The sequence below is a fragment of the Phacochoerus africanus genome, chromosome 7 (assembly GCF_016906955.1).
Source record: "Phacochoerus africanus isolate WHEZ1 chromosome 7, ROS_Pafr_v1, whole genome shotgun sequence".
NCBI classification, from domain to species: Eukaryota; Metazoa; Chordata; class Mammalia; order Artiodactyla; family Suidae; genus Phacochoerus; species Phacochoerus africanus.
Genome location: NC_062550.1, coordinates 38,874,624 through 39,018,802, shown reverse-complemented (window position 1 = coordinate 39,018,802; position 144,179 = coordinate 38,874,624). Strand labels below are relative to the sequence as shown.

General features: G+C 38.4%; 2 protein-coding genes across 2 annotated transcripts; one reads left to right on the top strand and one right to left on the bottom strand.

Moving 5' to 3' along the window:
• The first annotated feature begins 74,911 nt into the window (after nt 1-74,911).
• On the top strand, nt 74,912-129,918 carry TSPAN8 (tetraspanin 8). Its single transcript, XM_047788531.1, has 13 exons — nt 74,912-75,043; nt 84,649-84,711; nt 89,749-89,886; nt 92,147-92,221; nt 92,320-92,427; nt 96,743-96,877; nt 99,123-99,206; nt 103,471-104,117; nt 106,621-106,671; nt 118,410-118,542; nt 120,164-120,270; nt 124,475-124,542; nt 129,774-129,918. Exons 1-8 carry the CDS (start codon nt 74,990-74,992, stop codon nt 103,522-103,524), a joined length of 711 nt encoding a protein of 236 aa, XP_047644487.1. The 5' UTR covers nt 74,912-74,989; the 3' UTR covers nt 103,525-104,117; nt 106,621-106,671; nt 118,410-118,542; nt 120,164-120,270; nt 124,475-124,542; nt 129,774-129,918.
• On the bottom strand, nt 114,219-114,494 carry LOC125131762 (60S ribosomal protein L36a-like). Its single transcript, XM_047788532.1, has one exon. It carries the CDS (start codon nt 114,492-114,494, stop codon nt 114,219-114,221), a length of 276 nt encoding a protein of 91 aa, XP_047644488.1.
• Nucleotides 129,919-144,179: the final 14,261 nt, after the last annotated feature.

Here is a 144,179-nt window from a genome sequence, read left to right as displayed (position 1 = left end):
TGAAGTTTCTAAGTCTGTGTTTGCACTCAAACAAATATCTTCCCTACCTTTGTGTGTATGATTTCATAATCTCATGAGCTGTAAATACTGTGGAAAGGGATCTTTTTGCGCCTAAGGTAGTTTACATTGGGAACAGGCATGTTGTTGAGAAACACAAGCTTGAAATGATTGTGCATCTAAGAACTTACTAACAAAAGATAGGCAAGACAGTAATTCTTTTATTAATGAACACTAACCAAAATTCTGAGAAAAGACCTTTGGGGTATGTGAAGAAGGACAAAAATATTTCTTTTCTATTTTTGGATTAGCAAAACAACTTGAAATTTAATTTTGAAATTACCTCCTTATCTTGCTTTCTGTAGTTCTTTCCTGTCATTTAGCCTCAATCCTTAGAACTTCTATGTTACCCTCAATGTACCACTGCAGCATGAGATTAATATCTGATCCCCCCACACCACCAATAGCTCTATATACCATCCATGGTTATCTGCCTCCCTTAACGTAGTCCAAACTCCCAATCCTGAGTGCAATTCATTCAATCCATCATTAAGAGGAAAGCAATATGGTTAAGCAAATGAGGCTAAAATGTATTGGAAAATAGTCACACGACCTTCAAATTGGTATTCACATTTTAAAGAGAAGATGCTTTTCTAACCTAAATGAATCTAGGATTAATGTAATTCTGATGAGGAAAACAGGGTCAGCTCCTCTAAGCTGGTTTTATTTATTCTTTTCCACCTTTTGCCTATAAGCTATTTAAAAGTCATTGATTTCTTTCTTTCTTTCTTCCTTTCTTTCTTTCTTTCTTTCTTTTTTTTTTGGTCTTTTTGTCCTTTTAGGGCCACACTCGTGGCATGTGGAGGTTCCCAGGGTAAGGGTCGAACCAGAGCTGTAGCTGCCGGCCTATGCCAGAGCCACAGCAATACCAGATCCGAGCTGTGTCTGCGACCTACACCAGAGCTCAAGGCAACACCGGATCCTTAACCCACTGAGCAAGGCCAGGGATCGAACCTGTAACCTCATGGTTCCTAGTTGGATTCATTTCCACTGAGCCATGACAGGAACTCCCATTGATTTTTTTTCATGGTGACTCCCAAAACAATAGGAGTGGGGGATTCTAGTTCAGAAGGTAGGAAATAGAAGGGATAGACATTTCTAGGTATGGGTGGAGTATATAATATGTGTTTATAAGTTTGAAAACTGCCTGATCATAACAGAGTAAAGGGGAAAACCATTCACCAAGTCAGAAACCCCCACAAAGAGGTTTAAGTTGAATTAATATTTTACATAAATATTTTATATAATACAGCATGCTTATGAAATAATAAAGCATGATACATTTGATTAAAGCTTAACATAAAAGCTGGCCCTTTGTGTGTACAATTCACCCATCGTATTTCAGTGGGGGAGAAGGTGCTATGATTGTCTCTTTCCTCTAACCCTTTTGCTATTCTATTGAAAGCTGGATCACATATTTAATCATCTTTTTTGTTACTTTGAATGACCGGATATAAGATCATGTCACATCCCAAGACCCCCAAGTCTGCAAATATTACCTTAAGATAAATAATTAGTTTAACAGCAATGGAGCATACTGACTCTGACACAAACTTCAGCATGGTAGCAGTAAAGCAAACTCAACCTTGTTTATATAAACTAGGCTCCAAGGAGAAAGACTGGACATCAAAAGATGTGATGGATGGTTATAGAAGAATTGGCTAGAAACCACGTTTCTCTCTATAAAACTTCCCACAATATGCAGGTTTTTCTTGGCTGGGAGAAGGAGACTTTCTAGGCAGTAGCACCCAATGCTTTTCAGTAACCATAATGGGAAAATCATAAGGTTCAAATTCATTTTAAAAGCTTTTCTGGGAGTGTTTAAGATTGCTAACAATTTTTCTCCTAGCAAAACACATGACAAACATTAAAAAAATGGAATGAATGTATATAGAGTTCCCTATATAATAGCCTTATTCATAGGTAATGGAGGAAGTTAAATGTTTCCCACCAAAAATATTTTTCTTCTGGGCTTCCTCTGGGCTGGAAAATCCACTATTAAAGATTTATAGTTTTGGCTCAAGCTTTCTGATTATTCCTGTTTTCTCCTGTCAAAGACTAAATACATCTAGTGGGAACATTTGTGAATGGTCATCATGGCTTTAAGGAGCACATCTAAATTCATTTATTCATTAAGCCAGCAAAAAGTTGCGTGCCAGGTATACCACTAGCACTGGGGATGGAAGAATAAGGTAAGCTTCCTGCCCTCCAGATGTGAACAGTCTCTTAATTCTTAGCTTGAGCTAGAATCATGCATTTGCAGCATGAGTAGTATGAGTTTTCTTTTGGTCCATCAGTCTCTATAGCTCAGTATATCTGTGATGAAACATATTATATTTTCTTAAAAATTGGTTATATTTTCCACCTTTCTCAATTTCATCAGTGGTACCACCTTTCCCAGGCAATGGACCTTTCTTTTCCTGACAACTCAACTCCACATTCATCTTTGCTTTCTCAACACTCCACTGCCTCAAACTCGAACTCACACAGATTAGCACTCAACTCTTCTCTAATGATCCAATGCATCATCAATTCGCTTCTCAGGTATGTTATAAAATGCTCAAAGGCAAAGACCTCTTTTGTATCCTTTAAACCAGAGGTTCTTCAAGGCAGACCCCATAATAAACCATCCAGATGGATGTGATTAAGCTGAAGTTTGAGAACCTTTGCTCTAGACCATTGTGTCTCAAATTTTAACGTGTTTACAGATCACTTGGGGATCATGTTAAAATGCAGATACCAATTTAGTTGCTCTTAGATTGTGCACTTCTAACAGGCTCCTAGCTAATGCTGACATTTTGAGGGATAGTTTAAAGATGAAAGAAAGCAAGCCTACAGTCCCAACTACAGAGTTTGATCCATACGAAGGGGTTCAACAAAATTTAGTGATTTCAATCAAAACTACACTTGTGTGAATTAGTTTATACAACTGATTAAGTGCATCTACAACTGAGAGAAAATAATATTTAAAGGATAAGGAGAGCAAAGGAAGATAAAATCCACCTGTGTAACAATTTTACCCAATGATTTACCTGAACCCTCAAATTGACACATTTGTAAAGTCTTATTTTATTTTCTAATTTATTATGTATCTTTTTTCCCTAAATATCCCTGTACTCATAAGCAAATATGCTTATCTTTTCTTTGAAAAGAAAGTAAATCTATAGAATTTACCACAATGCCAGTCACTTTATTTGAAATAAGCTAATTAAATTGAATTTCCCTGAGTAGATCCTTCTTTTTTAGGTACAGGAAAAAAAAAGGTATCTTTCTCCTATAATATTTAAAGTGTAGCACTAAAAGTTATAGAATTTCTATAGCTTATGTTTTTGAAACAACTGTAATATGTTCTCAATACTGCCCTTAGAGGAATATAATAGTAGAATGGCAAATGGAAGAGAAGAGAATACATCTTCTGAAAGAACCAACTAGTACAGATTCATCCTTAAGCCTTTTCAGGGATGCATGAATGAAATGATGAACGTCAATGTCCTGGCCCTGATGAGTTTTGTGTGAAACTATGACAACAGTATGCTTGTTTTTCTGCTATTTCAGAATTACACTTTCTTAACACAAAACCCTGTCACGCCTGGTACATGGCACACTCATCAAGCAGTCAAAAGCAATTAAATGAGTGGTTTGGACAAAGTCAATTTTTATACATTCCATACACATTGAAAAAACAAGTTCAAGTAAACCTCAAACAAGACTTAAATTTAACAATGAATGGGTTTTATATTTCATGAGATTCAAGTACAGGCAAATAACACCTATAGCGTGTTACTCTACATCTGTGACAAAGTTGGAATAAATAGTTGCTTAAATGATCCATTCCTGCCAAGATCCATCAATGTTATGACCTTCTTTGAAATTATGGTGAAAACAATGCTTTTATTACAGTTTTTTAATCATGAAGAGGAGAAAAGGACAAAAGTAACACGATTTCCCCTCAGTGACTCAGATTTGTGGAAGCCTCTCCAATATTTTCACCTCTGACTGTGGTGGAACTTGTTCACAAGGGCATGGATGAACATTCAGTTCAGGAACCAGCTGTATGATTCAGAGAAAAAAAACTAACTTATACCCCACATCAAACCAAAATTGAATGCTTTCCAGGGTTTTAAAGCATCTGGGGAGTTCCCGTCGTGGCGCAGTGGTTAAGGAATCCGACTAGGAACCATGAGGTTGCGGGTTCGGTCCCTGCCCTTGCTCAGTGGGTTAACGATCCGGCGTTGCTGTGAGCTGTGGTGTAGATTGCAGACGTGGCTCGGATCCTGCGTTGCTGTGGCTCTGGCGTAGGCCGGGAGCTACAGCTCCGATTAGACCCCTAGCCTGGGAACCTCCATATGCCGCAGAAGCGGCCTAAAGAAATAGCCAAAAAAAAAAAAAAAAAAGCATCTGGAAAATCTTTTTAACTTTGTCCCTTCTTTTGGTCCTATCTTTTCACTTATTTCTATCCAAGATGGGAGCAGGGTGGGGGAAAAGGCTGAAATGTCATGAGAAAGTTATATTCAGCTGAAGTTTATGTAAGAAGAACCAATGCTTTTTCCTACTTGACTTCCATTCCAATGTCGCATACTTAAGGGCTGGTCTTCTAAGGGTGCCAGCATTCCCCTGAACCAAAATAAGCAAACATCCAAGTACTCTGAATTCTCTTCCTCAAAATTATGTTTCATTATCCTGGGACCTTGACAGAATAAAAGAACACTGCTGAATTCTAAAAGGTTTTAACATTTATCTGGATATGCAGTAATATGGAGGAATTTATCCATTGGATTTACCTTTTTTTCCATTTGAATCTTACCCTGCAAAATTCCTGACAAATCTGAATTATCCCCTGTAAAAAGAAGAGGCAATCAAAGGAAATGTTCCTCTTATTTTCCCAGAATCCCCCAATCCACAGCCTAATCTAGAAGCTTAATGAGACTTAGTCAAGGGAATTCTGCTACAAGATATTGTCCCCACTGACATGATCATGTTGTTGGAAATCTCTTTGAATGAAGGCATTGAAGGCCTCTGTGAAAACAAATTTTATTGCTTTTGTATGTAAGAGACTCCAAAGAGTTTAAGACTGGTGAATTTTCCACTATGGACTATACAAGTCTTTGTACCCCAGTCTCACCCACAGCTGATCCTTCCCATCCCCTCTTACATGTGACCTTAACCCCTAATTCTTTCTCTTCATCTTGCTCAGTAAAATCCAGACTCCCCAAACAATGACTCTTATTCTGCAAGAACAATCCCTCTATTCCCATTTCCGAAACTAGTTGGACTTCAGCCAACCCCTATTCTGCTAAGTCTAGCTGAACTTCGGCCAATTTCCTCCTGCTAAAGCCATGCAAAATTTTCCGCTTTCTCCAAGTAGAATGCTCATTTGGAGCCTTCCTTCAGAGCTTTATGCTAATGGTTCTCTAGTTGATTTCTTCCACAGTTTTGCTGCTGAGGTTTGGGCAGGATTAGCCCCTTTGCTTCTCAGTCCAGGCCACTTCACAGAGAAGCAAATCTGTGGACCACACTGGTGTCTGCCTCTCTTGGTCTAAGCATTGCCTACACCTCTATTCTTCTTCTTTATTATCTTTTATAAACATCTGTTGGTTTGATTTATTCTACTAATAGAGATTCTCATAGTCATGGTAGGGCCATAGTGCCAAGGAGGTTTTGTTAGTTTGTTCAGGCCACCTAAACATAGGTTTAACATTATAAAGCCAATAGCACTAAACATTGGAAGCTTTGGGAGCATTTTAAAACTTCAATGGCCACCCTGTGGAACTAAGGATATGGGTAAGACAGGGCCTTTGTATGAAAAGATTCAAAGATTCCAAATATTCAATGGTCAACACGTTTTTAATTAGTATGATGAAGCCACTTGAAAAAAAAGAAAAATCCTATAAAAGACAGCATAGTTATACAATGACTTCTCTTGAAGACTCCTTAGGAAAAGCTAATAAAAATGTGGAGGATCTCAAAATCCAAACTCAGACTCTCTTTTTTCACTGCTGCGCCATCTTTGGATTGGCTGTCCTCCTGGCCCTCTGTATCTCAGCTTCCTCCTTTCCCTGCCCTGCTTCTTCTTCTCCTCCTGCACCATCTCTTGACCCTCTTCCTTCCCTATCTTCCACTGCCCATTCCTAAATGCAGTCCTCTCACTGGAGAATATCCCCTCATAATATCTTTAAAAGTAGATGGAAATGATTCTACAGCTTTACATCTGGTCAAGATCAGATTTTAATAATGTAGTAAAGAACTTTCTGATCCATCCTAGGGAAAAACAGAAGTTAGTTGAATACTTTAAGCACTGTCTTAAGAATTTATAGTCTGGGCCTCCCTGATCTCTATCAATTAGATCCTTTCTATGTGAGAACCAGAGATGCTAAAAATTGGTTTGAAAAGTAGGATGGATTGATTACGAAAATGATATTTTTTTTAAAAAGGACAAAATTTAACTGTAGGTGGATATAAAAAGTATAAAAATAGGATAAGATTTCTTAACAGCTATTCCTGAGGACTTTCTTGTCAAACTCCATTGGTCAAAAATCCAGCTATATGAGGAGGGGGAAAAAATAGATCCAGCCTTGATTTCAGAAATAGATTAACTGCCATCTTCTAGAATATTCTTTTCTCAGTAGGAATGAAGATAGCACAACCACACTGACTACCTTCTTCATTGAAGTTCTTAAACCTGAAGTGACAGATTTAGTTAGAAAACAGAATATAAGATGCTTTCTCTCCGAATTCCAGACTTTGGCGAGCACTCTGAGGATATTTTGGCTCAGAAAAACAAAATTACAGATTAAATTGATAACTTCTGAGATTAAGCAATTAAATAAACAGGAACAAAAACATCTCTACGGTTATTGTAGACAAAGATATCTGTGGATATTAGAAGGAAAAAGGCACTGGAAATCCCTTCCTCTGCCTTAACTTCAAAGACAGAATCCAAAATAAAAAAGGATAAACTTTGACTCCCTTTTGAGTAAGTAAATCCTCTGGTTTTCCAAAATTGCCCTTAAAACAAAAAAAAAGAGAAATTTTCATGCAGTCGTAAAAAAAAAAAAATCTAGAATCTTCCTTTTTAAATAGTAGACCTACACATTCTACCATAGACCCAGCTTTCCATCATTCCTTCCTTGGAATAACCAAAACATGTCAATGGTAGGAATCTTAGATACTCCTTATTGGTCAGCATGTTCTTCTGCACAATGATTCCACTCTGGTGAATCTGTTGAAGTAAGGACTACTTTGCAAATGGGGTGTCACTCTTAAATGTGGCTGGGCCCTATCTTTCTGGAACTCTATAGATGAGAATTATTTGATGTTGGTTCAAATTGATTTTCTAGTACTCGTGCTCCTGCTTGGGACAGACTCACCTAGAGTTTTGTGTAATTTAAAAAATGCCTTTCAAAAAAGCTCATATGCTTGTATTCCCCAATTACCATAGACCTTTCTGTTTGTATTTGAAAGATCCAAAGACAAACTTTGAGGGTTCTAACTCAACAGCACAATGGGCTTCACATACCCATCACTTATAATAGCCTCTCACTTTATCCTACAGCCACAGCAGCAAAGTTAACTGAGGCTTCTACTGAATTTGTCTTAGGATCTCCACTTTACCTTTTAGTCCCTCATGTCATTCAGATCTTACTCTTCACTGAAAACAGTATTTTTTTCCTGCTTCTGTGCTGACCTTCTCTTCTCACACATATTTCTATCCATTGCTCTAGTCCCAAAAGCCCTCCAACTTTCTTCTTCTCTCAAAAGAAGGAAAAGCTCACCATTGCCATGCACTTACTCGGGAATTTTCCTTGCCTCTCACTCTGATCTCCATGAAACTCTTTTAGACAACCCAGATTTAGAACAATTTATAGAAGGAGCCTATTTGAGAACTGAACAAGGAGGCTATCAAGCTCAGTAAGTGATTGCAACTCCCTTAGACTAATTTGAATATTATCTTTTCTCAGAGGGAAAATCTATACAAGTTGCTGAAACTGTAGCACTTACTACAGCCTGCCAGTTAGGTAGAGATAAGATCGCAAATATCTATACATATAAAAAAGATGCTTTGGGGGTAATTCATGACTTTGATATGCTTTGGATGAAGTGTGGCTTCTTAACTGCATCTGGTTTTCCAATTAAACATGGCAGTCACATAAAAATCCTATTGGATGCCTTGTTTTGCCAAAGGAATTGGCTATATTATGGTTGAGCCCCACAGTAAAAAGCAGACTCAAGGAGCAAAGGGTAATGCTTTAGCAGATTACTATACTAAATGAGCTGCTTTAACACCTCCAGGCTGTCCAACAAGTCCAAGAATCAAAGCCAAAACTAACTCCTAGCTATTGGCATCAGAAATTGAGTTAACGCCAGGATTAAGTATTTGATTCTGAAAAAGTGTACTGAAAAAAGCAAATCGTTTGCTTCTCTCAGAAAGCTATGGTAGCACCAAGATGATCTCTTGGTCTGCCCCAAGATTTGAAATGGATCTTCTCAAAACATGTTACATCCTGTGACCCACTATAGAAAAGAAGATTTTAAAACCACTGAAAATAAACATTGGTGGCAATAAGTATATTTCTGGTGTATTTCTCATCGGTCACACCTATCATCCTGAAAAAAAATTGTAAAGCTGCAGCATAAACATAAGGCAAAACTTTTAGGACCTTTTGAACATCTATCTACAAATGGGTTTCATTCAAATACTCATTTCATGTAGTTATGAATATGTCCTTACTAAGGTGTTTGTGTTTCCTTCTAGAAGACTTTCATTGTCATAAAGTGACTCCTTTGGTAGTAGCAAAGAAACATTTAGACTTTGTGTTTTCCACTTGGCAATATCTACCTATTTGTCTAGTGACTGTGGTACCAACTGAGACTTGTGAATCTATCTAAAGAACTTTAGTTGCCAAGGCCAAAGGCTTTCCCTTTAGTTCTCATGGCCATTAGGGCGAGTCTAACAGGAATGCATAGACTATCCAGTGACTATGAACTTGTCACTGGATGCTCATTGCATGGAGGGATCTCACTCCCTATATTCACTGCTCTTTTATACTACAACATGGAAAAATACTGTAGGGTATGAATGCAGCATACTTAAGTTCATAATCAACAGGTCCAAGCAGCTTCTCCACATGATGAAGCACAGGAAATCCTGCATGACGTTCAGCCTCAAGTCTTGGATTAATGGAAACAACAACAACACAAGACTCTTCTCAAACTTAATTGGAAAGGACCATACCAGGTGTTATTAACCATAAACACTGCAGTAAACTTCAAGGAATAAATCATTGGATCCCTGTCTCCAGTGAAAAAGTTATCATACATTTATCTCCTGGCCTTCTATATTAACAGGAAATCCAAACCTGAGGATCCCTTGGAATCTTCCAGAAGATGACAACATGAAGGTGATAGCATTTCCAAGATCTTTGGAGCAAGCAGCTAGCTTCTAGGAGTGGACAGCTTCCACCCAAGATCTTTAGTTCAAGACTGCCTGAACCTTAAGAGTAATGAACTACCACATCCTTCATCTCTTTTTCCTATTTTTCAGAGCCATTTTGAGATTCTTAAAGTTTCTCTCCACAGTTTTGTCTCTCTGGGTAAATCAGGAGGATGGACAAGCATTATACAAAGCTACTGAGGTCAAATTCCCCTTCTCTATAGACTCAGGGCAGAGATGGGATTTGTTTTCTGGGATAATCCCAGATGGGGCAGGATCTTGGCTAAGAGGCATTGTCCAAGGACCTCTGATAATTCTCATGTCGATACTTGTCTCCATAGTCATTTGCTATAGCCGCTCTAGAATTTTAAATGCTTCAGCCACTCACGTGGTAAGTGATTAAAGTTCAATTACAAAGGCAAAATTCACCAGAAGGACAGGAAAAAGATACAGTGTTACAAAAAGCCCCTGTGGCATCATTACCAATAAGTCTGTGACTATAACTGCCTGAAGTGATAAAGACTTAAGAGAACTGAAGAAATTGAGATCTGGGTAAACGAGACTCAATCTCCCATTGACCTAGAGGAAGGACTATAAGAATTTTTCACTGTGGCCTCCTCATGTTCTCTCTCCTTCAGCTGTTCCTCCATACCCCTCTTGCACATGACTTTAGCTCCTGTTTATCTTCATCCTTCTTGAGAACATCCAGGCTGCCCAAAGACTGGCTGCCGATCCACAAGAATAAGTTGCCTTTTCCCATCTGAACTCTGCAATGGGAGAGTGAGAAGGATGGAACAGTGTTTGGGAAAGGAATAATGTCCAGGGAAAATGAGTAGTGACAAGCAAACAAGGGGAAAGAATTCAACCACTGATTTGGAGAGCCTAGGAAAATATCACAAATAAACCCATGCACAGCTTTGCATGAGGTGGTAACCATCCTAGAGAATCATATTTGGGACAGAAGTATATGAGGCTGTGACTTAGAGACCTCAAAAAGAAGTTCTTATATCTTTCTCATAACAGTTGAGGTTTGGCCATGTCTCTGATATATATGTATATATTGTTTTTGGGGAGAGAAGAGGAGGCAGGAGGAATGATAGAAGCATAGCCTATAGTGGAAATTTTCCATTTACCTCACAGATCTACTTCCTATCCTGCAGCCTCCTGGTGTGCTGGGTGGCTATCCATATGGACTGCATCAACGATTTCCCTTCCTTCCATTCTTCCACTGGGTTTGGCTAGGAGAAGGCATTGGCAAGAGATCTGGAGAGCAGGAGCAAAGTAAGGTCAGGATATTTATTCCCTCGCCTTCCCAGCTGTGCTCCTCAACTAAAGGCCACAGCTCCTCTCAGACGGCCCTCTCCACACAGCTCTCTTGGATCCTGAAACCACTTCCTCCCCTCATCCATCCAGGCTGGGTGTTGGGTAGTGATGGACCGCTGTCCCATCCATCATTGCTTTTCCTAAACTCTGCCCACATTTTAGTAAACAGTTCCTTTATGGGTTCTCCTTAAATGACCCAATTTGAAAATGCCATTTGATTTCTGGCTGGTCTATTTCTGGAGAGTGGGATGAGAGCCATGTTTCCAGGATCAGAGTCACATGGAAGCAGTGAGCCCTAGAGGTAGAGATATCTTCATGGAACTTCCTGGACATCAAAGCAGCTCAGCTTTATCATGTAGTGGTAGGATAAGGACCAGGAAAGAGAGGCATGTGGCAGAGGTTAGAGCACAGAATCTGAAGCCAGACAGCCTGAGTCAGAATCCTTACTCTTTCCAGTAGCAGGCAACTGCCATTACTTCTGTGCCTCACTGTCCTTGTCTGTAAGGTGGGATAATAATAGGACCTGGATTAAATGAAATATACATGTAAAATACAACAGGTTCTGGGACTTTTTTTTTGGTACAAAATGTGTTAGTTTACTAACTTTACTTTTGTCATACAATGCCAATCTCTTCAGTATCTAGAGACTAGATATTATAAAAATGGGACCCATTTGTCAAGTATATACATAACATACACAGTAAAATTAAACAAAATGCATGTAACATAGAGCAATGGATAAATTGAAATTTTTCAGTAAACACTAGCAAAGTACACACTAGCAAAACATTTTTTGCAATCTTCCCTCCTACCTCCCTTAATCCAATGAACAGTTGCACAGAGTACACTGTTCAGAGAGGAGGTTTAACAATTCCATTTCTAAAGGTAGTATTTCCCATCAGGTTTTTCTTTTTCTTTTCTTTTTTTTTTCTGTCTGTACCCCAAGCATGTGCAAGTTCCTGGGCTGGGAATTGAACCTGCACCACAGCAGCGACCCAAGCTACTGTGACAATTCAAATTCTTAGCTTGCTTTGCCACAAGGGACTCCATTCTCATCAGTTTTTAAAAGCTCTTTACAAGAAGAGCTACTTCTACTACTTCTACTTTTAAATACCTCAAGCACTTCTAGATATCTAGAAAGACTAGACAGTTCGTATAAGAACCTACTTGTCCACTATTTACATAGCACTGTCAAATAAAATTGTGCACATGTAACGATGGTTATAATCTGAGGTATCTTCTAAATATGACCATTTTGGTCTGAACCACTTCCTCCCCTTCCTTCCTTCTCTCCACCACCAATCCAGTGGACAAGTACAGCCATGGGCAATGTGTAGAGGTGGTTGAAGGAATTCATATACAAAGTTATTTACAAAAGACAAGCTTTCCTATGAATTTCAACACAAAGTGTATGAAATGTGCGAATTTTGCTACTTTGTCATACACTGGCAACTTCTTTAACCTCTAGAGACTAGATGTTGCAAAATTAGGACTCATTTGTCGATTATATACTCTATATAGACAGCCAAACAAAATGCTCCTAACATAAAAAAAATGGTTTTGGGAGTTCCCATTGTGGCTCAGTGGTTAGCAAATCCGACTAGGAACCATGAGGTTGCGGGTTCGATCCCTGGCCTTGCTCAGTGGGTTAAGGATCTGGCGTTGCCATGAGCTGCAGTGTAGGTCGAAGACTCGGCTTGGATCTGGTGTTGCTGTGGCTGTGGTGTAAGCTGGCGGCTACAGCTCCGATTAGACCCCTAGCCTGGGAACCTCCATGTGCTGTGGGTGTGGCCCTAAAAAGACAAAAAAAAAAAAAAAGGCTTTGTTTGAAAATGTTCAAGTGCAAACACACTATCATATCATGAACACTCTAGCATATTACTTTTTGAAATGCTTTCCTTCCCACCTCTTCCAAACCACTGAATAGATGCAGACAATAGTATACTGCTCACAGAGGTGGTTTAACAATCCCATTTCCAAAAGACGGTATTTCCAATGAATTTTAGCAAAAAGATATGTACAAAGTGGTATTTTACTACTTCTACATTTCATATATGTTGGGCACTTTTAAACGTCTAGATGGACTAGATGTTTCAAATAAGTCCTTAATTTGTTCACTATATACCGAGCAGTCTTGAATAAACTGCACACATATAATTGCTATATTCTGAAAGTGTCTTTGAAATATGAGCATTCTAGTTTAAGATCAGTCCCCTTCCCTTCTCTCACCTCTCCACTAACCCAGAGGGCTATAATGCTCACATTTTCGGAAGACAATCTTTCCTAGAAATTTTAACATAAAATGTACAAAATGTATGAGTTTACTAACTCTGTTTTTGTCATATGCTTGCAACCTCTTTAACATCTAGAAAGACCAGATGTTGTAAATGTGCACTGTTCAAAGAGGTGGTTTGACCAACGCTCCTTCCCCCCAATAAACAATATTTCATATGAACTTCAACAAAAAGATATTTACAAAATGTCTTTTTACTCTCTCTTTTAACATACATCAGACACTTCAGAATATCTAGAAAGACTAGATATTTCAAATGTAAGTACTGTATATATACAAGTACTATATATGTACTATATATTATATAAAAGTACTACTATATATATAAAGTATATATAAGCACACACAAAACAATGGTTACAATATGGAAATGTCTTCTAAGTAGGACCAGTCTGGCATAGAACCTTCTTTTTCTTCCTGCTCAAGGTCTTCCACTCCAAGTCCACTAACCCACTCTGTCGACCTCTGTGTCTCCTGATGTCACTTCTAGAGGTGATCAAACAATTCCATTTCAGAAAGTCATTTTCAGAAGGCATTTCTTTTCTTTTTTTTTTTTCTTCTTTTTGTCTTTTTAGGGTCACACTGGGGAGCACATGGAAATTCCCAGGCTAGGGGTTGAATGGGAGCTGCAACTGCTATCCTACACCTCAGCTCAGTGGGATCCCCAACCCACTGAATGAGGCCAGGGATGGTATTCACATCCTCATAGATACTAGTGAAGTTGATTGCTGAGCCACGACAGGAACTCCCAGAAGGCATTTCTTTTATACTTTTTTTTTTTTTTTTTAATAAATGGGCATTTTTACAAGACATGACTTTCTAACTCTATTATGTGTGGTTGGCAACTTCTTTACATCTAAAAGGCCTTGATGCAGCGAAAGTTTTCTTTTAAAAGGTGGGGGGAAGAGTTGAGAGCAGCTTTATCATAAACCTCCAGTCAATCTTCCCAATGGGTGGTGGGCTCTTCCCATTGGCCATTGAGGCGCTTTATTAACGATTTCTGTCTTAAAGGTCTTGGTAGAGCAGCAGCCAACGCCCATCAACGGGGGCTCCGTTCACCCTCAGGGCCTTTTAAGGCCTTGGTCCGTCGTCTTCGGGACTAGGTGAGGTCTGGTCTAACTGAGACGCACCAGTCACCCCTGGTCCGTGAGGCTCCCAAGGCCTGAGGGTGGACGAGCTGGCGTCCACATAGATGCGCCTTCTCGGGCTGTCGAGGCTCTAACAGTGCCCAGTGGCCGCCATCCTTCTCGCCCCAAGGCACCACCTCCTGGGCAGCTGGGCCCAGGCTTCACCTACGCCCTGAGGCGTTTAGCCAAGAGAAGAGGCGGTACGCAAAGTTCTGGTTCCACTGGCCACCACCATTTGGTAGCCGAGGTTGCGGTGGGGGAGAGGCTGCCGCTCCAAGGCTCAGAGCCACTGTGGGTGACCGAGGCGACCGCTCTGGGCTCTGCGGGCCGCAGTCCAGCTGGTCCCGGGCCGGGGGTGGGGGGGGGGGGCTCCTGCACCTGCGCGAGGCCCCAGGGCATCGGGGCAGAAGGCCCAGCTGCTTCTCACCGTGCCCCCCTGCTGGAACTTGAAACTTGGGACTTTGTGATTCATCAATAAATATAACCTGAGTAATAATTACTGTTAAATACCAAGGACCGGACAAGATGCTCATTGCTTTAGAGGATTTCTGTGCGGACACATGAAATCAAAAACAAAGGCTCTTCTAATGAAGAATCTGGCTTCATAGTTTGATATTCGATTGCTGACAGCTTCTAAGCCTTACCTCTTCCCATTCCCCTTATGCCCCAGAACTGAACAAGCTGATAAGAAACCCTGGGTGCTCACCAATTTGGTGCCAGGTAAACCACAAGCCCTTGCTGGGAGGGACTCTGAGAGTCCTCACGCCCAGTCCTAATCCCTAAGCATGATGAAAACCCCTTCTAATTTCCTTGCCTTTTTTTTTTTTTTTAAATAATTTAGTAGGTTTCTTTCTTTTTCTTTTTTTCATTTTTGGACGTGACCATGGCATGGGGAAATTTCCAGGGCCAGGGATCAAATCCATGCCCTAGCAGCGACTGTTGACAACACTGGATCCTTAACCTGCTGCACCACAAGAGAAAGCCATTCTTGTTATTTTATTTTATTTTTTATTTCAGATTTTCTTGAGAAGCCTGTCGTGCTCTCCCCAGACACTTCAATTATGTAAGCAAAAAGGCTTTTTATATACCCTTTTGGTGTGCATGTGTGGTGACATCAGTACCAATATTGGAAGCAAACTTTAGGTGGGGATCCATCTGCCTCTGCAGGTGACATATTAGCCTTCCATTCAAAACATCTTGGCACTAAAACCACTGATCTACCACCCTACCTCAGACCCATCTTGAGGCAGAGAAAGAAAACCTTGAAGTTACTGAACTCATTTTCCTTTCTACAGTAAATGGGCATCTCAGAAATAGAAAATAAGTTGAATCACAGAAAATGAAATTCTCTTTCTTTCCTACTTTTGAGTTGCACACTGAGATTCACATCTGCTATGTCAGGTTACCTGACACTTTAGTCACTGCAGGGCACGGTCTTGTCCAGCCTTAAAAGTCTCCCAGGCAAAGCAGAATGAGGGCTACAAAAGAGAAAAGACCCAGTAATACCTAAGGTTTGAGAACTTTGATGCTGAACGGTGCTGCTTCATTTCCACTTCCTTCTCCTGACTTCCAAATTGATAACCACTGCCTGTGTGCCTTATATCTTTACCAGACCCTTCCACACCAGCAGTTTCCTTTTCCTCCTTAATGTCCTATTTCTCTTTTTTGGTAAGTTATAAAAGTATTCTAACATGCTCATGTGGATAGTCCCCTTGCGGGTATGGCTTAGCCCAGAAGAGTCCCAGGGATAGAAAGAGAATCACTAGAGGAATTTAAAGAAAAATTGTAGATGCTGGGAGCCAATTTCAGACTGGTGAACTGAGAGTTTTCTGACCTGGGACAGATAGGGATGGGAAGATGTACTTTGGGAACATGTATGTTTAAAAGTTCTCCAGGTGATTCCAATGATGAATCAGGTATAGAACACACTGAGCAGATTAATTTTGTGATACTGGATTATATTGATTCAGGGACATTTGGCCCAAGGATATTATAATCCCACCCTTTGCTCATTGCTCTGTCATCAGTATATGACAGAGTACACAGTTTGACTGGAAATATGTTAAAGAGTTGTCATCAATATGGAGAAATTCTAGATAGCAGAACAACTTTGACATAGCTGAGGGAAACATCTCACAGTTTTCTCATGAATTAGCTAAAAAAGAAAAAAAAGTTCAAACTATCAGTCCTTTATCCATTTTGTACTAAATATTGTTAGAGGAAGGGTCAGTACAAAGGAAAATGACAGCAATTGAAACTGCACATGATGAAATTATTTAGAGACAAAAATGTGACCAAAGAATCATGCTTTGATGCTCACATTGAAACATGCAAATGTTAAACAGGGACAAATTAGACTTGGAAGAAGTAATCAACACTATATAACCGCCAACAACTGCACTGACACATGTTAAATTTTATTATTGCCTAGAAATTGAAAGAATCCAATTTTTTTGACTAAGTTTAGTTATGAATAATTTGATCTGAGACAATTGGATTTGGTACAAATAATGACTATAAAAGAAATCCTGCAATTGCAGAAACTATAATCAGTAAAATTTGATATGAACAACAAAGAGAATAAAGGACATTGAGTAACTTTTTCATTTAAGCCTTATGTGGAAAATAATTGATTCCAATGAAAAGAATTTCAGTAAATTAAAAATTAAAGTGGAAAAAATTAGGAGTATCTTAATGCCTTGGAATAAAAATTTTATCAAAGATTTAAAGTAGCTTAATAATGTTAGCTCTAAAAATATTTTCTTAATGAGTATTTTTAATCTATGTAAGCATAATTTTGATGTAAAGTTTTTTTACTCTTCATCACAGGGGTCAATATATTCTCAAATCAGAAAGGACACAGGATCAAAATGGATAGGTCAAAATAAAAGGTTCAAAACTTTCTGCATCCAGTTATTTATTGTGGTATATTAAGAAAGGAGTGGTCAGGAAAAGTCTAGAGCATGGGGGTAAACCCAAGAAAGGCTGGCATTCATGGAGTCCCACCACTTCAGGTTCATGGCCATCCAGATAAAGTGTGTGTGTCTAGCAGAAAGACAGAAATCCTTAAAAATTTTCCTTGGCCTCTCTCTGCCTATCTATGTTCTTAGTGTGGGAATTGAACCATAACTCTAAGTCTTGAAGTTGAAAGAAGTAATCATCTTTCAAAATGCAAACCCAACTATAAAATAAGGGAAATAATAACAAGTGTTAGGGAAGATGTGGAGAAATTGGAACCCTCTACACTGCTGGGGAGATTGTAAAATGGCACAGCCGATTTGTTTTAAGTTCATTAATTAGTTTTAAAAGTATTATTGATTTACAATTTCGTGCCAGTTTCTGCTGTACAGCAAATTGACTCATTTCACACACACACACACACACACACACACACATATACATTTTTTTTTTCATCTTGGCATGTGGAAATCCCTAGGCCAAGGATTGAACCCACACCACAGCAGCAACCCAAACTGCTACAGTGACAATGCCTGATCCTTATGCCACTGAACTGTAGGGGAACCTTTTTTAAAATATTCTTTTCCATCATGGTCTATCCCGGGAGATTGGATATAGTTCTGTGCTATAGAGTAGGGTCTCATTGATTATCCTTTCTAAATGCAATAGTTTGCCTCTACTAACCCCAAACTCCCGGTCTGTCCCAAGCCCTCCGCCTTCCCCCTTGGCAACCACAAGTCCATTGTCTATGTCTGTGAGTCTGTTTCTGTTTCATAGAGGTTCATTTGTGCCATATTTTAGATTCTGCATGTTAAGTGATGTCTTGTGGTACTTGTCTTTCCCCTTCTGACCTGCTTCACTTAGTGTGATAATTTCTAGTTGCATCCATGTTGCTGCAAATGGCATTATTTCATTTGTTTTTAAGGCTGAGTAGCATTCCAGTGTATATATGTACAGAACATCTTCTTAATCTAATGTTGATAGATATTTAGGTTTTTTCCATGTCTTGGCTATTGTGAATAGTGATGCTATGAGCATAAGAGTGCATGTATCTTTTTGAATTATAGCTCTGTCCCGATATATGCCCAGGAGTAGGACTGCTGTATCATAGGTAATTCTATTTTTAGTTTTCTGAGAAAACTTCACACTGTTTTCCTTAGTGGTTGTATCAATTTACATTCCAACCAACAGTGCAGGGGGTTCTCTTTTTTTTCCACACCCTCTCCAGCATTTGTTATTCGTAGCCTTTTTTTTTTTTTTTTTTTTGTGGCCACACTCACGGCATATGAAAGTTCCCGGGCCTAGGAGTGAAATCAAGCCGCAGCTGCAACCTACACCACAGCTGTGGCATTGCCGGATTCTTTTAACCCACTGCACCAGGCCAGGAATCAAACCTCTACCTCCACTGCTGTCAGATTCTTAACCCAATGTACCACAGTGGGAACTCCTGTAGACTTTTTAATGATGGCCATTCGGACTGGTGTGATTTGGTAGGTACCTCATTGTAGTTTTGATTTGCATTTCTCTAATAATTAGTGATGTTGAGCATCTTTTCATGGTGGCACAGTCACTTTGGAAAACAGTCTGGCATTTCCTCAGAAAGGTTATACATAGGTTACCATATGATCTAGCAATTCTGTTCCTAGGTATTGTTCCAGAAGAGACAATTTGAATGTCTATCACTCAATGAATGGTTAACAAATTTGTAGTATATCCATACAATGAAATATGATTGGGCAGTGAAAAGAAAGTACTGATAAATGCTACAACATGGTTGGACCTTGAACATATTAAACTAAGTGACAGAAGCCAGTCACAAAAGACCACATATTGTATGGCTTCATTTATATTAAGTGTCCAGAATGTGCAAATCTTTAGAGATAGGAGGAAGGTTAGTGCTTGGGTAGGGCTGGAAGATGCTGAGGAGAAAATGGAAAGGAAATGCTAATGAGTACAAAGTTTCTTTTGGGGGCGATTAAAAAATATTCTAAAACTGATCATGGTAATGGTTGCACAATTCTGTGAACATAGTAAAAATCATTGATTTGTACATTTTAAATTAGTGAATAGTATGGTTTGTGTGTTGTATCACAGTAAAGACTGTATTAGAGGGAGTTCCCATTGTGGCTCAGTGGTAATGAACCTGACTAGGATCCATGAACACGCGAGTTCAATCCATGACCCCACTCAGTGGGTTAAGGATCCAGCCTTGCCATGAGCTGTGGCATAGGTCACAGACGCAGCTCGGATCCTGTGTTGCTGTGGCTGTGGCATAGGCCAGCAGCTATAGCTCCGATTTGACCTCGGAGCACTGGGAACTTCCATATGCTGCAGGTGGGGCTCTAAAAAGACAAAAAATAAAAAGACTATATTAGAAATGCAAATCTCCACAAATGGAGTCCCATTCTAAAGCCTCAGGAGGTCTGTTTTTATCTCTGGGTATCGGTCTCCTCTTCTGTGTAAGGGCAATGATAATGATACTTGATAGGGATGTTGAAGAATTAATAAAGCAGTGTACGTGAGAATGCTTACACACCAAACAACATGCATAGAAAAAAACAGCTAACTGCCTAGGATCTGTGCTTTTCCTTCTATGGCATAGAATTGGCATAGGGAAAGAGTTGCTCAGGCAGAGACTACAGTTTCCATGGCTTCTCGCATCCAGTTTTACCAGGATCTAGGTCTGGCAATGGTATAGAAGTGATATGTGTGGTCAAAATGTTTAGGCGACTGCTCTTTCTGTCTCATTCTTTCCTTTTATAACTGATGCCGAGCGACTGATAAGAAGCGTGGAGCCATAAGATGGGAGATTCCTGGATCGTTAAATCCCTCTGTGGGAAAATCCACTTGCCAGCGACATACACCACATTGGGCGGATCCTCTCAGTGAGAAGTAAGTTTCTATTTGGATGAAATGTTTTTGTTTCAGTAGCTAGAGTTACCTTCACTAATGCAAAAATTTAAGTAGGCCCTTAGTAATTTTTTTTATGGAATGATTTTTATTTTTTTCCATTATAGCTGGTTTACAGTGTTCTGTCAGTTTTCTACTGTACAGCATGGTGACCCAGTTACACACACATGTATACATTCTTTTTTCTCACATTATCATGCTCTATCATAGGTGACTAGACATAGTTCCCAGTACTACACAGCAGGATCTCATTGTTAATCCATTCCAAAGACAATAGTTTGTATCTATTAACCCCCAAGCACCCCATCCATCCCACTCCCTCCCCCTCCCCCTCCCCCTTGGCAACCACAAGTCTATTCTCCAAGTCCATGATTTTCTTTTCTGTGGAAAGGTTCCTTTATGCTGTATATTAGATTCCACTCAATAAATTTTTGTCAAAGAATAAGACATCTTCATTATTTGTTAGTACCTTTGGGATTTTAAAATAAAAGCCAGTGGAGACTGAGAAGAGGACAAATATGGATATCTGAAAAGTGGAGGACATAAGGGGATGGGGAATGGCCTGATTCTAACTTGATCCTACCCCAAATCTTATAAGATGCTTGTTATACCATTTATTCCTTATCCTTGAAGCTTTGCTGCACTTTATTGAATCTCAAGGTTATGGAGCAGATACCATATCAATTCTGAGTCTTCTGCACTGTTTGTCAGTTCTCATTTCTATGGTGAGCCTATATTCACAAGGAAAGAGACAGACAGTAAATCAAACAAGCAAAGCATATGATATATCAGATGGTGATTATTGTCATGGAAATGAATAAAGCAAGAAGGGAGTATGGGCGCTCAGGAGTGTTAATCAGTTTTAAACAAGATGGCTAAGGAGTGAGTATAGAGAAGGTGACATCTGAGCAAGAGTTTGAATACAGTGAGGGAGCAGACCTCTAAACAGAAGGAATGGTGATACAAAGACCCAGACATGGAAGTATGCTAGGTACGTTAAGGAACAGCAAGGAGATTAATGTGTTAGAGAAAGCTAGGTGAAGGGAGGAAGTCAAGTAGGTAATGGAGTGGGACTCGATTGTGTGGTGGTCTGGGAATTGGACAAAGAATATAGTGGGGAATCTGAAAGAGTTTAAGACGAGATAATTGGCTACTGTTATTGACTTCAGCAGTTAATCCCAGCATAATGCCCAAAAGAAAGATAAATCCATTTTCACTTTAGCAGATATCAGTTCAGGACCTATATATATTCAGCAGGAACTAGCAAGAAACTGAGATAGTGAGTGGGATCCAAGATGCCCCATTGTCCCATTCCCTATTACAATGAACTCACAGTAGTGCCTCTGTGCCCCAAGATGACACATCCTGTAGGAGTAAGGGAGAAGGAAGAAGTTTGAAAGACTGAGCATTTACCAGACATAGGTTGTTTGATCTGGAAGAGATTGAGTTATAAGGATAACAAAATAAAGATACTATATATTTTTTGCATAGCCTATTTTTACTGGATTAGATTTATGGTTTCCCACAGATCCCTTAGGCTCTGTTTGCTTTTTTTTTCTTTTAATTGATCAGGGTTAATTTTTAATTTTGTTCTTTGTTATTATTTTTATTGAAATACAGTTTACTTACAATATTGTTTTAGGTGCAAAACATAGTAATTTGATATTTTTATAAATGACGCTCCATACAATGTTGTTATAAAATATTGACTATATTCCCTGTTCTCTACATTACATCCTTATAACTTATTTATTTTATGCCTAATAGTTTATACCTATTAATCCTCTTCACCAGTTTACCAAAGAAGATATACAGATGGCCAGCAGACCCATGAAAAGATGCTCAGTGTCACTAATTATCAGGGAAATGCAAATCAAAACCACAATGAAATATCACCTTACACTTGTTGGAATGACTGTTTCCAAAAAACACAAGAAATAAGTGTAGGACACTGTTGGTAGAAAGGTAAATTAGTGAAACAAATATGGAAAACTATATAGGGGTTTCTCAGAATATTAAAAATAGAACTATCACGTGATTCAGAGATTCACTTCTTGGTATTTTCCAGCAAGATGAAAACACTAACTCAAAAAGATACCTGCACACCCATATTCATTGCAGCATTAGTTGCAATAGCCAAGATATGGAAGCAACCTCAATGTCCATTGATAGATGAATGGATAAAGATGTGGTATATATAGACAATGGAAAACTGCTCAGCCACAAAAAGTGAAATTTTGTCATTTGAAGTAACATAGAAGGATCTGTTCACTTTTAATTAATCATTTTTCTTCTGTTCCTCATATTTGATTATTTCCGTTGTCCTGTCTGATACTTTCTTCAGCCTGCTCGAACTTGCCTTCAAGTTCCTATAGCGATTTTTTTTTTCATTTCTGTTACTGTACTTTTCAGCTCAGGAATTTTTTTGATTTCTTTTTAGGTTTTCTATCTCTTTAATGATATTTCCATTTCATTCACACATTATTTTCTTGAGTTTCTATTCCTTTAATTCTTTGAGCATTTTTGAGATAGTTGTTTTAAAGTCTTTGTGTTGGAGAGCTGCCGTTAGGTCTTTACAGGGAGAGTTTCTGTTGATTTATTTTTTTCCTTTAATTGAACCATATTATTTTTTGCATGCCTTGTGCTTTTATGTTGCATACTGGACATTTGAGCCTAATAATGTGCTAACTCAAGAAATCAGATTCTCCTTCCCCAGGGTTTTGTTATTATTTTTGTTATAATTTTGTTTTTTATTGATTGTATAGCATTTCTCTATGTAGAGGATCACCTGAGTTGTAAACTCAGGGTCTTCTCAGGTCTTTTCTGAGCCTTTCCCTGGGGCATGCATGGTCACTTTCTATTTTTCCCCATATATGCAGTTGTTTTTGAATGTACTAATCTTTAATGTCTGGCTTCTGAAAGAGGAAAAAATGAAAAACAAAGGCAGGGTGTTTGGGGAGGCCAGAAGACTGGCCCTTTAAATTCCCTGGACTTCACTTCAGCTGGAGGGGCTTGCAGGAATGCATGACGGAGCAACGGTAATGGCTGCCTGTCGTTTTGCCTGCACCTCTGTGATCAGAAACATCAGTCAATGAACAGTGCACAGATTTACAGTGTTTAGAGGACAGGACCCTTTTTGCCCACCCTGGCTTCTGCAAGCTGTGGGCAAGGTGCTCCAGGAACACCAGCACAGATGCCTGCCATGGGGCTAGGGATGGGGAATAGATAGTTGCTACTGTGCTAAGAGCTGAAATTGACCAGAATCAACTGCAGTTTACCATCCAAGGCTTCCCCTGGATATTGAAACCTTCAACAGACTCCAGAGTTCCAAAACAGTTACATCAGAGAGATTCTACCACCACATTTTTGTTTGCATGGGAAGACGGATTCCTGGTGCTCCCTATGCCATCATCTTCCCAGAATCCTCTATCAGTGGATGGAACATTATGTGTTGAGTAATATGTTGGATCTTATATGTTCTATTAGTCAGTGTTCTCAAGAGAAGGAAAACCAATAGAATGTGTATTTAAAGAGATAGGGATTTATTGTAAGGAGTTGGCATATGTAACTATAGGGGCTAGCAAGTTTCAAGATCAGCAGGATGAGTTGGTAAAGTTGGAGACCCAGTAGAGCCAATAATTTAGTTCCAATATGAATGTCAGTAGGCTTAAGATTCAGAAGGGGCCAATGTTTTAGTCCAAGTTCAAAGCCAGGAAAAAGTCAATATACTGGTACAATGGCCACAAGGCAGGCAGAATCCTCACTTGAGAGAGAGTCAGACTTTTTATTTTATTTAGGTCTTTGGATGAGGTCCACTCACATTATGGAGGGCAATCTGCTTCACTGGGTCTACCAATTTAAATGTTAATCTCATCCAAAAACACCCTCACAGAAGCCGGATAACATTTGACCAAATATCTGGGCATCCCATGGTCCAGTCAGGTTGACACATAAAATAACCATCACACTTCAAATATGGAAATTATATCTGGAAACAACTGCATGTTAGAAATGTCCCTTTAGAAAAGGTTGATAAAAACCCAGTGGCTGCATCTTCTTCATGTGTTTCTCAAATATCTGTGGAATATGCTGAGTACACTATGATCCCAACCCTGGACAAAAAAGGCACTGTATCATTTTGGTGATGATGATGATGAAGTGCAAGTCGCTTAAGTACTTGACAGTTATATTTATGGAGCAAGACATTTCCTTTAATGCTATTTTATGGGCAAGAGGGGAATGCTGCAAACATATTTTGGAAAACATACAAGTTTGTCAGAGTCTTGAATTACTCCATGCTCAGAGTGCAAGAGTACCCTATGTTAATATGGAACATTCACACTTTATATAAGTAGGGCTTAGGGAAGTTTCAAAGTATCTGGAAAACAGACTTTGTGCAAAGACGTTCATACTGGAATGATGAGCCTATCACAATGTCCCCGGGGAATAGTGGAGTAGATGAGGCTGATTCAGAGGCAGACTGTGACATAGTAAAAAGTGTTTAAACTTGGGGGTATACTGTTGCAGGAGTGTAGGACAGTAAAATCAAGAGTGGATGACATCTCATGTTCTTTCTACCTTGTTTAAAGCTCAAGCACTTCTTTCAGTGCCAGACGAGGGAACAAAGCCTGGACCTGAGAGGGGAGCTGTGTATGGAGACATTAATCAAATTTGCTTTAAGGAAAGTTACTTACCTGGAGCACAGAACATCTGGGAACTTTGTCATGGGCTATTCTTCTTGGTAATCAAGGGCCAGATGCCTGTGACATTAGTCCTTTTGCTATTACTCTCTCTCCCTTTTCTCCTAATCCAAGTTGAGAATCATATCTTAGAGTTGGAAGTATGTTTAGAGATTGGCTAGTTTCTCTGCCTCTTCAAGTTCAGAGCTTGGGAACTCATTAGGTCTGGCTGGGCCACGTACCTCACCCAAGTAGAGCCAGTTTCAAAATACCGTGAGTGCTTGCCTTTGGAGATGTTTCTAACTGATCCTTACAGTAGAGCAGGTCTTCTTTTCTCAGTCACACATATGCTATTGGTGGAAGTGATTTCATTGTTTCTTCTACAACCATGGTTTCAAAATGTAGATAATTGACTCATTTTATTTACTTCTTCATTTAACAAACATTTATTGGCATTTACTCACTGTGGCAGGCATTGGAGATACAAAGAGAGGAAAACCAGGGAAGGGGCTTCTGGAGCTTACAGTTTAGTGCTTTTATTAGTAATTTAAAAAATAATTTAATTATTATTTAGATCCTTTATATTATATAATTTATTGGCATAAAGAGAAATGGAATTAAAAATTCCCTCTCTCTGGTATCTTCTTTTGACTTCCTCTATTAAAAAAAAAATCCCTTTTATATTATTGTACTGTGTCCATCTTTTCACCTTAGTTTTAATCATAATGTACATTTTACATTCAACTTTTCACTTGTGAATCATCTTAGCAGATCCTTCTCCATGAATGTTTTATCACAAGCATTTTCCCTATCACTGTCTTCAAACTGATAATTTATTTAAATATAGAGCTACAGCTGATTTGGACCTCACAGATACTAGTCGGGTTTGTTACGCTGAGCCACAGTGGGAGCTCTGTTTAGTTATTCTTTTATTTGAGGCATGTGGTTGTATATAATTTAGTAATAAAGAACATTGTGTAGTAGCTTCTTTTTCTTCTCCTGAACTATGCCTTTCAAAAACTAAAGAGTCGAAATTCTATAAACTGGAATGATGAGATGCTGTACTTGTGTGTTAAGCAAGATGAGAGACAGACTGACCGACATCCTTTTGGGTCACTCAGTTTATCTTAGACTCCCAGCTGATTAGAAGAACTAGTGTGAAGCACAAAACCGAACTCAACATTTTGTTACCTGAGGCATGGTACCAAGATGTTTTCCTCTTCTTTTTCTTAAAAAAAAAAAGGAAAGTAAAGGGAACTATTTGTGTGCATACACATTCATAGGATGATGTATACACACAAAAAGAAACATTGAAATCACTGACAGGGTTTTAAAATGTATTTTGCAAAGTTTAAATTATACTTAAGTTATCACCTTTTTATGTTATCCTACTGAATTCTTTTTTTTTTTTGTCTTTTTGCCTTTTTTAGGGCTGTTCCTGCAGCATATGGAGGTTCCCAGGCTAGGGGTCAAATCGGAGCTGCAGCCACCAACCTACATCACAGCCACAGCAACACAGGATCTGAGCTGCGTCTGCAACCTACACCACAGCTCACGGCAATGCTGGATCCTTAACCCACTGAACAAGGCCAGGGATCGGACCCGCAACCTCATGGTTCCTAGTCGGATTCGTTAACCACTGCGCCACAACGGGAACTCCCCTATCCTACTGAATTCTAAAATGTGGGATCATCATCAAAATGACCATAATCTCTTGTAATACACAAAGAATTCTCTTTGCTCCGTCTTGTAATAGACCATCATTGGTTAATATTCCTTCCCTGGCCAATCATAGAATTCTTTCTTCTTATAAAAATAGGTATGGACTTACTGGAAGAAAAGTCTATGCCATTTGAACTCTCTTGCTTATGGATGGGAAGCTGGGGGCTGATATTCCTGCTGGGAGTCCTCATGTGGCTCTCATGGGAATGTCTCTAACGAAGGACAAGTAGGACCTAATGAAGAGCAGGATATAGTAAAGCAGTTAAGTCGAGTCTTGCATGCTTCTTCTGGATTTCAATTATTCTGGGCAGTCTAGTAGATTCTGAATTACCAACAGCTGCTCACTTGCTCACTTTCTTATCTGCCACAGCTGCCAGCAGCTGTTGTTCTCTCTTTCTTCCCCCGTCTCCAGATGCAAACAGCTGTTCTCTCTTTCTTTACAATTGTCAGCAGTGGCTCATTTCGCTTCAAACACGTAGACACCTGTGGCAATAGGAATTTTGGTTTTTAGCTGTGGTGAAGTACTGGACAGCTTCAGGAAGGTTGAATGGAAGGAGAGAAAGAGGGAAAGAGAGGTGCAGTGACAACAGATAGCCATACTTTTTCCTTGGAAAGTAAGGCATCATTATTAAGCAACTAGGAAGAAATTATGGTGGTGCTTTAAGGGCTTAATCTTCATTCATTTAAAAACATATTTATGGACATTTTCTACATGCCAAGCGCTATTCTAGAAGGTGCTAAATAAATGAGTATGCATTTTATAAATGTGTATGTGTACAATATATACATACGTACACACATTTCTCAGTCTAGTCTCTATTAATGATATCAAAAGCTAATATTCTTAGTGAATTTTTGATGTTGAATTGAGCCTCCTCCTTCTACCTCTCCAACATTGAGATTGAGGGGTTTTGGATTATTTCCTTGACCAAGAAAACATTCCTACTTCTCATGTTCCTCTTTCAGAGAGAGAAGGTAGAAATATAGAGGAAGGAAATTCACATTTTTTGTTAACTGTATTTCCAGTACTGTGCATTTTCCTTTTACACAGATTATTTAATTTCATCTTCATCAGAAACTTAGGAAATCAGCATTACTGTTCCCATCCAGCTGATGAGGAAAGTGAAGTTGGAAGCATGAAACTACTTATCTGAGGCCACACAGCCAGGGAATGACAGAGCTAGAACTGGAAACTCGACACAGATTCCCACTCCAGAGCGCAAGCTCACTTCATCACAGCCTTACATGCTTTCTCTTCCTGTTATTCAGAGAATATTAATGTTAGTACTAGAGAATACTAATAGTGTTTGTTGGATTTAATACTGTGATTATAGAACCTGATGTATAATTGGGTCAAAGGTTTTACCTTCAGTTGAAAATTGGTTCAAACGTCACTTCACCATTTTAAGCTGTGGGGGACTGTCAAAAAGGATGAAATAAAAGATGAGATACGGAGGACTCCTAGATAAAGTCGTTATCCCAGAAATAATCTCTGCACCCCCAGGCTGTTCTCTCTTAATAGTACGTTGGAAAGAGTAGTTGACCAAGTATGAGAGGACTTGATACCCTCATTTCACACCTTAACTCCATCCATTAGTATCCAATGTTAGTCATTATCCTTTAGGATAGTGAAAGGGAAAAAAACTGGCTGAGGGTCTAAAGAAACTTCCTATGGTTTAGGGAGCCATTAGGAAAAATTCCTTATTCTTGTAAAAATTTCCTGAACTTTCAGGGCCGGGTTTCTGTGGCTGGCCAAGAGTCAACCTCAGTTAGGATGCTGCCAAATTGAGCATCAACAGCTCATTTGGCTTGGAAGAAAAAGAAATGAAAAACAACTGACGTTTGTATACTTGAAATTATGAGCTGTTTCTCTAACAAAGAGACCAAACACTTTCGGCTTGTTTTACAGTAAACATACACATTTAACAATCTGGTTGGTTAGCAGCTGGCTGTGCATATGTAAGGCATATGTGAACACATATGGAGGCATAAAACTCACATATGTTCACTTAAAAGGACACTGTCAAGTCATTTTATGACTTTTGTTCTTTGGGTTCCATTGTTTATAAAATCTTCTTAGGAGCTTAAAAATACAATTTCTTCCCCTACTGATTTTTTTTTAAACAAGTATTTTGAATGACACTCAAATAAATGGGACTCATTCTATTTAATAGCAAATCCTACTTAAGCATATACAGTAATAAATTGTCCAATCAGAAATGAAGCACTAAGAAGGAGACAATCCCTCATGAAAAAGAAAAATCTTCTGCCCTTAAAGTAGACATTCCATAATTGAATAGTACTCAAAAGATTATTTTCTGGCATCTCAGTACTTTTAGTTAGCATTAAACATTGTGTAAACGTATTGGTGACTATGATAAATCCTATTTTTTCTATTTCCAAAATATTTTAGCAGTATTCTTCTAGCTTTCTCACTAAGCATAGATCTTTTTTTTAAAATATCCTTGCTTTGGGAAAAAGCTGTGAAGAATCAAGTGTATGGCCAAAACACCTGGAAAGATGTTCAAAATCACAACCAGTCAGGAAACAGAAAGTAATGATGAATTATCCCTTTACATCCATCAGGCCGACAAAAGCAAAAACATGCATTGCTAGTAGAGATGTGAAGAAAAGGGCACTTTCATATATTGCTGCTGGTACAAATGGGGATTTTAAACAGCTTTTTGGGGAAGTAAGTCTAGCAACATTTCTTAAAATTAAAAATACTATTTAGCCTTTATCCCTTTCCCCTCATGCAAATCTAACTCATAGCAGGAACTACTAGTATATAAGATACGGGCCCAGGATTTCTACAGCAGAATTACCATAGAAAGACAAAAAAGTTAAACCAAGTGAATACCCTTAGTAAGGGACTGTTGTTGAATAAATTAAGATATGTCTATACCGTAGTGTATTATTTAGCCTCTCCGAAAAGTGAATTGGAGAACTATTAGTTGCTTAGAAGGATTACCACCAGATACTGCTGAGGGAGAAAAGTGAGATATATAGAAGAATATATTACGTGAGCCCATTTCATAAATTGTTGATCAAAAATCTATACACACATTTGTATAGGGTTATATGGTGATGGAAATGGGTTTGGATGAATACAAATTAGGTTAAGATGGGATTTTCTGGAAGGAGGTGGGAGGAATTGCAATGGTGGCACATAAGAGAGAGAAAGGAAGAGGCTAATATAATAAAAATTAGGTATGAAAAATGTCACATTTTTGCAAAATTACATGTATAATACATGCAAAGGAATTTTGAAATAATAAGAGATTATTATAAGTAAAACATTCTCATCTTCTAGTTTTGAGGCTCTCTATAGGCTGAAATAAAAGTGGATGTGAAAGTTCTGGAAGAAATCAAATAATTGTGAAAAAATTTGACTCGAGGGTTAGCTGAAGACCTTTTTGTGTCCAGTGTTGAGATCAAGAGGAGCAGGTTGCATTCAGTCATTTCAAGGTACTGGTGCCACCAAGTGGTGTCTGAAGCAATTGTTGGTGCCATTTTACTACCCTACCAGTGAAATGCTTGGCTTACCTATGCCTTACGTAGTAGCAAGAGGTTTGTGGAGGGCTACAGCTCTCCTTGGAATGAAGCACACACCTATGCTCCTGGAACTGATGTGAACAGGAGGTATGAAAATGGATAGGGAGTAAACAACTTCTGCCTTAGAATCTGAGCTCCTATTGGTTTCTCCTATTGGCAAGGGCTCTGCTATACCTGATTTTCATCTGTCTGGTTCCTTGAGATGTGTTTAATATTTCCTAGCTGCTTGGACTAGTTTTACAACCTGTTTGACTTCTTTAACTGCCTGATCTCTTTATATAGTTTCTCTCTCTCTTCTCTTTTTCTTTTCTTTTTTTTTTTTTTTAAGGTTTTCTCTTTTTATTGCCACCATCCTAGCTTGGTCTCTCATTCTTTCTTACCTAGCTATAGGAAGGTTGTCATGGGTTTTCCTATCCTCAGTGTCTCTCTGCTCCAGTCTAGCCATAACTCACTTTTATACTAAGCTTCCTGAAGTCCTGATCATTTAACAACACTGCTCAAAAGCCTTCAATTGTTTCTCCCTGCCCACGAGCAAACTCTGACCTCAGAGCATAAGCTTTCAACAGGGTGACTGGGTATCTCAGTTTGCCTGGGATGGTCCTAGGTCATAGGTTAATTATGTTGTCTCAGTATAATTATTGTGACTTTATTCATTCTCAGAAATGCTCTAACTTGGATAATATATTATACGGATGCCTTAGCTCTTAACCACTTGGTTCTCCTGCCTTTACTACATATAATATGTAACAGAGGAATATATATATTTCACGGTAGATGGAGGAATTTGGTACACATATAGAGTATATCTTTTCCCTTGAACATTCAAAAACTAAATATAAATTATTTGGATTTTTGCCCTGTTTAACTTTTGCTTTCTTCTGCCCTTTAAATGATAAGTGATTTTTTTTTTTTTTGCTCTTGTTCCAGTAAGAATTACTTTTGTATTTTTTTATTTGGCTATTCCTGTTTTTGTTTTACAGTTGAGTATAGTCAGATCTGGGACCTGATGAATATCACATTCATAATTGGTTAGTCAATGTGAGGGATCTTCAGATAAGTAATAGAAATTTAAAGAGCTTTGAGGAGGTAGAAACACTTATACTATGAGCTCCTTCAGCACAAAAGGTCATTATCTTTTTTTACACAGCAATTCGTACAATGCTTGTATGTCAGTGCTGTCAAGTGGAAGTTAGAGCATTCTCTACCACGTTAGAACTGAAATTTGAGTACTGCATTCTGGTTTAACTATTTTTTTCTTCCAGTTACAATGAGCTGTAATTGACATACAGCATTGTATGAGGTTAAGGTATACAGCATAATGATTTGATTTACATGATCATGAAGTGATGATCATAATAAGTTTAGTGAACATCCGTCGTTTCATATAGGTATGAAATTAAAGCAATGGAAAACAATTTTTTCTTGTGATGAGAACTCTTAGGATTTACTCTCTTAACTTTCTGTATGACATACAGCAGTGTTAATTTTCTTTATCATGTACATTACCTCCCTAGTACTTATTTATCTTATAACTGGAAGTTTGTACCTTTTGACTGCCTTCATTCAGGTCCCCCTCCCCCTCCTCTCCACCTCTAGTGACTCTATTTGATCTCTTTTTCTGTGATCTTGTTTTTGAAGTATATTTGACCTATAATACCATGTTAGTTCCTGCTACGCAGCATAGCGATCTTTGATATTTCTGTATAGGTCAAACTGATCACCACAATGTCTAGTTATGAAATGTCACCATACCAAGATATCTTTGGCTGTATTCCCCCTACTGTACATTTCATACCCACGACTCATTTACTTTGCAACTGAAAGTTTGTACCTCTTAATCTCCCTCTTTGGGTCGATCCTGCTGTGGACTCTCCATGTTTCCTGGACTTGGATGTCTGTTGCCATTCCGAGATTAGGCAAGTTTTCAGCTATTCTGTCTTCAGGTACGTTCTCTGCCCCTTTCTCTCTCTCTTCTCCTTCTAGGACCTCTATAATTCAAATGTTGGTAGACTTCATGTTGTCTCAGAGGTCTCTTATGACTGTCCTCATTTCTTTTTTTTTCTTTTTTCCATTCAGCTTCAGTAATTTCTGCTGCTCTGTCTTCCAGCTTACTGATCTGTTCCTCTGTATCATTTAATTTAATGTTGATTCCTTCTGCCATACTTTTTCATTCAGTTACTATCTTCTTCATCTCTTTATTTTTTATATTTTCTACCTCTTTGTTAAAAAATTGTAACTTTCTTTAGGGGATCAGAAAGTACTAACTATTATATATAAAATAAGCTGCAAAAATGTATCATACATCAAGGGGAATATAGCCAATTTTGTAATAACTATAAATAGAGTATATCCTTTAAAAATCATGAATCACTGTATTGTACACCTGTTACTTATAACATAATGTACATCAACTAATATAAAAAATAAAATGTAGTTTCAAATAAAGACATTTCATGAGAAAGCACTCTAACTTCTCACTCTGTTAATCTAATCTTCTCCAGATTTATTCAAACATCTTTATGATTATCACCTTGAACTTTGTTGGGTAGATTGCCTATCTCCCCTTCACTAAGTTATTCTTATGCGATTTTGTCTTGTTCCTTCTTTTGGAACATGTTCCTCTATATCTTATTTTGCCTATATCTTAATTTGTTGTTTTTATTTCTGTGTATTTAGTAGTTTGGTTACATTTCCTGACCTTGGAGAAGTGATCTTTTTTGGGTGACGTCCTGTGCATCCCCGCAGCACACTCCCTTCTGGTCACCAGAGCTCTGTGCTCTAAGGCTGCCCCCATGTGGGCTGAGTGTGCTTCTGTTGTGGGCTGACTACCGTGGGTGGTCTGGTGGGTGTTACTGGCCCTGGTCTGGTTGGTTGCCAGGCTCTGCCTTGTGTGGAAGTTGTTGACCTCTGGTTGGCAGGACTGGCTTACAAGGAGGCTGGCCGTGGAGCCCCAGAGAGAGTAGAGGAGTCCTAGGGCTTGTGCTGGCCCACTGACAGCTTGAGCCTGGTTCAGGAGTGGGTGGTTGTCAGGCTGGGGTACCCGGATCTAGGGGCTGACCTGCTAGTAGGTGGGGCCAGTCTTGACACAGCTGGCTGCAGGGTTTGAGATGTTCCAGAGCTGCTGTCAGCCTGCTGGTGTATGAGGCATCGTTTCAGAGCTGCTGGCTGAGTGGCTCAAGGTGTCCCAGAGCTGGTCTGCCCACTGGTAGGCAGAACTGGGTCCTAGGGTCTCTGATTGCAGGATCTGGCAGGTTGCAGAGCTGGTATCCACCGGCAGGGCCAGGGATCAGGGGATCCTAGGGCTGATAGCTGCTCAGTGGGGTGAGGCTTCTGTATGTTATCATGGGGCCAGTGCTGGCTTTCTGGTATCTGTTAGTTTCCAGAGAGTCTTGTATTGCCTTGGCCTCATCCTTACACCTCCATGGGATTCCCTCTGATGATGGACAAAGTCCAAACTCCTTGGCAGAGCATGTGAGACCCTCATGGGTTTCTTTTTGCCCTTTGGAGCATCCATCCTTGGTTTTCCTGGGAGCTGTGCAACTGATGTTACTTTGGAGAACTACCCAGATTCTAGTGCCTGCAGGCTTGCAGAGCTGTCATTTAAGAAGTCCTATGCTCCCCTGGCCAAGTTAGGTCAATTCTCTTCTGAATATTTTCAGTTTTGAGTAAAGAGAGGAAGGACTAAAAGTAGTTGGCAGCAATTTGTTTCAGGCACATATTGGAGATTCTGTTGTTGACACATATACTAAATTAAGTCACTCTAAGAAGACTGACCATTTGTTCCTGTTACCTGGATTCCTTCAGCTGTCCTGGATTCTTTTCAAAGACCTGTTTATTCAGTGTTATCTTGTTTCTGTATGTTATCCACAACCTTTCATTCAAACGTTTTCTACTTTTCCCTGTTTTCTTTGGCTTAAGTTGATAAGTTTGTTTGTCCTGACCAGACAAAACTGCTAACCAAACAAAATTGACACAAAATTCTTCCATGATCTGACCCAAGGGTTTACCAGATCCCATCTTCTGACTTAGGTTCCTAACATGGCACATGTTCTTTCATGGCTCAGAGAAGTCTTTCTTATCTGCCTAATGAATTCCGCTTCCCTCCGTGTTGGGCTCAGGCATCCCTTTAGTAAGGTTTCACACTCAGTTATAGGCTCTTCCTTTGCTGATCCTACCGCATCCTCTGTGCACATTGTGAGATTAGGAGTCAACTTTTATTCCTGTCCAAAGCCATGCTAAGCATGTTTAATTCATTAACTAATTTACTTCCTCCTACTGTCTAATAAAGATAGGTATAGTTATTACCATTATGTTTTAGTAATGATGAAATAGGGGCAGAAAGCCCAAGTAGTGAGTGGCATAGCTAGGATCTTTAACCTAGCTGGTCAGGCTGTGAACCACTGTGTTATACTGCCTCTGGGAGGTTCTTTATGATGGCTCCTTTGAATGTGCTTATCTCCACCTCTGAGTTGAGATTCTGTTGAAGGCAAGAATTTTTGCTTTGTTCAACTTTGTAATTCCAGGTCACAGTGTGTGCCTAGCACATTGGAAGGCTCAGTTAATGAGAGAATGGACCATTGAACTCATCCCCCTTAACACCTGTACTTAATCACTCATTTGATGCATCCAGTTATTTTATTTCCTTGTTCTAAGAAGGATGTTTTAAAAACTGTTTCTGAAATTAGAAAATAGATTTCAAATAAGGTATATGTTTAATAGGGTGGCTCCTTGTCCCTCACTGTATTGAAAAGCGATATTCAGTGGAATATCTCATAATCCATAGAATCAGGGAAATACGAGGATCACTCCTTTACCACCCATTGGTAAATCGTGGCAGTTGAGCTCCTTCTTACTGGTAGCTCCCTACTGAAGCATCACCTCTGTTGTCTGATTCACTTTTACTGCATTGGGTTGTTCCTATAAATTTCAGAGAACCTTGTAAGTTCCCCCCCAAAACCAGGGCTGTGACCATAGGTGGATAATTGTTTGTTACTATGTTAAAATGGCCTTGAAAGGAGCCAAGGCAGGTTCAGATAGTGATGAAAATCATTTTGGAAAGAGTGTTAAGCTGGGGCAGGGCCTGGGCATTTGTTGGTGAGGGGTCAAGTGCATATAAAAGGGGCTATGTTTTGATTACCTTCTCTACCTGATTCAAGGTGTGATTGTAGAATGTTTCAGTGACATTGCTTTATTTTGACATTGCACAGTGTACGTGATTTTGCATATGGTCTACTTTTTAAAAATTGAAGTATAATTGATTTACAGTATTATCATATAAACTCCTTTTGAAGAATATACTCAGGAAGACCAGTTGTTTTTCTCCTCCTCCAGCTCTAAGTCTGAATAATAGGATCCTTTGGTTTTCCTCACCTGCCTGGCCCTTTTCTCTCAATTGTGGCCTGTTTTAGAATGTCAACTTCATATTAATAGGTTCTGCTGTGAAATTTCCCTTGGATTTGCTCTGATTTTTTTTTCTGACCCAGAGAAATAGACTCTAAATTGCTGACCTTGCTCACTGCCTCTTGCTTCCCTCTCCAGTCTTTCCTCTTTACTGCTTTGTCTGGTTATTATACTAAAACCAATCTATTCACTCACTAGTTTAAATTACCTGTACTGCTTCTCCATCATCCCCATGGAGACCCTTGAACATAAGCAGATATTCACAACCTGGTTTCTGTTGGGAGTCTATGGAAAGATTCTATACCATATTTTTTCACTGTTAGGATGTCATGGGCATTAAATTACCCTATCAATTTAATGCAACATTTTCAAGGAGAAACAATAAACAAAAAACAGGCTTTTTTTTTTCAAACAAGCACATTAAAATGCATTCTCTGACCTTGATAGCTAGTATGTGGTTAGTAATTTTCCAAAATCAAATTCTTCATGTTAGCTGGAGGCCTCTTTTAACTATTGTGAGCGAATATCTAACCAAAGATTTGGAGGGGAGACTTTTTTTCCCTTTGAGTTTGATTGTTATTTGCAGGAGAGGAAATGAAGCAAATCTTCCTCACTCTGTGAAAAGCATTTAATTGGTTTATCTCAGTTATATAAGTGTGAGAAAGTATGAATCATTTTCTGGATGGGAGAGTATAACTAGCTCTGTTATATTTCAACCAATTTAAACCCACAATTAGGAAAGCTTCCTTCAGCCTCAGGGAGGAGGTGGAGTTGGGCAGGGTGCTGGATGCTTTATGTGATGAAGGAAGGCCCAGTGGTCTGGGAAGTGGCCATGCAGATCACCAGAAAGCAAGCATCTGTGATGTAGGTGACCTGGGACCTCAGCTCCAGCCTCTACCACAGGGTGGATGAGGGTGAAGCATCCTTCATCAATGGGACCTTAAAAGGTGACTCTTGCAAAAAAGCCCAACTCCAGAGGGTTCTATTACTAGGAAACCAACAACCAACCATCTTGACCTCAGAACATTTGTTTTCATATTTCACTTTTTATTAGTCATCTGGCAAAAGAGATATTTGAAGTCTTGAGCACTGAGCTCTGATTTGAGTCACACACACACTATAAAGTCCCTCATCTCAACCTCCCTCCATCCGTGAAAAGAGAAATCAAAGTGACAGCTTCTTTAAAGACTTAGTCTGTTGCTGTTATTTTGTATCAGCTGGAGTTATACTCCCAGAATTATGAGTCTGTCCTCAGAAATTAGGATTGTGTTTTAAGAAATATTTCAATTTCTTCTTAGACCTTAGCTACCTCTTGCCTTAAATACGATGCTCATAAAAGGTGCATTTAAGTGTAGCTTCCAAGTGCAGGGATTCCTTTAATGGAATGTGTCTCATATGACATAGCAAGGATGATACAGCCTTCACTCAGAATCTAAATTGAGGGGGGAGGGAGTTCCAACAGGACTAACCAAAGGAACAAATCTATAATGGGACCAGAACTAAGGAAAAAAAATCCCAGTGGACTGACTCATTTTCTCTACCTTCAGATTTTAGGAGAAAGAGGCAAATGGCCATAGCATAACTTTACAAAGAGATTTATTTAAAAATTTTAAAACAGATAATTTCATTTTGTTTTGTTTTTTTTTTCAAGTTTTTTTTAAAAAAATTTATTGTTATTTCCCCCAACATACTTTTTTACCCCACTGTACAGCATGGGGACGCAGTTACGCATACATGTATACATAATTTTTGTAAAAGACTTACATGCCGATAACTGTAAAACATTAAACAAGGAAATTAAAGAAGATGTAAAGAAATGGAAAGATAGTCCATGTTCCTGGATTGGAAAAATTAATGTTGTAAAAATGGCCATACTACCCAGAGAAATCTACAGATTCAATGCAATCCCTATCAAATTACCCATGACATTTTTCACAGAACTAGAACAAACAATCCAAACATTTATATGGAACCATAAAAGACCCAGAATTGCCAAAGCAATCCTGAGGAACAAAAACCAAGCAGGAGGCATGACTCTCCCAGACTTCAAGCAATATTACAAAGCCACAGTCATCAAGACAATGTGGTACTGGTACCAAAACAGACATACAGACCAATGGAACAGAACAGAGAACCCAGAAATAAACCCAGACACCTATGGTCAATTAATCTTTGACAAAGGAGGCAAGAACATAAAATGGGAAAAAGATAGTCTTTTCAGTAAGAATTGCTGGGAAACCTGGACAGCTGCATGCAAATCAATGAAACTAGAATATAGCCTCACACCATGCACAAAAATAAACTCAAATGGCTTAAAGACTTAAATGTAAGACAAGACACCATCACACTCCTGGAAGAGAACATAGGCAAAACATTCTCTGACATCAACTTTATGAATATTTTCTCAGGTCAGTCTCCCAAAGCAACAGAAATAAAAGCAAAAATAAACCAATGGGACCTAATCAAACTGACAAGCTTTTGCACAGCAAAGGAAACCCAAAAGAAAACAGAAAGACAACTTACAGAATGGGAGAAAATAATTTCAAATGATGCAACTGACAAGGGCTTAATCTCTAGAATACACAAGCAACTTACACAACTCAACAGCAAAAAAGCCAACAACCCAATGGAAAAATGGGCAAAAGACCTGAATAGACATTTCTCCAAGGAAGATATACAGATGGCCAACAAACACATGAAAAAATGCTCAACATCCCTGATTATTAGAGAAATGCAAATCAAAACTACCATAAGGTACCACCTCACACCAGTCAGAATGGCCATCATTAATAAGTCCACAAATAACAAATGCTGGAGGGGGTGTGGAGAAAAGGGAACCCTCCTGCACTGTTGGTGGAAATGTAAACTGCTGCAAGACTATGGAGAACAGTATGGAGGTACCTTAGACATCTATATTTAGAACTACCATGTGACCCAGCAATCGCACTCTTGGTTATATATCCAGACAAAATTTTCCTTGAAAAAGACACATACACTCGCATGTTCCTTGAAGCACTGTTCACAATAGCCAAAACATGGAAACAACTCAAATGTCCATCGACAGACAACAGACGATTGGATTAGGAAGATGTGGTATATATACACAATGGAATACTACTTAGCCATAAAAAAGAATGAAATAATGCCATTTGCAGCAGCTTGGATGGAACTCGAGACTCTCATACTGAGTGAAGTAAGTCAGAAAGAGAAAGACAAATACCATATGATATCACTTATATCTGGTATCTAATATATAGCACAAATGAACCTTTCCACAGAAAAGAAAATCATGGACTTGGAGAATAGACTTGTGGTTGCCCTGGGGAGGGGGGAAGGAGTGGGAGGGATTGGGAGCTTGGGGTTGATGGATAAAGCAAATAATTTTGAATGTGTACCTTAAATGTGTCTCCCCTCACCTAGAAGGAGGGTAGTAAAAAAAGAACAGTGCCTGGCAGATTATGGGTCTCAAAAATGATGTCATAAATAAATAAAGCTTGCTCTCTTGACACATTTAGTTGACTCCATGTACCTTCTAGTCTTTTAGCTTCATTATTATTATTATTATTTTGCTTTTTAGGTCCTCACTCACTGCATATGGACATTTCCAGGCTAGGGGTCCAATCAGAGCTGTAGCTACTGGCCTACACCAGAGCCACAGCAACGCCAGATCCGAGCCACATCTGTGACCTATACCACAGCTCATGGCAATGCCAGATCCTTAACCCACTGAGCGAGGCCAAGGATCGAACCCTCAACCTCATGGTTCCTAGTTGGATTCATTTCCACTGAGCCAGAACAGGAACTCCTATTTTTCTGTACATACTTATCTTTAATGTGTAGAATGTTGATGTTAATCATATAATTAATACAAACTTACATAGAATTGCTGTTACTAAATTATGTGTGTGTATGTATTTGTGTGTATTTCCACACAATAATTCCATTATTCTAATTTCAAAGACACGGAATGATGGAGAGAGTTAAAAAAACCTTGCAAAGTCATAATAAATGACAAAATTCAAATCTACACAGAGCTAGATCCTCGATTACCAAAAATTCCCCACTTCCTTTGAACCTACTTAACTGAAGCAAGACAGTAAATCCAGGTTTTTCAGGAACTGAGGAAAGGGGATTGTTGTATAACCTTAGTTTACCAGAAAGCAACAACTGGCTTTGCAGGATTTTAAACTGATCTCTTAGCGAGGCTGACACTGGAAGTCTGCTTTGTGCCTGAAGCTGTCTTGAGCCCTCTTCTAGACAGCATGTCATGGAATTCTTACAAGTGTATGGGAAAGAATCCCTACCTGTGTTTTACAGATGAGGACATAGAGTCTTGGAAAGTGGACATCACTTTCCTGAGTCCACAGTGTTGTTGGACAGCTGAGCTAGAACGCAAATCTGGACCCATCCAACTTCAGAGTTAATTTCATCCCTGGAGTTACCGCCTATTTTTTAGGCATTTCCTATCAATATCTTTCCAACAATGTTAGTGGCAATATGGTAATCATTGTGTATTTTAATCAGCTGACTGTACCACAAAGAATATCTTGAGCTTTGTTTCTATCACAAAATACTAATGAAGCAAATGTTAGGAAATTTTGCCAAACTCAAATTGGAATTATTCTTTTGAGGTGTTTTTCTTGCACATGGTTGATTAGCCATTACAACCATTACATTAGTATTGAATAAAACCAATGTATTCTGGTTACAAATGTGGGGAAAATATAAGCAAAAGGATTTGGTAGGCAGACAGCTCAGTGTATCATTATACAGCAGATTTCATTATGAGCTATTCTGAATGGAAATGGATACTTCCAAAAATCCCTATTAACTTTGGCTTTCTTACTAAAGTACAACTGATCTTTTATTAGTTAAATGTTAGCTATTATTAACACAGGAGGAATGCTCCATGATATTTCTGTTTGTAAGAATTGTGAAGGTAAATTTTCTAGTTTTCAACTTTGAATTGAGCGGGAGCCTAGGAAATACTTCAGAATGAATGGCAAGAATCCACTTAGCTTGAACTATGGAACTGGCAAAGTTGGCTGCTTCCTTCTTCTTGTTGACCTTCTTTCTCCTCACTGAATGCCTGATCACCCCTGGCCTCTACTTGCTGTTTCTGTTTGCCTTAAGCCCTGAGTAAAATAATCTCATCAACACTAACATTGGTGACTTAATGAGTTATTTTTTTCTTTGAGGAGAAGTATTCACAGTTTTCAAAGGGATTAGAAATAAGACTGAATATAGGTAGAATTTTTCTCTCTACAATGGGCAAGGGACCTCTTAAGACCTGTCATACCAGTTTGGGAGCAGGTGACTATTGAGGAACAAGATAAATTCTGTTAGGTGGGAGAACGCTGTGTTTCCTTTCTGTGGGGGCGCCTGCCTTTATATTTCTTCTGGTCTCATGGTGATTCTGTGACAAGCGCAGGATCAGAGATCAGAGGACCTGTCCCCTGGCTTAGGACTTGTCACAGTCCACTGCTTGCCTTTGTCTCAATGCCACATGCAAGATGGTTCCCCACCCCCACCCCCCGCTCCGCCACCCAGTGTATTCTCTTTGTGCACTGTCCCTGATCCATGGACACCACCATCAACATTGCCAAGGCTCATCAGTGCTAAGAACAACTAATAATCACACTGTGTAACCCAGACATTTCAGCAGAGCCCAGATGAAAAGCCTCAATAATTTCCTAACATTCATCTAGAGATTGGCAAACTAAGGCCCTTGGGCCAAATTTTGGTGAACACTTGCATTTGTACATCAAAGAGCTAAGCATGGTTTTTAAATTTTTAAACAGTTGGGAAAAAAGAAAAGAAGAATATTTTGTGATAATGTGAAAATTATATGAAATACCAATGACCATAAAGTTTCACTGGAACATAGCCACACTCTTCTTGTATATATTGTCTATGGCTGCTTTTATGCACTAATAGCAGAGTTGAGTAGCTTTGACAAAGGCCTGCAAAGCCTGAAATATTTATTATCTGGCCTTTTATGGGGAAAGTTTGCTGAATCCTTATTTAGTCACTCATCTGGCCTCCACTAGGAGAGCTACCTGGAAATCATTGTGAAGCAGATACATACCATTTTCCCCTTGTAGGCATTTATTTTCCCTGGAAGTTCTGCCTGCTTGATTAATTACATCAGTGGGTATTACTACTAGACAAGGAAGCTCATATTTGTGTGTGCTGCTGAGCTCTCTACGTTGCCGAGTAATAGAAGTGTGTTACCAGTACCTGCATGGGAATCATGAAATAGAAATAGAAGGAGCTCTAATTTTAGGTTAACATTATTAGTTTCATAATGTAATTTTTCTGTTCTGTATACATTTCAGTAACTGAGTTTAGAAATCATTATGGGTACAGAACAAAGCAAGACAAACATAGTCCCTATCCATTTGGAAAATATGAACAAATGAAGGCCCAGCAAAATGAATCAATCGTTGTAATATATGGCTACTGAATGGGAAAATCAGGACTAGAAACAGGTATCTTGACACCTCATTGCATCACACTGTTTCCCATGAATGAAACTGCTGTATGTACAACATTGTGAAGAATATCCTTATAGGTTTCAGACTAGAGTTCTTTTTATTCACTTCCCTGGAAAAGCAATGTAGGGACATTTAGCTAATTAAATTAGGCCTAATCTATCCACTTTCTTCATTAGTAGGTAATTACATTAAAAGATTCTTGGGGGAATTTTTTTCTAACTCTTTCACTTGAGAGGATGAGACTATGAACAGATGAAGCTTGGCACTAATATTGAGTGCATCTATGCCCCCTAGATTTTTATCCCCAATCAGTAGTGAATTACAAATGCATACACTTCTGTTCTATACAATTTTTTTTCCAGAGATAAGACCCTTTTAAAATATACGATGTGGATACGTGGTGATATACCTGTAATCAAGGCTGCCATGTCTGTATACTTTGCTATCAGTGGTTTGGCAGTGGGAGTTAGAGTTTTTGGCTCTTGACACTACTTTTTGCACTGCTAGGTTTTTTATAAACATAATCATACCTCTTGGAGATGATGAGTCTCTATTCCTCTGAATGTGTTGCCCCAATACAAAGTCATGTTTGCAAAGCTGCATCCTAGGCAATTCAAAGGAGCAATGCCAATCTTCTGACCTTAGCTAGTATTTTTCTATATATGGAAATTCACAGGAAAAAAAAAAGACCAATTTGTGTGAAATTAAAAAGAATTAAAGGATTAATGCTGTATATTCAAAATGTGTGTAAATTTAGTGTCAGCATTTCCTTTAATTGATTTCCAGGATTCAGTCTTGGCAATTCTGCTTTATTGATGGTGATTCTATGTGTAACATGTGAATGAACATCTAATTAGTTTATTAAAGCAGAGTGTATTTATGTTCATTTTAATAGGGAAAATGTTTAATTTGTTGACTTTTGTCCATATTTCTTGCAGAAAATAGTTTGTTGAATTGTAACCAGTTTGAAACATCGTGTAGTAAAATAAGATTATTCCAATAATGGTAGAGCAGGATGAGGTGGAGCAGGGCTGCACAGGAGGAGGGTTCCAACTTGGAGATTATCTGCTCATTGGCCAAATGATGTCACAATAGACCAAGTGTGCAGGATACATCACTATATTGCATATACTGAAGCCAGCAGAGCAAATGGATTCTTCCTATCACTGCACTGATTCCTGTCTCAAGGTAACTGATTTATGCTAATGATAAGACAACTATTATGTTGATTAGTCATCCCTCCCCCCCAGAAAAGCGACCAGGGCAACCCTTATAAAAAATCCTCCTTCCCTCTCTACCTTCTTTCCTTCAACTTCATTCCTTCCTCCCTCCCTTCTTTCCTTCCTTCCTTTCTTTCTTTCCTCCCTTCTTTCTTCCCTCCCTCCCTCCCTTCTTTCCTTCCTTCCTCCCTCCTGCCATCCCTACCTTCCTTCATCCCTTCTTTCTTTTTCTTCCTTCCTTCTCTCCTTCCCTCCTTCCTTCCTTCATGTTAACAGATTGTTTGTTCTCCCTATAAAAAGTACACTAATGTTATTCATCTACTCTTATACTCACCTGGGAGAAACAACAAACTTTGAACATGGAGACAGGTGGCTGGGCAGATTGACTGCAAATCTTGTTAATCAAGTCTAGCCTGGAAACAAAACAAAAAGGAATACTCAGTAGTATTAATGTGAAAAGACCTGCATTGCAGCTGTTCTCACTAAGCTCATTGAAGATATTTTAAATGAAACAGACTGTTTGCTTTGATGAAACTGTGACACATGATGTGGTTTGAAATGGGAGAAGAGTGCAAGTCTCCAAAAGTCACACAAGTGATGAGATTTTTTAATTTGAGTGTTTCCCTGGGGTGTGACAGCCTCATATTTGGGATATTTTGCATAATTATGAATGTGGAACCATTTTATATTTTAAAGTCTGTGTGGGTTTAGCTGGCATCCATGTGCAAATTCATTCCTCTTTATTTTCTAACAAGATAAGCTTGAATAGTTTCTAAAATCTTCCTTGTGGAAAGAAAAAAGTCTGTTAAAGTAGGCAGAGCTTTCTGAAAATGGTGCATATAGCATGTGCAGACATACTCTGTTTCTTGATGTCCCTAACATATTTAGATTTGGAGTATACAGCAAGATAACCTTGGAAGGAAAATATAGTTTTATATTATTTTAAAAAGAATTGAATTACCCTTTTCTATCTCCTGATGATGTGACTTATGAAATTGTCTCTGTGCTAGGCTAGTCCTCTGCTACAACTGAAATAAACAAACAAGGGCTCTTTCAACAGCCAAAGAATAAGATATGAGGAAAGTAAAAACCACGATTAAACAGTTCAAGTAGTGGAAATTTCTCATGAAACTTTTTTTTGGAAAGTGGGTACCCAAGGACAGTTTTCACATTGATTCTACTTCAAAAAAATCTCAAGGTCAGGATAATTTTGTGAGAGAAATTTTCCACAGAAAACAGAGTGTTGTTTCCTGGTTCTTTGAGAGGAAATATTGTCCTTTGAATATTGCAAGGCAGGGAAACTCATGATTAGCATGACTGCTTTAGCAGGGAAGAAATGGAGTTTGTTCAGGGAAATGCCTTTGTCCTTTAAAAGGACAAGGCACATCTGTTTGCAGCATCCACTTGGGATTATTGAACCTTGTGTTGTAGAAAGGAGTAATTGTTGTATGATCTTATATTTATGTGCAGCGAACATCCTTATTCTGTTCCTGTATCATAAAAAAATAATGAGCTGAGTTTAGCCTGTCAATTCCTGTGTTTAAATCACATGGGAATTAGGATGCACTGTGTGTGTCTCCATATAGTATTATACATATATAATTTCTTAAATGGGTGCCATCAAGTATCTTTAAATTTTAATTGGAAATATTTACATACTTACATATCATCATCCCCATGTACAGAACAATACCAGATGAGAGGGATACAGCTCTTACGCTGTTGTAGTCTCAGCTCTGGTATTCAGAGCTCGGCTCAAAAGATGGTTCTATTGAGGCACTTTCTCCCAAACTCTTAGGCCCGGCAGTCTTGAGCTGCTCAAAGCAGGGCATATCCCTTAGCCACTCTGAATCCCAATTTTCTTTTCCACGAAACATGGATAATCATATAACTCATAGTGTTATTGCTGAATTTGCTAAAATAACATAGAGTTTCTGGCACTATGAATACACACGTGCACACACACATGCACACCTCCCCCCCACACCCGCACACTGTCATCTCCAAAGGAATGGAGAATCTCCACTGAGATCTTCCTAAGGAATTCAGGAAGAATGTAATAGGAGGGAAGGTTTATATAAGCTTTATAGTGGATGTCGGCTTTATTAAAGACTTGTATTAACTGTTCCATGGAGCAAAAAGGAGACGTGGTCTTTTCCAAAGGACAACATTAGCCAGGTTTAAACCCTCATTCTTTTGTCCCTACACCTTGGAACCTAGAGAGGCAGTAGCACCTGTTACTCTAGGACTCTGGAGGGAGAAATGCCTGAGTTTGAATCCTGACTCAGTCACTACAAATTCCTTAATGTGGGGCTAATGTGTGTTGTACTTTAGCTTTCGGGTGGCTGTTAGAAAAATAACATGTCAATGAACGTACAACGCTTACATGAATATACAAAGCATAGTCAGTGTCTGGCACATTTTAAATTATCTATTGATGATAGTTATTTGCATTTGAAATGCAACTAGGAATGACATAAATAATAAGGTTCATTAATGTGAGAAAACTGAAAATGAAAACTTAACATTGTCAAAGAGGATGGAGGCAATTGATTACATATTGCTCCAGGGCTATGATTTATCATTTGGAAGATGAGACTTTACAGGACACTGTTGGTGATGGGGCAGATCAGTGTGTCTCTAGAAAATATAATCTGACAAACCTGTTGTTGAACTGCCATCCCTAAGTTAAATGTGAGTTAAGTTGGTAGCTATCACAAATACCATGGCTGCCTGTCTCCTTGAGAAATGCAAAAAGAAAATATATGTATTTTTAATTATAAGAGAATACCAAAGCCTTCTTTGCTATGCTAGCAGTATAGTTTTTCTCAGGAAGTTTAGCTATCAGTGAGTAAAAGGTGTGTGTGTGTGTGTGTGTGTGTGTGTGTGTGTGTGTGTGTGTGTATGTGTGTACATGGGAGCACAAGCCCACATTTACTTGTGCAGGAGTGACTTGAAAAGGTCTGGGATCACTGAGTGCATTGACTTCACAACATAAAAACAAAAATACATTCTTTTTTCTCACATCATCATGATCCATCATAAGTGACTAGATATAGTTCCCAGTGCTACACAGCGGGATCTCATTGAGAATGTATACATGTATGTGTAACTGCGTCACCATGCTGTATAGTAGAAAATTGACAGAACACTGTAAACCAGATATAATGGAAAAAAATAAAAATAATTATAAATAAAAAAATAGCATTACCGGGAAAAAAAATAGTGGAGACCATTTTGGAAACTAGTAAGTGTATCTCAAATGTCCAGTGAAGGTTCAAACTCCATAGTTCATTGAGTTTTGAGAATTCAGCTTTAGAATATTGTGTTTTTCTTGCACTTCCCTGCCAGGGTCTCTTCATTTTTGTCTGCATCCACACACAATTTCCTTCCTCTCTTCATATTACGGAAGAAGTATCCCCTCTTCTGTGCAAAAATGTGATTTCTTAGTCGGTTCCTCCATCCCATCAAGGCGAGGACTCTCTTCCTTTACAGCTTTCTCTCTTACCTATATTTGCAACCTCTCTTGATTTTTCTGACTCTGACAACTTGTATAAATGCTCAAGCCTCTCGAATATTTTTAAAAAACTTTTCAGTTCCTTATCTATCTATCCATCATCCATCTATCTATCCATCTATTTATCCATCCGTCTATCTATCTATCTATCTATCTATCTATCTATCTATCTATCTATCTATCTATCTAATCTCTTACCTCTTCTTCCCCACCAAATTTACCCAAAACTCATGTGTGCTTACCTAAATATCAGTTCCCATTAACATTTTAAAAATTTAGTTTACATTTTTAGCAAAATGTAAAATTTGATAAAAATTTCGGCTTAAGGGGACAGATAGTTTTCCAAAGCTTATAACAAAAACCCAGGCTTTCCCTCTTGGGCAGCCCATAGGCAATACACTTTTGTTTCCTTTATTTTTTATGTTTTACGTCTCTACGTAACACACAACTCCTTGCTTTTTCCACTGTAGGCAATATTTACTGACCATGTCCATTCTATAAAAGATGAGGATTTTTCTCTTCCTAACACTGTCCCTCCCACATAGGCTGCCAAGAACTCACTTTCCTATAGAGTTAAAGATTAATTTTGATGTCACATGACTATGACTTTTAAAAGGGATTCACAGGTGAATCACATGATTATATGCACCCCTCTTTGTATTCTCTGGAGTTACTAATTTGTCTTTCTCTCATTTGCTTAGTTTTTCTATGTACTGATTTAATCCCTCCTTGATTGTCTAAGTTTGCTCTCCAGGGATTCTATCAGTTTCACCCTTTGCAGACTCCTTTACTGGACTTTCTGATCTGCTCCAATTTGGGCTGGTTGTTACCCATACCTGTCCTTCTGTAATCTTTCTTCATTACTCAGGATTTCCTCTGCTTCTCCCCTGAGGTGGATTCCTTGTTTCCATACCTTCATTTTGGTAGATACTTACAGTAACTTCTGGAGCAAGGGTGCATAGGGGATGTGTGTAAATATTTGGGTATATGTATGTCAAAAAATGTGTGCAGTCTATCATTATACTTAATTGGTGGTGTCTCTGCATAGAATTCTGAGTCAGAAATCACTTGCCATCAGAATTTTGAAACCATTCTGCCATTGTTCCCCTGTTGGTAAGAAACCCATAGCCATTCTTATCCTAATTAGATCTAATTCCTAATCTTTGGTATGTGACTTAATTTTGCCATTTATTTTTTTTATTAAAGCGTAGTTGCTTTACATTGTTAGTTTCAGGTGTAGAACACAATGTTTTTATATATTATACCCAATTTAAAGTTATTATATAATATTGGCCATACTCCCTGTGTCATATATTACAATCTCGTATCTTATTTATTTTATATGTAGCAGGTAATACCTCTTAATCCCTTACCCCTATGTTCCCCCTTCCCACTGTAATTTCCCCACTGGTAACCACTAGCTTTTCTCTGTATCTGTGAGTTTGTTTCTATTTTGTTATAGTCATTTGTTTGCTTTATTTTTTAGATTCCATATATAAGTGAAAACATACAGTATTTGCTTTTCTCTGTCTGTTAATTCACTAAGCATAATATCCTTCACTGTTTTTGACAATGGCTGCACAAGTTACATACCCACCAAGGGTGTTAGGGTTCCCTTTTCCCTTCCTTCTTGCCAACATTTGATAGTTGTGGTCTTTTTGACAATAGCCATTCTGACAGGTGTGAGGTGATATCTCATTATACTTTTGATTTTTATTTCCCTAATAATTAGGGATGTTGACTATTTTTTCATGTGTCTGTTGGCCATCCATATGTCTACTTTGGAAAACTACCTATTCAGGTCTTTTGCCCATTTTTAAGTTGGGTTATTTGTTTTTTGGATATTGAGTTGTATGAGGTGTTTATATATATATTTTAGATATTAACCCCTTGTCAGTCACATCATTTGCAAATATTTTCTCCCATTCAGTAGGTTGTCTTTTTGTTTTGTTGATTGTTTCCTTTCCTGTACCAAAGCTTTGAGTTTAATTAGGTCCCATTTGTTTATTTTTTGCTTTTGTTTCCTTTGCCTTAGGAGAGAGATCCAAAAAAATTGTATAGTCTTCTGTCAAAGTGTGCACTGCCTATGTTTTCTTCCAAGAGTTTTAAAGTTTCTGGTCTATTACATTTAGGTCTTTAATCCATCTTGAGTTTATTTTCATATATGGTGTGAGAAAATATTTTAATTTCATTTTTTTTTACATGTAGCAGTCCAGTTTCCCCAGGACCTCTTATTGAAGAGATTAGCTTTTCTCCATTGTATATTTTTGCCTCCCTTTCCATAGATTAATTAACTGTAAATTCATGGGTTTATTTCTGGGCTCTCTATTCTATTCATCTAAGTGTATGTTTTTGTGCTAGTATGCTAGTAGCATACTGTCTTGATTACTGTAGCTTCATAGTATAGTGTGAAACCAGAGAGTGTGATATATCCAGGTTTTTTTTCTTCTCAAAATTGTTTTAGCAATTTGAAATCTTTTGAGGTTTCATATAAATTTTAGGATTATTTTCTATAGTTCCTTGACAAATGTACTGAGTGTTTTGATAAGGATTGCAGTAAATTTGTAGATTTCTTTAAAGAGTTTGGGCATTTTAACAATGCTAATTCTTCCAATCTGTGAACATGATATATCTTTCCATTTCTTTGTATCATCTTCAATTTCCTTCATCAGTGTCTTATAGTTTTCAGAATAGGTCTTTTCACCTCCTTAGTTAAGTTTATTCCTAGGTTTTTTTTTTTTTTTTTTTTTCTTTTTAGAGCTGCACCCGCAGCATGTGGAGGTTCCCAGGCTAGGGGTCTAATCAGAGCTACAGCTGCTGGCCTACGCCACAGCCACAGCAACACAGGATTTGAGCTGCATCTGCAACCCTACACCACAGCTCATGGCAACACCGGATCCTTGACCCACTGAGTGAGGCCAGGGATTGAACCCGCAACCTCATGGTTCCTAGTTGGAGATTCGTTTCTGCTGCGCCATGATGGGAACTCCAGTATTTTGTTCTTTTTGATGTGAATTTAAATGAAATTTTTTCTTGCTTTCTCTTTCTTTATCATTAGTTGGTAGAAAAGCAACATATTTCTATGTGTTAATCTTATATTCAGTAATTTTAATGAATTCATTTATTAGTACTAATAGTTTTTGTATAGAGACTATGTTTTTTATATATAGTATCATGTCACCTTCATAAAGTGACAGTTTTACTTTTTTTCCCTTCTTTTTATTTCTTTTTCTCATATGGTTGCTGTGGCCAGAACTTCCAATATTATGTTAAATAGAAGTGGCAAGAGTGGGCATTCTTGTCTTATTCCTGATTTTAGAGGAAAAACGTTTAGCTTTTCATCATTGGGTATAATGTTAGCTATGGTTTTGTCATAAATTGACTTTATTATGTAGAAATATATAACTTCTCTCCCAAGTTTGATGAGAGTTTTGATCATGAATAAATATTGAATTTTGTCAAGTGCTTTTTCTGCATCTATTGATATAATCATGTAATTTTACCCTTTGTTAATATGGTATATCAATTTGCGAATATTAAACCATCTTTGCATCTCCCATGCAAAGAATAAATCCCACCTGATCATAATGTATGATTCTTTTCGTATATTGTTGAACTTTGCTAATGTTTTGTTAAGAATTTTTGCATCTGTATTCATCAGAGACATTGACCTGTAATTTTCTTTTTTTGTAGTGTCTTTGTCTGGTTTTGGTATTGGGGTAATGGTGGCCTTGTAGAGTGTATCTGGGAGTGTTTCCTCCTCTTCAATTTTTTTGGAATAGTTTGAGAAGCATAGATATTAGCTCTTCTTTATATGTTGGGTAGAATTTCCCTGTGACTCTCTCTCTCTGGTCCTGGACTTTTGTTTGTTGAGAGTTTTTTGATTATTGATTCAATTTCAATGCTACAGACCACTCTGTTTAGATTATCTACTTCTTCCTGATTTAAGTTCGAAAGATTGTGTATTTTTAGAAATCTGTTTCTTCTAGGTTGTCCAGTTTTTTGGCTTAGTATTCTCTTATGATTTTTTTGTAGCTCTGTGATATCAGTTGTAATTTCTCCTTTGATTTCTTTTGTCTATTTGAGTCCTTTTTTTTTATGAGGTTGGCCAAAGGTATATAAATTTTTGTTTACTCCTTAAAACAACAGATCTTGGTTTAATTGATCTTGTCTATTATTTGTTTGAGGTTTTTTTTGTCTCTATTTTATTTATTTCCACTTTGATCTTTTTTATTTCCTTCCTTCTGCTGACTTTCTGAAAGGGTAGTGTGCATTCTGGATTGTAGACTGTGGACTTGATGGTGAAGATGAGAATGGACTGTTTCTCTCTCGGGGATCACTGATGTCAATATGTTTAGGTCTTTTCCCTTAGGCTGGTTACAGTCTCTGGAGAAGATTCTTTTAGTCTCCTGCCTAGAAGGTATAATTCCAGCTGCAACTTTTCTGGGGGCAGAGTTGGGGAAGAGGGCTGAAGGTTTCAATATTTGTGATTAAAATGTCCTTTAAATCACACCCCCCACTCCCTTGGAATTCAGTATGGTACACCAATGCCTCTGTTGGTATCTTCTAGTGCAAGAAATTTTTCACTCTATGTGGATTTTAAATTTCTAGTCCTCCCTAATGGGTGAAGTCTTATCTGCTGGAAAGGGCTGCCGTATTAGAGTCTGTTCTGTACAAATGCTCAAATGATTCTTCTCTTTTTAATCCAGTCTTCACTCAGCCTTCCAGCAGGATCAGAATCTGTTGCTACTAATTCCATGTAGGGATCTGTGAAGTGCATTGGTTGGCTCCTTAGCTCTCCTCACTGTTGGTTTAAGATTCTCCCTTCTTGACATCATAATCATCTACCACTCATCCATGTTTTCCAGATGGCAAAATTTTTCTTATGCCTCCTTGCCTGTTGGCTTTATCTTCACAGGTTAATGGATTTCAAAATCTCTTTACTATTATCTCTATTGATTCAAAAGAAAACAAGAGTACATGAATATTTTCAATCTGCTACCTTTAACCAGGTATTCTCATTCACTTTTCAAGTAATTTTCCCAACCACATTTTCCCCTACTGAAACCTCTCCAGCAAGGGAACTAATGACTCAGCCTCAAAGGAATTGTCTTATAAGTGGCATTTGAAATGAATCATTTTAAAATCCTTTTTTTTTATAATTTTTTTTTTATTTTCCCACTGTACAGCAAGGGGGTCAGGTTATCCTTACATGTATACATTACAATTACATTTTTCCCCACCCTTTCTTCTGTTGCAACATGAGTATCTAGACAAAGTTCTCAATGCTATTCAGCAGAATCTCCTTGTAAATCTATTCAAAGTTGTGTCTGATAAGCCCAAGCTCCCAATCCCTCCCACTCCCTCCCCCTCCCATCAGGCAGCCACAAGTCTCTTCTCTAAGTCCATGATTTTCTTTTCTGAGGAGATGTTCATTTGTGCTGGATATTAGATTCCAGTTATAAGTGATATCATATGGTATTTGTCTTTGTCTTTCTGGCTCATTTCACTCAGTATGAGATTCTCTAGCTCCATCCATGTTGCTACAAATGGCATTATGTCATTCTTTTTTATGGCTGAATAGTATTCCATTGTGTATATATACCACTTCTTCCTAATCCACTCATCTGTTGATGGACATTTGGGTTGTTTCCATGTCCTGGCTATTGTGAATAGTGCTGCAATGAACATGTGGGTGCATGTGTCTCTTTTAAGTAGAGTTTTGTCCGGATAGATGCCCAAGAGTGCGATTGTGGGGTCATATGGAAGTTCTATGTATAGATTTCTAAGGTATCTCCAAACTGTTCTCCATAGTGGCTGTACCAGTTTACATTCCCACCAACAGTGCAGGAGGGTTCCCTTTTCTCCACAGCCCCTCCAGCACTTGCTATTTGTGGATTTATTAATGATGGCCATTCTGACTGGTGTGAGGTGATATCTCATGGTAGTTTTGATTTGCATTTCTCTTATAATCAGCGATGTTGAGCATTTTTTCATGTGTTTGTTGGCCATCTGTATATCTTCTTTGGAGAAATGTCTATTCAGGTCTTTTGCCCATTTTTCCATTGATTGATTGGTTTTTTTGCTGTTGGGTTGTGTAAGTTGTTTACATATTCTAGAGATTAAGCCCTTGTCAGTTGCATCATTTGAAACTGTTTTCTCCCATTCTGTAAGTTGTCTTTTTGTTTTCTTTTGGGTTTCCTTTGCTGTGCAAAAGCTTTTCAGTTTGATGAGGTCCCATGGGTTTATTTTTGTTCTAATTTCGATTGCTTTGGGAGACTGACCTGAGAAAATATTCATGATGTTGATGTCAGAGAGTGTTTTGCCTATGTTTTCTTCTAGGAGTTTGATGGTGTCCTGTCGTATATTTAAGTCTTTCAGCCATTTGGAGTTTATTTTTGTGCATGGTGTGAGGGTGTGTTCTCGTTTCATTGCTTTGCATGCAGCTGTCCAGGTTTCCCAGCAATGCTTGCTGAATAGACTTTCTGTTTCCCATTTGATGTTCTTGCCTCCCTTGTCAAAGATTAATTGACCATAGGTGTCTGGGTTTATTTCTGGGTTCTCTGTTCTGTTCCATTGGTCTGTATGTCTGTTTTGATACCAGTACCACACTGTTTTGATGACTGTGGCTTTGTAGTATTTCTTGAAGTCTGGGAGAGTTATGCCTCCTGCTTGGTTTTTGTTTCTCAGGATTGCTTTGGCGATTCTGGGTCTTTTGTTGTTCCATATAAATGTTTGGATTGTTTGTTCTAGTTCTGTGAAAAATGTCATGGGTAATTTGATAGGGATTGCATTGAGTCTGTAGATTTCTCTGGGTAGTATGGCCATTTTTACAATATTGATTTTCCCAATCCAGGAACATGGACTATCTTTCCATTTCTTTACATCTTCTTTGATTTCTTTGATTATAGTTTTATAGTTCTCGGCATATAGGTCCTTTACCTCCTTGGTCAGGTGTATTCCGAGGTATTTGATTTTGTGAGGTGCAATTTTAAAAGGTATTGTATTTTTGTATTCCTTTTCTAATATTTCATTGCTGGTATACAGAAATGCAACTGACTTCTGAATGTTCATCTTATATCCTGCTACTTTGCTGAATTTATTAATCAGTTCAAGTAGTTTTGGGGTTGAGTCCTTAGGGTTTTCTATGTATAATATCATGTCATCTGCGTACAGTGACAGTTTGATCTCTTCTCTTCCTATATGGATGCCTTTTATTTCTTTTGTTTGTCTAATTGCTGTGGCTAGGACTTCCAAAACTATGTTGAAGAGCAGTGGTGAGAGTGGGCATCCCTGTCTTGTTCCAGATTGGAGTGAGAAGGCTTTCAGTTTTTCCCCATTGAGGATTATATTTGCTGTGGGTTTCTCATAAATGGCTTTTATTATATTCAGGAATGTTCCCTCTATACCCACTTTGGCGAGGGTCTTGATCATGAACGGATGTTGGACTTTGTCAAATGCTTTTTCTGTGTCTATTGAGATGATCATATGATTTTTTACTTTTTTTTTTGTTAATGTGGTGTATGATGCTGATTGATTTGCGTATGTTGAACCATCCTTGTGAACCTGGGATGAACCCAAGCTGGTCATGGTGTATAATTTTTTTGGTATGTTGTTGGATTCGGTTGGCTAAGATTTTGCTGAGAATTTTTGCATCTATATTTGTCAATGATATTGGCCGATAGTTTTCTTTTTTGGTGGTATCTCTGTCTGGTTTTGGAATGAGGGTGATGGTGGCATCATAGAATGTCTTTGGGAGTATTCCTTCTTCTTCAACCTTTTGAAAGAGTTTAAGGAGGATGGTCACCAATTCCTCTTTATATGTTTGATAAAATTCACCTGTGAAGCCATCTGGTCGTGGACTTTTATTTGTAGGGAGTGATTTTATGACCTCTTCAATTTCATTTCTAGTGATCGGTCTGTTCAGTTGGTCTGTTTCTACTTGATTCAGTTTTGGCAGGCTGTAAGATTCTAGAAAATTGTCCATTTCTTCCAGATTGTCAAACTTGTTGCCATATAGTTGTTCATAGTATTCTCTTATGGTTTTTTGTATTTCTGCTGTATCTGTTGTGATTTCTCCTTTTTCATTTCTAATTTTGGTTATTTGGGTTCTTTCTCTCCTCTTTTTAGTGAGTCTGGCCAGGGGTTTGTCAATTTTGTTTACCTTTTCAAAGAACCAGCTCTTGGTTTTATTAATTTTCTCTATTGTTTTTTGAGTCTCTATTTTATTGATTTCTTCTTTGATCTTTATAATTTCCTTCCTTCTGCTGACTTTAGGTCTTTTTTGTTCTCCTTTTTCTAATTCATTTAGGTGGAGGGTTAAGTTGTCAATTTGAGATCTTTCTTCTTTTTTGAGAAAGGCCTGTATTGCTATAAATTTCCCTCTGAGCACTGCTTTCGCAGCATCCCATAGATTTTGAGAGGTTGTGTCTTCATTATCATTCGTTTCAAGGTAGTTTTTAATTTCCTTCTTGATTTCCTCATTGACCCATTGGTTTTTTAGTAGCATGTTGTTTAGTCTCCATGCAGTAGGTTTTTTCTCTTTCCTTTTCCCATGGTTGATTTCTAATTTCATGGCATTGTGGTCAGAGAAGATACTTGAGATAATTTCTATGCTCCTAAATTTATTGAGGTTAGCTTTGTGTCCCAATATGTGGTCGATTCTTGAGAATGTTCCATGAGCATTTGAGAAGAATGTGTATTCTGCTTTTTTTGGATGTAGTGTCCTGAAGATATCAATGAAGTCTAACTTTTCTATTGTTTCCTTTAGGATCTCTGTTGCTTTATTGGTTTTCTGTCTAGAGGATCTGTCCATTGATGTGAGGGGGGTATTAAGGTCTCCTACGATGATTGTATTCTCATCAATATCTCCCTTTATGTCTGTTAATATTTGTTGTATGTATCTGGGTGCTCCTATATTTGGGGCATATATGTTGACGATAGTAACATCCTCTCCTTGGATGGATCCCTTAATCATTAAGTAGTGTCCTTCTTTGTCTTTCTTTATGTCTTTTGTTTTAAAGTCTATTTTGTCTGATATGAGCATTGCAACTCCTGCTTTTCTGTCATGTCTATTGGCGTGAAATATTTTTCCCCACCCTTTCACTTTCAATCTATATGTATCTTTTGTCCTAAGGTGAGTTTCTTGTAGGCAGCATATTGAAGGTTTTTGCCTTTTTATCCCCTCAGCCACTCTGTGTCTTTTGATTGGGGCGTTCAGTCCATTGACATTTAAGGTGATAATTGATAAATGATTATTTATTGCCATTTGAACCTCGTGTTCCAGTTGATTCTATGCTTCTCCATTCTTCCTTTTTTTTTTTTTTTTGATTGGATGGTCTCCTGTTATTATCTGCTTGAGTGTATTTTTTTTTTCATTTTTTGCAAATACAATATTTGCTTTTGGCTTGTGGTTGCCCTATTTTTTAAGTATGCTAACCCCTTCCCATTATTGTGTTTTAGCCTGATGGTCCTGTAAGTTCAAACACTTCATTACTATATTAAAATTAAGAAGAGAAAATACAAACAAACAAAAAGGGTTATTTACTTCCTAACATCCCTTGCCCACATTTTATGGTTTTGATGACTCTTTTTTATTTTTTTCTTTTTAATTTTATTTTGTTTGAAGCATGTTCATGATTAAATCTGTATGCTGGCTTATTTGAGTGACTGCTCTCTGATTGCGGTTTCCTCAGTCCTAGTTCTTCGTTTCTTCTTTTTTTTTTTTTCTTTTCTTTTTTCTTCCCTTTCCTTCCTTTCTTTTTGGTTTAGAGAAGCCCTTTCAATATTTCCTTTAACCTGGGTTTTGTGTTGCAGTATTCTTTAAGTTTTTGTTTGTTGGAAAAAATTTTTATTTCCCCTTCTATTTTAAATGATATTCTTGCTGGATAGAGTATTCTAGGTTGCATATTTTTTCCTTTTAGCACTTTAAATATCTCTTGCCATTCCCTCCTGGCCTGTAGTGTTTCTGTAGAGAAATCAGCTGATAATCTTATGGGGGTTCCCTTGTAGGTAACATTCTGTTTTTCTCTTGCTGCCTTTAAGATTCTCTCTTTATCACTAACTTTTGCCATTTTTATTATGATGTGTCTTGCTGTGGGTCTGTTTGGGTTCAGTTTGTTTGGGGCCCTCTGTGCTTCTTGTATCTTGAACCCAGTATCCTTTAGATTTGGGAAGTTTCCATCGATAATTTCTTCAAATATATTTTCCATTCCCTTATCTTTTTCTACTCCTTCTGGAATTCCTATTATGCATAGATTGGCCCGCTTTATATTATCCCATAGGTCTCTTATATTGCTTTCCAGTTTTTTGATTCGGTTTTCTGTCTGTTGACCGGATTGAGTGATTTCCATTATTCTATCTTCCATATCACTGATTCGTTCTTCTGCATTATTCATTCTGGTTTTTACTGCCCTTAGTTCCGTTTGCATCTCTGCAAATGAATGTTCTAGTTTTTCTTGGCTCCTCCTTATATTTTCTAGTTCCTTTCTGAAGGTATCTGCATTACTGTTCATATCTTCTCTTAATTCCTTCAGTATTTTCACTATTTCTCTTTTGAACTCCAGGTCTGTCAGACTGCAGAGATCTGTTTCATTGTTGACTGTTTTAGGTGAGTTCTCCTGTTGGTTTGACTGGGGGTGGCTTCTCAGTTTCTTCATCTTGCTTGTTGTTTTCTTTCTCCTGAGGGAGTTGTACTCTCCGTTATCAGGCAGTGTTTGCCTTGTCACTGCCGTGGAATATTTCCTGAGGGCTGGCGTTGTTGGTCAATCTTTTTTGAGGCAGTGTGGCTTTTCTGGAGTGTTGATGGGGCTAACAGTGTTTCTTTGAAGCAAAGGAGGACTTCCTGAGGGCAGACAGGACTGGGAGGTCCACACCATGATGGTAGCAGATATCACTTGGTCATGCAGAGCTTGCTCTGGTGTTTTTAGGCTGTGGGGTTCTTGCAGGGGGTTGGTGGTGTTGGGCAGCTGTTCCTCAGGAGTGCAGCACCCCCTGGGGGCTGGGGCAGCTATCTGGGTCACTGAGAACCTGAGAGGCTCTTCCCTATGGCAGCCCAACTCAGAAGGACGGCCTGAGAATGTAGGCGGATCTTTTCACAGTCTGGCCAAGCTTGTTGCAGCTTTTCTGGGCTGCAGGGGCTCTTCCAGGGGGCTGGTGGTGCTGAGCAGCTATTCCGTGGGAGTGGGGCACCCCCTGGGGGCTTGGGCAGGTAGCAGGGCCGCTGGAAACCCAAGAGGCTCCTCCCCAGGGCAGCCCGACTCAGAAAGACCGTCTGAGATCTTTTCCCGGCTCTGCCAAGCTTGTTGCAGCTTTTCTGGGCTGTAGGGGGTCCTGCCTGGAGCTGGCAGTCCTATGCAACTGATCCACTAGGTCTCAGCACCCCCTGGGGGCTTGGGCGGGTAGCAGGGCCACTGGAAACCCAGGAGGCTCCTCCCCAGGGCAGCCCGACTCAGAAAGACCATCTGAGAGCTTTTCCTGGCTCGGCCAAGCTTGTTGCAGCTTTTCTGGGCTGTAGGGGGTCCTGCCTGGAGCTGGCAGTCCTATGCAGCTGATCCTCTAGAGCTTGGTACCCCCTGGGGGCTTGGGCAGGTAGCAGGGCCATTGGAAACCGAAGAGGCTCCTCCCCGGGGCAGCCCGACTCAGAAAAACCATCCGAGAATTAGGCAGATCTATTCACGGCCTGGCTAGGCTTGTTCTAGCTTTTCTGGGCTGCAGGCCTTTTCTTGGGTGCTGGTGGTGTTTGGTGCTACTCTGCGGAAGTGTAGCCCCTCCAAAGGGCAAGCAGGCCTGTGCAGGGACAGCCCCTGTGGTGGTAGGCTTCAGGCAATTGTTGAGGCCAGCCCTCCTGGATGGCAGGCAGCCCCAGGTTCGGCGAGAGCATAGTGGGTGGTGGGGGTGGGGGGAGGGGATGCACTGGGAAGCACAGCTTTCAGCTAGCTAGCGGGCCTGTAAGCTTGCTGTGGCGTGGGGGGTATTCTATGGGGACCCACCCCTTCTTCTCTCCCCTCCCCAGCGTGGGGGCAGACCAGGCTCTTCTCGCAGGTTCCCTCTGATGCGGCTTTCCACTTCCCCGCCCCTAGAGTATTGCTCCCTTCCTCTGCGACAGCTTTGTCTTCTAGTCTCACAGGCAGTCTCTGCCCTGTCAAATGGTTTCTAGACCTCCCAAGCAGTTTCCGCTCCGCCCTGCCCCCCCAGCCGGGGGACTAACCTCTGTAGCCGAGGTCTTGGTGCCCAGCCCCCATCCAGGCGTCCCCCGTCCCTTTTCCGGGGACTAACCTCTGGAGCCGAGGATTCGGTGCCCAGCCCCCACCCAGGCGTCTCAATTTTTGGTGACTGTGCCTGTAGTTCAGATGGTCCATTCGGTTCTCGATCGGCTTTTCCGTACTCCAACTTACTGCTACACTCTTCTCTGCATCTGGAGATTCCTCAGGTTCGTTTGATCTTTCTCCCATGTAGGTGACTTTCCAGGGTGCGGGATCCCTTTCTCCTCCGCAGTTCCCTTTCGGGAGCGCCCCTCCCGCTCGGATTCACCCTCTCTCACTCTCCTTTTTTCTCCCGTTCTGCCCCGTAATGTCACGAACTTCTTGCCGTTATTGGAGTTTAGGTCCTCTGCCAGCGATTGGTTGCTGTTCTGTGCGAGTCATTTATTCTGTAGATGTGCTTTTTTTGTTGTGTTTGTGGGAGAGGGCGAGCGTGTCCCCCTACTCCTCCACCATCTTGTCCTCTCTCTCATTTTAAAATCCTTTAAACCATACTAACTCTCTCTCTCTCTCTCATCCCTGACTTCTCCTCATTCCCAGTCCCTTTATGGGATCCTCCTCTTAGTCTGTACTTTTAATGTTAGACTATCCTTAACATTAATATTCTACCTCTGTCTTTTCTCTTTTGACCTTTCTGCCTACCCTGGGTCATTTTATTCCCTATCATGGTTTCAGCTACCCCCTTACTGTGAGAGATTCATGAATTTCTATCACCACTTAAACCTTTCTCCTGAGCTCTAGTCCTTGATATCCAACTTTCTTCTGGTTTTTTAACCTCAACTTCAAAGTGCTCATAACTAAACTCATCTTTTCTCCAAATTTCTTTCTTCTTACCTTTCTTCTACCTCAATGAATGATATCACATCCCTTAGTAACTTAAAATAGGAACTGTTAAAAGTCATCTTAAAATCGTTGGTCTCTAACAGCCCTTTGTCTGATTTATGTCAACTCCATTTCCTTTACGTCATGTATGCGCATGTGTGTGCTCATGCTTGCACATTCCTCCTTCACTTCTCCAGTATTGCAACCTTAGTTAGGTCTTATATTTTTTCTTGCTGTATTCCCATAGTTTCCTAATGCTTATCCTAGTCTGTAATTCATTTTCCATATTGCCTTCAAAAGAATAAATGGCATAGTTCTTTCTAAAAAGCATCATAATGGATCATGACTTTCAACTCTTTGTCTTTTAAACTCTGTCATTCTCTATTCACTGTAGATTAAGTTAAGCAGGTTTAGTTTGGCCTAAGAGGCTCTCCATGATCTGATCTCTTCCTAGCAACACAGATCTTCATACATTGGTTCATGTGACTCACATCCTCTGCCTGAACCCACAGATGCACTCCACTCACCTTTCAAAATTCAGCTTACCTGTCTTTCTGGTATTCCACCCAAGGTAGAATTAGGTGCTCTCACCTTTGTGGATTGGATAGAATTGGAGTATAGGCTCTGGAATCATACTTAGGCCTTACTCTGACTCTATTACTTATGATCTGTGACATTTTGGATACATTTATTTTATTCCTCTGTGCCTCAATCTTTTCATCTGTAAATGGGGATAGTAATTATATCTACCACCTGAGGTTATGAGGTTTGAAAGGAAATACTCATAAAAGCAGTTAGAATAATCCAGGAACATAAGCACTTATGGAAGTTTACTCATTATGTCTGTCTCCATGGTGTTCTTTATAATCCTTTAGTATAACCCCTCTGGCATTTTTTGCCCTCAGTTGTTTGCACATATGTCTCTTTGTGACAGTTTAAGGTTTCTGAGGACAGGACTGTGCATAATTCACTTCTGGGTCCCTAGAGATTAGCATTCTGTCAGGCATACAGGAATGTTTCCATACACATTTGGGGTTGAATGAGTATAGGAATGACAAACAGTGGAAAACATATGTACCATTTGCACTGTAGGGGAAAATTTGTGCTTCAGTGGAAATCTCTGCTTTGGTTACAGCATTTCATTCTGGGTTATTCAATTTTGATTTTATGATGGCTCTGGGCCTTTTATTGCCTTTGAGTTATTTTACAATTCTGTAAACTGTAGATAATTGATAGCAATGAATAATAGTTCTTGCTTTGGGCACATAAATAAATTCAGCACAGTAGAGATTCAATTGATTTCTGTCTCTCACTCTGGAAGTAGCTAACTTTGCCTCCATTTGCACACTCATTTCAATACTCTTGACCTACATATTATCTTTGGAGTCTGCATTAAGCTGCTTATAACCTCTTAATTTTAATTAAAAATTTTTTTTTCTGTTGCCGCACTTGCACCATATGAAAGTTCCCAGGCCAGGTATTGACCCCACACCTTCACAGTGACCCCCAGCTGCTGCAGTCAGATTCTTAGTCCACTGTGCCACAGCAGAAACTCCTGCTAATAATCTCTTATCGACTCCTTCATTAGTGGTGAATTAAATAAAATCTTCAATACATGCTCATTTGACAGTACCCAGAAGTTCTCCTGAATGATTGTCTTTTCACATGATGACCTTGGATATTTTAAAATATTTTATGAGATAGTCTGCATAAGACACATTCTGGAGATAATCTGAAACCACCCTTCCTATGGAACATGAAGATTAATTCAAGATTAATAAAACACATTAGTAATATAGGGCTAAGTTGAAAACCTTTTGTCTAATTGATCTCTGTGCTAAAACTTGCAAAACTTTTCTGATAATTTATCTCCTCCCATAAGGCAGAGAACAAAGACAGTTTTTTAAAGTATGTGAGTATCATTTGGGGCCCTTATGGGGCTCTGGGCATATGAAATCAGAGAGGGCTTGGGAATAGTCTTGAGGATTATAGAAAGGAAGATTTGGCAGAATAATGAAGGAAGGAAAATTACATCTTGCATCCCCTTTAAGTCTTTATCAAATTATAACTATTATAAAAATCTCTTAACCATAAAAAGAGTCCACCTTAATTGGAGCCGTTAACTTCTGGGAAATGACTAAGTATAAATCATAAAAAGCTACTAAAGGAAAGCAAGTCCGTTTAAGAGTAGCTGCGTAGAGAACCTAATTTGGACTAACTGAAGAAAATCTCTCTCAGTTTCATACCCTATTCGTGGCAAACTTTGACAAGAAATATAAGTTTATGAAGGTCAAGTGTTACAGACTAAGACCTTACCTTGTCTTGCTTTTATGAAAAAATCCAACTCCTTTGTAATCAACACGTGATTTGTATGCAAATGTATGTGATTAAAAATGCTCAGAAACAACAGGCTTCCTTAATTAAATTAAACATTCTGCTTCCTTACATTTTGATTACATTATTCATTTGCTTCACAGAACAAATGTAAAGTCCCTAATTACCAGCATATGAATTAGTGAGGTTTTGTCATAATACTGCAATCCAGAAAAATACTAATCAAGGAAAGGAGAAAGGATGCTGAATTTCACTTGAGAGTTTCTCTATGCTTTGTAAAATTTTCTTTTTCCTTCTTATTTAAAATTTAACTGCTGATGCTTATTATTTGAGTGTCTGTTAGAGTTTGGAAGATTACTCAGTATTCTGTAGGCTTTTATAGACTGGCTACCAAATGTGTAACGTCAGTAGCCGTAGCAATTAGAAAAATGATAATTTGGTGAGAATTTACAGAAAGTGGTCCTGTGCCAAGCACTTTCTGTGTAAGCTCTCCCAAGAACATCCATCTTGTGAAAGAAGTAAAACATCTTTCCTCTTCCTGAATAATTATTTTTCACACCCTTTGTATGTCTGACTCCTTATTTTTCACATCAACTAAAACATCACCACCTAAGAGGTACCTTCAAAGTAGGTTCTTACTATCATTGACATTCTCAACACCTTGTCCTTTTCCTTCATAACGCTCATCGTAATTTGTAAGTTGAAATTTATTTGTTGGTTTATTTGCATTGTGTCTATGCCTTGCTAGATTGCAAACTCTACCAGGGCTGAGACCATAATTTGCTCTATTGACTGTCATATCCCTGGGATCTAGCACTTTACAGGCACTTAAAAATATTTGTTGAGTAGAAAGAAAGACAAAGTTCTCTGAGTTGGTGAGGAGCAGATTCTTACTTTCAAACTCAGGACTCTGTGAAGGCAAAGCCCATACATTTGCCAAGAGCCTGGGGCTTGTACCACCTTCCCTTCAGGTTCATCATGGGCTCCATTTTTTGCCCCTTTACCTTGCAGTCTCTCTGATGGAGCCTTGTCTTCCCTGCAAGCTGTGCTGCTTTAGACATTCCTGTTTCTGGGAAAAAGTTGTGAACTTTTCATTCTTGAAAACATTGTGTTATTCTGATGTCAGTGGACACTGTTTCCAACCTGCTATCTGTTAGCTTAATTGGAAACTGCCCTCCTCTTGGGAGGGCTGAGTTGTGCAAAGTGATTTCATGATGAGCAATGGTAACACGAAAGCACTCAGACCGTGTCAGAGAGTTAGGAAGGTTGGTGGGGATTTTAGTTAAGAGATAAAAAGAATAAAAAGAGGAATGTTGACAAGTCAGAATGCAGTTTTTGGTTTTGCTTTGCTACTCTCACATTAGGTTAAATATTACAGCAGGTTTAATAAAAAGGAGCACTGGTTTTTGTGACAAAATCACCAGGAAGTCTAAAAAATATTTCTAATTATTGGTGATGGTGAGAAAAAGGTGGTGAGTTGGGAAACAGTTGTACCATTGATAAAAGAAGATAGTTGTTCAAAATCATATCCTTTTCTTTCGATAGAAATTACTTTGGGAAAAACAAAAATCATGTTTATTTATTCTTTCATTCATGCAGTATTCACCAGACACAGATCATAGTATGAGAGACAAGAAGTAGAAGAATTATAAACCTTGGTTGCTTGCATGGTAGTTGAAAGAAAATACAAATAGGCAACTAACTCTAATAGAGAATACTTAAATTGAGTTATGGAGATGCTATAAGAGATGAGGAGAAGGAAGAGATCTATTAAAAAAATACCTAATGTGGGAGGTATCATTTGAGTTAAGAGTTGAACAGATCTGATTGTCTCAATGATTGTTAATATGAGGACAATATTTAAGACAGGAAGAACAAAAGAATGAAAGAGTAGATCTGGTAAAGGCAAAAAAAAGTAGACCCGGTAAAGGCAAAAAGCCTGTATTGGTTGGCATGGATGGTACATGTTGCCAAGTCTTAGGAATTAAGATTAAAAGGGGAGATTGGGAGACTGATGTTGAAGGGCCTTGAATGTTTTGCTAGGGATTTATATTTTATTTAGGAAACAGAGAACTTTTTAAGGTATTTCTGTTCTGCGTAAGGAGTTTTAAATTGAATACTTATTCTGATTGTCCACCATGAATTGGAGAGAAGGATGATTATTTGGGGGAAAATATCCATAGTTCTCTCACATTTCTGCATATTTTCTGAGCAGACATTGAAACTTTTGTTTCAGAAATCTTTTCAAGAATATCCTTGGAAGATAGAGATTACATCTCCCTTATGGCAGAGGGAAGAATTTAAAGGGGAAGGAATCCCTTTAAAAAATTGGAGTTTCCTAACCTCAGAGTTTCTCGGTAGTACAATCTTCCTGTGCACTCGGCAGCCACCTGGGCTCCTGGGCATTTCTCCCTTGGAACTCAGGGAACAAAAAGAACCAATGCAAATGAGGCACACAGAACTTGTTGTGCTGGGAATTACAGACTTTTGTCTCTGACCAGCAGTTTCGTGTCTTCTGACTGCAACTATTTTGTTGTTGTTGTTATTTCCCCAATACAATTTTTCTTTCTACTGTACAGCATAGTGACCCAGTTACACATACACGTATATACATTCTTTTTTCTCCCATTTTCATGCTCCGTCATAAGTAATTAGACATAGTTCTCAGGATCTCATTGCTAATCCATTCCAAAAGCAATAGTTTTAAACTGCGGCAGGCTAATTCGTTAGTTTGAAATAGGGTAAAATCTCAGAGCCTTCACAGTTCTTGACAGACTGAAATCTTAAAGTTCCAGGAGACAGTTAATGTGGTAGTTTAACAATGTATGGTACGGTGTTCACAGTGGACATAAGGTTAGAAGTGTTCAGAGATGGAATTAACAAAATGTGACTGAGATCAAACTTCTGGGGAGGCCCCTCTGAAGTTGAGCACTAGACAGGCAAATCAACCCCTTCCCTCCCTTGGGGGAAGCTGGGAGCCAGTAGGTCTCTTTCTGAACATATGACACCACACCAGGGGAACGGACTCCAGCAAGAGAGTGTCCTGAATCTCTTTATTGACTTCAATAAATCTATTTTCATGGTCACCCAGTGTTTAGGAGCCTTGCACTTAGTTTCTAAATTCCTCAAAAAGGGAATTGTTTGTGAACAACTGCTTATTTGGTGTGTGTGGGGGGCGGGGGCAGAAGGATGTCCAGGGCCTCCCACTCCTAGTTGCAGATGTCACTAACACCATCACATTCTGTGGCTGGGGGGTAAGGGCTTTAACATGTGCATTTGGGAGGCACAATTCAGCCCATAAAACTTGCGTAAACTTCCAATAAGGCATGAATGCACTCCATTCTTTGTTCCCTGGCTTAAACTCTCTACAGTATCTGACCTGAGGAATTTCCTCTGATCTCACCCCAAACCCTGCTCCCCAAAGCTCTACACACCAGCCTTTTTTCCTCCAACATGCTAAGTTTGTGCCTACCTTAGGACCTTTGTACTCTCTGTTAACTTTGTCTGGAATTCTATTACTTAGCTCTTAGTAAGTGGCTTCTGCCTTCTTATCATGCAGGACTCAGCTTATTTGTTTCTTTACAGTGTATTAGTTTTTAATTAATAATAACAACAGATATCACTTGAGAGCTTACTTTGCATGAGGCATTATGCTAAACACTTATATGCCCAATTTAATAGAAACAACATGCATTGTGGTTAAAGATACATTGTTTGGAGCTAGACTACCTTGGGTTCACATTCAGGCTTTACCACATACTGTGGTTCCTTGGGAAAGTTATTTAACTTTTCTCTGCCTCAGTTTTTAACCCCCTACAGAGACCATTTGTTTTTATCCCAAGCAATTTCAACCTACTGAAAGTTAAAGGAACAATGTCAAGAATCTCCATATATCCTTGCCCAGAGTCTCCATCCACATTTGTTAATTTGGCCAGTAACATCTATTCTGTCTCAAAGGATATGATTCAGGGTCATGCATTTCACCAAGTAGCCTCTTTGAAGAGAGAATAATTCCCCAGTCTTTCCCTAATTTTCATGACCTTAACATTTTAAGTGTTTTAAGCCAGTTATTTTGTAGAATCCTCTTGATTTGGACTTGTTTGGTGTTTCCTTATGATTTGATCCAGATGCAGGACTCAGTTTAAATGTCACCTCCTCAGAGTTCCATCTAATGTGAAGTACATAGTTCCCTGGTTACTTTGTAGCAAAGGATCCTGCCATTTTTCTCTTCCTGGTGTTTTCTTGCATATTTATTTGTATATTTCTTTGTTGGCTACCCCAAGTTGGTGGAATATAAGGTACATAAGAGCAGCTTTATTTTTCCTTTGCAGTGCTGTGTCTCAGCCTATAAGGGGGTCATAATTTGCCAGTCAGTGTGCTAGGCAGTAGGAATGTAATGGTCAACATAACAGATGCTCTTTGTTATTATTAAAAAATAATTTAGTATGTTCACATAACTTGCTGTTTAGTCATGCATTCAATAAATATTTACTGAACCCCTGCTATAGTCCAAGCATCAGGAATAAGTAATGAACAATATAGAAAATGCTCCTGATCTCCTGAAGCTTACATTCCAGAAACAAAACAAAACCAACCAACCAACAAACATGTAATGCAATGAATGGAGAGATTAAGCCATCTAGCTCTGCAAATGAAGAGTATTCCACAGGGGACAGAGGAAATAGGAAGGTTCTGAGTTGGGAGTACACTTGGCAAGTCCAAGGACCAGCACGGAGTCTATTGCGGCTGGAGCAGTATGAGTGAGGGAGAAAGTAGGAGGAAATGAGGTCAGTGAGGCAGCCAAGGGCCCATCTTGTGTGGCTTTGGATTTCATACTAATTGTGATGGGAATCCATTAGAGGGTTCAAAGCCTGGGAGTGACATAATCTTTTAGTGCACAGAGAATTGCTCTGTGAATTATTTCCTTCTCAGAAAGCTCTTTAGGGGATTGGCTGAGACTCAGTGATTCTTAAGAAACTTGATATTTCTGGCTGATACTTCTTATACATCAGGCCCTGTACTGGTAGCTAGAAATCTGGGAATGTGTTCCCAGATTTACATATTCCTTTTTGAGAGGTCTTGGCTAGGCTGATCTTTTGGCTTAAGAGTACCTCTTCACACTCATCTATTCAAGGAAGCATGAAGAGTGAAGAGGAAAGAGAGCAGACCACTTACAGGAATCCTCTGGCTCTGGGAAGCTTCAAGTATGAACATGGTATAAATAAATTAGTATGCAGAAAAAGTGGGGGGTCCATTCTGCCATTAAGAAAAACTAGTAAGTCTTCCTTTGGAATATTTTCTGAAGGTTTAATGATTAGTGTAGGCAAGAATTAGAGATCAGTGTGACTGTGTAAAAGCAAAACAAGCCCTTGGTTTTGTTTCACCCACGGGCACTTGAATGACACACCCCTCCCCCCCTGGCAAGAGGAGCCTGTTTTAAGGTGTTTTGACCTCCTCACATGGTTACACTATGGATGAAGCATTTCCTGAATCAATCAGGTTGTTAATAAGAGAATTACTGAGACGTTCAGGGAGGGACACCTTAATGCCTGAGTATAAGAGAAAAGGAGCTGGAAGAGAATTCTAGGAGAAATGGTGTATTCCATGCCTAGTTTCGGGAAGGATGGCATTAGGTTACTATATCCTTAAAGATTGCATCAGGTTAGTGTACTTTCATGTGATATGGATTGAGATTAGGGTGATCCATTCATATGGGATGACAGAGAGGAAAATGCAGCTAGGCCTTCTTGTTTCAGGAAAGATGGTCTAGGTGTTAGGCCATAGGCTTCCTGGGGTATCTTTCTTTTGTCTTCTCACATTAAGAGAAGTCTCCCAAGTGCTCAAGGAAAATCTAAATAGGACTCAATGGTTTTAAAAAAATTCAGACCAGAGTCTGACTTCTTTTCTACCTGAGCTTATTTGGGATACATTTCGTTGCTTCTTATAAAGGTGTGAAATGGAGGTTTGGGATTTCCTGACCAGTGACCATAGTGATTTCCCGATACTTTATTTTCTTCTGGCATGCAATTCATTCCCGCTGTGTGAGGTCGAATAAACCTTTCTAATTTAGAATTAGTCACTGTGAGATCCTAATTGGCATTATGAGTAAAATGTCTGTGTTTATTTCTTACTAGTTATGGGAGGAGCCTGTGTTAAATTCTGTGTCACATTTTCTTGGCTCCTTAAGTTTGAGAATCTGATGTCTGATACAAGCATTACACATCCCTAGTCTTTTTTTCTTTTTCTTTTAAAATTCTGTGTTGGTGGCCTCCACCAACACTTCCCTGCCTCTTAATCACTGTTACCCCAGAGCCTAATCATACTGGCTGCTAATGTGTACCTTGTGAACTCACCAAACAAAGGCCGATTCAGAAAGAACTCATGGAAAAGCAGGTTGGCATTTAAACTTTACACTTAAAAAGCAAACAACCAGCCAAGTCTTTAGCACAAAAATGGAATATCCAGTGATCCTGGGCTGGTGATTACAAAGCTCTGTTTTGTATCGTTCATTCTCTTGTTGAGTATCCTTTTCAGTACAAGGGCACACATCCCAATTTGGAGAGAAGGAAAATAAGACTGACCTCTGAGAAATCAACTAGTAGAACCTCTACAGCAATGGACCAAGAATGCAGTCATGCATAAGGTGAAGAATTTTAGAAACATCTAAAATGCAATGAAAATGCCATCTTGGAAGAAGGACTAAATTATAGTTACAGTTTGGTAAAAGGATTCTTAGTCCATTTTGATATCCCCTTTTCTAGAGATAGACTGATCACAAAAGGGGGCATGGAATGAAGAGAGGACAGGGAAAACAGCCCAGAGGAGGAAGAATGTGGTGAAGTGTCACAGCAACATTGAGGGAGAAAGTGTCCTCTGGAGCCTTTAGCTTTTGGGTCCCTGGGATGGTTCTAGACCTACCATCAGTCTATCAGATCTTGGAAATGACTCCTTTGCTGAATTTATCACCCCTTCCCCCCACCAAAAGACCATCCATGTGTATGCTAACATCTGTGCTGCTTTCTGACAGGAAGAGGATTTTCCTTATTTTTGTTATTATTTTTTAAACTTTTTTTTTTTTTACTGAGGTATAGTTGATGTACAATATTATATGTTTCAGAAGTACAATATAGTGATTCACAATTTTTAAAAGTTATTTTCCATTGTAAACTACTGGCTATATTCCTTGTGCTTCAGGATTATACATAACAGTTTGCACCTCTTACTCCCCTACCCCTATATTGTCCTCCTCCCTTCCCTCTCCCCACTGGTAACCATTAGTTTGTTCTCTGTACCTGTGACTCTCTTTCTTTATAGGAGAGGATTTTCTGATCAGCCTTCCTCTTATGGTAGATGGCTTGATGAGTGCATTTCTCATGATAAACCGAGAAGGTGACGTTCTGGCTCTTGTGAGATAATTTAAGGTGAGTCTGTTCTAAGAACAGATCGTTTGAGGAAAGGCCGGCAGAGGTGAGTTTTGGGGCTGTCAAGCCAAGGACCTGACCCTGGAAGCCCCCCAAGCAGCTGGCCTCTTTCTTCCCTTGCTGTAATTGTTGCAAGAATAAAAGGGGTATCAATACTGCAGTGAAGCCTAATAAGAATTTATGGGTATCTCTAATCCATCATCGTCAGAAAACATTTTGAATCACTGTACCATTTTGCCTCAGTCCTTACTTATAAACACTTAACAACAGATTTAGGTGGTCAAAGTCTATTTTCTTATACATACTTTCTTCCTTATTGGACTTTTTTGGTTATTAACTTTTCATCCAGGTGCAAGTCATCAATATTTCAAAATAAAAATCTCTGTAAAAGGGGAAGAATATTGGGTACCCATGCTCCATAAACACTGTATTGCTACTTCACAATGACAATTCCAAGCCACACTTGATTTTTGAGCTGAAATTAATACTGCAAGTAGATATGGTGGTTTCAAAATGTCCCACAGAGGATAAGAAGGGTCATTCTCATACCAGATGCTTCCCATTCCCAGTAGGAATACGCAGAGGTTTTTATGAGCCAGGCTCCATCAGCACACAGGATAGGAAGCGTAGAGCATTGTGTTCACATGAAAGCATAAGAGGAATGTTGGTCTCAGGAATGCTGGAAGTGAACTGGCGAACAAGAGCCAAGCTTCTGCTCCTGTAAAAAGGATCATAAAACTCATAAGTGAGCGACCTCAATTTTACAAAAAAAAAAAAGAAAAAAGGTTTTAACTGAGAAATGCTGAAGAGTACCAGAACATTCTCTTCACTCTGTTTAGAATGCACGACCTCATGACCTCACGTACCCATACCAGAGTAGAGTCATAAGGAAGAGAAACTATCATTTTTCTTGCTACTGCTACTAGCCTTTGAGAAAATGAATATTCGCAATGCCAATAAAAAACCCCTACAGTATAGAGTCTTAGTAATAATGGGAGAATATATAAGTTGCAAGAGAATGTAATCTTCTCTCTAAAAGGCACAGTTTGGTTTTTTAGTACCTATTCCACTGACAAATGTATTGGGTAACTAGATTTTTGAAGCACAAATAGAAAGAGAAAGTTATCTTCCTCTTTGGAATGTAAACTTCAAAAGATCAGAAGCAGTTCTGTGTTGTTCACTGCCATAGGCCCAGGGCTCAGAATATAGTAGGTGCTCAGTAAGTATTTGTTGAAAGAACGACTATATAGCAAGTTACCTGAATACACTAACTTATTTTTTAATAATAACAAAGAACGTCTGTTTGTGTTCACATTATAAGGGGAGGAAAAAAAAATAATGGGAGGATAACTTCTTTTTTAACCCTCAACCCTCCACTGTTAAATGTTATATGACAGTTTATCAAGCTCTACCACTGACTCATCTTATAATCATATTACATAACTCAAGAGTTACAAGGACACAGACTAATGATCTGATCATCATGAGACCTCATTTCTACATAGAGTTCCGCCACTAACCAGTTTTGTGATCTTGGGCTACTCACTTGAGCTTCAGGATTACCTCTTCTGATGTATAAAATGTGAGAGTTTGTGTAGATCAGTGTTTCTGCAAGTAAGTGCTGTAGCACTGATCCAAAATATGTTCTGGGGTCACACTGATATGGAACTTGCTATACTTTTTGTTACCTCCTTGAATATTAGCAAGTTAAGGTGCTGACAAGTCCTGAAGTAAAGGAACTATTTTTCTTTGCCTGATAACTGACTCTTATTGTGGGGAGAGGAAACATGTTGGTAATTCCCTAGAAATCCATGAGGGAGTCCCTAGTTGAATTTTCTAGGAATCGCGACTCTAATTGTAACATCCCTTTATCTCCAATGCCAATTGCTGTGAGTATAGAGATAAATCAATCGGAATCTTGGCCTTTTATGTATAAACAATCAAATAGGGTGAAAAAAAAATCAGTGTTGTAAAGGATGGGAAATTTAGACTAAAGCTTTGTTCAAAATACAGTGAGCACAAGGATTAAGAAACAAGTAGATCTGCCCACTCCTGGAGTAGGGGCAGTGGATGACAAGGGAAGGTGCGCAGGTGAAATGCCATTTGAGCTGAGCACCAAGGGATGGTTGCAATAATGCACCAAGTAGAGAAGTTGGGAAACGATAGTCCAGGCTGAAGGAACAACATGGCACAAGCATAAAATTTTAGGTGTATTTTAGGCTTGTGAAATAATTTTGTGGTTTTGGAGTCTAAGAGTAGAGGCTACCTAGGGAGAGAGGATCAGGAAAAAGTTCTGGGAGATGATGGAGGCCTGTTTGCTATGTGCTTTAAGTGCTATTCTTTGGAGTCTGAAATTTATCCTGTATGTAACAGGAAACCACCCTTAGTTTTTGTTTTTGTTTTGTTTTGTTTTGTTTTTTGGTGGCGGTGGGGTTTTTTTTAGGGCCACACCTGTGACATATGGAAGTTCCCAGGCTAGGGGTCGAATAGGAGCTCTAGCTGTTGCAGGACTTATGTACAGAGAGATGGGACACTGAAGCTTATTTCCAGGAAGCAGTGTTTATTAATGCAGGCACTGGCTTGGTGGATTCATATCCAGAAGCCGACCCCGAACACAGTGAGGCGCTGTCTTATATACCCTCGTTATTTTTTTCTTTTACACTTTGGTCCCTTTGTCCCCCTTATAAGGTGACATACATTCTGTAAATTCTGGTTGTGTGGTCAGTGCTACATATACAGTTGCACATGGATACGGATTATGTCATACTGCCACAAAGTTGTGCGTGTGTGCACAGATGCCGATTGTGCAGGTTGCCTTCCCTTTGTTCTGGGAGAGCCCCTTCCCTCCTACATAGCCGCTGGCCTACACCACAGCCACAGCATCGACAAATCTGAGCGACATCTGTGGCCTACACCATAGCTCATGGCAATGCAGGATCCTTAACCTACTGAGCAAGGCCAGGGATCGAACCCACATCCTCATGAATAGTAGTTGAATTCTTAATCTGCTGAGCCACAATGGGAACTCCCAGACTGGGTTTTAATCAGGGGAATTATCTGATCAATAAGTATTTTATAAAGAGAATTATGGAAAGAAAAAGAAAATTCTGGAGAGCTAAGACAAGAAGAGGAAGAGACAGGAAAACTAATTGTGATTCTATTGATATGATAAAAAGCTGAATAATGACAGTGGCAAAAGGATGAGATAGAAGAGACAAGTTTGAAGGAATTTTAGGAGCTCAGCCTATGGGAAGTGATTGGTTATGAGGCAAGGAAAAAAAAAGAATACAAAATACAGCATTTAACTTGGGTAAATATTTTGTGATTATAAACTTTACTGAAATAGGACTTTAGAGGAGTGAACCATTTCATATAGATTTTAAATTGGACTGGGGATCCTTTCACATAGAGTAATTTTCCAGTAGTAACACATCCACTCATTTTTATGTTTCAGGCTTCAGTAGTAATTTAACTATACTATATTCATTTTAAGGAGATTCAGCATCTACAAAAAAAGTCTATTCCAAACTGAAGTTTGGTAGGTAATTCCTGTCAATAAAACAACATTTTAATCTATGTATTTCTTTTGATCTTACTAAATGATAGGCAGTCATTTCTAAGACTATAAATCCATTTAATTTTTTAATTCAATAAAAATCTCTCATCTTTCAGCCAAGATAATCCTATATACATTAATATCTCAGTAGAAGTTTATGCAATTATTTCCATTTTTTTTAGGAGGAAAATAATACAGGGCACCAACAATTGTAGTGATTATTTAAATATTAAGCCATTATTTTAAAACTAATTATAGACTTGGTCTTAACAATAACTATTATTTCCACTATTACATTAAAATATATTATGCTTAATAGTCAGGGCATGGGATTGATTCAAAGGTATCTTTGTATATCAGTGAAAATACTCTTAACTAATCACATTTTTAAGAAGTCCATGCTCAGAACTTGCCAAAGATTTTGAAGAATTCTTTTTCCCAACAATCTTTTAAAGTATAGGATTCTTTTATTTGGGGGGAAAAGAACTCCCTTTATTTAGAGACAGGATGTGGAAACTAGCATGATCCAAACTGTTTACACAAAAGCAGTCTACACCTCCCTGATTAAGTCAGAATTTTGCCTTTACCTGCAACAGCTGCCTTCTATTAGCACTAGAAACAGATTGTACAATCTATGGTCATTGAACTATGACCACCTTCTCTTTGAATTTTTTGGCCAGGGACTCCAGACACTGAGTTAGTAGAGAGGAGAGGAGTGGTTTTGTTTTTTGTTTTTTGTTTTTTGTCTTTTTGTCTTTTTGTGTTTTCTAGGGCCGCACCCATGGCATATGGAGGTTCCCAGGCTAGGGGTCTAATTGGAGCTGTAGCCACTGGCCTACGCCACAGCCACAGCCACGCGGGATCTGAGCTGCATCTGCGACCTACACCACAGCTCACGGCAACACCAGATCCCTAACCCACTGAGCAAGGCCAGGGCTGGAACCTGCAACCCCATGGTTCCTAGTCAGATTCATTAACTACTGAGCCACATCGGAACTCGGAGAGCAGTGTTGTTAAACATAATTTATCAGAGGAAGAAAAGTTCAGTGCCTGCCTTAAAAGCAAACGCAGCTATCAAAATAGCTATACGTTAGAAAATGAACAAATAGAGACAGTCAGAGAGTAACTCCTGAGAATTCTTTCCCTTTTATGTCATAAAGAAATAAAGATAAAAACTTCAATGGTCTTATGATGGACAGGGCAGCCGCTCCCTCCCCATTTCTCCCAGCTGCACTGCCTTTAAGTCAATTCCATGGAATTGTTTTGAAATAAATTTAGAAGCTTTGGAAGGCAGATCCATGTAATGGTTGTTCCCTTTATTCTGGGGCTAAGGATAAAAGGCGACTATGTCTAAGACTTCGAATTTTGCAGATTTCTAAATGCATTTTGTTGCAATCAGAAGAAATTTTGCATTCTTGGGAAAACACAGTGCAAAAATGAATTGAGACCCCGTGTCTCTATCTTAGGCCAAAACAGTCTTATTTCCCTGTAGTTGAAATGGAGGCAAGGGAAGTTGGGTGGTGGTGTCTGAAATCCAGGTTGTATTGCTGTGCCATCCTCTCTCTGTCCCAGCACCACTCCCTTAACTTGATATTTGTTTACTAAAGAGGAGACAATTTTGGAGAAAGGATCATAAATATTGTGGCCCAGTACGGAGGAGCCACGACATGCAAAAGAACACACCTGCCTAGAGATAGCCCTTGTGATATTTAAATGTATGGGCTAATTTCTTTATCCACTTTAATACCTAGATTATCCATCTCCCTCCTCCAAATTCTTTGCTTTCTATTTCTGCTCTGAATCTTTAAGCACAGATATCTCTGCAGGCAAATTACTCCAGAGCAATCGCAGGACAGCCCTAGAAGGAAGTTAAACTCAGAGCATCTGGATTCCTGATCCTTTTCCGACATGGCAGGTGCCTGTATAAAATATTCTGTGTTTATCTTCAACTTTGTGTTCTTGGTAAGTGTTTTTCTTGTAATTATCAATTTTATGCAAGAAAGGGGATCTTGATATAAATATCATAAATGAGAACAGACTCTGCACTAGAGAAAAAGGAGGAGGAGAAAAATGTATTTTCCATTTACTTGTTTGGATGTGTTTGTTCTTTCTTTGGTTGTTTCAGTAATTGAAAATGAGCCAATGACTCAAAAAAGTGCACTTCAGGATCTGTGGGGATAAACATTTCATAAATGTTTTGATATTGTTGCAAACACTCACAGAGGAAAAATATCCCTTAACTAAAGGACAGTTATTCCTAGTTGTATATCATGCAGGCCTCCCTAGTTTAAGAACCCTGTGGGAAAAATCTGATCCAGTTCCATCTGAAGCCCAGCTCCTAAATTTTAACCTTTTTGAAACAGGTGAATGGTGGGTGTAGTGATAAAGACTTGAGAAGACCGTCATTTTCAGAGATCCAAAGGAGAAACAATGGTCCTAGCAAACCTGAGAGAGAAACAACGTAATTTAATCATGGAAAGATTAAGCCACTAGCTTTGGGTCCAAAACTTAAATTTAGTATTTTGATATGTCATCACCCCATCTTTTAATCAACAGGATTTGTGTTTTGGCAAGTTCTTATGTTTCTCTTGAAAGTCTGCTGACATAAGAAATAGCATGTAAATTGATAAGAAGTATCTTATATTGGAAAATGGAAAAATAAGATATGGAAAGGCAAAAGGTAAAGGGTAGGCTGGGATGTTGGAAAACTGATATTATCATTTGTAATATAAATGGTGCAATTCAAGATTGTTCAAAAGTAAATCAATAGAAATAGCCCAAAATTCTTAAAAGAAAAAAATTATTTGTATACTGGGTTAAAAAATGGCCTATGCAGCATAAGTCGGAGAGTGTCCTGGTTTTGTTTTTTACCTGATAGTCTTAAGTAAATAGGCAGCTGATATCTATATGTTGGTAAATTTCTGTCCTTTAAAGTAATGTGGTAATTCATTAAACTTAAGTAGATGAATATAGTTTTATTCTCTAGAATGACTTTCCATTCAATGTCAGTAGCCCTAATGAGTATAAATTTATACATTGGTATAGTAAATAAGTGAGAATATACATGAATAAAATAAAATAAAGAAGATTTGTTCTTTGTACTTCCTCTTTTCCGTAGAAAAACGGCCTGCTTTTGCAACTACTAAATGAAACTCACGAATCTATACCAGATTTAAAAAGTTTGTTCTGATAAATTTCTTCCCTTGAGATATTTAAAATTGGTTAAACATCGAGAGTAGAATATAAACAAAGAAATGCCTATGTACTTTGGTTGGCTTTGCTCTTAGCTTTTTATTATGGAGAACCACAAACATCCATGAAATAGAGGAGGGTAATCAACTCCATCATCCAGCCCCAAGAGCCTCGAAACCATGGCCAGTCTTTCCCTGTCCGTACTCTCTATCCACTCTCCCCATCCAATATTACCCTGGAGAAAATCCTAGATATACCATTTCGCCTGTAAATATTCTAGTACTTATCTCTAAAAGACAAACAATTCTTTTAAAAAATTACTCACAATGTCATTGTGCTAACAACTTGGTAAGAAATTTTTAATCAATTATCAAGTATTAGTCCAGCGTTCAAATTTCCTTTTGCCTCACAAATGTTCCTATTTGAATCCAAATACAAGCGAGGTCCATGTATTATGATTGCTTATGTCTTTTATGTCAATTTGCATCTTTAGATTTTCTCTCCATCTTCATCTTTTTTTCTCCCTGGAAATTTTATGTACCAGTGTGTTTGGTTTGTCTTATCACACTTCCCACGGGCTGGATTTTACTATTTGCACACTGTGGTATTGTTTAACATGTTCCCTGGTCATCTCTATTATCTCTAATTTAGTAGTTGCATTTGGCCGCTTGATATGATTCAGGTTGTTATTGTAGAGGGTGGGACACAACTAGTTTATAAAAGGTATTTTTCTTTCACCAAGAAGTATATACTGTCTGACCATTCCATTTTTTGCTGATATTAGTAGCTATTGATGCTCCAAAATCTAAACCCATCAATTCACTAAGAGTTTCAAGTTGGTGATTTTCTATCATTTTTCTTCATTTATTAGCTAGAATACTTACAATAAAGAGAAATTTAGCATTTACTAGTGGGTTACCATTGGCACCTAGTTTTTTTTTTAAGTTGGCATAAATGTTTCTTATGCTTTACTTAACAGATTTCAAAATGATGAGTTAATTATCTGATGTCACACAACAGTAATAAGCAAGTATTTCTTTAAATATCCTTTTGAAATAATAGATTCAAATACCATCACAGTTCTTATCCTTATTGATGTGCAGTTGATTTCATTGCTGGCCAGTGGGAACATTTTCCAGTTGGCTCTTAAATCCTTTGGACATGACCCTAATAACCTTGATAACTTCTTTACTATTAGGGATAATAAGATGTTCCAGGCTTACTTCCCTACCCAGACCTAGAACCAGCTGTTTCTCCAAGAAGCCCTGATACCTGTTTTTAAAAAGCTTAAACCATTGTCTTTTTACGATACAGAATACAGATGGACCATTTAAACAAACTGAAATATAAACATGCTAATAAATGCATGGCTTCTCTTTTAATAACTTGTCTCAAAGTCTTCAAACTTGTAGCAATCCTCAAATTATGAAATAGTTAAAAATATATCTCTCTTGTGTAAAAACAGCACACAGAGTGTTGATGGCTCTTGTAAATAGATCAGAGGTCAGTGTTTCATTAAATAGCTAATCAGGAATTTGAAATAGATCAGGATTTTAAACCAAAGTGAAAAAGACAGTCTAGGAAAGGTGTATGTTATAGGTTTAGGATTATGAATTAAGATTAGAGACAAGGTGAGTTATAAAGATCTGTACCACCCTGTACCCAGACATTGCCACTGCTTTCCTGGAGAGCTCTGATTATCTTAGGGTTATTATTATCTCTTTTTCTGATAATGAAGTCTTTCTGATGCTGTGGATTTCAGTTAGGTAATTCTAATGTCCTTTAAAAGGCCTTGCTCTTCCAATCAGTGTAGTGGTGGGACCTACAGTCTTTATATTAGAGACATCTTGAGTAAGAGCAATAGTTATAAAGACCAATGATAACTTCTTGGCCACCAGGTGACATTTATATTTTTGTTCCAGCGGAAGGTATCTCTGAGCTTAGGGAACCATTCCTATTTCGACTTTCCTCTCTGTACCCAGTGCAGAGTTCTCAGTCAGAATTTTACAGTCCTTCATAGGAAATTAGTAATTTGTCACATTCATAATGTTTACCTAAGCAAATATTTTATGGTCCCACTGATGTGGTTTTCTTGTAGATATCCATAGCCTTATGCTTGCAAATGCATTCTTTCTGGTATAACTTTCAAAAAACTAAGCTTTGCAAAGTAGGGCCAGATGTTGGAATATCTCTAAGATATGCATATGGTTATTTAGGCTACACATACCAGTTTCTTTTGTGAGTGAACTTGAGATGTGCCACATAAATATGCAGTGATTTCCATTTGTTAGAATTAGTAATTGAAGAAAAATATGTGAAAGTAAAAATCATTCCTAATCACTTATGCTAGAGTTTGATGAAAGTTAGAGTGAGTCAGAGGTGTGGTAGATGATAGGTAAATTATAGGTACAAAACCTATATCTCTGAGTTATGTCAGAACAGATGAACTGCCCAAATTTTCATAGATTCCCCTCAGATAAGTCAGGCTTGGGGGTGTTGTGGATGCTTGGGATGTCTTATGAGTCTGGGTAAGCATGGAACACAGGGCCTTCAGTCCATGGATTCAGTGGAACCATTGCCAAAGGCAGAGAAATGTGGAGAGTCTGGCTCTTGATGAAGGAAAACAGAGTGAAGTAACATCTGCAAACCCAACAGGGGGGAAGGTGAGGAGGAGCCAAGTTGTAAAGCCAAATGTGTTTGCAACTGAAGGAAGCCAACACATGAAGAAGTCAGGAATTGAGAGAGTCCAGGAACCAGCATTTTGATGTTCATCATTGTATTTTATGTGGTGGTATCTGGGACTCTAGATCGATATGCTGAGAGCAATTAAAACAGAGTCGAAGCAGAGCAGACATAACTATGAGACAGTATAATTGAAAAATAGGGCACAATTATATTTCATTCTGATTGATGAAATCTCCCAAGATAGACTCAACTACAGCTGAAATGTGTGAACTTTGTAAATACAGTGATTGCTTGGCACTATACAGTCAGCTTGGAGTTATAACAGTGACAAAGGCACTGAGCCCATAGATTGATAGCTGAACCTCACCTCCTTCATCACCAGCTGTGTGACCCTGGGGAAACTGGTTAACCTTTCTGTGCTTTTCAGTTTCTCATCTGTAAAACAGAGATAATAGTATCTACTTTATTGGTTGTGAAGTTTAAATAGGTTAATGTATATAAGAACTCAGAATAATGCTAAATAAATGTTGAGACAGGCATTGTACAGGCATTTTTATAGACAGCGATATGAAACCACTCTGCATAGTGATCAGTAAATTCCAATGTTGGATTTTGAAACAGGAAGAAATAAGGTAGCAAAAATTATGATAAGGCAGAAATTCCTCTATTATGAATTAGAAGGATGGACAAAAAGTGAATTTTGGGGAAACAGACAGACTGAGGTTCAAATCCTGAACCCACATTGCTTTGTGGCCTGAAACATGTTTCTTGACTTTTCTTTACCTTAGGATTTCCATTTGTTAAATGAGGATGGAAATTTTATGTATTAGGATTAATGGTGAAGGTTAAGATACTTTATGAAAGTCTGTGACCAAGGACTGACACACAATAATAATTCAGTTAATGCTATTTTCCCAATTCCAGCAATCATATTGCTTTTTAGTTTAAAGATATTGGAATCTATTTTGATAGTATCTTTGCCCTACTATTATCCTCTTTCAGCCCCATGGCGCAAGGAATCCATGGGGCTAGAGAGAGATGTTCATCTTGAGCCTGGTCTCCACTTTGGGTATCTAGAACCCCAAACTTCCCTGCCCCAATGGCCCCAAACCTGTCTAGGGTCTGCACAGGCCCTTCTCCAGGAGTGATAAAGAGGGAGCTGTTTTTCAAGAATGGGAGCAGGTTGTGAACAGAGCTGGCTTACAAGTTGAGGTGTCCCTGTCCATTCCTGTTGGGTCTCTCAGAAGTTAAGACAGAACCAGGAGAGAGAGAGAGATGGGGGCCAAGGCTGGCTCTCCCCAGGCCACCCACCTCTGGGTAGCAGCCTCCAAAGAATCTGAAAATTCTAAATCAGAACTTGTCTTCTAGGTCATAAAGAGGACACATTTATCAAGCTAAGGAGATAGAACACAATTTATATATGTTTATTACCCTGAGTTGTAATTTCTCAGTATAGTTATCTCTGTGGAGTGTTACTTGTGTTCTTGCCCCAAACCCTGCAAATGTGTGTACCGGTCTGCAGGTATTACTTATATGGCAGTTGTACTTTTGAAACAAAGTGTTAAAAACCTTCCTTAATTTGCATCATTTCATCCTTCAGAAACAGGAGGATACTAAACAAATGCTAAACACTTCTCTCTCTACATATTTTGAAGTTATATGAATTTAATTATAATCGAGTGCAGTAAAGATAACCTGAAGTGTATTTATCCACTATTTGTATCAGAAAGAAATGTAGTTGATTTTTTACCCTAAATTTAGAACTTTTTAAAGTTAGAATTTGCAGCTCTTGTCCAGGGTGTTTGGTGTACTTCACAGGTTTAGATGCTTATGAACCATACATAGGCACTCTACTGTGTACTGAACATTCACGGTACAATAGGCATCATTCATTGGGACCAGAGATAGAAAAATCATGATGGCAAAGCCTGTTAAATATTGAAGTTTTCATTCACTCCACTGGTTTAGAGCATCAGGAAAACCAGAAATTGTCTGAAGAGTAGGAGACTGTATCAGTAAACTAGATCCTCATTAGGCCAAGCCTGTAAGGAGAATACATAGTAACCTCTCCTCCAATAGGAGATCTGAGAATGACCTTAATGACTCCTTGTCATTAGAGAGTAAGGCAAAGCACCCACCCCTACACTGAGTGAATAGTAAATCAAGGATGAATAGGGAAAATCTAACATGAGACTTAATTTTAAAAATTGCTCATTTTCACTATTGAATGAGTGAAAGAATGTCACCCTTAAGCCCTAGAAGGTGAGCTGATGTCCATGAAAGAAATACTCCCGCAACCTGAAAAAAACATATCAGGAAGTGGTTACCCACAATGCAATGTCAGGAAACAACCCCCATGAAAAAGGAATCCTAAGAGGAGACAGTTAACTGGAAAACCAATAGGATGAGATGGAAAGGGAAATGGATAAAATAAAGAAGTACTTCAATTAAACTAGAAACACAGTGATGGCACTAACATCCACTCCATCCACTCTAGAAGTCACATTAAATGGAGACAATGATCCCCAACTGAGAGGCTCTCCCAGAGAAAAATCAAAAAGAAATAAATGATGTGAAAGAAGATGGTAGATTAGGAGAACAGATAATGGAAATTTGATAATTTGTATTTCTAAAGAAGAGGACAAAAATAAACAGGACAAAAAATAACATAAAAATTCTCACATGCAACAGTACAGTCTACATTCTTTTACCACAATGCAATTAAACTAGACTTTTAAGTAAATGTTTATAAAAGGAGAAACATGAAAATTTACAACAACAGTGGCAATAGCAGTCCTGTCCTACAACGTCAGGGCTGTCAGGATCCTTGCTTCCCAGAGTCATGGCTATAGTGTTCTGGAGTTCATATAAAGACAAAGATTGTACTTATCCAGGAGGTTTTCCATCTGGAGAAGGGTTTTCTTAAACTAATCTAAAAAAACTGTACTTTTTTGGACCAGTAATGATATAGCTCACAATCCATGCCTCCCCCAGGCATAGCATTATGTGTTTTCTTCCATTTTCAGTGCTCTTCAAACATACTTAGATTAAACAACCAAATCAAAAGATAGAATTGAGAGGGAGAGCAGGGACGATTGGAGGACACATTATCAGAGAAGAGAAAAAATCACCTTGTTCTATATCATTTATCTTTGCCCTAGATGGTGCTTCCCACTTTCTTCTTAACATTTTGGAGTTTGCAGCTTCTGTCCTGTCTTAGTCTGCTTGGGCTATCATAACAAACTACCAGAGACTGGGCAGATAAAACAACAGAAATTAATTTTCTCACAGTTGTGGAGGATAGAAGTCCAAGATCAAGGTGCTAGCCAGTTTGGATTCTGGTGAGGGCTCTCTTCCTGGTTTGCAGAGGGCTACCTTCTTGCTGTGAGCTCACATGGCCCCTCCTCCATGAGTGCACAGGTGGAGAGAGCTTGATTCCTCTTCTTCTAAGGCCCCCCCATCATATTGAATCGGAATCCCACCTTAAGACTGCATTTAACCTTAATTACCTCCTAAAAGTCTTCTCTCAAAATATAGTCACTTTGGGGATTGGAGTTTCAACACATGAATTGATGGGGCACATAATTCAATCCATAGCATACTTATAAGCAAACATCAATTACCTAGTTTCTTAGAATGCTGGTTCAGACCAACTGGTTTCTAATTTCATATAAAGAAGTAGGCCAAATAGGTTCTGCAGTTACCACTGTCGGCTGACCTGGGGTCCCAACATATCAGCCCATTTCATTTTACAACCTTATCAACAGAAAGTAGGACAGACCTAAACACTTATTTTTATTTCATACTGCAAATTTTTTAAAACATTATGAAAAGATTGGGACAAAACCTTAAACTGGAGAGAGGGCTCAAAGAACCATTATGATGGTCAGTCTTATAACAGCTGGGATAGAACAGGTTAATATCAGTCATGGCTCTAGAATGATTGGTCTTGGGAAATCAATTACTTTAATTAGTAAATTATGAAGCAGTTCTTAAAATTTCTTATTGATAGTTTCATAAAAATGTGTCACATAAAGACAACAAACATAATAATTATTCAGATGATTAATGTTATTTTCAGTTAAAGGTAAAAGTAAAAGCCAGAGTGACTTTAAAACAATCAATGTAAATCTACCTGTGAAAGAAGAGAAAGAAAAATATCAGTAAACAAACTGGAATAACAAAGAGAAAAATCCAACTGCTATAAAATTATTGAAAATCCCAGAGGGTCTCATTATAATTTAAAACAAATTCTTACAGATTTATTTTTAACAAATAACTGCTCAAATGAGCTTTTATCACCATCTGTAAATGAAATTAGGAGTTAGTGGAAAGGAGCAAAAGAATAAGGAGGATTTTCAGGCTCCAAAACTATTTTTTTCAATGTCTTGTGTTTTGTCTATGCACCTGTAAGATAATTAAATTTGTAGGTTACTTGGTGATTTAAAGAGCTTTGGTTTTCCATTACATTTGTTTTGTAGAAGTCAAAGTATGTAGTAGGGGCAGGGCTGGATTAGGAGTGGTGCTGGATTTTCACCATGTGACTATTTTTACCTCTCAGGATTACGGTTGCTTTATCTGAAATGACGAATTTGAACTTCGATGATTTCTGAGATCTTTTAGGGAGCATAGATTCAACTACTTACTGCACTTCCTATTTCTTTCACAAAGCCCTGACTCTACTGCCACAGCAAATGTAATGAGACACCATTAAGTGAAACTGCTGTTTTGGGGTTTCAGGCATATGGCCCAAGCATGCATGAAAACAATGATACTACAAGGTCATGGGGTTTGGAGGACTCAGGCATTTCTCTGTCAGAGCACCCTAAGGCCAGAGTAGTCTAGAAAGTCCTCCATGGTCTACTGCTGTCTGGTATGTTACCAAGCCTGTTCTCAACATCTCTGTCTAATAATAGATCTTTGATTTTTTTTTTTTTATTTTGAGGCCACAACATCTATATCTTAAAGAAAAGAAAAAACTAAACCTGAAAGACATGGATTTTTCTTATACTAAAGTAAAATATGTTTCACATTTTATGTGTTGGCCTGGGCCCAAATTAAATAATCTGGTAAAGTCATTAAAGGAATTTAAGACTTTAAATACTGTTCCTCATTGTTCCTCTTCTCTGGATAAGCTTTACTACCTAAAAGAGCTTGTTTTTAAAAGACTTGATTTTGGTACAAAAAGTATTGTAAACCCTTGGTGCTTAACTGCAAATTTTGTCAAATATCCTGATGTTCCCTCTACATCCCGACTTCTTGCAGGAATATTTGGTGACTAATTACTTATTCCTTTCCTTTTTGGTCTAAGAGAGCTTCTTAGAGACAAACCCAGAGGCCCAAAATAAGGATATTTTGACTTTAAACTGTTTTGACTTACCTTTTTTATGTTAACATCTAGCAAAAACAGGGTTAAGATCCATCTTTCCTCTCTCCCGTAGTGAAGATTACTTCTTGTCCTAGCCCCGTGAATGGATTGTGGATGGGAAACAGATTGTTCTTATCAAATTTACCAGTTACAAGGGAACATTTTAGCAATTACCTACACATGAATGTGCCTCATTCATGTATTTTAGGTCTTAATGGTATAATTGATGATAGATCATCATAACGAGATGGCTAGGGGTGTGTGGAGCTAGAGTTGCAGTTTATCTTAGGTGTACTCTAACATTTTTTTCCTTTTCCTGCAGGTCTTTGGTACTGCGATCCTGGCGGTAGCAATTTGGCTGAGAGAAGACAAAGACGTTCATGAGGTAACTACATACAAATTTCTCCATTCCCAAAGTAGTTTATTTCTGTTATAATGATGAAAGTAATTATAATAATAATGATGATGATAATTTCTATAGCATTTTCCTTAACTGCCTCATGTAATCACTTGCACTGATATGTGATTTTATAATTTAATTCAATTTAATTAATCAAAATTACTTACTGTATTCGTGGCACTGTCCTAGACATTGATCAATCCTTCTGGAGAATGGAGAAGGTTTTATTCCCAAAATAGGAAGATCTCAATGAATGTGGAGGTGGGAAGGGGCCAAAGCAGAAATTAGCCTTCTTGGTTATTTGCTGAAGTGCAGCTGAAGTGTATCTTGGTGTACCTTGCCTCTTCACCAAGAGCAATTTTTGTAGTATAAGTCATTGACAATAATTTGGCTGATTATCAAGGTAGGAAGATAGTGCAAAAGGAAAGAAGACGAAAATAACTCTTGGATAAGAAGAATTTGGACTTGTGTTTTAAAGGCAGCAAAGTACAAAGGTAGTTGGTAATTACTTGTAGCAACTGATATTGAGGGTAACCCCTTGTAACAGCTGGTCACGCTGGCGTAACTCAGCAGTTGGCAGCGATGTTCAGCTTCCTGCTATGAAGATAAGATTAGTATGATCCCTTTCCCCCCACACACCATTCCATGTGTGGCAAAACTCTTACCAAGATTTCTGCAGGTCTGGAGGAAACTTAGTATTGTTAATTCTGGCTCCAGTCTTTGGATTCCACGCATGCTCTTTCTGTTCCATACCACAGTGTCACAATGTGGAAGGCAGGGAGTGGGCAAAGGGTGAGGATGTGGGAGGGGTAGTCTGTTCGTTTTACTCAACACAGTCCCTGGCACCATATTCTGGTTGTCCTGCTTCCTTCTCCAGTTTCCCTTCTTCTCTGGTGCTCCACCCCCAGGTTAGGATTCTTACCTCCTACAGGGCCGTTGCTTTGTTGTGTGGGCTCTCGCTACTATTCAGGCTCACATTTTCTACTGCTAAGGCCCTTTTGAAGTATTTGCCTAAATAAAGTTTCCCTCTCTAAGAAGAATGTTGATTCTTATTTAATAATTATTAAGATATTATTAAATAACGGAAATTAGGGTAATTCATTTTCTGTTTAAACTTATTATACCATGGTGCAGTTAAATGCCATTGGACGTAGTGTAGTTGAAAGAAAAATTAAAAGCCAATTAAGTAGTTCCTGTCGTGGCGCAGTGGTTAATGAATCCGACTAGGAACCATGAGGTTGCAGGTTCGGTCCCTGCCCTTGCTCAGTGGGTTAAGGATCCGGCGTTGTCGTGAGCTGTGGTGTAGGTCATAGACGAGGCTCAGATCCTGCGTTGCTGTGGCTCTGGTGTAGGCTGGTGGCTATGGCTCTGATTAGACCCCTAGCCTGGGAACCTCCATATGCTGCGGGAACAGCCCAAGAAATAGCAAAAAGACAAAAAAAAAAAAAGCCAATTAACATCTGTTCTGATTCCTATTCCAAAATTATTGGCTTTTTTGGACCTTTCTTCTCTCTGTGTGTGTCTCTCCTTCTTTTCCTTCTTTCTTTCCTTCCTTCTCTCCTGCCCTCTCTCTTTCTTTTTCTTTTCTTCTCTTTTCCTTTCTTTTTTTCATTTCCTTTTTTTTCTTTTCCTTTAAAATTTACCTCCTACCATTAGAAAACCCAGAGAGTCATAGTGGCAGTTAGCTACCTCTATATTCCGTGCCTCCCCATGGTGAAGAAATTGAGTGGGGGACAGGTGTGGCAACTAGTCAGCAACATCCTAGTCCATCAGGTTTTCATTTGTTCTTTTATACTAATTAATGTAACTGTGACTTCTTCATGTTCCTGGGCTCTGGGATTTGAGCCTGAGAAGAGAATTTGAAGTTGCACAGAATTATTTAGAAATCAATGTCTAATTTAGGAACTTATAATTAGAGTTTAACAGCCACTGATTTAGAGGGTGCATTGGCCTTTTTAAGATGTGTGTGCAGCCTGTGTCCTATTTTTTTAATTTAATTTTTTAAATTGTTTCCCCAATACAATTTTTTTCTATGTACAGCACGGTGACCCAGTTACACATACATGTACATGTTCTATTTTCTTACATTATCATGCTCCATCATAAGTGACTAGACATAGTTCCCAGTGCTACACAGTGGGATCTCATTGCTAATCCATTCCAAAGGCAATAGTCTTCATCCATTAACCCCAAGCTACCAATCCACCCCACTCCCTCCCCCTCCCCCTTGGCAACCACAAGTCATTCTCCAACTCCATGATTTTCTTTTCTGTGGATAGGTTCATTTGTGCCATATATTAGATTCCAGATATAAGTGATATCATATGGTATTTTTCTTTCTCTTTCTGACTTACTCAGTATGAAAGTCTCTCATTCCATCCATGTTGCTGCAAATGGCATTATTTCATTCTTTTTTATGGCTGAGTAGTATTCCACATCTTCCTAATCCAATCGTCTGTCAATGGACATTTGGGTTGTTTCCATGTCTTGGCTGTTGTGAATAGTGCTGCAATGAACATGCGGGTCCATGTGTCTTTTTTAAGGAAAGTTTTGTCTGGATAGATGCCCAAGAGTGGGATTGCTGGGTCATATGGTAGTTCTATGTATAGATTTCTAAGGTACTTGTGTCCTATTTTATTTTAAAATTTTATTTTATTTCTGGTTGATATGGGAACATTTTATTTCCCCCCAGTGCTTCTGATAAATAAACTTGGTGTTTAGCCTAAGAAATCACACACATTGAATATATTAAAGAACTGTTGCCCTTGAGAGGCTGTTCCAAATCTGGGGATAAGAATGAATTAATAGAGCTAGACAGCATCTTTAGTTACATTTTAACCCTTGCACTCACTCAGCCTCTAACCCTCAACAAAAGTCAGTATCTTCCAGGACAGCTTTTACCAACCTGACTTATGTAAAATTGTCTGGATTTATATTTATTGGAAGTCAGTGACAAAAATCAAGACTGTGCAGTGAACTGAATTTTACTAGTGTAAAAAGAGGGAGAAGTTTTAGAAGGAGAAACCTGAGCACAAACACAGAAAAGCAGGATGTCAGGAGTGCCTTTGTGCACCTCTTTCAGTAAAGCTCTTTGTGCTAAAGTGTATCCTAGAGATGCCTTTCTCTCCCTCAGGATGAACTCAGCCCTGTGTGAGGCAAAGTGTATGCATAGCCATCCTTGTCCCAGGTGATCCCTTATAATCCAAAAAGGACCCTGAGCCCTTTTCTTCAAGGTTCAAACATTTCCCTTCCTGTAGAAATTCTGCTTTTGTTCTGAGACACACACAGACAGTGTTCATCCGAGACAGCTTTTAAAACTCTGCTGTCTCTCCTGGGACAAACGTCTCACCTCAGATTTTTTATTTTTCTGAATAAGCATCGCCACTTGTTGGGCTGGAATTGAAACAGTGATCCTTAGGGAGCCAGCACATTGCTTTCTGGTCACTGTGGCAGTGGGTCACTCTGCCCAGATCAGTCTCATAGAAGTGCTTCTTTACCTGCCAAGTAAGTCCCAGCCGTACCATCCACATCTCACTTATGGACATTTGACCTATTATTTCTCTGCCTGGACGGTCTACAAAAGTCCTGATGTCTTAGCTCGTGAGGCTTCAACAGTCTCAGATATGTTAGGGTCACTATGTCCCAGGGAAGCAGTATTTGATGGTGGGTGGATAGAATGGGTTTCCTAATGTTGCTTTTTGGGGGGTCATTATCTGCTTTGACTCAAATGCCATGCCTGTTTATTAACAAAACTGATTTCTTAGCTCCAGTCTTAACAAACAAACAAAAACCAAAACCCTGACAAATAGACAAAAATATCTTTAGGACATAACCAAATTTTCTAAATATGTTAATTGAAACATTATCTGAAAGACCAGACTCTTAGAGACAAAAGAAGCCTTAGATATCACAGAGGCTGACCTAATTCCCTTTATAAATGGGAAACTGGAGCCCAACAGGGTTAGTTGACTGTTCCATGGTTAGAAACTTAGTTATTTCTAAAAACCTTGACTGGAATGTAGATTTGCTTTTCAGTGCTCTTACAACTGTCGCACGTTCCTTCCTCCTGATTGCCAGATAAAGATTTCATCTAGGAGTTGATTTAAAACGTCTTAAAAAATGTAAAAAAAATCATTAGTAGAGGTGTTTGTTGGCTTGTTTTATTTTTTTATTTTGAGTTTTCCTTTTAAAAGAACTGATTTCCATGCTATGCAGCAGATTCCAGGAGACAGTCTCTGAGCGAGTGTAAGAACCAATGGTCTACCTAGAAATAGTCCAGTAGGTAGAGGTCCTAAGAGATAGATGGGCTACATGTAGCACTTGTATATAACACAGGCACAGGGTTTCGCCTTTTAATTGTGATTTACTTTTGGACATATTTGGAGGGCAAGAGGTAGATGAAGCCTAGGTGTTATGAAAGTAATGAAGAATATGTGTGCAGGGGAGAAAAGAACTGAATTATGCACGATTTCTATCATCATGGCTTAGATTTACCCACTCTTGAACACCATACAAATAGAATCATACAGAAATCACTCTTTTGAATATTACTTATTTAGCTCAACATAATGTTTTTGAAATTCACTCATATTGTTGGGTCTATCAGTCATTTTGAGGAACTTGGGCCTTATAATTTAAGTAATTAAAATGCAGTAAGAACAGGTTTTATGATGCTGTGTCAGGTACAAAACACAAAATAACCAAATCAAGACCACATCATGGATGAAACCACCAGTCCTTCTAAGTTTTTTAAAATAATTGGTGTTTTAAAAGCCTATTGCATTTCTTCCATTCAACATCCAATATGTCATCTTGGAAAAGTATAAAATTGGAAGCACGATCTAGACAAGTAACAGCTCAATAGAATGTAAGCCCCTAGAAGGCAGGAATATCACTGGATCATTGAGGTATCTCATGGTCCTAGAACAAAGCCTGACACATAGTAGGTATACAATGGGTATATGTTGAATAACAAACATCAAGAAAAGGAATTTTGTCATTAATCTCTTTCTAATTTTTCAGATTCTTGGTACTGGGGGCTTGAACATTAACCCCTCTATTGCTGTGAATATCTTGATTGCTGTGGGTGCTATTATCATGATGCTGAGTATCCTGGGATGCTGTAGTACCACGCAAAAAAACCGCTTCATGATGATTTTGGTGAGTTTTCTCAACAAATCTCAACACCCGGCCTTCAGCCTTCTGAAGATTATCTCCTATCTCCACTGTCTACCAAAAAGACTTGCCAAGGTTAATGAAACTCTCTCCTTTTTGTTTAGGTTTGGTTGTGGAAGCTAATACATTTAGCTTAGATTAGAGGATACTGTGAGAGAAGACAAATTTTAGTCATTTGTTCATTCAATCATTCATTCATTCATTCATTCATTCAATTACTGAGTACCTGCTATGTGCCAGATACTGTGCTAAAAGATACATAGATATGAAGATAGTTAGAACCCATTAGGAAAGATTGACAAGTAAACAGCTATAGTGAAAGTGGCCCAAGAAAAGAAGGGTATTTTCAAGCCAGAAGCAGAAGTGAGTAAGATGTTTTGTGGATGAAGGTGTGATGAGCTTTCCAGGGAGCTCAGAGAGCCTGACAGTCCAATGCTAGTATGTTTAGGGAATTTTAAGTCCTTGGGTATGGCTAGGGAATGGCCAAGGCTATTTTCAGGAAATGATGGAAAATGGGTCTGAGTGTGGATAACAGTCAAATCACAGTCCATGCTAAGAAAGTTGTAAAGGCACGAGGTAATCAGACTTGTCCCTTAGAAAGCTTCAAGGAAGATAGATAGTGTTGGGATAACCCATAGATTCTCACTTTTTACACATATACAGTAGAAAACAATAAATGGATACAGAAAAAATAGTGGAAATATCTGTTGAGTATTTATTAGATATAAATCCGACGTATAAGAGTTTCATTTTTGATCTTCTTTTTATGGTCACACCCATGGCATGTGGAAGTTCCCAGGCTAGGGATTGAATTGGAGCTGCAGCTGTGGTCCACAGCACAGCCATGGCAACACTGGATCCGAGCCCCATCTGCGATCTGTGCTGCAGTTTGCGTCAATGCTGGATCCTTAACCCACTGATGAGGCCAGAGATTGAACCTGCATCCTCACATAGATAGCATCGGGTCCTAAACCCACTGAGCTACAATGGGAATTATAAGAGTTTATTTTTTAAATTGAAGTATTGTTGACTTACAGGTTGTGTTAATTTCTGATGTACAGCAAAGTGACTCAGTTACGCGCACACACACACACACTCACGCAAGCACTTTTTAAAATATTCTTTTCCACTATGATTTCTTACAGGACATTGAATATAGTTCTCTGTGCTATACAGTCAGATCTCATTGATTATTCCTTCCATGTATTATAGCTTACATCTGCTAATACAAACCTCCCATTCCATCCCTCTTCCAAATCCTTCCCCCCTTGGCAACCACAAATTTGTTTTCTATGTCTATGAGTCTGTTTGTATTTCATGGATAGGTCATTTCTGTCATACCTTAGATTCTACATATAAGTGATATCATGTGCTATTTGTTTTCCTCTTTCTGACTTACCTTCACTTAGTATGATAATTACATCCATGTTGCTGTGAATGACATTATTTTGTTCTTTTTAATGGCTGAGTAGTATTCCATTGTATGTATGTACCACATCTTCTTTATACATTCATCTGTCTATGGACCTTTAGGTTATTTCCATGACATATGAGAGTTTATCAGAGCTCATCTAAACTTGTTTCTCTAGTAAAATAAGTATTGTGTCAGTCCCTGAACAAATATTTTTTAACTACTGGTTTATTATTACGTGGGAAGGTAGAGACAAAGTTTTAATGGGACTCTAATAGCATCCCTGGTTGCTTTTTGATTAAGTCCTCATTTGCAACTTGGGGACTTTAATTACTTGAGGAACTGTTTTTTTTTTTTTTTTTTCCTTTTTAAACTAATTTCTGGGATCCTTCAAAATTAGCATGCAGTGGATCTGAGGCAGATTTCAGGATTCTACATTTGTAACAGGACCCCAGGTGATTCTGATAGGGGTGGTTTTGAAGTCAGTTCTGGAGTTTGTTTTGAAGTTTAAGTTTGGCAAAGAAAGAGAAAGATAATATTCATATAACTTCATCTAAGTTTTCAAACTTCCCTCCATTTGGCATCATACTGATGCCTACAATCTTACCAATCTGTTTTAGTTTTAACCATTTTCCCTGGTCAGTCTTTGGAGCAAGTATTTCCGAGTAGTAATGGCCCCAAATTTGATTCTTGAGGAAAAAGGTGGAATAAATGAAAAGCGTGGTTAATACTCCAATTGTAACATCACCCTGACTTCAGAAAGAAACACTAGGCCAAAATGTCCCAAGGTGTTCCTGAATTTGCTGAGTATAATAGATACTTCTTTTCTTTCAGTTTTTCATAGGATTGCTTCTGATGCTACTCCTGCAGATGGTGGCAGGTTTTCTAGGAGTTACTCACAAATATAAGGTATGTACACGTTGATACTTGATAATTTTGGAAAAGTCTGAAAAATTGACATGTTACCATTTGGCATGAATAATTTAACAATATTTTTGAATTTTCAGATTGAACATGCTATGAATGAGTCTCTCCCTGGTAATTTAAATCTTTTGACTTCCACAGATGAAAAAGGAAAAACATTCCAAAAAGCCCTTTTTAAAAAGCAAGACAAGGTAATTAGAATTTGTACGTTATTTAGAGAGTTGGACATAATTCTATATTTACTTAATTTTTTTTTCTTTTTAGGGCTGCATCGGTGGCATATGGAAGTTCCCAGGCTTGGGGTTGAATCAGAGCTGCAGCTGCCAGTCTGCACCACAGCCACAGAAATGCCAGATCTAAGCCATGTCTGTAACCTACACCACAGCCCACGGCAATGCCAAATCCTTAACCCACTGAGTGAGGCCAGGGATCAAACCCACATCCTCATGAATACTAGTCGGGTTTATTACCACTGAGCCACAGTGGTAACTCTCTACTTAATTTTTAATGGGTGAATTCCTTAAAGATTGAAAAAGTCTCCCTTTTGCAGATTTTGACTGATTATTCTGTCACCATGCAGTAAGAAAAGCCCAGGACTATTTCTGACTCCCCCCCCCCAGCTTCTAATGAAGTTGCAAAGCAGTTTAGAAGGACAGAGATTAAGAAGATATGTTTATGACAGATTAAGCCTCGGTTGAGCCAAATCAGTAATTGTTTTAATTTTTACCATTTAGGAGGATAATGTGTTTAGGATGCTTGAAGAATCTCTCTCTCTCTCTCTTTTTCTCTGCCTCCATGCCTGCCCTTCTCTCATAAAAATTCTTAATACATATCATTTATTGCTACTTGGTATGTACCAGGATTTGCATTCAATAGCTCATTTAAGTCTCACAACAACTCTGTGATATGGATAATACCATTATCCTCATTGTCTTTATGTGGTAGATGAAGAGATTATGACTTAAAGAGGTCTGACAGCTAATAAATGGTGGTGTTGGAATTTGAATGCAGATCTGTCTGACTTCTTTTTTGGCGTGGGGGTTGCACTATTGGCACATGGAAGGTTCGGAGTTGGGGATCAAACCCATGCCATTGCAGTGACCCCAGCCACAGCAGTGGCAATGCCAGATCCTTAACCCACCAAGCCACCAGGGAACTCCTCATTATTTTCAACCAGTACACTAGCCTCTCCCTCATGTATATATGCATGTCTGTATGTATTTACTTTGGCTGCTTCACTATCTTTAGGGTAAGTCAAAATGTGGGCAGGTATTGAAGGTGTTTTACTCTCTGGCTCCTACATAATAGTTTAATTTTACAGAATACTACTCCGTAAAGAAACCATTCCAGTCCAGCCAGATTTGTCTATATGGGATCTCTTAAACAAGTCTGCCTTCCTGCTTTGCATCATTTCTCATCCTTGGAATCTACTTACTTCTTTTCTCTTTTCTTACAAATACTACATGTACTTTGAGGTGTGACTAAGATATTGCTTTGTGAAACTCTTCCCAACCACACCCTCTTTACTCAGAATTCCCATCATGTCAACTACATATAGCGTTTATTTCATGCATGTCATAGAAATTCTCAGAATCTTAGAGGAGAGCTTGATTTTACAGGACATTTCACCTGCCTTCTCATTAACTGAAGTATTTTATATCTATGTTCATTCCCCCCTCTAATTAAATATTGAAGAGCTGAAAGGTTGCCAGTTTTTGCCCATCCCACTGAATCCCCTTTACATCTAAGTCTGATGATTAAGTTCTTTCTTAATTTGAAACAAAATCTTCCTTCCTAGAATTTATATCATTTAGTCCTAGTTCTTCCTTTTGGAGTTTCAGAGAAAAAAAAAAAAACTACTTCTACATATTGCAACTTTTCTTTGAAAATGGCTTCTTGTATGACTTCTAAAAGCTTTGATTTTCAAGTTGAAATGTCTCTGGTTTCTTGAGCTATTTATCAGATGACATTTTTTCCAGAGCATTCCCAGTTCTTATTTGGGAAGACTCCAAACTTATAAAAATGCATCATTTCCAGGAGCTAAAACCTGATATGAGTCAGTCCCTGTTTAACTTCCTGTGTTGTGCTTTTCCTAGCTCCCTCAGAGCTGCATTCTTTGATCCTCTCTCCTCCAGGACCATTCCCACTGTGGAGTCCAGATTAGACAAGTTTAAGGCAGAAAGAATTTAGGCAACTTGGTTTTTCCACTGGGTGGGACCGAGCATCCTTGATCTTCCCTGCCTGTTGAGCTAGAATAAGATGTATCACAGGTAACCACTGGGTCTCTGGGTTGGGTTCTGAGTCACACTTGCTGCTCATTGACCCGGGTATCCAAGTCTTAGGGCCAACTATGGGGTTCTAAATGTTTTGTTTGTTGTAACCCAGTTGTGTGTTACTTCCATTCTTGTGCACCAATCCTGTGACTGAGGCTCCTTGTATTCATTGGGCTATGATTCTTTTTTATTGTTGATTTTGGGTTTTTTTCCCCTTTGCCCCACCAAGGTTTTTTTTTTTTTCTTTTCTTTTCTTTCTTTTTTAATACTGCTTCTTTGCAAAAAGACTTATGACAAATTCTTGCCAGGTAACCTGAGCCCCTAGCACACATAGAAAATTTGTAGATACTGAGTAGCTTTCTTTTTGGTTTTCAGGGGATTCCCACACAATTCTCTGCCAATGTACTAGTGGAATGTGCCTTCTTGGATTCTTGGTGATGATTATTTCTCTAGAGACTGTTGTATCATTCATTGCACAGTGCCTTGTTCATCCAGCTGCTATAATGCTTTCCACATGTCTGACCAACTTCTTCCCCAGCTGCTCCCACATCTGATCTGGTGACTAGATATTATACTAAGTTTACCTTTTCTACCTCCTGCCATATCTTCTGTAAGTGCATGTCTATGCCTTCCTGAGGAATATTGTATTCCAAAAATGGACCGATCTCTGACTATATATAGTGGGACTTGTATTCTTTTTCATCTGGGGTGTCTATATCAATTAATATTATTCAAGATCATTTAATTAGAAAGAGGGAGCAATTATTTATGTATACCATGGAAATAAGAAAGGAGATTGTTTCAAGACTGTTGTCTTTGCTAATATTGATTGACCTTGGGACCATCTGAAATCTCCAGCTCTTTGTCTTGTGAATATCTACTGAGTCATATATTTGTGCAAGTAAATCTTTGAGCCAAAGCACAAGACTTTATATCTGCCACAGTTGGACTTGTTAGTTAAGGTCCATTGTTTGAACTATTTTTGGAACTTGACTCTGTTCTCCACTGTATTCATCATCACTCCCAGCTCTATATCAGCTATTGAGTTGAAAAGATACTTTCCATATCTTTATCTAAGTTATTGACATCAGTGTTGAACAGATCATGTTCATATGAGAGCATAATGGAAACAACAACCACCACAAAATAAAAGCAATGATGACAGCTAACACATGTTAAGTACTTTCTATAGGCCAGGCATTGGGCTAAACACTTCATATCTTACATGTGTTTTCCATTTTTACCTTTACAACAAATCTATGAATTAGATACTATCATTAGCAACTATTATTATCTGTAATTTACGGATGAAGAAACTGTAGCACAGAGAGGTTTAAGTAATGTGGATAATGCTGTGGTCACCCAGCCAGTAAGTGAATATCCTTTCAATATTCCAGCATTGCAATGCCTAGAAAACTACCCAATCTTGGTTCTGTTTTCTTCAGCAATTTTTTTTTTCCTTTCAGCATGAAAAGTTTTCCTAATTAGGGCAAATATGACAAGATGAAAAGTAATTGCTGCTCTTTCCTCTAATAATATTATGTGCTATTACTTCATTGAGTTTATCAGTTTCTTCTTTTTTCTTCTGCAAACATGACCAAAACATAACTTCCCTTAATGTTTCTTTCCATGTTTTGGTTTATTCTGAACATTAACCTCCCTCATATTTTTCTAAGAGTTTCATTATTCATTTTTACCCCTTCTCTTTTTCACACATGTCTATGTAAAATTCAGTCTCATGGAAGGCCCACTAAGCATCTTCTTTGGTCTTTGAGATGCCTCTCTACCCTTTGCCACCATCCTCCAAAAGTGATAACATCATGAGATGGAATCTCACTTTTTAAGCCTCTCATCCTTTTGAATGAAAGTTTTTTAAAGAGATCTTGACTCTCTCATGAACTGTCTGGAAGCTTCTTTCCTAAGATCGAGGAAGCATAAATCTGATTCTGCACCCCTCTTTTGTCACTAAAAACTAGGTGAGTTTTTTATAGTCTCACCATGTTACTCAGACTTTTGCATCTGAAACTCTATTTCTCCTTTATTAAAGTCAAAAATGGAAGATTTCTTCATTTTTGCTTCTGCATTCAGAGAGGTAGGTTAGGTGACTTACATGATATTTTAGGATAAGAAACATCTTAATAGGGGAAGTTTCAGAAGAGTGTGATTCAGTATTATTGACAGTGTTTTTATCTTATCGAGTGACTGTTTTTCAAATCTACTTTTCATCAAACAGTTAAAGTGCTGTGGTTTGGTCAATGGAGCTTCTGATTGGGGAAATAATTTTCAATACTTTTCCACATCATGTGAATGTCCAAGTGCATCAGATTCTTCTTGTACAAGTTATAATGGAAAAACTATTTACAAACAGGTGAGAACAAATGAAGCTTGGCACAATAAATGATTCCGTTTTTTGTTTTTGTTTTTCTTTTGTTTTTTTCACAAAGTCTCTACAGACTATTAAATTGCAGCAATTACAATGGGAATCATGATATAAAAGTTCCAGGAATTCCTCAAATTAAAAAAAAAGGCTTATTTACACTATTCACAATAGCCAGGACATGGAAACAACCCAAATGTCCATCGACAGATGATTGGATTCGGAAGATGTGGTATATATACACGATGGAATACTACTCAGCCATAAAAAAGAATGACATAATGCCATTGGCAGCAACATGGATGGAGCTAGAGAATCTCATACTGAGTGAAATGAGCCAGAAAGACAAAGACAAATACCATATGATATCACTTATACCTGGAATCTAATATCCAGCACAAATGAACATCTCCTCAGAAAAGAAAATCATGGACTTGGAGAAGAGACTTGTGGCTGCCTGATGGAAGGGGGAGGGAGTGGGAGGGATCAGGAGCTTGGGCTTATCAGACACAACTTAGAATAGATTTATAAGGAGATCCTGCTGAATAGCATTGAGAACTTTGTCTAAATACTCATGTTGCAACAGAAGAAAGGCTGGGGGGAAAAATGTAATGTATACATGTAAGGATAACCTGACCCCCTTGCTGTACAGTGGGAAAATTAAAAAAAATATATTAAAAAAAAGGCTTATTTAAAGATAAAAACATATATAAAAATAAGAGTATTTTATTTCTTCTATACATAGAAGACTATGTATAGAAGACTTCTATACATAAAATACTCAACATGTATACCCATCATGTATACTCAACTTATTAATTTTTATATTCCCCCATTCTTCTCCTTATGTAATTTTAGTGACATAATATCCACAAGGAAGAGGGAGTAAATATGATATAAACAATATGTAGTTTCCACTTAGGAAAATGAGGAAATTAGTAAATTAAATTGCAGATTATTATCTACCTCCTGTTACAGATTCAGCTCAAGGTGATTTTTGTCACAATAGATTTAGAAAAGCCTTAACTAGCATTATCCTGAAAAAATAAAAGGTATTCCCTCCAAAGTCACACATAATTCAGCCCAAGATGGGCTTATAGCTGCACCCACTTCCCCAAAGGAACATCATAAATTCATAAAATACTTCCATCTGTCTTGTGTCATTTGCAAGAAGTTTGGAAAAATAAGAAATCTGGAATGACCATAATTCACATTTTTTCCCTCCCTTTTGCCAAGATAACCTGGTTATCTAAAGAGAAAGGGAGGAGAAAACACCTCTAATGTAATGAATTTAACTCAGTAGATACCATTAATCTCATAGTCAATCTTAAATGATATAATAATTTCCTCTAATATTTACCATTTTGGAGCAGATGAGAATGGAGAAACCCATTACACTCAGGAATTAAGGAGAAAAGACTGTCTTAACCTCATACAGACTTCTGTTTTATTTAGAAATAGCAGTATTTTCTTAGCCCTTTGCACGTAAAAGACTATCATAAGGATGATATATTTTCTGGCAGTACAGAAAATACCACTATTAAATTGTATATTATTTTTCCATTCTAAAAATTATTCATAGAATTTATAATTGCTGAAATTTTCAGGTCTGGTCTAAAATACTTTAAGCTTAGAATTTCATGCTGGGTTAAATAAATGTTTAAAACTATGGCAGAGAGACAGCTTTCTAAATTCTCTCTCTCTCTTTTTTTTTTTTTTTTTGGTCCAAAGTAAGGGCATGACAGTGGGCATAATGATTTTTTTTTCCTTTTTAAGATAAAACTAACCTTGAATCATATTATTAAGGGATTTTTGACAAAACGTTATTTTCAAAATGAAAATCTGCACTATATTTAGTTGAATCCTCAACCTGGGAACTGTCTGCTACAGATTATGAACCTAAAAAAAAAACACAGTCAAGGTGATGACAGCTCTAAAATGGACAGTCAGAAGTTAGGATAAGATGATTATTTATAACTAAATATCCATAGGTTCAGCAGTTAGGTAGTTGAAACAAAACTTTGTTTCTCAAATGCTTGCTAATGTATGAACAAACCACAGAGTTATAACCTTTCAGAGAAGGGAAGTGCTTAGGGTGGTGGGAATAATCTAATTCCTTTTTGTTGAGTATGTTCCTTGATAGTAATGTAAAAAGTCAACCCAATGAGTAGAAATTTGTACTAAAATAAGGTCAAAATTCAATTAAAGGTAACTTCTTATGTTTTGTTGTTAACAGCCATGCTTTTCTTTGATAAACAACTTAGTTTCAAAACGTTTCTCGATAGTTATTGGACTAGCATTTGGAGTGGCAGCTGTTGAGGTACAGTATCATCTTGAATCATTAACTCTTTGTTTATTCCCTTGTTTATTAATTTTTCTAATAAATATTTATGATGAGCCAAATAAAAACCAGATGCTTCAGAAAAGCACTGGTTACCAAGTGCCCAAGGCCTAGCATTGGCCTCTGTTGGCCTTGGGTCTAAGGGAGTGGATTACAGTCTTAGGAATTTAACAGGGCTCAGGCAATTATTTCTGAATGATCTCTCTCCTTGGGGGAAAAATTGAATTAACTTCTACACAGTTCTTTGTCCCAGATATCCTTTTCCCATTGAAAACTAGCACAAGGGTTAATGTTTTCTGAAGCACAAACAAAACCAAAATACAAGCTTTACAATTTCTTATCTCTCTTCCTGATTTTGAAACAGAAAATAAAAACTGAGTTCAAGAGTGTGGGGAGCTGTTTTCCTACTGATTCATTCTAGAGAAATCTAACAAGTTTTAAAAACTAGACAGCTGAGTTTGATTTTCTCACTGTAAGGACTAGGACACATTTGAAGTTTTTAAGGAAGCTCTGCTTGAAGTTTCTGCATTTATTCTCATCAATTTGATTATTGACTATGAAAAAAAAATCCTGTGTAGAATTTTTATCTTGGTGGACTCTCCTGGCATGATTTTTTTTCAGAACGGCCTGAAATTCTTTGCAAAAAAGATGAAATAAAACTGTTTTAAGGAAGTGCTTTTTGAGTCATTCCAGATCTTAGTTAATTTAGATATCTAGTGAGTCACATTCACTCATAACCCTATGTCAGGGCAACAGCAAGAATCCTAATGATGTGAATTGTCTCCTAGTTAATGCCTCTGTGGGCTGGTTTGCTCAGCTAAGTGACTTCTGCTTCACTCTCATGAAATGTGGTACTTGGGTTTTCTGGCAGCTTTTACCTCTTAATTGTGGCACATCACTGTCAGGAATTTTAGCAGGGATTGAAGCAATTTAGTGTTCTAAATGGTTATTTAGGTTACTGGTAGAATTTCCCAGCCAAAAGAGAAAGAGTCAGAACTGTGAGCAGCAAATTGGGCTGTTACGCGTGACTTCCTTGTAGCGCAAAGAAATAGGTCCAAATAGGAAGCAATCTCTGTTGGTGGATATGGCTGTCTTTCTTTACATCTGATATATGACCCAAGTCAACTGGTGCTGTGAGTTAGGTCTGTTTATCTCAATTCTGCCCATTGTGAAATGTCCTTTGTTCCTCTGCTTTGTATTTTGACTTTATACTAATTTAGAAATATGAGTTAATGACAGTGGAGGTGAGTGAGAAATCACACACATATTCACACATCTATAAATGTGTCTTACACACTTATGTTAGATTTTATTTTATCTTTTTTTATCCTTTTTATCTTTTCTTTTCCTTTCTTTCTCTCTTTCCTTTTTTTTTTTTTTGTCTTTTGTCTTTTTTGTTGTTGTTGTTGTTGTTGCTATTTCTTGGGCTGCTCCCGCGGCATATGGAGGTTCCCAGACTAGGGGTTGAATCGGAGCTGTAGCCACCGGCCCACGCCAGAGCCACAGCAACTCAGGATCCGAGCCGCGTCTGCAACCTACACCACAGCTCACGGCAACGCCGGATCGTTAACCCACTGAGCAAGGGCAGGGACCGAACCCGCAACCTCATGGTTCCTAGTCGGATTCGTTAACCAATGCGCCACGACGGGAACTCCTCTTTCCTTTTTTTTTTTTTTAGGGCCACCCCCACGGCATATGGAGGTTCCCAGGCTAGGGGCTGAATCGGAGCTGCAGCCTCTGGCCTACACCAGAACCACAGCAACACCAAATCCGAACTGCGTCTGTGACCTACACCTCAGCTCATAGCAACACTGGATCCTTAACCCACTGAGCGAGTGAGGCCAGGGATCAGACCTATGTTCTCATGGATACTAGTCAGATTCGTTTCCACTGAGCCACGACTACGGGAACTCCAATATGTTAGTAGACTTTACATGAGCAGACTTAAATGAAGGAGTCAATGTAAGTGTCAAATTCCATCTTAGACTCAAATTCAGATAATTAACTTTGGCTGCAATCCACAGATACTTTTAAGAAGCTTCTCAAAATCAAAGTCAGTTAAAATAAGGTCATATTCAGCTGGAAAGATTGATGTCTCTCATATCACAGGCAAAGGCATTGCCAAAAATCTAAAGACAGCTAATGGAAAATGCTATTATAAGAGGAATAGTGTTTCACTATTTTGTGAAATTGGGATATTCTATGTGTTTGTTTATATTTAGATATGCTATTGGTTGGTCTAAAGATATATATATATATATACACACACACACACATACATATATATGGAAATATCTTACTAAATACCTCTCATAGAGTAATTTACAGGTATAGAATTTACATGGTGATATCACAAAATATAACCATTTTTTGAGTTATGCTAGTTAAGTATGATTTCTAGGCAGTATGTAGATATGATAGATCAAAGAATTGTTTAAAACATTTTTGTTCACTCTCTCAATCAAAAACCTGCCCTCCCTCTGGGATTTGAAGAGAAAAAAAAATCGCTTTGTTATCTCTCATTTTTTTAAAAAAAAAGAACTTTGGAAATAATCTTTTGATAGTCAGTCTATGAAAATGAATCCCCCCAAAACGTACATCAATCTGTTTGACAGTCTTAATACTAGTTGTCCAACACTTTGGCCCATCTACATTTTCTGCTTCCCAACTTTAAATTTGAGAAAACAGAAGTTCCCGTCGTGGTGCCGTGGAAACGAATCCGACTAGGAACCATGAGGTTGAGGATTCGATCCTTGGCCTCGCTCAGTGGATTAAGGATCTAGTGTTGCTGCGCGCTGTGGTGTAGGTCGCAGACATGGCTTGGGATCCTGCATTGCTGTGGCTATGGTATAGGCCAGAGACTGCAGTTCAATTAGGCCCCTAGCCTGGGAACCTCCATGTGCCTCAGGTGTGGCCCTCAAAAAGACAAAAGATGATAAATATATAAATAAATAAATTTGAGAAAGCATAAAGATACATAGACAGAAAAATCCTTCAAATAAATATTTCAAAGAATGAAACAGAAGCAAATAGCTCCCTGCAGAAAATATATTCAATCTATAGAGAGATATCATATGAAAGAAAACACTGTCTGACATTACACCTTTAGTGCTGGTCTGTTTAGGCATAGGCTTTGATGGAGTGGGCTAGTAGATAAGCTGCTGATAGCTGCCTTATCCCACTGTTTTTCCCATTTTCTTTCTTCTTTACTGATACTCATCTCCTATACTTAAGGCTTGGGACCAAGGACGAAGACTAAGTTGTAAACTTTTCTCGAGTCATTCTAAAAGAATGACTTTTCCAGTATTCTGAATGAAAACCATTATTTTTGCCAGAGAATTGGTGCCAAGTTTTTGTTGTTGTTGTTGTTGTTGTTTTGTTTTTTTGGAGGGGAAGAAATTTGGGGCATCAGTTCTCATTTGAAATGCATTTCCAGGGCAGACTTAGTGAGCAGGACATCTCAGTAAAGTAGGAATGCTTGAGATGACTCAACATAAGTGGCATCTCTCACCCTTTCCCTGCCTCTCCTCAGAGGAGTCTGGGGGAAAGGAAACATTCAATCTGCAAGCTCCTTTCCATCATTTTTAAGTCAAAACCACAGCATGCTACTTACCAACTGCAGAGCCAATTAGGGCAAGTTTGGGGGTCCCTCATTCTTGGGAGAGCCACTTAATGAGACGGAAATTATGTCCCAGATTTTCAGCTGTGCATTTTCACTTCAAAGGAAATTCCGGAATTGTGCCATTCCCCTTAGATTTAGAAATTTCTCAAGAAAAAAGTTACTTTTTTCCCCCCATTTCTCTTGGCAATGCCTAAAAAATATGGTGTGAGAAATTCTAGACTCCTTACATGGATGATCTAAACCAGGTCATCATAGCATTTCATAGAAGCAGTAGGTATCTTTAGCCCCAGAGGCCTGAGCGCCCCAGAGTTCCAGGGCCATGCTGTACAGAAGGGTGTGTGCGTTTCAGAAGGGTGGGTCACTCCAGTGGCAGCTGCTACTGCACAGTCAAATAGGGCCCTTTAGAGGGAGATTTAGTTGAAAACCCTGATTAAAACAGAAATAATCAGGAAGATTTCTCAGTATTCTTTTGTCCCATCCAATTTTCCAATAAGAGAGATGACTTAGATAAATAACATTAGAACTGTCAATAGCCAGTGTTTTTATATAAAGCATTCTATTTATAATGTGTCCAATGTTACCCCTTAAATTCCATGTTAATTCTATTGTTTTATTTTCTAGATGCTTGGTCTGTTACTTTATGTTGTCCTATACTGCCAGACTAGGAAGACATAAATCTGTGGATGTGTCAAGCCATCATCAGTCAAACCCTGTGAAAATTTTGCCTTGGATTTGTAACTTTAAATATATGAGTACTGTCTTAGGAGCAGCTGTCCTATTTAAATGTGTCATTTAACTGGATTATAGATATCTTCCAGTCATATTGAACATATTTAAGATTTCAGGGACACAAGGAAATACATGAATGTGCATTTTCCCTCAAAACAGAAGTAACATTGTTGACACTGGAGCTTTTTCCTGTCTGATCACTGCACTCAGGTGGTACTGTGCTTAAAACGTTCGTCTGGAGCCACCCAGTGGAGTAATAATCTTCATCTCTAAGTAACAGGGCCATAGTTAGATACTCTAGGCTTTTCATCACTCTCTTTATGTGATGGATCAACCACTGGTGGTAAGATTGAATTAAGCCTTTTGTTGGAAGACTGAGAGTAGCCCAGTTAAATGAGTCACCATCACATGTCTATTTACACCCATGTCTCCTAGTGATAGCTCTTTTTCTCTCTGTTGTGAGGACAAGAAGATCTGAATGCTATCTTTCCAGCCACTGAATCTCTGGTAGTCTCTGGATCTTCCTCTGGGACATTGCTGTAAGTGCTTTTATCTTTCTAGTTCTCACAGACATTTTTACATTTCACTTTGAATTGAGATATAATACATGTACAATAAAGTGAACGTATCTTAGATATTCAGTGCCTGGATAGTAAGCACTGACTCGATCAGGATATAGGACATTTCTAGCACGCCAGAGCGCCTCTTCATATTACCTCCCAGGGGCACGCTAGAGCCGGCTCTCGCCGATTTGCCAGAGTGGGCTACGTACATATTCATCTCTTCCCAACTTCGAATCTGTCCAGTGACCTCACATTTGGTAACTTGAAACCCACCAAGGTGGGAGTGTTTAAGTATTTACATCAAGGACATTGGCAAATACTATAAAATAAAGGCTTTTTTTTTATTTTTTTGAGTGCTGGTTGTTAAGCATTTACCAGGACATGCTACCCTTTGCAGAAAATACTTTCCCAAAGGTAACCATTCTTCTAATTTCTATGACCATGGATTTATTTTGCTTCTTCATGAACTTTCTATAAATAGATAAGAAAGTCAGCACTCTGGCGTCTTTTGCTCAGTTTTGTCTGTGAGATCCATCTATATAGTTTCATGTTGCTCTACTTTATTCTCATTGCTATGTTAGTATTCGCAGTGTATTTATCCACACTCTTGTTGGTGGGCACTGGGGTTGCTTCCATTTTGGTGCTATTGTGAGTAAAGCTGCTATGAACATTCTTTTACATCTCTTGGTACATATATGTACTCATTTCTGAGTAGACATGCAGGAGTGGAACTGCTTTGATTACGTATACTGTAATTAGATTTTGTAGAGTCTGTCAAGAAATTTTAGAAGGGTTGTACTAACCTATACCCATAGTAGAAAAGTATGATAGACTCAAGTCTCCTTTTCTGAGGAGGAGGAGGAGATAGTAGATCAAGTCGATCAGAGTAACCAGCAAGGAGCAGGAACTTGGAGAAGCCCTGGGCCAGGTTAGGCATCCCCATTCTGTGCTCCCCTATTGCTGACAAATATAGCTATCCTTCTCAGCATGCACCATCTCCCGGGAGTTTCTCCCAGCGGAAGCTACACTTTTTTGTGTGTCTGTCTTTTTAGGGCCACACATGTGGCATGTGGAAGTTCCCAGGCTAGGGGTTGAATCAGAGCTATAGCTGCCAGCCCACACCACAGCCACAGCAATGCCAGATCCAAGCCACATCTGAGATGACTGCAGCTCACAGCAACACTGGATCCTTAACCCTTAAGGATCGAACCCACATCCTCATGGATACTAGTCGGCTTTGTTACTGCTGAGCCACAATGGGAACTCCCAGAAACTGCATTTATTCTGTTTCATCTCATCACATCCTTATGAAGTAGATACTATTACTATCCTCATTTTTTAGGGGAGAAAATAGAGGCCTAGAGAAGTTAGGTAATTTGCCTGGAGCCAGCCAATCCCAGTTGGTGGAACTGGGATTCAAACCTTGATATTGCCTCTCAAACCCTGGCTGTAGATCATGCTCTATCTGGCTTTTCCATAATATGTCTATTAATATACATGCCATATTTTATTATGATTACCTTCTCATGTGATTGCCTCTGTGCATATACTGCAATGTCTTTTTTTTAAATTTTTTATTACTCAAATGAATTTATCACATCTGTAGTTGCATAATGATCATAACAATCTGATTTCACAGCATTTCCATCACACAGCCCAGGCACATCTCCCCACCCCCCAAACTGTCTCCTCTGGAGACCATAAGTTTTTCAGCGTCTGTGAGTCAGCATCTGTTCTGCAAAGAAGTTCAGTCTGTCCTTTTTTCAGATTCCACATGTCAGTGAAAGCATTGGATGTTGGTGTCTCATTGTACGGCTGACTTCACTTAGCATGATAGTTTCTAGGTCCATCCATGTTGCAAAAAATGCTGGTATTTTGTTCTTTTTAATGGCTGAGTAATATCCCATTGCGTATATGTACCACATCTTCTGGATCCACTCCTCTGTCGATGGACATTTAGGTTGTTTCCATGCCTTGACTATTGTAAATAGTGCTGCAATGAACATTGGAGTACATGTGTCTTTGTGAGTCGTGGTTTTCTCTGGATAGAGGCCCAGGAGTGGGATTGCTGGATCAAATGGTAGTTCTATGTTTAGTTTTCTGAGGAATCTCCATCCTGTTTTCCACAGTGGTTGCACCAATTTACAATCCCACCAACAGTGTACTAGGGTTCCTTTTTCTCCACACCCTCTCCAGCACTTGTTTGTAGACTTTTGGATGATGGCCATTCTGGCTGGTGTAAGGTGGTACCTCAGAGTGGTTTTTGCAATGTCTTGAAGCTGTCGATTGTTCCTTATGTGTCTTTATGTCTGTCTAGTACCTATTGCAGTGCTTGGCACATAACTCAATTCATTGAGTACTAGTTAGCTTTATTGAGAGCTTATTATATGCCTAAAGATAGTCTAAGAACTTTGCATAGAATAACCCATTTAATCCACAGCAGCCCACTTAGGCTAGTACTATTATATCTGTTTTACAGGGGAGGAAACCAGAGCCTCATGAGATTGCATTTTCTTGGGTCACGCAGAGGGTAAGTGGAGGAGCTGTGAATCAATCTCCATTACTCAAAACCTGTGCTCTTTATGTTATATCATTTTGCCCTACCTGACAGTGCTGTTGGGAGAAGTAGATTAGGAAATGAGTATGAACATACCTTTTGCATAGTCAGGCATATATTAAGAAAGTTTAGGGTAAATATTTTACGGTATCAATGATATAAAGAACTGTGTCAGTCAGGGCAGGCAGGAGAAAAAAAAATCTGTATTTCAAATATGGAGAGAATACAGGGACTGTTGTTTTAGTTAGCTCAGGCTGCCATAACAAAATACCATAGACCATAGAGTGACTTAAACAACAGAAAATTTTCTCTCAGTTCTGGAGGCTGGAAGTCCAGGATCAGGGTCCTGGCAGATTGAACTCCTGGTGAGAGCTCTCTTCCCAACTTGCAGATGGCCACCTGCTTGCTGTGTCCTCACATGACAGCAAGAAAGAGTGAGCTCTATAGTGTCTCAGCCTAAAAGGACCCTAATCTTAACAGATTTGGGCTCCATCCTCATGTCCTCATTTAGCTCTAATTACTTCCTTATTCCAAATACAGCCATACTGAGGGTTAGGGCTCAAACATATGCATTTGGAAGCGGGGGATGGGGGGAATGTGATGCAATTCAGTGCATAGCAACTGCTTGTACAGGTGATGGAAAAGGTAAGGAGCCAAATAGAATGGCAAGGGAAACTAGAGATTAGCCAGGAGTAAGGAGCTGCTACCACCATTAGAACTGGAGCGACAGAGAAAATGTATCAGAGCCCAGGATCTAGGGACACCTGGTGGAAGATGGAATCATGGCAGGGACCACCGAGGCAGGACTGTCTAGCACAAGTAGGAGCCATGAAGATGACTCAGAGGTTACTGTTAGAACAGAGAAAGGGAGAAATGCCCTGGCTTCTTCCCTCTTACTCACTCCAGTCTTTTACCAGTGTCTTCTCTAGGCTGACCTCACCTGGAAGCCAGAGAACAAGGAAGCCTGGGAAATGTAGTTTCCTCTGATACAGAGTGAAGTTGAGATAGGTGAGGATTGAACTGAAAAGACTGGGGAGACTGCCAGAGTAATTGGAGAGTTAGAGAGCAAGCAATCAAGTGCTGAACTTCTTGATTAAAGGGTGTGAAAATTGTGCAAAGTATAACTGAACTTAAAAAATTTCATGTGAGGGAGTTCCCTTGTGATGTAGTGAGTTAAGGATACAGTGTTGTCATGGCTGTGGCTTGGGTTGCTGCTGTAGCACAGGTTCAGTCCCTGGCCCAGGAACTTCCACATGCTGTGGGTGCAGCCAATAAAAATTTCTTGTGAAAACATATGAAGTTTCCTGGATTCTTTCTGTTTTGATGAATATATAATACGTTTTAGAGATAGACAGGACTTTAGAGCAGTTGTTTTTAACTGGGAGCCCTTTGCCCCGCAGGGGATATTTGGCAATATCCGAAGACATTTTTGGTTGTCACAGATAGGGTGGAAGGGGAGTGTTACTGGTATCTAATGAGCAGAAGCCAGGGCTGCTGCTAAACAACCTGCAATGTATCTGTTTATCTATGGTGTGTAATCGGTCACTCTGCCTTGGTGATACTTTTCTTGTATCTTCTCTCTCCCTCTTCCACTAGCCCCAGTTCAAGTCATCATCATTTCCCTCTAAGATCATTGCAATAATCTCTTGAGTTTTTCTTCTTTTTATTGTTTTCAAATCCACTTTCCGTTGTGCCACAGGAATAAATAACATTTCTAAAATTCGGATGTTGTCATGTTGCTTTACTCTCTCTCAAGTTTGGAATTGACTACAAGGCTCTTAGTAAGAACTAATTCCCCCTTTCCCTACTCATTCCCAGACACTGCTCCCTTAGCACCCCGTGACTCTTCAATTTTATGTTCTCCTACTATCCCTTCATATCTTTGCCGTGCTGCTCCCTATGTCTGGAATGACCTTAGTAGGCTTTTGGTTGAATTCCTTCAAGGTCTGGTTCAAATGTCAGTAAAGCTTTTCTGGATTCATGGGGACTGAATTAATTTTTCCACTCATCTGCATTTCCCCATAGCACATTATATTTAACTGCTCCTTATTCTAATGTATTTTGCCTAGTTTTTCTTGCCTCCATTTTATTATAAGCTTCATGAAAATTCCTGAGCTCCTGAATAAAATTTGTTCCCCATGTCCTGGCAAGCTACCTACGAGGTTTTAGAGGCTCAATAAGTATACATTGTCATTGATATCACTGGGTCCATTTGAAGAAAGCTGTCTATTCTTACTTTATAAGCTCTTTCATAGATTATCAACATTTTTATAATTATAATAAAATTATTAAGACATATAGTACTTATTATGTACTTATTAGGTTTAGTAAATTGCCCAAAATTAATGGAGCTGGGATTCAAATCCTGTTACCCTGGCTTCACAGCTTATATTCTTTTATTTATTTATTTATTTATTTGTCTTTTTGCCTTTTCTAGGGCTGCTTCCCACGGAATATGGAGGTTCCCAGGCTAGGGGGTCTAATCGGAGCTGTAGATGTTGGCCTATGCCAGAGCCACAGCAACGTGGGATCTGAGCCACATCTGCGACCTACACCACAGCTCACAGCAATGCCGGATCCTTAACCCACTGAGCGAGGCCAGGGATCGAACCTGCAACCTCATGGTTCCTAGTCGGATTCATTAACCACTACGCCACGATGAGAACTCCACACAGCTTATATTCTTAAACCACAATACTATAGCATATCTCTTGGAAAAAAGCTGATTTGTTTAAGAAACAGAGTTTTAGATTCTTTCTAGATTAGCAAAATTGCTGAGGGTAATACCTGAACAGTAGTGTATGTTGACATATTGCCATAAACCCAGGTAGAGATGCCTCCTTTCCTTCAGCCTTGTGCACACCCCATCCTAACATTTATCGCTCTGTATTTCAAGGCTTTGTTTCCATGCATACTGCTGTTGTCTGATTGGGAACAACTGAGGCAAGAAATTTCCCTTTTTTAAAATTTCTGTCCTATCCATACATAGCATAGTACCACCTCACAGATGTTTACCCAGCCAATGTTTATTAAATAAAAAATATTTTTCATTTTTAAAACCATTAAAATTGCCACATCCATTTTTGAAAGTTGACAAGTCCTATGACTTACAGCCAATTAACTGGACTCCAAAAGATACCTGGAAATTAAAATATCCTTTCTCCTGAGAAGAGTTTATTTAGTTACTACTTTGATCTCTTTCTATTACAATGGGTGATGATTAAGACCTAGGAGTCTGAAATCAGATTTGTCCAAGTTCTAATCATAGCTTCACTACTTAGTAGTTGAGTGATCTTAGACATGTTGCTTTCTCTGTGTTTCATCTAAAAGCCAAGATTAAAGAGAAAACTCTATAGTGCTATTGTGAGATTAAATAACACCACCGAGACATGCAAAGTATTTAGAACATATGCTACAGTCAGTACTCAATAAGCCTTAGTAGCTATAATATCTTCATTATTATAAGAATAAGTAGACCTAGGGAATTCACTCATGGCTCAGTGGATTAAGGACCTGGCATTGTCTCTGCATCAGTTCAGGTCACTGCTGAGGCATGAGTTCCATCTCCAGCCCAGCAGAGTGGCTTAAGGATCCAGTGTTGCTCCGGCTCAGATTTGATCCCTGGCCCAGGAAGTGTCATATGCTGCAGGTGCAGTGGAAAAAAAAAAAATAGACCTAGCATTAGCATTTAAACACTCACACTCACTTATCAAGTTTTGTTTCTGATAACAAAGCTTCTTTATACTTCAAAGAAAGTTTGGGGCCATCAAGGAATTCATCCTCAAAGATCTGAATTTTTGAAATGTATTTTGACACCAGCTTCTCCACAGGATGATAAATCTGCTTAGAATCTCTTTTCAAGACTGCTATCCAGCAGTCATGTGTTAAGCTATGAACCAAAAAAAAAAAAAAAAAAAAAAAAAAAAAAAAAAAAAAAACCAACAACAACAACAAAAAAAAAAACAGGGAAGGGACAGTGAGCCAGGAACTGAGCTGCATGGAATGACAGACAGTAAATGAAAAGGGATGTAATCCGGAATCATCGTCATGTTAAACAGCACGCATTTAGTGGAGAGAAAGCTCAGTCAGCTTTGCTGGTAAGGTGAGACCCGATTAAGTCATGTCTATTTAATACAATCTGAGCATCAGTTGTGGCAAATCCAAGAGCAATAACTAACTGAGGTGAATATAACGTTGCACCTGGCTCAGGATATCTCCAAGAGTAATTTGTGATACTATTTCAAGTGATTCCAACAGAACATGCTGTTCTCTGTAGAAATATGATTTTGGAAAACAGGTTAGGGGTCATGGCAAAATGTGAAATGGAAATGGTCAAGCATGTTATCAACATGCAAGAAATCATTAATAAGTTCATAACTGGAAGCTGTAATAACTGGCAGTTGGACCTCTCTTTTTAATAACCAAAAAAATATGCTTAATCTAGAGACAAGCCAGTCAAGAAAACTAAGCCCAATAAGTACTCTCAAATAAAATGAATATCAAATGTGTATAATGAGCATTAGGATGTGGTGAGTACTTGTTGACTGGGGAAAAGCAGAGTCTCATGGGTCTGGAACTGGATCTGTCAGGCTGTGGGCCTGGCTAAGTACGGTGCTGGCTAAACCCTCAATACCTTTTTCATCCTTATTCACTATCCCTCAGTGGTTTAAAATTCTGGACTTTGGAAAGTACTTTCCAAAGATCTAAAGATCTGAAAATCCTTAGATAGAAAGAACAAATTTCTGATGGAATAATCAACTTTTTTTGGGAAGCATCCAGCCATAAAAAGTCTGAAAATATCTTGGAAACAGCATGTACTTGAGACATATGAGGCAGAAATTCCATTTTCCTTACCTGCTCAGATTACTCTTACATGTAATTATCCTATATCTATATGCTTAGTAGGTAGTAATGTCTGTCCTGATTAAAGAACTGAGAAATTTGTACTTTTTAGTTCAGGGAAGGGGAAAAAGAAGGAACAGTGTTAGGATTATGAGACTACCAAGACTCCAAAGAGGAATGGCTGTTCAAATAATCTCTTCCAAGATGGCTAGATTAAACTGCAATGTTGTATTACCTGTTGTGAAAAAAAAAAATGTTGGTCAGATAACTAAAATTCCTTTGGGAACTCATCCAGTCCTCTTAGGAAAAGGAAAGACCAGGTCATGTAGAGGAGGAAATTGGGGCAGGCACCGCTATCTATTTAGTAGATGCCAGCTATCTGTCAGGTTCAAGGCTGGGACGCTTAACATACTTTATTCCAATTGACATCTCAATACCGATGCCTGGATCCTATCTCTAGAAATTTGGAGTTAATTGGTGATTAGGATGCAGTGCAGTTGAGAACCATGTCCTTAGAGGAGTTCGCTGAGCACCATTTTCTGATCCCCAGTACCTCTGATACTGTGCTATTGAATTCCATAAATTCTCCCGCATTCCCTCAGAACTCTTGCATGCCGCTTGGAGTAAGAGGATCACCTTGAACACACTCAGTGATTCTTAAATAGTTTCTGTTCTTGAGCCTATGGACAAACCTCATAAATTCAACATTAGGTTTTCCATGAGTTTCATCTCAGCCTTAATTCAGAGTAGAAATTGGGGCAGTTGATCAAGTTCTGCCTTCCTAAAAAACTAGCTCTATTAATTCATAGCTGTTATCTCCCCAGTGTCCTATAGCACATAAGGGACTGAACACTGTTGCTTTGAAAGCAGCAAACATTCTGTCTTCTATTGTCTAATGTGGAATGATTGTCTCTTTTTTTAGACTTGAATCTTTGCCTCAGGTAAGGCTGTGGAGTAAGTTTACGCAGCCTGTGTTATAAAGTCTCCACTGTTTGGCTTAGATGGGCTGATGGCACGTGTCTTTCCTGAGATTTGAACTACACTTCCACACCCCACCCCAGATCCTCCCACCCTCATGCATTTACTGAGTTTTTGGTCCAAAGACTTCTGTGAAGCTGCTCACATGCACAGTCCTGCCTCTATGAAACAGCCACTAGCTTGCGGACAAAATGGCCAGAGGTAGCATCACCTGCCAAACTGCAGCAGTTAAATTCCAATCACACCATGGCACAGCCCTCTGGCATACTGTAAGTAAGACTTTAGGAACTGCCATAGGGACCTCCTTACCCACGTTCAAGTCCATGGTCCATGGATCAAAGCTCTGCAAAAGTGTTATTTTGGTCTATAAGTGCTACTTCCAGTTTTATTTCTCAGTGTTCAAAGTACATACACCAAAGGGTTTGAGATGACATTCCCCAAACTATAAAATCTACCCACAGAGTGAGCTATCTGACATATATGCTAGCTTCCAAAGGGGAAAAGGAGGAATTAAGTCAAGTAGGCCCAGTTTATTCATCTCCAGTTTCCCATTAGATAAATCACTCTACCTTCCCTGGGGAGGGGAAGGGCTGAGGAAGGCATGCTGAGAGACTTCTAGGATTAAACTAAGAGAAATTCCTGAATATGCAAGAAAAATAAGATATGGAGAAGAAGCACTTCTCCCTAACAATGCTAGTTTGAAAGAATATTTATATTTATTTCAAAATTTTAATTTTTTTATTTTTTACTTTTTTACTTTAAATTAAAAAAAATTATTATGGTTGATTTACAATGCCCTGTCAATCTCTGCTATACAGCAGAGTAACCCAGTTATACATATATACACTTTTTTTTACGTTATCCTCCATCGTGTTTCATCACCAGTGATCAGATATTGTTCCTTGGGCTATACAGCAGAATCTCATTGCCAATCCATTCCAAAGTCAATAGTTTGCATCTACTAACCCCAAACTCCCAGTCCCTCCCACTCCTTCCCCCTCTCTCTTGGCAGTCACAAGTCTGTTCTCCATGTCCATGAGTTTTTTTCTTTTCCTTTGTGCCCTATATTAGATTCCAGATATAAGTGATATCATATGATATTTGTCTTTCTTCTTCTGACTTTCTTCACTTAGTATGAGAATCTCTAGTTCCATCCACATTGCTGCAAATGGCATTATTTTATTCTTTTTTATGGTTAAGTAGCATTCCATCATGTATTGTACCGCATCTTCTTAATCCATTCATCTGTGGTTGGACATTTAGGTTGTTTCCATGTCTTGGCTATTCTGAATAGTGCTACAATGAACATAGGGGTGCATGTATCTTTTTCAGTGAATGTTTTGTGTAGATATTTGCCCAGAAGTGAGATTGCTAGATCATATGGCAGTTCTATATTTAGTTTTCTGAGGTATCTCCAGGCTGTTTTCCATTGTGGTTGTACCAATTTACATTCTCACCAACAGTGTAGGAAGGTTCCCTTTTTTCTACACCCTCCGGCATTTGTTATTTGTGGACTTACTAATGATGGCCATTCTGACAGATGTGAGTTGGTACCTCAATGTAGTTTTTTTTTTTTCTTAAGGATATCACTGTATTCTCAGACAGGCATTTTCCCCCCATGGCTTCAACACTTTCCTCTCAAATATAGAATACAAAAAATTCTCAAAGCTTAGAACTGGATCACTTGGCCCTTTCTCTTCTTATCTCTGCTTGCATCTCTTAATGGCCAGCATCCTCTTGGATCTGCAGTTGGGCTCAACATATTCAAGCCTCAGCACAATCTTCTTTGTGGTTTCATCCTGCTTCCAGAAAATTGGCTTTGTTTGCCCACCATAGCCACTCTGTTTCCTATCATAGCACCTCTTTCCCTGGGCATAGAGGGAATCCTTGCCCTTCTTATACTGGGTCACTTTGTGGGGCTGCTGCTTTCCACACTTCTTACAGAAAGTCCTCCAGGTTTTAGGTACGTTGACCATCTTTGCAACAGAGGTGTTTTCACGATGAAAACGGAAAAACTGGTGTCCACATTCCCCTTTTCGCTCTACTCTAACCTCACCAGAAAGGGAGGAACAGGCTCAATGCAGTTTTGATTTACATTTCTCTAATAATTAGTGATGTTGAGCATTTTATTTATTTATTTTTAGGCTTAAATTATTTTTTCCAGTTTTATTGAGATATAATTGACATACAGTCCTGTATAAGTTGGAGAAATATTTGTTTTAAAATCATATTATTTTAAGCTTCTTGAAGAACGGTATACATTCCAAAAATTACTTACATGTATGAGGATTTTAAAACATGTCCGCAAATTCTCTGCTACTCCTTCTTCCAAAGGTAAAGCCCAATTCTGCTTCCCTTGATTGTGGGGACCTAGTAACTCACTTCTAATGAATAGAAAGTTATGGAAGGAACAGCATGTGACTTCTGAACACAGGCTATAAAAAACATTGTGGCTTCCTCCTGCCCTTGAGGAAGGCCCTATCTGGAGGAAATGAGATGCCAGGGTGTGAGGACACTCCAGCAGCCCTCTGGAGAGATCCACATGGTGAGGAACTGAGTCCTCTTGCCGACAGCCTGTGAGTGGCCCATCTTAGAAGCAGATCTCCTAGCCCCAGTCAAACCTTCAGATGACTGCAGTCTCACTAAACAGCTCGACTCTCTTTATGAGAGATCCTGATCCAGAACTACTCAGTTAAGCCTTTTTCCTATTTCTGGCCCAAATATATTGTATAATATAATAATTATTTATTGTTGTTTCAAACCTCTAAGTTTTTTTTATTTTTATTTTTTTGTCTTTTTTTTTGCTATTTCTTGGGCCGCTCCCGTGGCATATGGAGGTTCCCAGGCTAGGGGTCGAATCGGAGCTGTAGCCACCAGCCTACACCAGAGCCACAGCAACACATGATCCGAGCCACATCTGCAGCCTGCACCACAGCTCATGGCAACGCCAGATCGTTAACCCACTGAGCAAGGGCAGGGACCGAACCCGCAACCTCATGGTTCCTAGTCGGATTCATTAACCACTGTGCCACGACGGGAACTCCTCCTCAAACCTCTAAGTTTTGAGTACTTGGTTCCCCCCAAAAATCAGCAAGTGTGCTGATCAAAGAATTTTCAGAAACTGAACTCCCTAGTTCTCAGATCAAGAAACAGAACATTATTTCATTACTTCCATGATTTTAGAAGTCCCTTTTCTGTTTCCTTCTAGTTATTACCCTCTTCCCTGAATGGTAAGTATAATCCTGACTTTTAACAGCATACTTTTTTCTTTTTTTTGGGAATATATCAGTTAATATTACTTTGTGTCTGGCTTTTTTCACTCTATATTATATTTATGAAATTTAGCCACATTTTTTTAGTGTAATAATAGGTGATTAATTTTTATTCTATGTAGTTTTCCATCATATACATATAAAAGTATTTATCAAAAGCATATATTATTTATTAATTTTATTTAATAGTTTTTTATAGCCACATTTTAAAATAAAGTTTTACACTTGGCAGTGTAGGTGAAAGTATAATCACCACTTTCTTTCCCATCTTGAGAGGGAGATGTTTGCTGTTGGTTTTGGATCCAGATGGATCTGACTTTGATATTTAGTTTGTCAGTTCTTTTCTGTGTGTATGTGCGTGCTTTTGAAGACATTAATGAAAGACATATACATATATTAATCTATCCATAAATATATATAATATACAAAGCTATATAAACATATTCCACCAAAGGAACAATGAGAAAAATCATATAATTTATCTCCACAGACACCAAAAAATTTCTTAAGTTAAATACCCTTTCCTGAAAAAAACAGAACATAATAAAATAGAAATTCATGAAATTGCCGTAGCATGTTCCACCAGTTCAATATCTTAACAAAGACATTCAAGAAAATCAGTGCTAAAACTAATATATTTAATAACAGAATTTGCAAAGGAAACAATGTAAAATGTGAGCATAGAGAAATTTAGTAGTCATCATATTAACTACATGATTAACAAACTATATAATTAATAGATGGCAGAAGACCGCATTTATAATAAAAATAAAGATAAAATACCCAAGAATAAAGTTCACATGAAATGTTCAAAAATCTGTGTGAAGAGAACTTGAAATGCTTGAAACACACAAAATAGGGCTTGCACAAATGGAAAGGTAACTCTTGTTCTTGGAGCAGAAGACTCAATATCAGAATTATGTCAGTTATTAACTTACACATTTAATGTAATCTGAATATGAATATCAAAAGCTTTTTCTTCTAGAGATAGACAAATAAAGTCTAAATTCATATGCAAAAAAATAAGTATGCAAGAGTAGCTAGGAAAATTAAGAGTAATCATTAAAACAATTGATATTCCTATGTAAATAAAGTAGGAATTCCATAAATAAACACAAGTCTATCTGGATATTTAGTTTATGGTAAAGGTGGCATCTCAAATCATTATGGATAAAAATGAGTCTTAGTAAATAATGTTGGAGCAACTGGGCAGCACTTAATAAAAGATAAAACTGTCTATACTTCATACTATAATAACTTCAAGTGAATCAACAAAAAGAAAGCATACACGCAGCAAAAAGAAACATTAAATTATTTAATAATCTTGAAGCAAAGAAACTTAAAAACTATTTCATAAAATCAAAAGCCATAAAAATTAATACATATATTAATTAATATAATAATTAATACATATATTATACATATGTATAATAATAATATAATACATATATTAATTAATATAATAATTAATACATATATTATACATATTCCATAAAAGTAAAGAATTTTTGCTTGAGAAATACCCATATTGTTGTTTGTATAAGAAATAGTATAAAAAAGCAAACTGCTCTTGAAGTCAAAAGGTGAAGAATAAGCTGAGAGAAAATTATTTGCAACTCAGAGTGTTAATTTCCCTCATATAATGATATGTAATAAATTGTTGGTACTATAAATATTTCAGAATACATGAATGGAAGAGAGGCAATAGGAACACTATCCCACCGGTAAATAAACAGAAAAACTTCTGTCACTATAATGTATCATATTTTATTCCTTCTCTTTGCTACCACACATCAAAGTATTATTTAGCCACTTTGGGATTGTAGTACCTGTGTCTTTCTTCCTTACAATTTGTTTCTCCGAGTTACACTGTGTCTTCTCCAACTTTGCTTCCTCCCTGTGCCTTCTCCCTATGTTATTAAAAAAATAATAATAAAAATCCTAGAACACTAAAGTATTTTTCCTCTCCCTTTAAGATATGTAAAATGTATACTTCCTAAAATATAAAGTTATATAATTAGCCAAGTATGTAAAAACGATAGCTAGAAACTATAATTTTAAATGAAAGGGTTTTTTTTTGATATTATACTCTTGCTGAATTGCATGGAGAGAGTTTATTTGCTACCTCAATGAGCAATTATCTTTCAAGCATAGTCATTTTATGACTGTTTAGAATTATTTATAAAGCTAAGTTACAGGTCAAGTAAAAATTTCCACAAACTACTCTATCATGGTTCATTTATTACCATCCTCTAGGAACTTGACCCTTTGAGAGGGGATAAAAAGCTCAGGAAATAAGAGTAATTCCATTTATTCCCTTAGTAATCTTATCAATGGGTGGCGTCAGATGAAAAGAAAAACTAATATTTTAAAGAATTGAAACATTATGCTCTGACTCACAACGGAAATCCAGGACTATAGGGATCATCTTGGACATAACGGTGAAGTCAAAAATATCCTTCTTCTGTACTGTTCTACATTCTCTGAGAAAACTTTCTCCAGTGCCCTTTTCCCAACTGCTCCCCTGGGCTGCAGATGTACACTTAGAGCCGGTGTGTGATGTTTCAACCTTATGTGCACTTTTTGCTCTTAATTGACTGCTATTCTTTATCTTTTAAGGTGTTAGGAAAAAAGCTGGGGGCCCTACAGCATGATATGAATATTTGATTGCGATCCAGACAAATGAATGTCTAGTATTTTGAGCATCTTGCTTAAAAGGAGGTACTTTGGGGCAGAAGGACATGTGCACAATGTAAGTAACATATTGGTTACTTATTATAAGTTAAATTACGTTGATAATTAATAACAGTAAATAAGTGTATGTAGATGCATCCTCACTGAGCAACCAGGTAAACTTAGTTTACATGGATATTGTGTTTGATTACTATTCTAAAGGACAACTAGGATAAAAATAGAATCAGGCTAGGCTGGAGGCTTACTCGTCTTATGATCACAATATTATGTATTTTATGTATTTATTTTATTTTTAAAAATTGTAATGATTTTTATTTTTTCCATTATAGTTGGTTTACATGTTCTGTCACTTTTCTACTGTACAGCAAAGTGACCCAGTCCACACACACACACACACACACACACACACACACACACACATATACATTCTTTTAAACATTTATTTTGAATAAATAAATGTTAAAGTGCTTTTAAGGATATAAAGGCATAGCTATTTAACTCCATCTTGCAAAGATCAGAAAGATGATAATATCATTTAGTGAACATATAATCTGGACAATATTTGACAAGGAGAAGATGTTAGGCCATGAGCATGTCATGGGCATGTGATACACTTGTTTGTGATGTTAATGTGAGCAAACTCAGTTTCTCCAGATTTAGTATAGAGTAGGCATAGGCAAACTATAGCTTGTGTGTCAAACCCAGCCTTTTTGTCCTTCATTTTTGTATGGCTTATGAACTAAGAATGGTTTTTATATTTTAAATGGTTGGTGAAAAACAAAGAATGATAGTATTTTTTTTTTGTCATGTGAATTATATGACATTTAAATTTCAATGTCATAAATAAAGTTGTATTAGAACACAACCACATACCTTTGTTATGAATTGCATATGACTGCTTTTGTGCTAAATGGCAGATTTAAAGTAGCCGTGACAGAGAACATTTGGCTCATAAAGACTAATAAACGGATTACTCCCCGATTTTATACAGAAAGTTTCCCACCTCCTGGTGTAGAGCATGAAATGAAGAAGATAAACGAGCATGAGCTACCAAATTTGCAAGACTTTCCATACCAAAGACAAGCTTTTCAACTTGGCAACATATTTCTGTATACACCTTAGGTCTAGTATATTTTAATGTCTGGAAACTAAGATGAATATTTTTAAGGCCTTTTTTCAGAAGCATGGAATTTGAAGTAATATCTTCTTTTAGATACAATTTATGTATAAAACTTATAGACATTTCATTGAAAAGTAATTTTCCTTTTAGAGTCTACAGTGACAAGGGCTATAAAGATGAATACAAAGTTGGTCTTGCCCTTGAGAAGCTGACAGTCAACTGGGCAAAGCAGATGTGTAAACAATAGCTTAATAATTTCATAGGATAAATGCTCTCATATAGGTCAAAATTGTATATAGATTTTCCCTCTTCCACTCCATTTTTCTCCTCGCTTTTAGAATATTTAACTAATGATACAGATATGACCTTACTAGTCCCTTGCTTTAGTCCTTCAATTGCTACCCTTCTCATTTCAGAATAAACTCCAAATTCCTAAGCATGAAATTCCAGATCCTTCATTATCCATCATCTAAATCTGTCACTTCATCTCTTTTATTCCCTTTCCAATGTTTTTCTGAATTACTATTTGATTGAAAGCTGTTGCCCTTCCTTCCTACAGCTGGTCTTCCACCTGGCTACTGAGAGAGGATCCTCTCTGACCAGTTAGAACATTGCATGGTGATGGGTTCAGAGATGGGCCCAGTACCCAAGCCAGTCCTATGAAAGGTAAATCTAGAATTCTTGGTGGAAATATTAGGAAAAAGATACACTTTTTCTGCTGGAGTTGCTAAGCTTGGGGATATGTCAAAACTCCTTCTATTCCCATTGTGGCTCAGTGGGTTAAGCACCTGACTAGTACCCGTAAGGATGTGAGTTTGATCCCTGGCCTTGCTCAGTGGGTTAAGGATCCAGAGTTACTGTGATCTGTGGTGTAGGTTGCAGTCACAGCTTGGATCCTGCATTGCTGTAGATGTGGCATAGGCCAGCAGCTGTAGCTCTGATTTGACCTTAGCCTGGGAACATCCATATGCAGCCCTAAAAAGCAAAAACAAAGAAAAAAAAAGACAATAAAAAGCCCTAAACTCCTTCTGATGTCTTAATTATATCAGCCACTTTTTTTTATTAAGCCAGTCTGAGTTGAATTTCTTTCCCTTGAAGCCAAAATAATGGTAGTATGGTACACTTCACAAAAAGTTGACATTTAAACTGGATAAAGAAGAATAAGGACTCGAACCTGCATCCTCATGGATAGTAGTCGGGTATGTAACCCACTGAGCCATGACAGGAACTCCATCCTATTACTTATAAATTTTTTTTTTAAATTAAAGTATTCCCCCAAGTCACAGCATAACTACCTGGCCTTGTCTCTGCAATGACTCTGGTTCCCTGTTACTTTGAGATGAAGTCTGAACTCAGCATGAATGATTTTTTATAATCTAGCAACTGCCTTTGGAGAACATGCTCCTTCTCCACCAATCACTTCCTTACACAGTGACTCGGGACCAGTGGAACGAATTTTCTTGAAATCAGTTCCTCTGTTTCTTTGCTATTGAAACTCCCCCTAATCAGTAGGTTGTTTTTACGCTCATAGTCCACTAAGTATTCTACTCAGGTAGAAAAACAACCTCTTAATGGTTATATAAATGATTATATGTCCTGAGTAGAATATTTGGAAAATAGAGAAAAGTAAGAAAGAAAAAAGAAAAAAAAGAAAAAGGTATTACAATCTCATCATCCAGAATTGACTCATCTAAACATTTTCATGAATTTTCCTCTGGCTTTCATTTTATTTCTTACTGAATTATCTTTCAGTAATTTTTCTCATGCTATATATACAATTTGGATCTTTTTTTTCCTTCTATGGTATAAGCAGTTTCCAGCAACATTTGAAGTAATTTGACAACTTTATCTTATTGGTTATATCATTCTATTGATTGGGGAGTCTTATTTTAGAATATGTAGGTTGTTCTTAAGTTAGGGATGCCATAAGTAAAGAATTCATGAATATCATGAAAGAGCATGAGCTCTGTAGTCAGACAAATCTGGGCTTGAGTTTCGGTTCTGTCATTTATAAATTATATGGTCTTGAGTTTATCCATTCACTCATTTATTCAGCTGATATTTATGGAAAGCCAATTATGAGCCAGGCACTGATTTGGAGATGGTGAGATAGCATTAAATAAGTCAGCTTTTCGACAAGTCTCATAGAGGAGAATGATGATGAACAAGCAAAGAAGGCATTGACATTGGGTAGTGACAAGGGCCATGAAAACAGAATGAGGTGATAGAGATCAAGGCCAACAAGCTCTAGATAAGCAGAAATACTTTTATCTTATTCATTGTTTTTTTAATCTTAAGATAAATAGGTGCCTGGTGAATCTTTGTTAAATAATTGCTTGATTTATATTATCAACTGGCATTATTGTTTTAGATGTAAGTAAATTATCAAAGTTATTATTATCTGTCAATAGATGGCAATGTATGAATTTTCTAGATTAAGTATGCTAACATTTAATAGGATTTGCAACTTTTGCCTCATTGCAAATGATTTTTTCACTTTCTTCGTATTTTGCTTTAAAAGAAAATTAATTGTCTTCCCAAGAAAATTTGTCATCAAATGTTACATTATAAAAACAGTGATTTCAAAAACAAAACAAAACTATCATTTCCCTATGAAAGGGGGCTTAGCAGTTCTTGTTTTTCTGATTCATAATAACATAAATTACTTTCATGCATACATTTTGATGACATTAGATTACAAAAATATCTTCGCCTGCCTTACAACTACTGACTAAAATGTATTGATGGATCAAAATGGTGACGATGAAACCTAAACGCTTGCCTTTCTTTCTGCTCATAAGTGTAGGAGCCTCTTAACAGTCTTCCATCACTCGTGGCCTGGTTTCACAATTTGCTTGCAGCACACTTCAGAAGAGTCTCAACTAAAAAAAAAAAAAAAAAGTAGTGCAATGGTAAATAAAAGATGCTCAGGGAGCAGGCTGTGTTTCTTAAGTTTTGTCATCTCTTTTTTTCCTAGGTGATGCTACTGACTCAATTATGATCTGCTTATGAACACAACACAAATTGGGTTCCTTCACTCATCAATCCTGGCTTATCCTATTTGTGTTATGAATCAAACACAAACCCACACTGAAGGGAAAACCCTCGCACTTTAGTTACCACCCAAACAGGACCTAGTTAGAGACACCAGCTTTCTCTCTGGTTGTGGACATTAGCCCTGACGTGACAGCCCATAGTGAAGTTAGGATTTCTGCCTGGTGCATGTGTGTCTCAGCTGGGAAGAGTCATCACTTTGATCCTTTTTATCCTCCTATTACTAGGTGAATGCCTAGGCTGGGAAGCAGTCAGTTGTGCACAGTCAAGATGAGAAATGTGTGCTGTGCTTTGAAAGTGAGTTCTGTCTAGTAGCTGAGGAAATCAAATGCAGTCTCCTTGGGACACCGGAAGCTCACTAAGTGGTCTGCGGCTGGAGTAATTCATCCACACGAGGCCCAGGGGAATGATGACTCTCTAAAACGGCAGGCATACTAGTCTGTTGGTCCGAGACAAAAGCAGTAATAAAAGCAGGTGTCCTATAGTTTCTGTTGTCTTATTCCCTAGATTCATGGTTTGTCCTGTCTTTGGACTTGATCTGATTTTAATGATATTCTTCAAGGAGGGTGGACAAAAATCACATCATGTCACTCCCCTCCTCAACCCTCTCCCCTCCCACCTCATGGCTTTCCATTGCACCTGGAGTAAAATCCAAAGTCCTTCAAGGTTCTGCATGACTGGGCTCCTGCAGTCTGTCCAGCATTAGCTATGACCTTGATGGCTGTCCTCCAGACACTCTGGACATTTTTTTTTTTTCTGAATACCCAGTGCTTAGAATAGTCTCAGTTGTACTTGGTAGTCAACATATACTTGCTGAATGTTGAATAATTGAATGGTTCAGAGTAGCTGTTAGCAAAACTGGCTACCCATTTGAATCACCAAGAAAACGTTAAAAAATAAGGACTTCTGAAACCCATACTTAGAGTTTCTGGTTTAATTTCTGCTATGGAGTGGGGTTTTTTTGGTTTGTTTGTTTGTTTGTTCGTTTTTGTCTTTTTGCCTTTTCTAGGGTCACACCTGTGGCATATGAATGTTCCCAGGCTAGGGGTCTAACCGGAGCTGTAACCACCGGCCGGAGCCAGAGCCAGAGCCACAGCAACGTGGGATCCGATCCATGTCTGCAACCTACACCACAGCTCACGGCAATGCCAGATCCTTAACCCACTGAACAAGGCCAGGGATCAAACCTGCAACCTCATGGTTCCTAGTCGGATTCGTTAACCACTGCGCCACGACAGGAACTCCAGGAGAGGGTATTTTTAAAGAGTTTCTCAGGTGATACTGATGCAGGTAGAATTGAGAAACTGTGGTCTAGAGGAAAGGATAATTGTTAATAAACTGCTAATGTGGTTTTCTCAGGATCTGAACTCTCACTCTCATATACTGTTGCTATCCCATAATTCTATATGTTCTCAAAAAAATTATTTCCCTATTGTTATGAGAATCTGCTGGATTTCAAGTGACTAGTAGATACCTGCTGTTATGATACAATAAACCTTGGTTTAATTTTGTTTTCTCTGTGCTAGAATCACTAGGTTAGGTTCCCGGAAACTTCTGACATGGAAAAGGAAGGGCCATTTGAATCTATTTTATACACTACAGCTTTGCTGATTAGAAATATGTGGGTATCAGCCAAAGGTGTCGTCATGTTGGCTACATGACTATTGCAAACAAACCCCAGCACCCAGGCAGATCTGAAGTTCAAAGCTTATTTAGACTGGGAACACTTATTAAAGAAAATGTCATTTGCGTTCAGAATAATGGCTTGTAACTCTTCCAGCATTATTTTTCACCTAATCGGATTCGTCTTCTACAGAGCAAACTCAAAGGAGGAAATCTGGAAATTTTGGCCTGGTATAAACACAGAGACCAGATGGCCGACAGGTACTGAGCTGGTTTTTGTAGTGGGGTACACTGAATGAAAAAGACAAGTCTCTTTAAGACGACAATAAATTTCCCAAATGGCCTGTGTGAAACCTTTAAAGGTTGAAGATAAAGGCTTTGGGTTACGTTGTCCTTCATATGAAAAGGGGATAAATGGAGCCAGGTGGGCTGCTATTTCAGGCTTGAGCAGAACTGTCTTCTGAAACTGAACATCATGAAAGAAACTGGATGGCGTTTGGAAGCAGTAAATTAGAGTCTCCACTGGAAGCACAATGTGTGCGTGCTATCTGCTTGCAAGGATCCTTTCGAAGGTGGGAGTTTGAGGTCTCAATTAGAGAGGATCTACCCTTGAAAGATCCTTTTAACTGTTGGAGATGGAAAAAAATAGTTTCTTCTAGATAGGAAGACACTAAAAGAATGTGAATTTTCTTTCCTTGTCCCCTTCTCACCCTCAAATACTTGTTGCACTACAGGTCCACGATTTATTAGTCTCAGTTTCCAAATCCAAAAAGTGCTTGAAAGTGAGTTCTTGTTTTCATAATTCATTTGAGGACAGAACTTGTCCTGAATTGATATGATGCTGTTAGTAATCTTTATTTATTCTACCGAACATGAATATTCCTGTGTGTTTCATTGAAGTCATAACCACATGACCATTGGGTCTTTCCTCAGACTTTCTTGGGGATGCTGCATGGTACTTGGTATATGAGCCTTATTACCTTTTTAAAATCTGAAAGTTATTAATCCCAAAGTATATCTGCTTATGTTAGGAGAATGCCCAAATTTGTGAATCCACATAAATTAAAATGCTCACTAGGGTTGGTGAATTGGCACTGCCACACCAGGTACTTATAAAAAAACATTTATTTTTAAAATTTTATTGGAATATAATTGACTTCAGTATATAGCAAAATAAATTGGTTATAAATATATATACATATATCCATTCCTTTTCAATTCTTTTCCCATATAGTGGTTACTACACAGTACTGAATAAATTTCCCTATGCTATATAGTAGGTCCCCATTACCCATCTATTCTACATATAGTAGTATGTATATATAAATTCCAACCCCCCTAATTTATCCCCCCCCCCACATTTCTTCTTTGGTAAACATAAGTTTGGTTTTGAAATCTTTGAGTCTGTTTCTGTTTTGTAAGTTCTATTGTATCATTTCTATTAGAGTTCACATATTAGTGATCACATATATTTGTCTTTCTCTGTCTGACTTCACTTCGTATGATAATTTCTATGTCCGCCCATGTTGCCGCAAATGACATTGCTTCATGCTTTTTTATGGCCAAGTAATATTCCATTGTGTATATGTACCATATATTCTTTATCCAATCCTCTCTTGATGAACATTTTGGCTGCTTCCATGTCTTGGCTATTGTAACTAGTGCTGCAACTAACATTGGGGTGCGTGTATGTTTTTGAATTATACTTTTCTCCAGATATATGCTCAAGAGTGGGATTGTTGGATCATATGGTAGTTTTACATTTAGAGTTTTTTTGTTTGTTTGTTTGTTTTGCTTTTTAGGGCTGCACCCATGGCATATGGAGGTTCCCAGGCTAGGGATGTCTAATTGGAGCTACAGCTGCTCGCCTGCCCCACAGCCACAGCAACACCCGATCCGAGTGCATCTGTTACCTACACCATAGCTCATGGCAATGCCAGATCCTTAACCCACTGAGTGAGGCCAGGGATTGAACCTACAACCTCATGGTTCCTAGTTGGATTCGTTTCTGCTGCGCCACGACAGGAACTCCTACATTTGGCTTTTTAAGGAACATTCATCCTGTTCGCCATAGTGGTTGTACCAATATGTATTCCTACAAACGGCATAGGAGGGTAGCCTTTTCTTCACACCTTCTCCAGCTTTTATCATTTGTAGGCTTTTCAATGATGGCTATCCTGACCAGTGTGAGATGGTATCTGATTGTAGTTTTGATTTGCATTTCTCTAATAATTAGTAATGTTGAGCATCTTTTCATGTGCTTTTTGGCCATCTCTCTTCTTTGGAGAAATATCTCTTTAGATCTTCTGACCATTTTTTAATAGAGTTGATTTCTTTACATAAAGCTGTATATTTGTGTATTTTGGAAATTAATCTCTTGTCGGTCATTTCATTTGCAAAGAATTTTTTCCCATTCTGTGGGTTTTTTCATTTTGTTAATGGTTTCCTTTGTTGTGCAAAAGCCTTTAAGTTTAATTAAGTCCAATTAGTTTATTTTTGTTTTAATTTTCATTATTCTAGGACACACCAGGTACTTTTATTTTTAACGATGCCAAAACATGGCAGTAGCTATAACTGTTTTCAGGGCAACATACCTCTGAGGTAGTCTGACAGAGAGTAGAAAGACTCTTAATTCACAAACTAGAAGGCAACATCTAGTAACATATCCTAAAGGTTCTTTTTAGCACTCCAGGGCTGGTAAAGGTGGAGTCTAATATGAAGTTTTTACCTTAAAAAATGTATTGTTCTTTTAGCAGCCTTCAAGCCAAACCCTGAGTGATGATTATGATAAGATTTATGTAAACATCACAGAGATAAAAGAATTGGTTAATTGAACTGGTTTGAGTTGGGCTTGGATAATTATTCTGGACTGATATGTAACAGATTTATTTGGACTAGATTCATAAGTTCCTTTCCTATGAAGTGGTCAAAGATGGAAAAAAATGAGTTGATTGCTTTGATTTGCCTATTTGGAATCAGTTAGGCAATTTTATGTGCCTGAAAACAATTAATGAGGTTTAATTTCACCTTAATTCAGAGGCCTTAATATGAAGAAAACACACTCACATGCACACTCAATTACATAAATGGAATTTTTGAATGTACTCAGTGCAGTTGTAATAGTTGAGATAAGAACATACACAGTGACACTTTTTAAATTCTGGCTCACTGGTTAGTTAGATTATTGACAGTTGGGATTGACCATTGTAGATTATCCCAAAGAATCTAAGCAGAAAACTACAATTTATAATAAGAAGATTATTGGGCTCGGTATCTTCTCAGGGCATGCTCATTGTTAGGATGTCCACTACAAAGACTTATTTTCTTTTTCATGTGATGTGTTGAAATCTACAGTAAGCTTACAGATGGTATAGATTTCGTTCTCTGTGCCCTAACTGTAATCTGGCAAAGCATTGCCTTGAATTATTGCTCCTCTGGAAAAATATAGGCATCCTAAAAACTTTTTGAACTGGAAAGATTTTTGGAAATTACCTACCAATCTCTACATTTTACAGATGAGGAAATGAAGAGGGTTTATCATTTTGCCTTTTAGATGCTGAGATGATGAAATCCCAGGAAATGAAGTGGATTTAGTTGTGACCATATATTCTTTTAGTCCACTCTAGAAAGCTCTGTTTTCAGGCATCGTGGAGAAGAAAGTCTTTGTAGTTAATTAAATATCTTATTATGGGAAAGTTTCCTGTATCCCGAAATATGCCAGTGACTGGAATATGTTAATTATTAAAAGTATGCAGTTTATAATGTCATCTTTTTAGAGAAGTCAGAAGGCCCCTGTAGGATCGCATCTGGTGTATTTTGCCAAGTCCTTTGACTTACATGATCTCTTTTAAGGTTCCCCAAACCTTTAAAAGTGGTAGATAGATATCATTATTATTATTATCTATGTTTTTCAGATGAGGAAACTGCTTCAGTAAGGCTGTTGTCTTAACTAGTTTGCTGAGAGTTAGGATTTGAACTCAGTTTTTGTATTTCTAAATCGTGATCTTTTCACATTACCATTCTTTTGAGTGACAAATGAGTGGGGTAAAAGAATATTGTTTTAGATCGACTGGATTTGACTTCCTCTCAACATTATACTCATAGAATAAGAATTTATTAGGCTTACAACCCACTCCTAACCTGTCCCAACATTTGTTCAAGACAGTGATCAACTGTTTGGCAACAAGAAGACAAAACCCTGAGGATCTGTCTGAGCTTTCTCCACTGCAGTTCTCCAGTGTTAGAGCTGAGTCTGTTTAACTTATTTTTTCTACGTGAATGATCTTTGGATTTTTTCCTAGCTCCTGACATTTATTTTTTATTCATTTTTTTGTATTATACATACACACACTTAAGTTTGAAATAATTGTAGATTTACAGAAACGTAGGCGGTAGAATTTGCCTGTACCTTCTCTAGGCTTCCTCTAATATTAACAACGTATGTAACTTTGATACATTTGTCAAAATGAAATGGTATTAAACTATAGACTAGACTACAGACTTGATTCAGATTTCACCTGTTTTTCTGTTCTAGGATCCAATCCAGGATATCAAATTGTATTTACTCCTGCTGTCTTCTTAGTCTCTTCTAGTCTGTGTCAGTTTCTCAGTTTTTCCTTGCTTTTCATGACCTGATGCTTTTGAAGAATGGTCTGTAAAATGTTCCTCAGTTTGAGTCTGACCGATGTTTTCTCATGATTAGACTGAGGTAATGTAGTGTATTTTGAGGAAGAATATCAGAGGTGAAGTGCCCTTCTCACATCATGGGGTACATGATAGTAACGTGGCTTGTCACTGGTAATGTTCAACTTGACCCCATTGTGAAAACGGTGTCTGCCATGTGTCTCCGCTGGGTCTATCCCTCCCACCCCACCCTTTCTATACCCTAGTCTTTGAAAATAAGTCACTAAGTTCAGCCTACATTCAGGGGGAGAGAAATTAAACTCCACATCTGGAAAGAGGAGTATCAAAGAATTTGTGGACATATGTTAAAACCACCACAGTAATTAATATATATATTTTGGGGAGTTACATTGAGGTTATTCAAACATCCTGTTCCTCCTAAAAATTTCACCCACTAATTTTAGCATTCATCCATGGATCTTGCCTGCAACTATTATACTGTGGTGTTCTAATGGTGGTTTTCTATTTCACTCGGTCCTTTTAGATTTATTATTTTAAGTTCCTCTGTATCAAATCTATCCAGGCTTTTATCTAACCTATCATTTATCTATATCAGTATGAACTCATGGATATATATTTTTTCTTTGACTTATTATCCCTTCCCATCCTTAAATATTTGTTGATCAAATTGTTCCAGTTTTGGCCATTGGGAGCTACTGGAATGCAGTGTTTATGTACAGTCTTTTTGTCTTTGTTGTTACAGTTTCATGACAATATTTTGAAGTTGGGTTTTCTCCTTATCTTATCCTTCCTGGGTCCACTGACTCTGATTGTTGACCATGTTTTCTTCCCTGTGAACTTTGTTTTAGATCTCTCTGGCCTGACTGTGCTTAATCGTGGTGTCCATTTCCTGTGCTAATGCCCAGCTTTGGTGCCAGTCACCTATTCATCTCGAATCAAGAGGCATCATCTGGAGTTCCCGTCGTGGCGCAGTGATTAACGAATCCGACCAGGAACCACAAGGTTGCTAGTTCGGTCCCTGCCCTTGCTCAGTGGGTTAAGGATCCGGCGTTGCCGTGAGCTGTGGTGTAGGTTGCAGATGCGGCTCGGATTCCGCGTTGCTGTGGCTCTGGCGTAGGCTGGCGGCTATAGCTCTGATTCGACCCCTGGCCTGGGAACCTCCATATGCCGCGGGAGCGGCCCAAAGAAGTAGCAAAAAGACAAAAAAAATAAATAAAAATAAAAATAAGAGGCATCATCCCTAGTGTGACTGATTCTGTGGTTCTGTGTTGCCCCTGATCCATGGTCCACAGTGGAGATATTTACAGAAAACCATTTCCCAGGTAACAGAAACCCAGCCCCATTATCTTTACCTTTTAGATACTTTTGATGAAAATGGTTCTTAAATATATCATAGATTTTGCCAAAGCAAAATGAATACAATAGATCTTTTTTTATATCTCAAGGTAGTATCAAGAGCATTTTATTTATTTATCTAATTGGAGTAGAGTTGACTTATAATGTTGTGTTAGTTTCAGGTGTGCAGCAAAGTGAATCAATTAAGTGTATACACATATCCATTCTTTTTCAGATTCTTATCCCATGTAGGTCACTACGGAGTACTGAGTAGATTTCCTGGTGCTATACAGTGGATCCTTGTTGCTTATCTATTTTATATATAGTAGTGTATATATGTTAATCCAAACCCCTTAATTTATTCCTCCCCACCTGTTTTCCCTTTAGTAACCATAAATTTGGTCTCAGGATCTTTGAGTCTGTTTCTGTTTTGTGAATAAGTCCTTTGTGTCATTTTTTATTAAATTCATCTTAGTGATCTCATGATATTTGTCTGACTTACCTCACTTAGTATGATAATTTCTAGTTGTATCTGTGTTGCTGCAAATAGCATTATTTTGTTCTTTTTAATGGTTGAGTAATGAATATTACTTTCTATATATGTACCATATCTTTATCCATTCTTCTGTTGATGGACCTTTAGGTTGCTTCCATGTTCAAGGACATTTTTTCAGATTTCATTTTTATAAAGTAATGGTTTCAAGAACATTTGATATACCTTGGGCTGTTTGCACTTACAACCTGAACATTCCCTGGATCCCACAAGGTAGTAGATCTTAAATGAGGCCATCCTAACCATTTACATCCAAGTCTGCTGAATCAGTATAGCCCCTACTTCAAGTGACAGGATCCCAGCTCTTTCTCCCTCAAGGGAGGGCTGCCTTACATATAATTCCCACCCCACCTAATTTCTTCATTCCTCTGCCCCAGCTGCTATAACTTTTTCATATACTCATTGTCTTCTGTGGATCTACTCATTGCTTGTACTTCCTCCACAGGTCTGTTGATTGATTAATCCATGAAAATCATCACTTATTAAACACCTACTATTCACCAGGCACTTTTCTGCAGACTTGGGTTAGACCAGTAAACAAAGTAGACAAAAATTCCTGTTCTCCTGGAGTATTCAAGTCAAGAGAGGCAGACAGTAAGTAATATAAATCTCACTGGGATGCTCTCTCCCTTACCTGCAGGTTACTTATTGCTGCTCTAAGTAACTTGCAGGTCTGTGGGTCTCTGGATCTCAGGCTTTCAACTTTCTGTCTTTGACTAACATCCATCACTTGGTGTTCCTATAGCAGAATTACTGGGACTCCTGAATTTATAACTTTTCAGGAATAGAATGGGAGGAAATAGATGCAGCCCTCATGTTCCACCACAGAACAACTGATTCTTATCAGCACATCATGTCCTGTTTCTAAACCTCCTTTTAAAATAATGGTGATTTTTCCATGCAAGGGTCCCATGCAACTTGAATTCTGTGACCATCCCTCTCTTGTTCTGTCTCACATGGCTGCATATGTCTAACTTTCAGATATGTATAGAGCCCTTGTTCTTCCCATGACATACTTTAGCACAATTAAAATCTTAGAATTCTGTTAGATACTGGTTGATGGCATCATCTAAATTCATAAAGGCGTGTCTGAGCCTCAGCTTTGTCCCAACTGTCAATTATATGCAATTAGTAGTGAGTGTCTTCTATAAACTGCCTGTGTGTCTAGGAGTTCCTTTTTCCTTTTCAAACTTATTCTGAGTTGGCAAACCATATTATTAATGTTGTTAAACTTCTGTTTATTTTGTTTTGTTTTGTTTTTTGCTTTGCTTTTTAGGGCTGCACCATGGCATATCGAGGTTCCCAGGCTAGGGGTCAAATCGGAGCTACAGTTGCCGCCTACATCACAGCCACAGCCACAGCAACATGGGATCCCCAACCCACTGAGCGAGGCCAGGGATTGAACCCTCGTCCTCCGGACTTCTGTTTAGAGTGAGAGAAAATTATCTCCGGGAAGGCTTAAGGGGTTCGGTTCCCTTTTAAGAAATGTGCATGAAATGAGAATCTTGGTTTTGAATTGTTCAGGGACTTGCTTTTTGGTTTTCCTTTCCTCTTTCTTCCTTCTGGTTCTGATTGTTCTTGATAGGTGGACTTTCTAGTACATGAAATATATTGAGTAAATATTACATATGGCACATTTTAAAACACTGGCATCAGAAATTCAATGAGGCCACAGGATTAGAATGTCAAAAGTTTGGGGGCTTTCATCTAGGTCTTATAGGGACTATATCCTTCAGTCCCTCTGTCTTTTCTCTTTATATTTAAACTTAGCAAGATAGCTTTTTTTCAGAACCTTCAGGTGTGACCATTTCTAGTTACTTTAACTGCAAGCATCAGATGGTTAATATTCTTCCAGATTTACTGAAGGGAACATTTTACTGTAAAGAGGCTAAGTGGCAAATCTTAGGGAAGCCTACTGATCCCAATCTTCTGTCCTCTGCATTACTTTTAACAGGGACATAAATATGTATTCTTATCTATATTAGGAAAAAAATTAAACTTTCAAATGTTTAGATGAGGTATTATTATATCAAAAATGGTAACTTATATTTCCTCATTATCCACAAAGTATCCCTGACAGACAACTGGGACTTTTTTGGTATGTTTAAATGGGTTTAATGTGATGGTGTAGAAAAAGTGACTGAATAAAAGTTGAATCCCGCTTTAGTCTAATAAACAAACCATATTTATAAACTTTGTAGTGCTTGTTTTTGTATTTGTGAAAAGTCCTTGACTTTCACATTCCAGATTATAAAGAGAGAAGCAAAGAGAGGCAAGAAAAGAAAGAAACAGAGACAGAGACAGACAGAGACAGAACGCTGTGAGGAAAAACTGCTCCAGGAAAAAAAATTTAAGCTCAATTATGTAGACTCACGAGGTTTCTATCATTTCGACATGCTTTGAGTAAGTATCTAAACTGAAACAGAACTAGAAACAGAACTGGAAAGTGGTCATCCGTCACTAAATTTAACCTGTTTTTTAGCGTTATGCATGTTACCGTGTTGCTTTATCAGTACTTTGTGTCCCTGGGGACAGTTTCTCATCTTTAGGATTTCTTCTCCTGTGGTCAGGAAAACAAATGTTACTCTGTGGAAGGAAGAGTTCTGGGGGATTGGAGGCCCGTGAACATGATAGACCAGGGCATGAGTGCCTTTGAAAGAGCATCATGCTCCTCTCATCTGCACTACAAAAGCATTTCATTTCATTCCTTCGCTTCAAATGAGACTATTTAAAAAATCCATGTCTCAAAGTATGACAAGTTAGTATTGCGTTTAGTAGGGTGGTGGATAGAGGATAAACACCGAAATGCATATACATGGGGAAACGATCATCGTCAGCTGGCTCCTTTTGTTTTGGTTGAGTTTGCTAACAAGTCAGCCCAACTCCATCTTCAGCAGAGACTGCTTTGCTCTGACCATCCTCCAAACACATCTCATTCAGGAGAGATCTGAACATATTTGAAGGCAGGATCCAGTAGGATGTGCTTCCTGTAACCTCCCCAAATTTGACCTCGGGCAGATGTTCCATCCTGTCCTCCGGAATTCTTTGCTCTCTGTGGTTCGCCCTAGGACCTGACCTTCAAGCAAAGCTTTGAGATCTTTTCCATCTGACTTATTTTCCCTATGCAGGTGTAATACTGGAGCAGGGGCGGACATTGTTTTAAATAATTCAGTGCTGTTTCATGTGGTTAATTATTATTGTCCTGTTTCTTCTACTGCATTTTCATTAACATTTTATTGTAGCCAGAGGCAAGTCAAAGTCCAAGAGACTTTTATAAACCTGCACCCCTTCTCTTTCAGTTCTCCATCTGTACTCACTAACTGGTTCACCGTGGGTCACTTGCAGAACCTGCAAGTGATAAAGATTTTAGGACAGCTGACTTTGTTTTTAGTGGAATAGGAGCTAAACTTTGATCAATAAAACAGCCATAAAAGAAAAAAAAAACACATACACACACACATGAGTTTCTTTTGTTTCTCAGCTTTTTCAGGGAGGAAATACCAGCACAATCATGTTGAAATTCTCCCTTAAAAAAAAAAAAAAAAGATAACAGGGTACAAGGCTTGTGACCTTGAGCCAGGGAAATTAGAAAAACTTTCTCTTAGGCAAAAAGACAAAAAAAAAAGAAAAAAAAAAGGAGTTCTTGTCGTGGCACAGTGGTTAGCGAATCCGACTAGGAACCATGAGGGTGCGGGTTTGGTCCCTGCCCTTGCTCAGTGGGTTAAGGATCCGGCGTTGCCGTGCTCTGTGGTGTAGGTCGCAGATGTGGCTCAGATCCTGCATTGCTGTGGCTCTGGCGTAGGCCGGCAGCTACAGCTCCAATTAGACCCCTAGCCTGGGAACCTCCATATGCCGTGGGAAGAGGACCTAGAAAAGGCAAAAAGACAAAAAAAAAAAAAGAAAAGAAAAGCTTTCTCTCTATTCTCTTAGATTTCCAGCAGTGGTTTGGTTCATACCACACAAGGCACATTGATAGCTCTTGGTTGTAAAGAAATGAGGGAAATTTGAAAGAAACAAAGCAAGTGAGCCGGAGCCTGGATCAGATAGAAAAGGTACTGGAAAATTCGCAATATTTGGTTCTCCTTGCCCACAGGAAGAACTGGACTCTCTGAAATGAGTAAATTAAATGGGTGACCTCTATTCTTGGATCTGCTATGTTTAAGCAGTTACTTTTTTTAGAATTGGTGAGATCTGATCCTGATTATCTTCTTATATCCTTTCCTTCCCATTGAGTTTATAGCTCTCCTCCTTAACAACGTAGCATCAATGGAAGCCTTCACTAAGATTCACCAATGAACACTAATAAATATTGAGCACTAACGCTTAATTTTATTTGTAATACAAAGCATTATGATGGGTTCAGTAGGGGAGGGAAGAAGTTACTTAGAAGTAAAAATGTTACCTTGACCCTTCCTGCTCTCAAAAACCTTAATATCTAATTGGAAACGCAGCTACTGGCATTTGCTGAGAACTGAACAAGATGCAGTAATTAAAAATGAAACTGGAGTTTGGAGAAGGGCAAGCAGACCATTTGGGCTGCTTTAGTCCAGAGGTTCTTCATAAAGGAGATTGGAACTTACACTGGCTATAGAAGAATGTGAAGAGTTCCAACAAGAAGGAAGAGGTTTGTAAAAGTGTATTTTGTAGGGGTGGTTTCTATGTCCTAAGTCCATTTTCTTATGTATTTTTACTTTATACCTATACATCCAGTGCATTTATTGTATGTTGCCTCTGATCATAGGTTCTAGGAGGTAAAAAATAATTTTTTTCACCCTTTTTGATAAGCACCAATGAGTATAATTGGTGAACACAATGAATAATGAAGTTGTAGTTTCTAGCTGTCTTGTATAACAACTGAAATAAGTGTGCTCTGGGATTTTTAACTTTTTTTTTTTTTTTTTTTTTTTTTTTTTTTTGCCATGCCCGTGGCATGCAGAGGTTTCCTGGCCAGGGACTGAACCTGCCTCACAACAGTAACCAGAGCCCCAGTAATGACAACATCAGAGCCTTAACCTACTGAACCACAAGGGAACTCCTGGGATTTCAACTTTTTCAACTTTTTTTTTTTTAATTTTGTCTTTTGTCTTTTTAGGGCACATGGAAGTTCCCAGGCTAGGGGTTGAATCAGAGCTCTAGCTGCCGGCCTATGCCACAGCCACAGCAATGTGGGATCTGAGCTGCATCTGTGACCTACACCACAGCTCGTGGCAACACTGGATCCTTAACCCACTGAGCGGGACCAGGGGTTGAACCCGCATCCTCACTGATACTAGTTGGATTTGTTTCTGTTGTGCCACAATGGGAACTCCAACATTTTTTTTTAATTTAAAGAAGCAATACAAATTCACTTTTGGAAAGTATGGAAAATTTACAAAGAGAAAAATAAAAATTCCTATACTCTCTCCAGAGAGAGAAAAATAATTTTTTTATTGAAGCCTAGTTGATTTACAATATTATATTAGTTTCAGGTGTACAACATAGTAAGTCATTTTTACAGATTACACTCCATTTAAAGTTATGACAAGATATTAGTTATATTCCCCGTGCTGTACAATATGTCCCTGTAGCTTATTTATTTTATACTTTGTAGTTTGTACCTCTTATTCCCCCCCCCACTTTCCTGCCTCTCTGCTTCCCCTCTCCCAAGTGGTAACCACTAGTTTGTTCTCTGTTAGTCTGTTTCTGTTTTTAAACAAAATGTTTTGGTAGATGTCTGAAGGATGGTCGTGCACCACTGGGCTGGCTGTGCACATCATAGCTTCAGGGATTGCCTTTCACATGGAAAACAAATGTTAGCACTGCACCCAGGGCACTGGAGGAAGGGCCCTGACACCCATACAAGAGACATAGCAAACGTACTCATATAACCTATTTTCATTTATTAATATTTCAAAATATTTTATGAATAAGAAATAGTTATCTCAAGTGTATTTTTAAACAGCCAACCATATTTCATTTTTTAATGTACCACAATTTTAAACAAATTTCTTTACCATTTGACATTTGGATTTTTTTTTCAGTGTTTCAATGTAAATTAATGTCATAATGAACATCCTTGTAGGATGTGTGTTTGAACTTTATTGTCATTTTTTTTGTCTTTTTTTTTTTTTGCTATTTCTTGGGCCGCTGCAGTGGCATATGGAGGTCCCCAGGCTAGGGGTCGAATCGGAGCTGTAGCTGCCAGCCTAGGCCAGAGCCAGAGCAACGTGGGATCCGAGCCGCGCCTGCGACCTACACCACAGCTCACAGCAACGCCGGATCGTTAACCCACTGAGCAAGGGCAGGGACTGAACCCGCAACCTCATGGTTCCTGGTTGGATTCGTTAACCACTGCGCCATGACGGGAACTCCTATTGTCATTTATTTCCTTGAGTTAAATTCCTAGGATGAGACTTAGAAGGGAAAGCAGAGCACTTAAAGAAATTTTTCTTGGAGTTTAAGATACTCAGAAAAAATGCACAAACCGTAAGTATAGAGCTTATTAAAGCAACACCTGGAACAAGAAGCAGTATTTTAGCGGAATCCCACCACTCCTCTCTGCATTCCTCTTTAGTCACGATTTCCTGAGGGTAACTGCTACATTATCTTCCGGTACTACAGACAATTTTGCCAACTTTTGTACTTTATGCAGATGTAATTGTATGGTGTTCATTGTTTTCGCGGTTCATCCACATCGTGACATGCAGTTGAAGATCATTTGATCCACTCCTCCTAGAATTTCATTTTAGGATGATGCCACAATGTCTCTCTCCATTATACTATTGAAAAACTTTTGGATGGTCTATGGTTTGGAACTGCTACAAATAGTACTGCTAAAAACACTCAGTACCTGTCTACTGGTGGACATACGTAGGAATTTCCGTGAAGTATGTGGCTAGGCAGGAAGTTGTTGAGTTCTAGGAAGTGCAAACATTCAGCTTTAGAAAACTGCCAAACAATTTTATAAAGGATTTCTAACTATTTACCTTCCTACGAGCAATTCGAGAGTTCTGGTTGCTCCCCATCTTTACTTGTCTGTCTTAGCCACTGGTTAGACAGTGGTTAGCACTGTATTTCATTGTAGTTTTAATTCACATTTTTTTTCCCTGATAGTTAATTAATGTCAGCACTTTTTCATGTGTTCACAGTTATTGGCCATTCGGAAATCCTCTTTTGTTGTAAAATATCCATTCAAGTTTTTTCCCTATTTTTCCAAAACATTTTCTGTCTTTTTCCTGCTGGTTTATAAGAGGGACTTAAACATTTTGTTTAGAGATCCTCTTCAAAACTGGAGTGCCATGCATAAATATTTAATTTGTTGTGCACAAGGGAGAGAAAAGAGTTCTTAGAAGTCACATGAACAAAAAAGAAAATCTGTTGTGTGAAGAGAACCAAAAAGATTTACTTTACTTTTATGTTTTTAATTAATTAGTTAATTAATTTTGGCTTTTTGACCTTTTCTAGGGCTGCTCCCACGGCATATGGAGGTTCCCAGGCTAGGGGTCTGATTGGAGCTGCAGCCACCTATGCCACAGCAACTCGGGATCTGAGCCACATCGGCAACCTACACCACAGCTCACGGAAACACTGGATCCTTAACCCACTGAGCAAGGCCAGGGATTGAACCCTCAACCTCATGGTTCCTAATCAGATTCATTAACCACTGAGCCACTATAGGAACTCCAAGATTTACTTTATTTTTAAAAAAGTTTTTATTATGGTTGATTTACAATGTTCTGTCAATCTCTGCTATACAGCAAAGTGACCCAGTTATACATATATATACATTCTTTTTCTTACATTATCCTCCATCATGTTCCATCACAAGTGATTGGATATAGTTCCCTGTGCTATAATTTTAGAGCCTATTTTAATTCTTTTTTTTTTTTTTGTCTTTTTAGGGCCGAACCTGCAGTATATGGAGGTTCCCAGGCTAGGGGTCCAATCGGAGCTGTAGCCGCCATCCTACGCCAGAGTCACAGCAATGTGGTATCTGAGCTGCGTCTGCGACCTACACCACAGCTCACGACAATGCTGGATCCTTAACCCACTGAGCAAGGCCAGGGATCGAACCCACAACCTCATGGTTCCTAGTTGGATTTGTTTCCACTGTGCCACGATGGGAACTCCCCTGTTTTAATTCTGATACAGAATTTTTTAAATAATGCTTTCTGTAAAATCCCTGATGTCTCCCAAGGCATGAAACAAAGTGCAAAAATATAGATGTTTATTCTGACATTTAATTCAGGAATATTTGAAAAAAACAAATTGTGTGAATGTTCTAGTCTGGCAGTCTGGAAGTAAAATGACAAGGAAACAATTTAAATTCTCTAAAGAAGAAATGAAGAAAAAAATGCCTCTAAAAATATTCAAGTTTCAAAATGTATCTCTATTTAGATGGTGATGATATATCCAGGGATATATAGCAGATGTGCTGGCCTGTTTCCAAGCCCTGCTTGGAGGTTTTGAGTCAAGGAAGACCGTTACATTATGTGTGAAATGCCACTTCAGTTCAGAGTTTGCCCGTAAATTGGTAATACCAACTTCATAGTCTTTGCAGGCTGATTAGTGGGAAAAGCGTTCCCAGGTGAAAATATCTGCAAGTTTAAATCATTTTTAAGAAAAAAGATGCAGGAAACATCATGTGATCCATCCCTGGGCTCTTTTAGACACTGTAGGCTATATGATTTGGTATTTCTAAAATCAACTCCTGTGATTTCATCAGGTAGGTTTAAGGACCATAATATTCCCCTTTCTCGAGGAAAAGAATGATTTCGTGCCACTTTTTTTTACTTTTACTATATATATGTTGTGTGAGTAAAAAAGATCCTGTTTAAGAGTTAAATAGAGTGAAACCTCACTAGTTTACTTGGGCATTCGTCCAAAAAAACCTTTACAATTGTACAACTTTCATCAATTGTGGATTGGACAAACTACTGTGGAAGACTCTGTTACTTTCTTAGCTGTGAAAGGAATCTCATCATCAAACATTAACCATTATGTATGTGTGTGCTTGTATTTGGCAGTCTTTGAAGCCTTAGGATAAGGGTTCTGCAGAGATAAGACCAAAGAGAGCTTTGCGAGTGTGCTCAGTCTTTGTACATCTGGCTTTACTCTTGGTGTCTTTTTCTTTCTTGGGAGCAGAGCAGTTTTTATTGGTTTGTGGAAAGGTCAAAAAAAAAAGATATTTTAACTTGGTAATAAAAGGCAAACAAGAGGATATATAAACAAGTAATGAAGGAACAAAGGGTTTTTCATTTCCCCATCAATGATTTCCTGAAGAAATTACCAATTTCACCTAGGTAACTAGTGCCTTATTAAATTCATTTCTCTGCAAGCTTACCTAGGTTCACATAGGAATCTTTTTAAATACACACCAAAGCACAAAACTTGGGCCACCATCAATCCCATGGGTTAAAAAATTGGGGGTGACTTTTAGAGAAATGTTGGGTTGAACTTGACTAGACAAACAGCTGCTCTTTATGGATTTCATCAACTCATGTGATTTCATCAGCAAATGTTGCCTTTCTTTCTTCTGTGGACTTTTGACCTATGATGATCATCAATTTAAGATCAAGGCACATGACCCAGCGTTATCATTCTGGGACTTATTATAGAAAGAAAATAAATCAAAAAAAGAGAGTGAGGTCCAGATTAACAAAGAGCATCCTATAGAAGAGATCAGTGGGGGCTTATGTGATTTAACTAGGGCAAAAATGATTCCTAGCTGATATGAGTAAATCAGGTGTCATATATTTTATGCTCTGGCATTGGAACTGAAGTTTTATAAACTTTTAAGTTTTATAAACAAGGAAGCAAAATATTATAGTATTATAGTATTTTTTGAGTGCTTAATAAACAAATATTTTTCTGGAGATATATATATATATTTTTTTTCCTTTTTTGTCTTTTTGCTATTTCTTTGGGCCGCTCCTGCGGCATATGGAGGTTCCCAGGCTAGGGGTCGAATCGGAGCTGTAGCCACCGGCCTACGCCAGAGCCACAGCAACGCGGGATCTGAGCCGAGTCTGTGACCTACACCACAGCTCACGGCAACGCCGGATCGTTAACCCACTGAGCAAGGTCAGGGACCGAACCGGCAACCTCATGGTTCCTAGTCGGATTCGTTAACCACTGCGCCACGATGGGAACTCCTCTGGATATATTTTTATAACATTTTATAAGAGAATACTTTAAGTCATGAGATTAGTATTCACGAGAGGCTTGTGGAAAAAATGTCTTTACTTCTAATCAGGCGTCATGCCTTTCTCGGGCATGAAATTCCATCCTTGAACGTAATGACTATATGAACAAGATGGACCAAAAAGACCATTACCAGAGTCCTGTTGTGACTCAGTGGTAATGAACCCGACTAGTATCTATGAGGATGTGGGTTCAATCCCTGGCCCCGTTCAATGGGTTAAGGATCTGGTGTTGCCATGAGCTGTAGTGTAGGTCACAGATGTGGCTCAGACTGTGTGTTGCTGTGGCTGTGATGTAGGCCAGCAGCTGCAGCTCAGATTCAGCCCCCAGACTGGGAACTTCCATATGCTGTGGAGGGGAAAAAAATGACTCTTACTGACTATATTTGAAAAAGAACTCTTCAAATTAGAAAGTAAACTAAAAAGAAGAATTGTAATGGAATAGTTTGTTTGAAACATACCATTTTAATCATACTTCTGTCTACAGTGCATACAGCATGGAGATCTAGTCAGTTTATTTTTTCCTGGGCTTTAGGTACTATATAAAGGTAAGATTTAAGGTAACCACAGAATTAGAGAAGCTAGATTTGGTCATAAATCTGAGGAAACACTACAGACTTTCTCTTTGAGAAATTTTCACACAATATTGTGACCAGAATTACCTTGTGTAAAAATGAATGCCAGACTCATGCTCAAATATGTTTCGTTGATTTCTTTTTTCTTTTTGTCTTTTTAGGGCCGCATCCACGGCATATGGAATTTCCCAGGCTAGGGGTCCAATCGGAGCTTTAGCCACCGGCCTATGCCAGAGCCACAGAAACATGGGATCCGAGCCATGTCTGTGACCTACACCACAGCTCACGGCAACACCAGATCCTTAACCCACTGAGGGAGGCCAGGGATCGAACCCACAATCTCATGGTTCCTAGTCAGATTCACTAACCACTGAGCCACGATGGGAACTCCTATTTAGTTGATTTCTGTTTATCTTCAGGATTAAGCTTGAACTCCATAGTCTGACATTCAAGAGCTTCTGTAATCTAGATTTCCATTCTTCTTTCCTATTACTATCACTCATTCTTAAAGTATGGTCCTTGGAGCACGTGTAACAAAATCAAACTGAATGCCTATTAAAACCGAAACCCAAGCTCTTCAAATAATTCTTATACACACTAAATGCTGATATATCTGTTCTACGTGAGCCTTCTGTGCCAGTAAATGCAATCTGATGTTCTCAATAGGCTTTCGGGGAATTTATCTTTGAGCACTGGTTTATAACACTCTAGGCAAGTCTTTTTTTCTCTATTTTAGTCATCAGTCAAGACTCAACTTTCCACCTCCTTCATGAAATCCTTTTGGGGTGGTTTCTTTTGAGCCTTAATTTTTTTCCCATCCATAAAATAGGAGACTAATGAAATGAGAGGGTTACTGTGAGATAGTGCTATTACCACAACTAAAATCTGAGTCCCAGAGCTCAGAGATGGCACTACCAGTGTGATATGAGGTTAGGATCCAGGTTTGATTGATTTCAAAGAAATGCATGTGCTCTTACCTGCTGTTGCCCCTGGAAACATAAACATGTTGAGTGGTTGAGTCGGTTACTGGTACCCTTTCCATCCATTTTACTCAGCCAGAGAAGCTATGGACATTCGGACTTGAAGGCAATCAGTGACCTCTTCACTTTTGGAAGATAAGAGTCACATGGGGAGTTTTAAGTAAAATTTCCCAGAAGGTTAGTATTCCTACATTTTTAAGCTCTAGGAAAACTTTGGACCCGCAAATATGCATTTTTGTTTTGTTTTGATTTGTTTTATGACTGTACCTGCAGCATATGGAAGTTCCAGGCTAGGGGTCGAATCGGAGCTGCATCTGTGACCTATGCCACAGCTTGCAGCAGCGCTGGATCTTTAACCCACTGAGCAAGGCCAGGGCTCGAACCCAAATCCTCACAGACACTATGTCGGGTTTTTAACTAATGAGCCACAACGGGAACTCCCCAAATATGTCTAGATCTTTGTCAGTTTATATAGATCCTAGAGTCATGTAGATCTGGGCCAGCATCTGGTCCAGAGAAGGGAGGGATAGGTGGAATTCAGATTCTCTTCAGATTATTTCCAGATCTGGCTAGACTACCTAAAGCGGAAGGAAGTAGGGGAAAAGGTTCAAAAACTTGTTCTAGAGGAGATCTATAATAAATCAAGGTCCTTACCAGAAAACAACTAACAGCAATTAGCAAGACACTTAGGGGGCTGTGGACACTTCGATGCAGCTGGCAATTGGGCTTGTTTAGACTGTGGGAGACTCCTTACTGCCAAGTTTCTAAACCATTTCATTTATTCCCACAATAGTTTTTGCTAATGACGTTTGGTTCTGCACTGTTACCTCTGCAGCATCTCTTAGCTTACTCGCTTCTCAAAAAGGCGTTTCTGAAGGGCTTTTACATTCCCTTCAACTGGTTCTTTCAGTGTACTTCCTTCATAGCCTTACTTCATTGTCCCTTTAATTTGAAAATGTAAATACGAAACAGATACTATTTGGATGAGGCAATTTACATGTAAAATTCTTAGATCGAAATTGTTAATTCATAGGGAATGGGGAAGAGAGGAATCAAACATTTTACCTTCTTGCAAATTCAGTTTTAAAAAAGGGAAAAGGCTATTTGAAGTAGACATCCAGAGAAAGCCCCTGAGTTCAACCTGCTGGAGTCTGAGACGACCCTAGAAGGTCACTGAGTGTTGGAAAACAGTCTCATCAGGGAAAGGTCGACACTCGCTTTTGTAGGGGGAACAGAGCTTTTCTGACAAAAGCTCAGAGGACTCTGGTAGAGGCATTACCAGTTTTCAGCTGCTAAAGGTTTGCCTGAAGAGAGAAGGGATAGCTAAGGGCATAAGTCAAGACTGAAGTAAATGTGGGTGAGTGTCAACAGATGAACACATTTCCCAGCGTCATTCCGTCCATCTGACACAAAAATCTTCTGGGGCTCCTGGAGCTAGGAAACGTGAATTCTCTGAATGAGATAGAAGTCTCTTTGGACCGTGAATTTCCCTATGATAAAATAGGGACCCTCAGAGTTGGAAAAAACCTTTAAGCTTTTATGATTCATTGCACTTCTCCCTCCTTTTCTATCTTCAAATCTCTCATCTAGTGTCTTGTATTTTTTTAATTTTTAGAATTTCTCCTTGAGT

Excerpts from the sequence above, each read along its gene's own strand:
- TSPAN8 (XM_047788531.1), top strand. The coding sequence starts at position 74,990 with ATGGCAGGTGCCTGTATAAAATATTCTGTGTTTATCTTCAACTTTGTG. Across the intron at positions 89,887-92,146 it reads ACCGCTTCATGATGATTTTG|TTTTTCATAGGATTGCTTCT; the intron begins GTGAGTTTTCTC and ends CTTTTCTTTCAG. Across the intron at positions 92,428-96,742 it reads TTTTTAAAAAGCAAGACAAG|TTAAAGTGCTGTGGTTTGGT; the intron begins GTAATTAGAATT and ends TTCATCAAACAG.
- LOC125131762 (XM_047788532.1), bottom strand. The coding sequence starts at position 114,494 with ATGGTCAACGTACCTAAAACCTGGAGGACTTTCTGTAAGAAGTGTGGA.